Source organism: Populus trichocarpa, chromosome 14 (assembly GCF_000002775.5).
Source record: "Populus trichocarpa isolate Nisqually-1 chromosome 14, P.trichocarpa_v4.1, whole genome shotgun sequence".
NCBI classification, from domain to species: Eukaryota; Viridiplantae; Streptophyta; class Magnoliopsida; order Malpighiales; family Salicaceae; genus Populus; species Populus trichocarpa.
In genome coordinates this window covers 7,575,312-7,695,197 of record NC_037298.2, presented here as the reverse complement: position 1 = coordinate 7,695,197, position 119,886 = coordinate 7,575,312, and the positions used below count along the sequence as shown (strand labels likewise).

Genomic DNA, 119,886 nt, shown 5'->3' with positions numbered 1-119,886 from the left:
GTCATATTATTTAACTTTATAAAATACATTAACATGTTCACAAATTTAGTCGGTTGACCTAGTTCATAGGTCTGACGAGTCTAACCTTTTTTTTTGTTTTTTTTTAACATCTTAGTATTGGTCTGGTGTTTGATTTAGCAATTGTCTATTTTTTTTTTTATCATATAGTTAAGTAAAAGATAGTTTGAAAAACAAAACAAATTATAATCCCGCTAGAGTCCATAACCTAGTTCACAAGTTCGGTGTGTTAACCCAAGTAACCTGATTCACGAGTTTGATGAATTTACTCACTAAACGAATATGATTTTTTTTTTAATTTTTGGTCCTTTGATTTTTTTTTAAAAAAAATTCCTCAATGTTTTTCTTTAATATTAGATTGGTTGGGAATAAACTGCATGATTTATTTTTTATTGTTTTTCATAGGGTTATCACTATCTCAAATAAGTGTCTATTTTTATATTGGTGTTCAATTTTATGAGCATATATTTTTATCATATAATTAAAAAAAAAATAGTTTGTAAAAAAATTATTAAACTTGATATAGTGCATAACACATGTCATCGAGGGACTAAGATCAATCCAATTTGTTATTATTTCAATATTTTTTAAAAAAAAAATTATCATCTTAGAGTTTTTTTAAAAGTTAGGCCATGTATTTACTAATCATTAAGATTGCATTTGGACCCATGAAAACGATTGATTTAATTTGAGCTAACTTCCGCACGGTTTAATTGGAAACTCGAGTTAGACAATGAACTAAGTCGTGAGGTTTCAAGATTAACTAGTTCGTTCAGGTTTAATAACATCGTAAAAAATTCTTCAAGCTCTTAATATTGTTTTTATATTTAAAAAGATTTGTGGATTGCACGTTTTTATTTCGTTTAAAACAATCTAGGATCACTGGGTTAGGGAAATCCAAGGTGAATGAACCAATAGATTAAAACTAGATCACTTGCACGTGCTACGTTGTGGGTCAAATAAAAAAAAAACTAACATAAAAAATAATGTCTGGACATTGCTAATGTTTTTTTCTAGTAGAAATTTTTTTTAAACTGTTTGGGGATTGTTTTGATATAACTCGGTCAAATCCATAACTCGAGTCATGAGATAAGGATAACCTCATAAAAAGCAAACCAAAACAAATCACGAAGTTTAATTTCCAATCAACTCAATGTTTATGAACAAAATCAAGAGAAAAAGTCACTTAGAAAAAGAGAAAAAAAACTTAAGTCAATCAAATTAACTCATCAAACTTATAGTCTAGATTACGAGGTTAGGATAACCTCATAAAAAAATAAAAAAATTATGAAATTCAATCCTTAATAAATATAATATTAAAAGATATAATTGAATTTAAAAAAATAAAAGCCAAAGAAAGAAAGAAAAATATTAGTCTAGTGAATAGTAATACAGGAGGAGGGATAAAGTAAAACTCCCTATATTAATTTTTGTTAATATTAATATTAATGTTAATGATTCAGTAAATATTTTATTAGAAAAAAAATTCAGGTGCTCATGTATATGTATTTGTGATATTTTAAGGGTATTGACAACGAGCTAGTCGGACAGATACTTTGTTTAAAAGAGAGACAAATACTACTTGTATTTAATAAATAAAAAAATCCTTATTTTTATAATTCTAGCAAAGATTTGAGTTCTAAACAATTAATTAAACTACAGGAGCTCTTGGCACCTGGCAGTTACACATGGTTTTGACTTTGGAGAGAACAGAGCAACTGGATTTTTAATTAGCAAGATAATATCTGCGTGCTTATTTTAAGGTATGTTCAGGTAATAAACCATATTATTTCTTCATGGGGCGATATATTTATACATTATTAGCCTCATTTCTTGGAGTATTCTATACTTTAATTGCATCGTGAGTGTATACAGATTTTTTCCAGATGTGTATAGATATGAAAGATGCAATATTATATACTAATATATAATTAGTGTTCATTTTAGCTTACATATACAAGAAAAAAGGTTTAATGACATTCGCCCCCCTTACTATTAGGGTTGTGGCTCATTGAGGCTTGCGATATCAATTTTATCTTTGAATTATTAATTTTTGGGCAAATATTGTTTCATAGTTTGATTCTATTGTTATTTTGACAAAAATCTATTTTAAAAAAATAAATTTTGGTATTTTGATATCTAAATTTCACATATGCTGATAAAAATTCAATATAATTTCAAAAATAAATTTTTTTCAAATCATTATTTATTTTATATATTTTTTTATTACTTTGAGCTTTTCAAGATTTGCTCGCGATTACATTTTGCCTCTGTAATTTTATAAATTACAGTTTGCTTATTATAGTTTTTAATTTATATAACACTTTATATCTTGATTAAAATGTGGAAAAAAAAGATAATAAGATTGTTTAAAATAATTATGTGGCTGTTATTATAAATGAATTAATGACTACAAAGCTCTTAAAGGTCAAATATTACAATTTTTTCACAAAAACTAAAAAAAATAAACATAGCCACCACCACCATTCTTTTTTCCTCGCTGTAATCTGCATTCCCAAACCCACCAGACCACACTATGAATATTTAAAAAAAAAAAGAAAAGAAAATGGAAAAAGAAAATTTATCAAAGAAAACAAAAATTAGAATCCAATCGAGTTCAAGTCAATGTCTGATGCTCCCGAGTTTCTCTACTTCTTCTCTTTTGACCGCTTTGTCGCCATTAAATAACTAAAGTCAAATGTATAGCTTTATACAGCTCACCATGGCAACCCCTTCCAACAAGTTCTATTGGAGTGCATGAAAGTTCATGAATGTTAAAGAGCCATAAAAAAGATGTAAATCTCCAACCAACCTTTCAGGAGATTAAACTTTCAGTTGCCCAGGAATCTCTTATGGTAGAAAGTGCTGTTTTTTCAAGAACGGTAAATCTTTTTACTTTTTTCCCTTGAGCTATCTCATAATCTCATTTGTGTTCGTACTTCATACCTGTTAAAATTAGTGATCAATATATTATCAATTTGCAAATCAATCAAGCAATTCTTAAAGCTTTTGAAGGGGGAAATTGGGTTTTGAAATAAAATTGTTTTTTTCTAAATAAAAATAATTAATTTATAACTCACAACCTAAGTGAAATACATCACAAGTAAAGAGATAAAACATCGAATAAAGAAAAAAGATTATGTTTTTTATTTTTATGAGATTTTGTGCTCACTAGAAGGAGAGAAGAAATCAATTAGACTTTAAAATCAATTTGGGGTATTTTTGTGAAGATTTATTGTTTAAGTTGTATATTATATTATTGATAAATGTTTCAAAATCCAATATTCTCAGGAATAGAGTTTTTTGGGTGGTTGGATTATGGATTTAATCGAACGTTATTGCTATTTGATTAATTATTCATAGCTAAGAAAGGTGGTTGATTGATGTAAGAAGCTAAATATCTACAAAATAGTCTAGTTTGGGTGGATTTACGAACCCTCGTATGCTTTAGTATATTTGTAGAGAGATATTGCAATAAATATACAAAAGAGCATTAAATCTCAAGAACTAGGTTGTTTGTTCTTGTTCTGGAATGTATTAAATACTCTTTAAAGAAAAATGGTGTTTTGTGTAAATAATAGGTATAATATGTTGAGAATATAGAAAAATATAAACCTTTTACAATGGTTTATGAGGTATTTATACCTATGAACCTTATCCTTTTGCTTGAATGAAATGATTATTGAGTCATTACACCTTTGTAACAATAATGAAAAATAAGTATCTCTTACACATGCATTAATAAAGTAGAAATGTGGTAGGCCATGCGAGACTCTTGTACATTTAGATGTGTAAGTGGAGTATATGCTTGCTGAGTAAGTCCCTTCTATTGCATGCAATAAGTCAATATACACACACACACACACACACACACACACACACACACACACACACACACACCAAACTCCCCAAGGATAGAATGCATAAAGTCCTTTGACACTTTGGATCTAGGCTAAAAAGTCTAAGTTTAGTTAAAAATCTAAGGGGACAAGTGTTAGGCTCATGCCACATGCCTAAGCCCAAATAATGTCTGAGACTAGGCTCAGGTCATGGGCCAGGGTCTAAGGGTATCAGGATATGAATCTAGTGTTGGGCTCAAGCCGCAAACTTGAGTCTAAGGGGTAACAAGCTAGGTGGTCTGGTGCTGGATTCAAATGCAAGGCCTGAGCCCAAAAACATTCTAGGTCATTAACGTAGCTCAAACTTGTTCTCGAATCCTTATTGAGCTTAGATCGTCAATAGGCTCAGGCTAACAAAAAAAAAAAAAATATTGATAAATTTTGGTCTATCAGTAGCCCTCAATTCTTTACAGTAAAAAAAATCTTGGAGACTTAAAGACTTGCCTAATTTTTTTGACAAGATCGTTGATTTTTCCTTGTATAAAAAGTGGGGTGTACATCCCGGGGCATGTCACCTGAAATTTCATGTATAAAGGTGTGCACCATGATTAAAAAATGTTTTTTTTCAAATAAAAAAATACCCAAAGAAAAACTTTATAGCAGTGTTAGTTCAAATTCAATGATCTGATAAAGGTGGCTACATATGTTGTTGATCCAGTGAAAAAGAAAGGAGGCCTCCTACTGCATAAGGTTTTCCTCTTCTTCCATTTCACACTAAAACTTTCTATCTTTAGAGACCGTTTGACATTGCGTTTGTAACTGTGTTTCATCAAATTTTGAAATTTTTTTTTCCCTAAAATTGAGTGCGGTTTGTACTTTTTGGATCGTTTTGATGTGCTGATGTCAAAAATAATTTTTTAAAAATGAAAAAACATCATTGGCATGTATTTCGGCACGAAAAGCTATTTGAAAAGCAACCGCTACCACACTGCCAAACACACTCTTAAACTTCTCTCTGGCCATATTAGTTAAGAATTTATAACATGTTAGTTAAGAATTTCTAACAATAAGTTTTGGGTGAAGTGTGTTTTTGGTAGAGAGTAATTATGTGGAGCATGTGGCCTTTTGCGTAAAGTTAAATATGGGTAGGATGACTTAAGGTAATCCTTTACCCTTTATCATTTACTTAGTTGCAAACTATGGACCTGATGGGTGGTAAACAAACTACTTTCATGAGTGATTTTATATTTAGAGTAGGGTCATTCAAACCTGAGGGTTTTAATATAGGGTTTAGGTTTGTCAAATTTGGACCTAAGATAGAGGGATCGATACTCATCTACTCACACCTGGGATGGGTTTTTTTCCCAAGTACGTTGGGAGCACCCCCATGGATCATTAGAGAACCTAGAGCTCCCAATGATACGATGAACAACATTTGTCTATAAAGTAAATGTCTAGGGTTAATAGCTAACAATGGAAGATATATGTAGTCATTCTCCCTCGTGAGTTTGAAAGGATAAGTAAACAATTCAAAAAAGCTTATAGAGGGAAGACTTACATCATAGCACCACTTTGTATGTTTGAGTTAGGGCACATTTTCCATTTGTACGAATTTGTGAGTGATGTTTTCTTTCACTATCACATATACCATTGCCAACTACATCCGAATGAGTGGATCTTACTTACAACCTTTGATGAATACTTTAGGCTTATAGGGTTGGTGCCTACCATAACAATGTTTAGGCACTACTATACTTTAAATGATTGTTCTAATGGTGGTTATGATATTTGTTGATTCTTTACCTTTTCCATCCAACCAAAAGGGCACATAAAAGATGTAATGTAAGGTAAGACTATCCATATGAAGAAGTGGTGACGGAAATGGTTAGTCATCAAGTATAATAGAGAAGTTTCTTGAGTGTGAGCACATAAGTTGTGGGGATGTTCCCCTTTCTAATGGATTCCTAATCAAATATAAATGTGAGGCAAAGTCTGGATGACCTTGAGAAGAGTGTGTGTCATCGCTTGTCACAAACCATTACTCACTTTTGTCATAACCCAATTCTCAACCCCTCATTTTTTTATGTGTTTTGAAAAAATTAGAAAAATTAAAAAATATGTTTTTTCAGTAAATCTAGTTAATTTTAATCAATTCTTTATTTTTATTTAATTCTTTATATGTCAAAAAATCATAAGAAAAAAAATTAAAATAAAAAATTAAAATTGGGGTTGAAATTGGACCAATAATTGAGCGCAAAAGTGAAGAATGGAAATTTTTAGGTCACAATTAATGTATAAATTTTTAGGTCACAATTGAAGAGGAAATTGAGAAAATGGCTTAATTTGGTTAAAATTGAAAGAATATAAAAGTTTAAAGATGGTTTTGAAATAAATAGCTAAGTTAAAAGTCAATTAAAAGCCTAATTGAAAAAGTAATTTGAAATTGGGAGTCAATTTGGTTTAAAAACTAAGATTCGAAGAACCAAGAATGAATTTGCAATAAGTTTTTAAATTTAAAGGTATAAATTGATTCAATAAGGGTATAACCTGGTCTCATAACCCTGGAGTTACCCTGGTCTCATTACTTGAGTCACGAGTTTTGCAGGTTAACCCAAGTAGATTTAGATTGTTTTATTGTGTTCTTTTTTATATTGATTTCTTTTTCTAATTTTATCCTTCTATATTAGATTGATTGTAAATTTGACTTCATGATTTGTTTTGATTTGTTTTTTATGAGGTTATTTCAGTTTCATGACCTAGTCGCGAGTTTGGCATATTAACCTGAGTTGACTCATGTTATTTTTTGCTTTGCTTTCTATGAGTTATCTCAGTATCATGACTTAGATTAAGAGTTTGACGAGTTAACCCAGGTTGACTATGGTCATTTTATTTGTGTCTTTTTTTAATAGATTTTTTTTTAATTTCATCATTTAACATTGGGTTGATTGAAAATTAAGCTTCATAATTTTTTTCGATTTACTTTCTATAGGGTTATTCTAATACCATGACTTGGATTGTGGATTTGGTAGTTTTACTTGGGTTATTTTTTGTTATTTTTATTTAATTTCATTATTTAACATCATATTGATTGGAATTCAACTTCATAATTTGTTTCTATATACTTTATATTGGGTTAACATGGTCTTATGATCTAAGAGATGAATTTGACCGATTAACCCAGATTGATTCAATTCGATCCAATATGTTATCATATCTATATATAAAAAAATATGAATGTCGCCTTGAATTTTTTTATCAAATTATATTTTTACCCATCATACAAGTTATTTTTGAATTTATCAAGTTCTAAATCATATCGAGTTAATCCCCACATAATTTATTTTTTAATTCTTATAAGGAAAACATTAATAATGTCTAAATTATTTTTTATATATTTTAAAAAATTAATCCAACCTAACTATTCTGAAACTCGTTAGAAGAACATAGAATCCACAGCAATGTTAGCGGTATTGATTAATCTGGAGTTTAACATATAAGTCCAAACTCCCAATACCTGTCATGTCATACAATTTCACGAACATGTTGATAGTTGTAAACTCATTCAAGTGCTTAGAATTGATTCCTGTCTGTTGTTTGTTTCGTGTTGGATTCTTGCTTCGATAACCGATCTCTGTTTTCGTTTCACGTGAGCTCTTCACCGAGTGATTATTATTGCAATAGGAACCTGAACAAGTGAACTGTTTGATCATATTCAATATAATTATTAATAATAATTCGGCACTACTTATGATTGGGTTATGGGTTGGAGTGGGCACATGAGCCCACGAATCCGACCAATCGGTGCACCCTGTATATTGTTTGCTTTTCATTAATATTATATTATAGCTTAAAAAGAGTGGGTTTTTTTTATTATTATTATTATAGAGGCAAGTACTGTTTACGAACATATAAATCATTATGGATACACTGTATTTGTTAAAAATTTATTTTTATCGTCAAAGTTTTTTTCAGTGATTTTATCCTAACTAAAGATTAATTAATTGTGATTTCTTAAGAAAATAGGGGGTTGAAAGAAGATAAACTAAAATAAAAAAGATATCAAATATGAATGATGTACCATAAGTTTTAGCAACAAATATACTTTAATTATCGAACTTCAAAAATAACACAAATTATATAATTTTGGTACCTCAATATTTTTCAAGTTCAATTTTGGTAAAAAAATTTATTTTTGTTATTTTTCAGTTCCTAACTAGAGAAAGAAGAAAGAGAGAAATCACTGGATTCTGGTGATAGAGAGAGAAAAATGATATTGACATCGATTTAAATCACCAAAACGGTAGATATTTATGTCAAATAGTTTCATCTGATAAAGAGAATTCATATTAAGTGTTTGTTTGCCTTGAAAGTCCTTGAAAAAACAAATCTAAACTCGGTTTGATTTTTTTTATTTCGAGTTGATTATGGTGTTTGGGTTTTTTTGTTTTGTTTTTTGAGGTCATAGATAAGTTTATTACGGTTTTTAAGGTATTTTCGTTAGAAAATGAGCAAAAAAAAAGTTTTTGGGTAAAAAAATAAATTAGATGACGTGTTGTTTAATTGTTTTTTTTTTTTAAATTGGGACAGATGACAAGTTACCCACCCCAAATGCAATAAAAAAAAACATAAGGGCTCAGTCGCCTTGAAGAAATAAGCCAGGCGGGTTGGTCTTTTTTATTTTTTTTTCAATTAATTTTTTTAATATATATATTTTAATTTTTTTACTTTATTTGTATTTAGATTAATATCTATTTTCTCTTTTTTATTTGGTTTAGGGAGCCTCTTTTAAATGATAATTATTTTTTTGTTATGCATTTAATTTTTGAAAAGGTTTTTTTTATTCATCTATATTTTTTTTATCTTTTGTATAGATAAACTTTGTTTTGGAGAGGAGAAAAAAATCATTTGAAGATAATATTTTTTCTCTTTTATTTTATTCAATCAATTAATGTGTGTTTATTTATATTTTTATTTGATCGAATACAAAAAATTATTTTAATAAACAAATGTGAGTCACCAAGAGTCAACTCCCATGTGGGATGATTTTAAACCAAAGCAATGTAAAGAGTCAAGTAAAAAGTTTTCAAAGTTGATTTATTAGTTTGAGTTTAATAACAATGCTAAATAATTTTATTTTTTCTTTAAAAAATACTATCTTTCATTTTTGTTTCTTTCAATTAAGTTATTTTTGTCATTTTTTATTTATTTTATCTTTCAATATTTGGTTGATTTTAAATTAGTATTCATAATTTATTTTGATTTACTTTCTATGATATTATAGCAATTTAAAACAAACATCCCGAAATCAAAAATAAAATCAACAAACAAAAAATATCTAAAAAAATAAATCCAAACTATGTAAAACAACCATGACTCGGATCATGTTAACGAAGATAACCCAAAAAAGCCAAAACATGAAAAACAATGAGGATTAATTTCAAAGAGGACAAAATTTTGAAGGACAAGACCATAAAAATATTAAATGAAAAAAACAACCTCATAAAAAGGCCCGAGCTAACTCGTGTTAACCCTCTGAACCCACAGCTTAGATTACGAGATCGAGATAATCTAATAGAAAAGAAAGCAAAGAAAATCACAAATCCCATTAAAAAAAAATAATGTCGAATAATGAAATCGAAAAAGAAAATAAGTCCAAAAAAACATAAAAAAATTACAAAATGACATTTTTTTCAACATTAACGTGGTGATGTATTAGATTGATCTGAATCAACTTGTTAAACTCGTGAACCGTGTTGCGGACTCCATTAAGTTCAATACTTTTTTTTTAAAACCTAATTATACAATAAAAAAAATATAAAGACTAATTAAAAATTTGAACATATCTTTAATTATAATTTGGTTGCTCATATAGATTCTGTATTTTTTTATAACTGTTTTTTTTAGAAAATAAAAAATAAATCTTGATTAGCAACTCAAACATTAATTTTAAAAATGTGAAAATTATATTAAAAGAAGTTCATGGCGTTACTTACACTATTAAATTAGAAAATAAATCTTGATTAGCAATTTAAATATTAATTTTAAAAATGTGCAAATTATATTAAAAAATTCGGGCGTTACTCTCACTATCAAATTAGATTCAGATGATTTTTTTTTTAAATTAGCATATTTTTTTTAAATGAAAAAATAACATAGCTTAAAAAAATCATGGAAATAGTGTAATTTGATAAGAAAATAAAAACGAAAAAAATATATTAAAAACCATGTCAATAAGAAAAAAGACCGTAATGCAAAACTCTTTGTACTCAAAACACGTAATAAAAAGCAGCATAAAAAAAAGAAGTTAATTTCAATGCGAAACACCAAAGTCAAGTCTGGCTAGCTAGCTGACCAACATAAACAAGTAAACCAAGATTACTATAATAATAATAATAAAAATCTATTAATTAATTTGCAATTTTCCTGTATCAACTTGAACTCAATCTAACAAAGTAAAAAAGGAAAAATTCTCTCTTTCCTCACTCAATCTCGCCTTATCCTGCGCACCAGCCGGCTTCCACCTCTCAGATCCTCCTGCTCTCCTACACACTCTCTCTGTACTCACCGATCAATCATAGTAATCGTCAGTTATTTGTAAGGATCCATCTGCTCAGCCTTTTTTAATTTTCATTTCTTTTTCATCATGCTTAATTACTAGAGTTTGCATGCGATTAATCTGCCGGTCATTTTCTGTTTGTAAATCGAAACCTTGAATTCAAGAATGTCTTGAATATTCTTCTAATCTTATATATATATATTTTTTGTTTTAGGTACTATGTAGTAAATATTAGTATTTGATGTAAGGATTTTTATGCACTTTCGGAGTACAGTCAGTTACCTCTGTTTCATATGCCAGTTTCAATTACGAAAATTATTCTGAGGTTTTTTTTTGTTGAAAAGTTGGAGAAACTGGGAATTGTGGAATTCCAGTAATTTCATGGTATACCCACTTGCTTTTAATTTATTTTTTTATTTTTAAATCCAAATTGATCTCCTTTGTAGAGAATACTTGATCAGTTTTTGTGGAGTGTGGATGACAATCTTATGCGCTTGTGTTAATTCGTTCCCATGGTATCTAAAATGTGTTTTAATTTGAATTAACTCATTTCTCATGACATGGTTTAAATACAAGTGGAATCTTATTGTTTTGAGCATATTATTTGTGTGATGATAACCATGTACACGTTAGCTCTTCTGATCTATTTACTGTTCCATTTTTATTTGTTTCTGTGTATTTTTTGATGATCGTTGGTGCCGCAGAGTGGGATTTATAAAGGTTTTGAATCATGAGCTGCTTCGGTTGTTGTGAAGAAGATGACGTCCAGAAAGCTGCTGACAATGGAGGTCCATATGCAGTTAAAAGCTCAGCAGGTAATATCTGCCTGCCAATAAGTTAGAAGTGTTGTAGCAAGAGTAATTTATTTCAATTTAATGGATACCTTTATCAATTTGAATTTGCTGAATGAACTTTGAAAGATTTTTATGGTGTAAAACACTCTGTATGGTTTCAATTAATAAATGTGCATTTTGTTCCTTTTTTATAAATTGTTTTAGTGAGAAGTTTGCTCTTTCATTTTTGAATTCAGGTATCATTATTGATTCTATTTACTGATTTGAATTTGACCAAGCAGGCCATGTCGGAAATTATCATGCATCAGAAACAGCTCCCAGGGGACCTCAGGCTGTTAAAATCCAGCCTATTGAAGTCCCTGCAATATCAGTGGATGAACTAAAGGAAGTTACAGTTAACTTTGGGACAGATTCTTTGATAGGAGAAGGATCATATGGAAGAGTATATTATGGTGTTCTTAAAAGTGAGCAGGCTGCAGCAATAAAAAAATTAGATGCCAGCAAACAACCTGATGATGAATTCTTAGCCCAGGTTTCTTTGAAATCCCACATTGTTGCATCTTCCATTTCAATTATAACTTTGGAGTTACATATCAAATGTTTGTATGACTTCAACAGGTCTCCATGGTTTCAAGGTTGAAGCATGAAAATTTCGTACAATTGCTTGGGTATTGTGTAGATGGAGGTTCCCGCGTACTCGCATATGAATTTGCTTCTAACGGATCTCTTCATGATATTCTTCATGGTATTTTTTATCAAGCCTTTCAGTGTCAATTCTTCTGATATGAAAGTTTAATAGTGCATTTCATTTGTGCAAATACTTCAACTTTTTTCTGATACTGACCTGTTTTATATGCTTAGAGCTGGAGGATTTTTTAATCCCTTTAGAATCCATAATTGATCATGGTTCTCATTCTTTTTGAGTGCTGTTCTATGTAATCAGAGAAAAGAGCTACCATTTATCATTGCAAAATCATATGACATGGCATCTTTTTTTGATATGGATGGACTCTTTAGCCATGTGAACTTGTTTTCATTTGATTTTGCATGCCTAAAAAATCTTTGGGTGGTAGACGCATATTGCATTGCAAATGTTCCTGGTTTCAAAACCTAGCAATAAAAACCTTGGCTATTAAAAAAAGGGTCCAGTGGAAATCCATCAGCATTTGCTTGCTTGAAATTTTAATAGATGTCAAAACACCAACATTAAATGATTTTTAACGAAAGTATTTCTACCTTGGAGTTGAGTGTTTACAATGCTTTTATAAGATTTCAAATACTCACATAGTCACATGTATTCTTTGGCTCTTACATCGAAATTGGTTATTATTTGCTATGCTTTTATAAAAGTGCAAACACTCACATTTATTCTTTGGCTCTAAAAACAAAATACTGGCTCATATTACTTGCATGATTAATGTTTTAGTTGTCAACGTTAATCAGGGAGGAAAGGTGTTAAAGGAGCACAACCTGGTCCTGTCCTTACATGGCCACAGCGTGTAAAAATTGCTGTTGGTGCTGCAAAAGGGCTTGAATACTTGCATGAGAAGGCTGATCCTCGCATCATTCATCGTGACATTAAGTCCAGCAATGTTCTTATTTTCGATGATGATGTTGCAAAAATTGCCGACTTTGATTTGTCAAATCAAGCTCCTGATATGGCAGCACGTCTTCATTCCACTCGAGTTCTGGGAACATTTGGTTATCATGCTCCCGAGTAAGCTAGTGGTTGATTATTTATGGTTATGTTATTTTCGCATCTTTGTTTTACCATGTCAAAAGCTGTTTTGGTATTCTAATATGTGGTTATGAGGAACCTAAAGGACCAAGCTGCTTATTAGATCCCTATCAGAGATTTTTACTTGATGATTTAGTATCCCTTTTGGAACTTAAAATTGAGTAATGCTCCATTGCTTGCTAGAAAAAGAAAAAAAAAACTTGTATGTTTCTGATAACTGTGCTTAGTTGAAAGCTTGTAAATTGTAGTTACAATTTGATTTCCTCGTGTCCTTCCCTGCTATCAACTTAAACATTAGTTTATTTGCTAAGATAACCCGCTTTCAAAATCTTGATGTGAGAGCGCAAGGCTTGATTGCTGTGCATTGACCATCTTTGTGGTTGGCAGATATGCAATGACTGGACAATTGAATGCAAAGAGTGATGTGTACAGTTTTGGTGTTGTCCTGCTTGAGCTTCTGACTGGGAGGAAACCTGTTGATCACACTTTACCACGTGGACAGCAGAGTCTAGTGACATGGGTACCAATCACTATTTGTTGTCTCTTGGCTAGCACTTATTCTCTACTTCCAAGCTTTTGAAACCTGTATGTTTCTTCTTCTCTTCATCCTGGCTGACTACTGAGTTTTTTCATGTGTCAGGCTACACCAAAACTCAGTGAGGACAAGGTTAAGCAGTGTGTTGATGCAAGATTACAAGGAGAGTGCCCACTCAAGGCAGTTGCAAAGGTATTTACTTCACCCTTCTAAAATTACTTTGTGAATCAAATAAAAAGACACTTCTATAATTTAAAAATCAGCTCGTCAATTTGTTCAATTGTCTCCAAAACTGCCATGAGAAACTATTCGCATCCTATTCAAATGGGGCTTTGCATTGCTACGTGATTCATGTGGCCTTCATGAGGTGGAATTCTTCACGGCATATATAAGGTGCTGGACTCAGGTGTCTATAAGTGCTACCTTTAAACTCTCTGTGTCTTCATTACAGATGGCTGCTGTTGCTGCCTTGTGTGTGCAATACGAAGCTGATTTCCGGCCAAACATGAGCATTGTGGTTAAAGCCCTCCAGCCCCTGCTAAATGCCCGGCCAGGACCTGCTGGAGAATCAGTAGGCATGTAATTCTTTCTCCACAGCCTCAGTGTATGATAGTGCATGTAAAAGCGCGCATCCATATGCAAGCGTAATATATCAAGGTTTTGTTACTTGCGTATGTAGCAAAACATTTGGACACCTTTCCCTGTGCTCCCATTATTTGACATGCATTTGATTTTTTTTTATGTGTGAAGCTGCCCATCTTGTCATATGATTTTACCTCCTTTCTTTTTTATTTTTGCTTTCCCAGTTAGTCATATTATATCCTCTCTTACTCTTAAAGTTGTTACATGTTTACTAGTTCCTTTTTTTTATACCATCTCTCAGAGGTGAAGTAAGAGGATATTCTTATCCAGCTTGTAAATGAGATTGTTTACGTGAAAAATATGCCTCGGCAGAAGTCAAAACAATTGAAGTTATTTGGGCTAGGTTTAATTTGTATTTTGACTCCATACGGGCTGAGTTGTCTGAGCCTTGATGTTTCTGGGTTTTCATTATATGGGCATCTCCTTTTCTTACTCACCTTTTCCCCTTCTATTTTATGACGGGTCTATATGTCGGAAGAAATGGTTGAGGACAGGCTCGGAAATAAACAGAAAGTGGGTGTAGAAACTGGGTACCCATAATTTAGTCTCAGCAGAGACCACGGGCATCGCTGCTTCAGGAAATACAGCTACTGTTGTACCTCCTCAAGTAAAAATGGGATTTACCATGAAAAACAAGAGAATTATTTGCCACAGAAACTTTGGAGTTCAAAAAGGTGGTTTTACCGAAAATATCCCAATGAAAGTGGAGAGTAGAGAATAGTGACACACAAGCTTTGGTGCTTGCGTTTAGCAGTGGGGTTGGAATTTTTTTTTTTAATGTATAAAATGATGTTCAGGTACTGAAAATTGGGTAAGAAAAGGATAAAAAACTGGTTATGACAAATTTGGAATCATATTAATTAGAATTGAGTCAACTTGAGATATCCTATTAAAAATAAAGATAATTATAAAGTTTTTTTTATAAAAAAACCGTGTTAATTTTTCAAACTCGTGATCCGAGTCGTGACCTAGAGCACTTAATATGAATAAACTATGAAGTCCAATTCTTAATCAATCATGGAAAGATAAAATTGAAAAAAAAAATTTTAATTATACAAAAAGATTTTTAAAAAATAACAATTAAAAAAATGAGGATTAAAATTAAAGTACAAATTAAATTTTATATTTAATTGAAATGTAAAATTGAAAAAAAAAATCAATTTAGTAAAATGACAAAAACAAATAAAAATAAGGATCAAAATTGACATAAAAATAAAAAAAATATTGTAATTAAATGGTGAAATTAAAAAGAATAATAACTTTTACAAAATAGCCAAGAAAAAAAACAAGATTAAAAAAAATAAGGATCAAATTAGAAAACATAATACTATCAATTTGAATTGAAAGATGAAATAAAAACAATAAAACTTTTACAAAAAGGCTAGGGTAACAAATTAGAAATCCAAAAAATAAGGACTAAATCAGAAAATATAATATTTGATAAATTATGATTTAAGGATGAAATTAAAAACAAATAAAACTTTTACAAGACCAAAAATGATAAATCAAAAGAACAAGAATTGAAGTTGAAATACCAACAATCAAGAGGCTAGGCTTTAATTTTTAAGGGAGGAAAGAGAAAAAGGAGAAAAAAAAGCCTACTGGCTAAACGCGCTACACCAACAAGAACAAAATATGATGGAAGGACATTTTTGGACGATTGGAGGTGCCACACCCGCCGCTGGATGTGCCACACGCGAGCGGTTTTTTGTTTTTGTTTTTATTTAGCTAAATACTAAAGTATTTTTAAGCTGACTTTCTAATTAAAAAAAACTATTATGAAAAATAAAAAACTCCCCTTAACCTCATGCTTAATTTGTGTTTGATTTTAATGCTATTTTCATCGTTTTACCATGTATTTTAATTGTTTATTATTTTTTATATTTAATTAAATACCAAATTGTCCCTCGAGTTAAATTATAATAATAATAAAAACCATTGTGAAAATAAAAAATACCCCTTGATGCCATGTTTAATGTTTTTTTTTTCTTCAAAGAATATTTTAATAATTTTATTATGCAATTAAGATGAGAAAATATTTATATGTTATTTGTTTTTTTTTTTTGTATTTTAAGGCTAAAGAAATAACTATTGATAAGTTTTTTTTAGAGAGAGAAGGTGTGTGTGATGGTTAATGAGAGAGGAGGGTTGCTTTTGTCGAGGGAAATAAGAAAAGGCTAGATTAACAGTAATTTAGGTTATCTTTTTGACTAGTTTTTCAAGAAAATTAGAGTTTTACTCTATTTTTGAATAGCTCCTTGGCCCTTAACTTTGCCAACATTCTCCCAAATGTCTTTAATTTTGTTTTTCTTACAATTTCGTTTTATTATAAAATTGAGTAATAAATAGATTTACCATAGCTTAGCAGAAAACAATGTCTTGTACATCAACATGTATTTGAAGGAACTTCGTCACATTTATATCTAAATTAAAGCTTGAGTATCTTTGTAATTGAGACTATTCGAATATAAAGTCTGAATAAGGCTTGCTGATCTTGGTGAGCACTGAGTCGGTTCATATTGAACAGTACTTCGTAAATATACACTTCAGCGAAACACATGTCGCTGAAAACATTGTCTTTTTACCTGGAATTATTTGTAATCATAAATCATAATCCTATGGAGCATTGGGAATCCGTGTTCAAGGATACTTTTCATTGTTCCTTTATCCGAGTTGAGCTTCGTTTCGGTTTCTCCTCCTTTATTTTGTATTACTGGTCAAATGATCAATGATACACTACTTCCTGGAATTCTAGTCTTGGCCATGCATGGGACCTCGCTCTGCTTTTCGTGAGCCCTGAGAAGCAAAACAATCAAAGATTTTGATGTGACCACATACTCCAGACATAAAGCTTCTGGCTAGAAAATTGGCAATCCTTTGGGTTGACACTGGTAATCACGAGGTGGCATTTAACCTCCCCAGTCCAGCTGTTCCCGGAGTAAAAAAAAAGGGATCTGAATCAGAGCACGATTACTTCTTCCACCATGTGCTCTTGGCACTCCAGTCTTCACAACTCGAGCATAGGTAGCTAAACAAGACAGATCATGTTTGATAGAGGAATAATTAAAAAGAGAAGGAAAGAAAACGAACTTGCAAGTAAGTTTAAAAGCAAAGTTACCTGAAGCTGAACCTTCTCCTTCTGCACCTGCGGTAGCCATAAAATGAAACTCTTAATAACAACCCAGTCTCATTGGTTGTCAGCTGTTTAGCTAATCAACCGCTTCATAATCTTCGGAACAAGGCTATTAAAGCATGAATTGTGGTTTGCAAACTCATCCGAAGGGCATGGTCCAATAAGACACTCTAACTGAATGATCCCCAACAAAAAAACTCGAGGGCATTCATTTGATTTTTAAAGCAAATGGAATTTCATTTCCAATGTTTGGGTAAATGTTTTTTCAGGAACTAGACCCCCAACCATCAATATGAATCTGTAGTTTTAATACGAGAGGCATTCACTCATATTACTAAAATAAACAAAAGAATAAGAGTTAAAAAAATACGTGCATGTCAAATGAGAATAGGCAGAAGTGCATCATTGACAAGTGGACCTATACTGTCAACAACATCAAAATACCAAATTCAGAACATACTTACCAAGCAAATAAGAGTTAAAAAAACAAATCAAACAAACCAATTTGATTGAACGATGGAGACAATAAAAACAGGTTACATAGGCGGATCAGCTATTGTGAGGAAGAAATAAAAGATAGAAATCAGCATAGGGGAAGACAACCTGGAAATGAGACCGCATCAATTAGGACTCTATGAAGACCTTAACAATCACACAACGCCTAACAAAATACAATATGACAAAACATTGGTCTATGATGATACCGATTCACTTTGTTATCAAACTATTAAATGTGTATCTCACTGCTTACTCCAGGTTTGATGAGCCACATACATATTAACTAATCTGTCAAATCATCATCAAGAAAATCAAGACCGTCATCTTCTGTGGTAACTCCTCCGGCAGCAGGAATAACATCCAAAGGCTCAAGTACCCCCCCTGCCAATGTCACCATATCTGCAGGTCTCTTTTCTTGATGGTCATTCTCATCCATTACGTCTCCATCAAATTGTTCCATCTCATTATAAAGGATCTCCTAAAACAGGATGAGAGGTTTCAGCAAGTTCTCAAGCACTCCGTGAATAATCAAGGCAGTGTGCAAAATAAAAGAAAAAGAAGATTTTTTGGAGAAAAAGTAGATATAATTCGAGGTACCTCGTCTTCTTGCATGGGTTGTTTGTCTGACTCCACAAGCCAGTCATCCAGTATGTTTTCTGTAATTAAGTTGTCAAATGAGATCACATCACCAGGCTTTCTTCCTTGTTGTCGTTCTCTTAGTCGCAAATTGTAATGGACATAGGTAAGCTCATTCCATCTCTTCCTAGACACACTACTATGCCTTTTACTATGAACTTGATCATATATACTCCACGTGTGTTCACATACAAGAGATGAGCATGTCTGGCTTAGCATGCGAATGGCAATTCGTTGAAGCTCCAAGCAATTTATCCCATGTTGCTGCCACCATGCAGCTAATAAGAAATTGACAAGTGTATGCGTTTAGATCACTCCTTGATTTTGCATAATAAAACAAGAGAAATCACACTAGAGAATTCAATTTATGCTTAATTAAGATGCACGGCATCTCAGCCAACATTACCTGGATTGAGCTCCATTCTAGTACTTATAGCCAAATCAGTTCCAAAATCCGCTTTGGCAGACACAAAATCAGGTATCTGCTTGGGTCACACAACAGAAGATCAACAAAATTAAGAATACATAATAAAACTAAAATTGATGAAAATGAAAAAAACAGTTTTGGCTGCATTTTCTGGCATCATTTAATGCAGCACAAATTAACGGAAGCCCAACCTTCAGACACCAAGTAACTAAACAAATATAGCTCTAACATTAGTCCAGTCCTAAAAAATGATACAACAACAGCCAAAAAAAAAAAAAAAGGCACATTACCTGCATGGATGCAGAAACTCTTTTCCCGGTGTCAGCTTCTAATCGAACAATGCATTCATTTAGGCCACGAATAACCTCAGGATTCTATGACAAATAAATGAAATAAGGACAAGATGGAATGGCAATAAGCTTAAAACTAAAAGGGATGTAGTTAACATAGCTCATACCAATAGGAAATCAGGACGATAGCGGTAAGATGGATTAAGAAAGTAAGTAGCCACATAAAGAGGGTGGTGAAACAAGGAGCTCCATTGGTTTTCTATCACGCTCCAGAAAGGTCCATATTTTCGTGCATCATCCCCATGAATAGCTTTAATTGCATGTTTAGCTCTACACATGTCATTATATATATGTGCTATTGATTGGGTTTCATCACTATCTATCTTCTGAAGAACAAGTGCAACTGGTTCTAAAGATTTTATCACATACTGTATCTTCTTCCAGAATGTGGAATTTAAGACAATTTTTTCGACTTCTCTACCATCATCTGATTTGGTAAATCGAGAGGATATCCATTTATTTGATTGGAACATTCTCTTAAGACCCACCCTTTGGTCCAAAAAACTTTGTAAAGTGAAGAATGTAGTGCCATATTTAGTAACAGTTGGCCTGAGAAGTTCCTGTCCCTTTGTGAACTCTTTCTTCATATAATTCAACAACCAAGTATTGTTGTAAATGAACCTTGTAACTCTTTTAGCTTTATCTACGCACTCTCCTACCCATTTTATATTCAAAAAATCCTCTACCATTTGATCAATGCAATGGATAGCACATGGTGTCCAAAATAAATTTCTCCTTTTCTCTTCTAGCATCTTCCCAGCGGCCTTAAAACTGGCAGTGTTCTTAGTGATTACCTGTGATGGAAGCAAGAAGAAAACAGCTAATTAGGCATCCATTTATGAGTACATTTGAAACAGTGCAACAAGGGAAATATTAGAAAGAGATGTTTAACTACCTGAACAACATTTTCCTCACCAATCTCTTCCACCACCTTGTCCAACAACTTGAAAAGGCTGGCGGCATCTTCTATTATATCAGTGGCATCAACAGAAGAAACAAAATATACACCTCGGGGACAACAGACCAAAAGGTTTATTGATGTCCTACCCTGGAGATCATTCCAACTATCAGCCACAATAGAACAACCAGTAATCATCCAAGATGCCTTAAATTCTTCTTGATACTCTTTAATGGTAGTGATCTCATCCTGAAGAAATCGACCAGATATCAGTCGGCTGGAAGGACCTTGCAGACCTGGCCCATACTGGCCAACCAACTCCAGCATTTTGTGGAAATATGGGGAATTTGCTGCATTTGAAGGCAATCCTGCATGATAAAAGAATTTGCAGATGGCAGAGATCACTTCCTTTCGAGCTTTCTTCTCAAAACCCATCTTTGCTTTTGTTTGCCTGTAGTGTGATGATGTTTGGCTTTTAAGAGACTTCAAAAACACTGAATCCAATCTTGATCTTTTCATTGGTGGTTCAGCACCATTGCTGCTGCTACCAGGGGACCTCCCCTTGATGTTATTTCTGATGTCATTGTCAGAAAATTTATCATCAATGACCAGCAAATCTTTACTTGAATATTGCAACAACCCTCCCTCATGTTCCTCCTCTTCATCCTCATTGTCTGAGTTGGTATAGAAAGTGGATATATCTTTAGATTCAAGTTTCCGATTCCTTCTTCCAGTACGGTGCCATTTCATGTTCTCCTTGATTCTAAGGTACACTTCCTCAGGTGCCTTGTCACAGTAGGCAACTTCCCCAGGGATCCTAGCCAGATGTTGTTTAAATCGGTTTATGCCTCCACTAATAATTTTTTCACAGTAGTTGCACTTCACCCTTTTCTTCTTTTCATCTTGAGCAACACAGTGTTCCCAGCCCGGGTCCACATATCCTAAGGATCGAAGAGAAGCAAACCTTATAACCAAGTTCTTGTCACCCACCACCCTTTTGCCTTTTTGTTTGTAACTACAAGAAGCTTCTTCCATGTCATCATATTCATTAGAGTGGAAAGCTAAAGGTGCCTGTTCATATTCAGTTTGCCTTCGTTTTCGACCTGAACGGCATCCTTCCAGGTTTTTTCTCATATTGAAGCATACTTCCTCAGGAACCTTAACACAGTGAGTAACTTCACCAGACATTCTAGCTAAATGTTGCTTCAACCTGAATATTCCACCACTGACTATTTTCCCACAGTAGTTGCATTTGACCTTCTTCTTTCTTTCATCTTGAGCAATGCCATGCTCCCATCCAGGATCAATATATCCTGAGGACCGAAGTGGAGCCATTTCTTCAAACATTTGGCAATCAGCACTGCAGCAGCAGCTTATATCCTTGACTGTTATATTCAAAGAAGCATTAAAATAAACAAACAGCTATAAGAAATGAAACATTTATTACCAGCAATTTAAATTGTTGAGCAACTGAAGATTTACTTGGAGGGGGGGGAAGCACCAGAGAAAGGAGCATTCCCAACTCAGAAACAATAATATTGCAACAAAAGAGATATACACTATAATAAAATCATCTCCTGATATGCTCATGGGATTGGTACTTCTAGTTTACTGGCAAATGTTGAAAAAGGATGTGCAAATCTGTAAAACCCTCCATATTATCACTGGTCTTTTTGTAACATTAAAAAGGATGAGGAAAAAAAGATCCGGCTAAGATAAAATGAGCATGGCTGAACAAATTATTATCCCAGAGACAAGCTAGGCTAACCAAATGGGTGATGAATCTGGTGGTGGAACACAAATTAGGGACTTCAACTTGACATGAATTTCAGTCTTAAAACAAACTAAAACAAAATCCTTAACACCAACAACGAAAATTTCACATATTCTGCCAGATTTGTATAGAATTCCATGTGAAAGATAAAGTCTTTCCAATGACAGTACTTCAACAGAGAAAATATGACACTTGCTAAAATACCAACACCAGCTACATCTACAGAAAAAAAAAAAAAAAAGCAAAAGAAGATAGAATAGGCAATTCTGACTTCTGAGCTTCATGAATAGCATGCAGCAAGAAAATAGGAAAGAAATTCAGTAATAGAATAAATTACCTTGTTATTACCCTGTAAATCCTTTCTCCAGAGTCTCCTGCTGCATGTACGTCAAAACCTAGTTGACTTGTGTTTCTTCCTCAAAAGTCAAAACCATAAAATGGGTCTTTCAGATAACCCTGTGCTAGTTACCAAAAATACAGTAACCAGTGAGTTGAGAACCCAAAGAGCAAGCAATGAACATTAAAACAAAAAAAGTCAAACAGCGAATTTACTACAACAAGGTGGTCTCAGCAGGCAGACAGAAAAACACAGCATGAAATGACACATAGTATTTCTCGAAGTTTCTTTTCAAAGTCAATCACTATCTCAAATATCAAATACAGGTACATCCACTTCCACTAAATTTTCTAGTCCATTTTTCAGAGCTTGCAAACCATGATTTATGTTCTTCGATATATCTCATAATACAAAAGGATACAAGAATTACCAGTCTGCAAGTAAGTGTACTTCTGAAATCTGCAGGAAATGCAAAAAAAAAAAAAAAAAAAAGAAGCAGTCAGAACCAAGAAGAGAATTAAGAACAAAGATTACCTGGCACGATATGCACATGCACAGAAACTAAAGACTTGATGACATTATTTTACAAAAAGAAAAATAAAAAAAGGAAGGTCTATGAATTCTTAATTACCAACTTGAACTTGGACTCGGCACCGGGCTTTTCATAAAGAGGAAAGAGGTCAGGATGAGATTCCCATACTTTCTTTCTGTATGCAGCTTTAACCTAACACATAAGAAGAGAGCACACACAAAAATAAAATGTTAATTTGACAACAAGAAGCGATGAAAGAAGAAAACAAAGCGAAATCGCCCAAAGAGCTTAGCTTAAAAACCAGCAATCGAACATCAAAGAAAGTTCAATTGTTGATTATGTATTCAAACCCTAGAATTAGCAATTTTCTTAATTAATTAGTAGAGCTCATAAGAAAATATAGCAGCTTATGGATTCGGAAGAGAAACAATTAAGGGATTAGGTGCGGTGTTAAAATAAGAAATTGAAGAGGAGAGAGAGATTTGACCTGAGAGAGAGTGGGGCGGGAATTGGGGGGGAAGCCTATCAAGACCCTCTCCTCATCGCCCTGCATTTCTTTCTGTAATAATCTCCTTTTTTGGGGGCTGTTGTTGGTCTTTGCTGCTTCTTTTCTTTCTTATTTAAAAGGGTTTATCTCTCTCCTTTTCTCAAATAAATTAATAAATAAAAACAAATTAATTTCTTTTTATTTTATATCTAGGAATTTAGTTTTCTTTACATAATTTGTAGCCGTATTTCTTTTTTGCTGTCATGTAAGTGGCAAAATTATATACAGGCTACCTCTGCAGGACAGGTGTTTGGTTCTTAATTGAGGATGAAAATATAGAGGGCATGGGAGTTGTCTATGAGGATGCGCGGTGACATGACCACGAAGCATGTGTGTGTTTGACCTTTTTTGTTGGACTTTTCTCTCTTCTGACGTCATGTTTTGAATGTAAATTTAATACCATAGCCGAGGCCCAGGCCCAGGACCAGGACCAGGCCCAGGATCAGTTCATTGTTTCTAATCCGAACGAACGGGTTGGTCATGGGCTCTCACAAGCCTGTCTTGCTTACCAAAGGAATGGAGGTTACGTTTAGCGAAGGAGACGGTGTGTTGTGAGACAAAAAAAAATAAAAAAAATCAAGTGCAGTTTGGTGTTTGTTTATGCAAGCACGGCAGCGGGCGCCGAGGGTGCTGTGGAACATTAGCTTAGGAAGGCGTAGGAAGCCGAGACAGAGCGCGTCACTCACCTCATTTCACCTCCTGCTTCCAGAGAAAGACTCGCTAATCACTACTAGTACAAAATGAGAAGAATTCATGGAGGAGGAGGGGTAGGGTTTAAGTGGAGCTTCAATTTGTTAAAGCAGAAGCTTATCCAATCGGGGCGGAACACAAATCATTGGAATCGAACATCCTTTCTCCAATCCCCAATTCCCAAACATTTTTCTCGCTATTACTCCACTGGTCCGTCCTTTTCTTTCTTTCTCTTTCCTTTTTCTTTTTAAAATCTGAAAGAAAGATTATGATTTTTTTTCTTTTTATTTTTCCTTTGGGCATCAAAGCAGAATCGCAACTGCAGTTGTCCCCGAACCTAATTAGAATAATGGAACAAAGACTATCCGCTATTGAACACAGGAGTGCTTGTCTTGAGAATTTCATGAACCAGGTCATTTAATTTATGTTTCTTTTCTTTTCTTTTCTTTTTCAAAAAAGAACACTGCATTTATTGTTGTCAAATGATGTCTTTGTATTTTGATTGAAGACAGCCAGAAGCCTCACCTACAGAATTTTCGAGGGCAAATAAAGAGCTTCGGAAACTCAGGGGTTCAATGGAACTTATAACCTACCTCAGGACCAAACAGAAGGTACTGTTTACACAATCTCTCGGCTATCATGGAGAATGCTCTTATAGGAACAGGAAATATAATTTTATGTATTCTTGTCTTATCGTTTTTGCTTTTCAGCAATAACTAGAGGAACCAAACATATCATCCTCTAATCTTGTGTTTAAAGTAATATCGTTTTAGTTGCTTAGGGTGCTTCAAGTTTCAACCATTAGAGTCCAAAGTCCCGAAAAAAGGCATGCTTTTGCAATTTTTCTCAAATAAGTTAAGTACGCAACCAAAACTAGTCACCAAAAGATGCCGGTCATTTCAAGTAAGTTTATGTCTCACTAAACATCAGGAGAAGAGAAAACAATGGGTATGCTAATCAGTAAGATTAACAAAGTAGCAATCAATACAAGAACACCCAATTGGAAATCTGCCTTGTTTTTTTAATTGGATATGGGCCTCGCTTGCTTCAAACATGTTGTACTGGTTACTTTGGGGGACAAGACATTGTATGTATGAGGTTTGCTTTTTTCACTTTCTAGGAGATTGATGGTTTGAGATCACTGATGACTGAATGCCCAGAAGATAGAGACATGCTTGATATGGCAAACGAGGAATTGAGCCAGGCCATGGAAGAAGAGAAAAGACTGCAGAATTTGCTGCTGAAGTCATTGCTTCCCAGGGATGATGCTGATGAGAGGGACTGCATTTTGGAGGTGAGAGCAGGTAACAATACATCTATAGATAGCATTAGAAGCGATATTTCACTTACACCTATCGTTTTGGTGTCAGAACCATTAAGCAGTTTTTCTGCATTTCTCCATCTATTCTATTTATACTCTCTTGAATCTGACAAGTTTTAATCAGGATCTGGAGGGGAAGAGGCTTCTTTATTTGCGATGGATATATTCAAAATGTAAGATGTTGGAACATGTTAGTATTGTAACTATTTATGATTCCCAAGTCCTCTTTTGAGAACGGAGACCTTGTTTAAATTATAACAGGTATGAGAGATTCTCTCAGAATAACGGTTGGAAATTTGAAGTGGTATATATAACAGAATCTGATTTGAAAGGATATAAGGTATGCTTCCTTCCTTTGTTGAATGATCTGTGTGTGTCTTGTATCCATTCCAGCTCATTTTTTTTCTGCAGAGGATTTCAGTTTTGAATATCACATTTTAAGGGGAGTTCATCTTGTGGCTGTCTGACAGATATCACTTCTGCTTCTGCTTGGCAGGAAGCTAGTGCAGCAATCTCAGGAGCTGATGTCTTTGGGAAACTCAAATTTGAGAGTGGAATTCACAGAGTTCAGGTCTCATTACTACTGTCCAATAAACTATGCATGACTTGTAACATAAGTGACAGATGGTTTGCTTTTGGCAGCGTGTTCCAGTGACAGAGAAGTTGGGTCGTGTTCACACTAGTGCTGTGTCTGTTGCTATCCTTCCTCAAGCTGATGAGGTGCTAAATCTGTAAATGATATCCTGCAATATGTTATTTGGAAGATTTTGAAAATTTATCACTTGAGGCTGGTTTGTTAGCATCTAAGCATTTATAAGGAAGAGCAATGTGGTCATCATAATGGCCACAATTACTGCCTATTCATGGTCTTTGGTCATTATTGTAATTGGAAGTATACATCTCGTTTTTGCCCTCTCATTGATCTTTTTTTATTTTTCAGTTCCAATATGATTGGATTTTGGACTTCTTTTGATTTATTGTTTTTGGGGCTTCTGCAGGTGGACCTTCAGTTGAGGAATGAAGATCTGAGAATTGACACGTATAGATCTGGTGGTTCTGGCGGTCAGCATGCAAATACCACCAATAGTGCTGTTAGAATAACTCATCTTCCAACCGGGATAACGGTTTCCATACAAGATGAACGATCCCAGCATATGGTAAAGGATTTTCATTGATTACTACTGTTTTGGTTTCTGAGTGTTTCGGATCTTTGGGTTGCAACTGGCCTCCTCATTACATTTATTTGAGACAATCTTTACTTAAGCTTGCAGATGTATTGCATACTCGTTTCCTAATTTAACAGTAGATTCTTCAGGCCACCAATGGTAATTTGATTAAATGGAGGAGTGGAGGATCTGGTTATTGAACCACAAATAGCATGCAAATGGATGCTTTGAGCATCCAATCATTAAAAGTTACCTTGGATCTGGCACTCGACCAGCATTCTCAAACACACTCCATTGTCAATTTCTGCCTTTTAATTTTTGCTTTTCAGGATCTATTGGAAGGATGAATTATGGGTTGTATCTATTTCAAACCACTCACTAAGTTGCTAATGTATCAGTGCTTTTAATAATGGCTCGTTCTGTTTCTGCTATTTTTCCAAGCAATGAAGCAACAAGCATATGATTTTAACTGTCAACGGTTCACTTATTATGTTGCTGCTTTCTGGCTCTTCATAGAATAAATCGAAAGCCCTCAAGGTGCTATGTGCAAAGCTGTATGAAATGGAAAGGTCAAGACTTCATATGAGTAGATCAAGACTTCGATCAGAGCAGGTTTAGAACAACTATGAGATAACTTGTTTGCTAGGTTTCTGTCTTTTTTCTTAAGTGATTTGGAAATCTTATGCATTGTTGAACAGATTGGTAGTGGAGACAGATCTGAACGCATCAGAACATACAACTTTCCTCAAGGACGTGTCACTGATCATCGTGTTGGCATCACTCATCATTCAATAAATGATGTGATGCAGGGCGAGAGTCTGGATGTCTTCATTGATGCTCTTCTTCTACAGCAGGAAATGGATGCAATTGCATCATTTGGTTCTATTGAGTGAAGTTGGCCAAACCCTGGACGCTGGACCTCCTTTTGTTGGTGTTATTTCGTGGGGAGTCTTCGCCGAATTGGTGCTGAGCCCCTAATTGGCTGCGGTAGACTCGTTATTTATGCCATATTTCAGTGCTGAGCCCCAAATTGGTGTATTTTATTTTTTTTATAATAAATTTATGATTTTTTAGAGAAGTGAGAGATGAAGTCATTATTTTATGTTGCTCGAAACTGATTGTATCTTTCAGCGCTTACATCGTGCATTGCACTATCACGTCATGTATCTCGATTTTGTTTCACTTCTGAATCTGAACTATGAACAGTAAATCCTTGCTGGCATTCTTGTGGACCTTGTCCTACCTTGTGTTGCTCTTAATTCCCCCCTTCGTAGTTTGGCAAACCATCTGGGAATTCTTGATCTCTTGTAAATGAAAAATAAGTTACTGATCGTATCTACACCCATCAAATATCGTCCAGGAAAAGCTTGCTTCGACGATGTCTTTCTACAGATGAAAAAACCATGACATTCCTAGACGGAGCTCTTTTTTTTTCTTCTTTTTTTTCTTGTGCGTGTCGTACCCTTGCAATGCTCAAAGGAAAATGAAGGGGAGGTGTATATTCTTTCATGGGCCGTTACTCCAATCCTAGCCCATGACTAGGTTCTGTATCATGTTTTCCTTCTTGTAGGTTGTTCAATTTCTGTAAGAGTTCATGTGGGGTTCATTGTGTCAGCAATGGATGACTGTAACATGATGGGAGCAGTTGTTGACAGAAAATATTCCTTCTTCCTTGCCGGTCGTTCAAAACGACAAGCTCAATCAGGGCTGCTAATTAGGCGGGCAGAATTTATGATCTCCAGGCGATAATCCTTACCCCACCAACCTACTTGCTTCAAGGATAGACAACGCTAAAAGGTCATCCTCTCTTCCAGTCAGGAGAAGGAATGTAATTATAGTGCACCCGACAGGCAAGTGGATGATAAAATTGATGGTTCTTAATCTTATCTCGAACCCCAAAGAACATTAGAAGATAACAAATCATGATTTGTTGTATCTCAAAAGAAAAAACCAAAGGTTAGGACCTTTGAGAAGCCAAACCCATAGGATGAAAATTGCCATACAAGTGGGGTATGGTGTGCATATTCTCTCTGCCTTTTTGGCTGATATCAACTCTTTTCTTGTAAAGTTCGCCAATCTTGACCTAGAAAAGTAAGAAAAACAATATAGGCTCTCTTATTCATGGTTGTGATATCTCAATTCGCTTGTAAGTCCCTTGATTAAGAAATGTATATGTTGCCTCTTGCAGAAAAGACGATGGAATATATAAAGCCATAAGCAAAGCCCAGAGATATGGTGCAAATCCCTTGGGGTCCAAGCTGTCAAGACTGAAGGAGACAAGCGAACATACCTATCATAAAAAAGCTATGAGCTACCTCATTCTAGGAACCGTAGTTAATTAAAGAGAGAAATAAGAAAAGAAGTGGGGGGTCTGGTTTAGGTGGTCTACTTACCCCATTTCCATTGAAAGAATAATCGTAAAAATACCATTTCCTCTTCTTTCTTTCTATTTTTTTACCATATTTAAGACTCATTCTCTTACAGTCAACTAGCAGTTCTCTCTTCCCACGTTAAAAGTCCATGAAAATGACCCAGTTGTTAGTTGTGATTGCTTGGAAATGTAGAAAAGAAATCAGCTGATATGCAATCCTAACCACAAAAGTCTCTTTCTTTACTTGCAAGGTTGAAATCTTGAACTTGTGAACGTGCTGGTTGGCTTGAGATGAAATCTGTCCGTTCATTGCCACTACTGGTTATTGGATTTGATATCTAATTAATAAAAAAGATTTATATGTGATACAATATCTAACAACAATAAGAATCCAATGCTAAAAAAATAATTAATCAGATTCTATTTCTGGGTGTTGCAAGAAATGGTTAATGAAGTATCAAGCTTTGTCGTTTTTTGATTATTGGTATCCTGATTTGTACCGTAAGGATTAGTATTGTTTTCTTCCATTGTTGAGTTTATTACCCAATTGCTTACGCGTAGAGCTGGACTTAATTAGCAGGGCCATTTGTCTCTGATACAAAAAAATTGACCCTCTCCTATAAAAACAAAAAGAGAAGATTTTGCAGTTCATAACAAGCATATCTGACACAACCCCAAAAACTGAAGGGGAGTTAGAATCTGAAAACAGAATCAAACAAGCTACCAGAGAAAATTCTGTCAAACTTCTTCGATGAATACTATAATGTGAATGACCAACTGGGTCTTCCTTATTTTCCTGAAAAGTTCAAGCAGGTGTCGGGAGTGACCAGAACTAAAAGGGGGATTGGATTGGATTGTTTTGGTTTGGTTTGGTTTGCTTACCTGTGTGATCTGGTGATATGGATGATTTTCCAAAAGTTATGTATGGGTGGAGCTGGGAAGAAAACAAGCTGTTTGAGATGGCTTTGGCTGTGGTTGATGAAGAAGACCCAGATAGATGGAAGGTGGTTGCAGCCATGGTTGGTGGGAAGAAGAGTGAAGAGGATGTGCAGAAACATTATGTGATCCTTTTAGAGGACTTGCAGGGTATAGAGTCCGGTAAATTGGATCATAAACTTGTCGGAGAAGCTCAGCCTTGTGTTCAAGTTGACTGCACTGAATCTGTATGTTGGACTGATGAAGATCACAAGTATGTAGTAATCTTTACTTGTTGAATTGAATCTCTTTAGCTTACTTCGCTTGCTTTGTTTTATATTTTTTTCCTCTCTTCCCTTCTCTTTTGGTCTGTGTTGCCATGTTTTCAAAATTAAAATATTCTGGTTCCCATTGGATGCTCCGTGCCTGTTATAGATAATCAGAACGGCTTCATTTAATTCTTCTAAAAAGATTTTTCTTCATATCCAATTATAGGGTCTGAAGTCAGTAAAATGCATTCTACTCACCGGATAAGAGTAATCTTACTACCGGACATTCGATAAAATTTCTTGCTGTTAGGAGGCGCCTGATTATTATCTTGGGATTTCTAATTCATTTTCTATTCAGAATTTCATTTTTAATCGGTTGGTCAACCATGTGAATCCAATATTGCTAGTCTGATCAATAAGGGGCGGATTACAGAGAAAATGTTGTGGTCATTCCACTGCTTTCTACCAAGGGTTCTTTGGTCAGCAAACTCCTCCAGAAAAATGCATCAGGTTCTTGCTTTTTGTTGTCTGAAGGAAGTGATTTCAGGTTGATGCATTTTTATTCCCGGTCTCATGGAAAAGATAATACAGTTCATTTTTGTGGAGGGTTCTCAAATGTAATCCACCGTTCCTCACTCATCGTCTGGCAAGCCTTGAGGAAACTAGGTCTAAAACCCCTTGTAATAAAGAAATTAAGCATAGAAAGCACAAGGGAAATCAACATCTATGTCTCGATAGATTGATCATTTTAGCTTCAATTAGTTGTATGTTATGTAGCGGTGACTGGAGCCTGCTATCATGGTTTATTTTATGTCTTTATTCCTGGACATGTCAAAAATTCTCCTTACCAGTAGCTTTTTGAGCTCCAGAGAAGATTTTTGTTCCTTTGGAATTTGGGTTAAATGTCATATTTCTTCTGTTAAATCCCTGAACTTTACTGTATCTTTGATTCCAGGTTGCTGGTACAACTGGACATAAATTGATCGCTAGGCCTCAGGAAGATTGCAAGCCAAGAACATAATTGATGATGGTAGGAGTATTAATTCTTAAACTTTATACGTAGTTTGGAGTAAGCTACCACTTATATTCTACTTTGTAAGGCAGAAATTTCCACCTAAAAGTGGATCAGAAGTACTGTTGATCTTCCAATCTGTAGGTGAAAGATGGATCGGAGATCTTCCTTTTATCTCTTTTTTTCCTCCCACCTTTTTTGAATTCTAAGTCCTAGATAGCGTTAAGAAACTCGTTAAATTCATATTTCTAAAAATTTAAATTTTATTTTTGTTTAAAATTATTATTTCTTATATTTTTTTTTATCGTTTTGATATTCAAATGTTAAAAAAAATTATTAAAAAAAATTATTTTAATATATTTTTAAATAAAAAACAACCTAACACCACATTTCTAGACATCCTCTTAACCAATATCAATCAAGGATTCCACTGGGTTCGTCGTTTGCAGCGTCTTACCAGTAGTTCTGGTGTTTAGTATTTCACAATTATCCAGAACCATCTTGGAAATATCTCATTTTGACCAAACTCAGGCATGAGATCAAGATGTCTGACATCAGAAATGGTTTTTTGGATTCTACAATACCACACCAAGTTTTGTCCATCGCCATGTCTAGTTTACGAAGAAAGCGAGACACTTGTGAAATAATATACTACCTGGGTCCCAAAAACCGAATGGTCAGCATCCCTGCATTTTCCACAGCACAATGTTACGTTGAAGAAGCACACCATGAGAGCATGGAAATTGTAGGCTGGCCATCGATTTTGGGATGCGAGAAGGGTCTATAACCCTTTTCTGTTTTGGAGTTTTTGGGTTATATTCCATGGAAAAAACTAGAAGAATTTGTAGAAAGAAAGGAATTGAACTGACTTTTGTTCAGAAAATTTCACAGACAGTGCCATGAAAATCTTCATGTAATATCTCCATGAAAAACTCGCCATGACATTTTACTTTCTCCATGTGATCTCCATCCATGGTTAAAAGAACTTCCTTGTCCAGTTACAATGTGATCTCTTTATAAAAACAAGAGACAACGTTGCTTAATATAAAAGATAATCTCCATCTAGGGCTAAGACAACATCTAGTCCGAGTACAACAATGTGTCTATACGAGCATACAAAAATATTTGTTCAAATAGAATGGTGAACACAAGCTTAGAAATTTCTTAGAAAAAATTCGGTAATAAATAAACATGAAATCTCGAAGTTCATTGACCCGCTTTTTTTTTAAAATGTAGAATTAAAATAGCAAGATTCTCAACAACTCACAATATAATTTGAATTTAAAAAAATTTAAAATGATAAAACATTTTGTAAAAATCAAATAAAAACTAATTAATTAATTATACAAATTAAAACCAAAACGAAACGTATCATAAAAACCAATTCAAAATAAATAAAATACTTAAAAAAAAATTTAGTATGATATATTTTAAAAAAAAATTAAGATGACAACATATTTTAAAAAAATTAAGATGACAATATAAAAATTTAGTTGAAGATAACTAAATGAATTGATTGCCTATTAACTAAAAAAAGAATCCAAACTGAATTTTTAGTATGGAATTCAAAGTTGCCTCCTATATTTTTTATTTATTTATGTTTGATCATTTATCTTTTAATTCAACTCTTTCTGTACTAAAAGAAGGAAGCAATTGAATATGAATTTGGGTCCAAATGGTGCAATTAAGTTAAGAAAATGTTTAAGGATCAAAATTGAAATTTAGAGGTGATATGTTAGAGAGTGTATAGTAAAAAATGCACATTAAAATTGTCTCACCTCTTAGCTATCTTTATAATTATAATTTAATTTTTTTAAAATAAAAAAAATCAAACGAAAGCTCATATTTTTTAAATATTCATACATCCTTTAAATATGACCCATGAGGTCCTAGGCTGTTTTTCTTGATGGACCTTGCCTTGTATTTTGTGCTGAGACCTGACGATGAATGGGACAAGTCCTGGGCTTAATGTTGGGCTCGATATTAGGCCCATTATTGTGTGTTCAATCTAGGCCCTAAAATGAGGGTGTTAAGTCTGAACTCTCATCAATAGCCCCAAGTCTGTGTCTTTGATGAAGAAAAACTGTCTTCTATTGACAAAATCAAGTACAGGAAATCTCAAAGGCCAGCGCATCCGAGCTCGACAAGAAGGCAAAAGGTTTATGTAACAATGCCATTTAAGGCCCCAGATAGTCGTAGCAAAATAGGAAATTACAATCCTCTGGAGGCAATAAAAAGTAAAATACTGATGCCTTTTCAATTTGATTTTCTTCAAGGAGGGGACTCGATATATCAGACAATATCAAAATCAAGATGGAGGTTAAAAGGAAGCTGTTCCTGTACAGCGAAGTTGATTCTAAGCTTGTGTAGTGTCTAAACAAAGATCTCAATTGCTATCGATCAATGCCTCATCTGGTAGCATTATGATCTATAATGTTACAAAGATCTCTCTTGAGCTTCATGCTCAATGGAGCTGCCTGCAATGGAAGTTCGTCCCTGAATTTTTTTTTTCCAACTGCAGCAACTATGTTCATATCCTCACGGGGCATAAGTTTTCCTTGGCCAAAGATAACCGCAATCTTACATTCTCTTAATGATTCGAGTACATGATATTCAACTTCATCTGTCTAAAAGTGAGATTTTGATCTCATCATTGGTTTATGGTTCGGAGGTGAACAAAGAATAGTTGTGCAAATCTGTCCACATACAGCTAGTGATGATTTGTTGGTATGTGATCTGGGAAACGAAAATAGCAACTCCACTGAATACCGAGTTTCTCATCCCAGCTGAGTCCATTCTAGATTAATGCAAGCTACTAGCGGTTCCCAAAAGGATCGCTGACTATTGAGTTTCATAGTGATAGCATATGGTTCTTAACAGACGGCTCAAACTGATGATGAGATATCTCAGGTTTAATCCTTTGGCGAGCACAAGTGAAAGCACAAAGGTACTTGCAGAAGAAGCAACAGCTAGAACGTGGGGAAATACCAAAAGGATCAGGGATGATATGTGATCAATCAGTAAATGAGCCTTGAAGCTACGCGAACATCTACCTGGATAGAATTTGAATTGCTGATATCCTCTAATGGGGGGGCACAGGAGAACACACCAGATTCGTGCACATACCATGCCTGTTACAACAACCCAGTAATAGTAAAATGTATATTCTGATTGGCTACCACGGAAACCAGAAGGCAGGAAAAACATGGGTTTGTCATCAAAATCAAGGGATGCAAAACAAGTGCCACACTAAAATTAAAGCCTGCACAATCCGACCACAGTACATACCCTTAAAAGTCACTCACATCAGAGTGCAACCTAATTTTCCATCTAACCTATCCCTATGCTAAACAGGCAGCCTTATAACGATCTATCTGACATAAAAATTGAGTTACAACTCTATAAACATGATTCATCTACGAGACAACATTGCACGATACTTTATTGTGGCCTTCACCTTTGCACCTGCTGCAATGCAGTGGCCTTTTAACCACTCCTCTTGACCGGATTCTTCTCTTCTTGGGAGAGCCAGAGACACGACGAAGAGGGGAAGGGTTTACCTGAACCTCTGATGATTCTCCAAGCACAGGCTTATCTACCGTTGGAACAGGCTTTATTGATTCAGAGTATGTTAAACGAAAAGCTTCAGTTGTATAGTACTTGGAGCAGTAGTCATACACATCCCTACCAATGTGCTGAAGCACCGCCACAGCATGCAAACATGGGAAACCGTTAAGTTGCCATTCCCTGCAACTACAGTCCCATGCATCTATGTTAACGACATTAACTGCGCCCAGGAAATCTTGTACCTCAAAAGTGTTACTAGGTGAAAACATAACTTGAAGTGACTGTGCCTTGAGAATCTCTTTCTGTAATTTATCCTCCACAGATGGAGTTAATCTTGTTAGCCACTGATCTGACTCCACCTTTCGAGTGTAAATTAGTTCCATCAGCTTATGGCGAATGGTCTCTATAATCTTTATTATTGGTAATGCTGCGAGCTCAGTTAACCAACTGTAAAATGACTCGGCAATGCCTGATGTTATATGGTTGTACCGCGCACCATGGAAAAGTGAGTTTGCCCAGTTTTCAGGGTCACTTTGCAAAATCCAATCATAGGCTTCAGGTGAAATACTCTTGATGCTTTCAATGCACTTTCGAAATGCATCAAGTGTGGGAGCATATGCAGCATCAAAAAGATGTCCAACGATGACTCCAATAATTTCATGAATGCATGGACCCTTAAGATCCCTCTTCAGCTCTTCTGACAGATAGCGAAGGCAATAAGCATGGTTAGAATTCTCAAAAACCACAGAAATTGACTGTCTTAACCCCATCTGTCTATCAGCCACAAATGTTATTGGCTGAAATGTTGGAAGAGCAGTTTTCAATTGTACCAAAAACCAATGCCAGTTATCATCATTCACAACATCCACTATAGCAAAAGCAACAGGGAAAATACCATAATTTCCATCCACCGCTGCTGCAGTCAGCAATTCTGACTGATATTTTGATTGCAGGCTCATAGTGTCAAGGAAAAGCAAGGGGCGACAACCACTCTGAAAACCATGTAGTGAAGCATGAAAAGCAATAAATAACCGATGAAAACTTAGGTCCTCCCTGGTGTTAAGAGAGACAGCTGTACCCGGATTTGTCTCTACAATCTTCTCACACAACCATGGTAATTGATTGTATGCCTCTTTGTATGAACCCTGAATCTCCTCTGTGGCAGCCTCCATCCAACGTCGAACCTGTGAATATCTCAATTCAATTCCAAATTCCTGCTGAATTTGATTGGCAATTTCCTTGGGTTTGACATTAGGACTATCACGCAACTTTTCCTTGACAATACCTTCCACTACTTTCTTTGAGGCTCGAGGATGACTATCTGTACTGGTACCAGCACCACATGTGTGAATTTCATTCAGCCTTTTAATTCGGAATAAGTGTGTGGTAGACAGCCTTGATGCAAAAATCCTCCAGGGACAGCCATCAACACTACACTTGGCACTTACACGCATGCTATCATTTTTCTTAAACTTGATCGTGAATCCCTGAGCAATGGAATACTTGCGGAAAGCATCACGGACTTCACGTACATTGTTAAACTGCTGGTGAAGGCCGGTTATGCAATTCTCCCATAACTTAACACGTTTCATCTGTCCACCACTCTGAATTTCAGTAGGTACTGTAGCCAAGGAGTTGAATCGCCCAGCATTCTCAGAAGCAGAAGCAGAAGCAAGAAAAGCAGGGGCAGGAGCTTGAGCAACAGGTGTAACATTGAGAGGATACTCTTGTTGGATCACTCTCTTCCTTGTGGACCTGCAAGACCAATCATGCATTAATATGATATAAAATACAAGCATGCCAGTTAAATCACTTTGGAAACCATTGTATCCACATGGTCAGCTGCATCTCATTACAGTTAAAATTAAATGCCAGACCCTGTTGCCTCTAAATACAACCACAAGCCAGGTGAACCATTTAACAGAGTAAAACAACATAAACCTTCAACATCCGCATTACAAGAACGTATGCAAGTTACCTTTTACGAGGAGGCACAGGTGTGGCTTCAGTTGTACTAGGCGTAACTGCAGCTAATGCTGTTGAGCTTTCATTCTTAATGACAAAAACGTCCACAGTCCCTGAGTTTCCATGAAAATCAAGAAAACGCTGGACGTCTTTGTCACTTGAAATAGTAATCAGAGTCCGCTTGTTATTGGGAAGAAAGTACTTGATGGTCATTGAATCAGTTCCATACTTCCACATATCTGCAATCTCCAACCTCAATTCATCAAATTTAGTCTCACGACTTACACTAATAGCATGAGCATCTCCACCAACATACGACAAGGAACCATCACTAGCAGTGGAAAACTTCCCACCAGACTGACATATCACAATAAGGTTATTCATGGCTTTTTCCTTCCAGTTATTTGCAGCGAGAGTCAATTGTTCGAATTCAATAAAACCAGAGAAAATAATCTGTCCAAAAAAAACAAAAATCCATCAACCACTAGAAAAGGGAAAATGCACATGCAATTAATATATATAAACAAGACATTGGTAGCAGTAACAAAATTATAAAATTCGAAAGACACAAATCTAAACAACTCATGACCTTTGTAAACAGAAGTATCCAGCAGATTCAAACTGTAAGCATTTTAAGCAATTGTTAATTAAAAAAAAAATCTTTCTTGCAAACAATGAAACAAAAATTGCAGGCAGATATAAGAACGGGTTTCACAGTACCTAAATTCAATACATGAAAGCAATGTAGTACCAAAAGATAATAACTTTGAAAGAAAAACAATTAAGAGAAAGCAGAGAGAGAGAGAAACAAACTGATCCAGAAGCGAAGATTGCAAGAGGCAGCCAAAAACCGTAGCTTTTACTCCATCGAAGAAGAAAAAGGAACCCTAGATTTAACGATTTGGGGGGGTTTAAGGGTTTGAATTAAGGTGGGTTTTGGGTTTTGATGGTGAAGGAGGTGAATTGAAATAAAATTGTGGTTTGGGATTGTTTGGAAATTTTGGGGTTAGGAATTGGACTTTTGGGGATCTCTCTCTTTTTCTCTCCGAAAAGTAAATGGAGAGTAGGATGAAAACGCAAATTCCCTAAAACAAGAGTGGCTGACCTATAAAAGGACAATTTTACTCCTCGTTTTCACTGTCTGTGGGCTTTACATTTGGGCCTATGTCGGTATAAAGGGTGCAGAGCTGGACCCTCTAATCTAATTATGGGCCTAATTGAATGCAGCAGACCATGTTGCTTTTTTTTCTTTTGATTGTGTTGGATGATAAGAATAACTTGAAACACACATTTAAAAATAATGTCAATTATAGAATTAATTATATTTACATTTAAGTATATCCCATAAAACGACTACATGTACAAATTATTTTATTTTCCTGAACCAATGTCCTCAATATAATCCTTGCCCCCATTCATATGACCGGCGAAACCTTTTGTATAATAGTAGCCCCTGTACTCGCGACCGCCTCATCTATAACCCAAAATATGAGCTCTCGCTACTAAATAATTTATATAACAATGGCCGCCGGTCCTACTACCGACTCATCAAATATATTTTAAGAAATATCAACCCCTGCTGCTACGCCCGACTGAACAATTGAGTAACAACAGCCCCCGTTCCTCCAATGGACCAAACCATTAAGTTTTAGAAAATAACTCCTCCCGCTCTTACGACCAACTAATCATTTAATCTACTAATTGGGAGGAGGATTGTTTAGATCATGGTGATGGGTTGTCAAACATGGGGCATGATTAAGAATATTCTATATAATCACTAAGTTCATGGAAACATGTAAGAAACTGTCCATGGGAACATGTAAGAAACTGTCCAATAATTGCTCAACTAAATTCATGGAGAACATTGAGGAAAACTTGTCCTATTATGTCATTGTAACTTTCATAATATTATATTTAAATAGGTTTGAAAGCAATGAAAGCTCTTGCTGTGTAGTATACAAGTTTTGTGCATAACACAAACACACACACACAGATATATATATTTTCTTTGTTGAGGTAATAATATGTTATGTACTATTTTGTTTTATTGCTTGTGATAATTCCGCTTGCATATGACAAGTTAAAATGTGAGAACCTTCTTTGGTAAGCGAAATATATAGTTATAAGTAAATACAAGCAAAAAAATAATAAAAAAAGACTTAGTATAGTGGGACTAGACTGCCGTGTGAGGTTGAAATTTTGAGTGAAAAACTTGTCCCTGTAACAAATTCTCTCTATTTCTTTTCAATTTTGAGATCACTACAATTTCAAGAATCAAAGTACTAAGATATCTACACTCTCCATGACTGTACAGTTGCTTGTTCAACAGCTTCAGGCAACCTAATGCATCTTTTGCTAGGACTATTGAAGATAAAATGTACACGTGTACCAGTTAACTTTGATGCCAAGAATTCTGCCTACCTGCACTTCCCAGAATAAAAGGGCATTTCCAAAGTCTTCTGTCGAAAACAAAAAATAAAGACTGATCTATGTGATTAATTGTCACAATCGATTCTCCAAGAGATCAGGCAAAGTTATCTTTCCCAGGTTGTTTGGGTCAAGCTTGCTGAATTGATTGCAGATCTGCAATATATCTTTTTCGCCAATCTTTCCCATTTCTTTGAGCTTGTAGATTACGTACTCTGATTTACTGTAAAAAAAAAGGTTGAAAAATAAATGAATCATGGCTCTATCTAGATTGAAAGACTGCATATCTAATTTTCTGTGAAAAACAAAGAAACAAAATGAATCAATAGAGGCTCTATCCAGCGTGCCAGATTACATATTATGATTCCCATAAAGAGAATCCATTGTAAAACCCCAAAAATAGATCAATTACATCGTCTGCAATGATATAGGTCATGAGAAACAAAAGAAGGAAGATATTAGGAAGTTTAGAGGAGTTGATTGATATCAGCATCTCGATCTACACATGTTCCACATAACATGATGGCTTGGAGCAGCTATGAAGAGCCCTTGCCTTTTCAACTCAAAAGTATTTGGATAAAAAATATATATCCAGGAAATTAAAGATTAACTACTCCGAATACTATATAACTTATCATTTGAGAAGAACTAGTCAAAGAGTGACCTTACGCGTTTAAATCCATAATCTTTAAATACTAATGGAGTCATAAATATCAGACAACCTGCTCTCCTATGTTGTTTTCCATTTCAGTAGGAAACCTATTGGCAACATAGACCGTCAAGTCTCCTGAGATCATGCAATCTATGAGACTATGATAGATTATTGTCTTGCAGCACATCATATTTAGCTGAAGTTTCAAAAGACCTTCATGCAAATAAGCAAGAAAGGTTTTAGAATGTGACATGCTATATGCTAAACCATCCTAACTATGCTAAAGGTCTCCAAATCCAATAGAGCAATTACTTCACAAGACAACAGCCCATCACATACTGTCCTCAATTCATGAGCCTGTCACTAACAATTAGAAGGCAAGAACCAGGTTAACTTGGCTCATAAACAAGAGGAATTTAAGATTTTAATTACTTTTGATCTGTGTTTCAATGTTTGGGAACATAATACATCAGCAGTTTCACTAGAATTTGCTTATCTAAAATTCGCATCAACACAATGCTCAACCCACCCAACAATCTGAGAGTAATTATCGAGGATAGTTAGCACAGAAATAGAAGGAAGAGTTTAATTAACTTTCGATATCCATCTCCTAGAGCAGCATTTCATCAAGATTCCATCTTATCACACAATGCCCCCAATTCAAAGCATAGGCTACTAAACTTCTGGTAAGAAGCGGATTATTTATTCTCTTAGGTAAGAAGCTATCTCCATCTACGTGTTCATACACATGGTACTAATCAGCTATTTCTATATTCTCCACAATACATATTTCAACAATTTTTTCCTCAACTAGAAGAGACCCGAATTCAATACATAGCCTAGTTAATGTTTTGAGGATTTGTTTTTACCTAAATTATCATATCATTAATTAAAAAAAATTCCCAACAAGAAGAGCTATACATATCCAGAAATAAAAGCAATTAGACAGATAAGAACAAGCGAGAGATCAATATAGAGCCGCACCTAATGAAACCGTTATTGTTCATATCCGCAGCAAGCAAATCCTCCACAGTGATATCTCTATGCAACACCCAATTGGTAATCCTCCTGTGCCTCTTATCAATCCTAGCCTCTGCCAAATAAAGAAATGCCCTTGCTACCGCTAATGTCGAAACCAAAAGCCAAATTGCTGCAAACAACCTCCCTGGCAAGGTCTTAAACGCCCTATCACCATACCCAACAGTCGTAACTGACATAACCGCCAAATAAACTGAATCAATCCAATCAAGATCCTCCAAAAAGTACAAAACCAAGGTCCCAATTCCAATACACAGAACCACCACACCAAGTGCCAATCCAACCTTCAATCTTATCCTCATCCTTCCCTTTTTAACATCAAAGATATAATCAGTAGCTGAAAATCCTTCGTGATTTCGATTTTTACCCATTTCAATGCCAGTCAAGATCATGCTTTCTTGCAAATCAAGAACGTAATTAACTAGCCCACTGAGCAAGATGTCTATAAATCCAAACCCAACTAGCACAAACACACAAGCAAAGACCTTTGTCACTGGTGTTAAAGGAGTTATATCACCATAACCAATGGTACACATAGTGACTATACAGAAATACAAAGCGTCAACAACCGGGTGAGTCTCAATACCCGAAAAATGATCAGTGTTGAAAGAGTAGATAATAACTCCAAGAAGCAGATACATGGATAGCAAGAAAGTGGCTTGCCTGATTATAGAGGTAGAATCAGGTTGTGGTTTAGGGATTTGGGGCTTTGTTGGTTGAAACTCTCGCATGACAACCATAGCAGGAGCTGTTTTGCACCTGTGAAGAGTGCCGGGTTTCTTGAAACGGGTATTCGGAGGTCCGAGTGGAGGAGAAGGAGAAGTGGATGGTGTTTGTGGGGCATCTTGGATTTCAGGGAATAGTATTGGGGTTGAAAGAGACTGAGTGAGAGTGATAACGGGTTGGGGTTTGTAACTTTTTCGGTTACCGAGAAAAGGCTCATTCTCCATCTCCAGAAAAGAGGAAGAAGAAGAAGAAGAAGAAAAAGGGGTTCGTAACCTTGTTTTGGACAAGGAGAGAGGGAGTTTGTGGTGGACGAGGAGTTGGAGACTTCTAATGGGTTTTCATTTTTCTTTCTGAGAGGCTAACCTATGGTTATCAAGTCTATAATGACTGGAGAGCAGTCTATTTTACGGTGACAATGACCCCACTTACAGGCAGATGGACAAAAAGAAAACGTCATGTTTCTTGTCGATGCTGGGTTCTCAATTTGTCATGGCTGGCTATGCGTGGGTTCGGCGTCAGGTTTTACTTTGACTGGTGAATAAGCCGGCGCATGCTACTACATCTCCAATCTCATGGGAAAAGGATGAAGATCTGCATCTGCCGATGAGCATTTGAATCATGTCTCCCTCGTTTTACACTTATTGTGAATTTGATGTGGCGATTGTATTACCAGCAAGAAGAAGGGGAGTCTTTTTTTTTTTTTTTGGGTGAAATATTGTATTTTTTGTTTTTGAAAAGAAGGGGAGTCATTGACTGACGAGAGAGGAGAGGGTGTCTATCGATCGTTTTATACGGCGTTGTTTGATTTTTCTGCAAAAATACTTTTTATAAATTTTTTTTTAGATAATTTACATGTTATTAAAAATATAACTGTATCAACCAAGTTTTATTACATGAATATATAATGCAATTCAATTAAAAATTAAATAAGATAAAATTAAATCCTGAGAAATATACCTCATTAATCATGTTTTAGATTTCTAGATTTATTTTCTAAAGGTCACCATTTCGAGTTTTATAAACTTTAGAGTTATTAGAGGCTTTCATGATCGTTAATTTCAGGATCCGTGGGATTAGTTGAAATGCGCACAAACTGATCCGGACATCTACATTAATAATAATAAAAAGTAAGCTGGAATTAAAAATGATGGAATCAAGGATGGTAATTTCACTAAAATTTGATGAATATTAATTTAAATTAATTTAAATATGATTTTTTTTTGTTGGTTGGAGTTCATATGATATTCAAAGTCAAAAACTTGAATTAAGGTAAGGTAGGTATGGATACTCCATTGTCCTGACCCAAAACCCTACGGAACTACGTAAACAATCTTTGAATCATATTCCCATGGCTGAAGTGGAACAGAAGTAGGAGAAGAAGAAGGAGGAGGAGGGCATTTGGAAGCTCTTTGGATAAATTCATCCAACAAATTATGAACAGTTTCAAGATCATATTCCCATGGCTGAAGTGGTTGCAGATGAGTTTGGGTTTCGATGTTATGCAACCGGGCTAGTGAAGCCATGAGAAGGAGAGAGGATCCATGAAGAACGTGGATCAGATGATCTAGAGCTTACGCTTGGGAACTCAAGAACTAGGTGAGGTGGCATGATATCTGATTCAGTGTGTTTAGTATTGCGGTAGTTGTTGTGGTTGTAGTTTGAAAAAAGTTGTTTTATAAAAAGTATTTTTAATTAAGGTTGGTTTGAAAAAATAGGTGTTTGGTTAAAACTGTGGTTGAAATTGAGGTTGAATAAAAAGTAGTTTAATGTGTTTGGTTAAGAATGCTTTTAAAATTAAAGTTATAAAATAATTTTAAAATATATATATTAAAATTGATGGTTTTTAATTTAAATGTTGTAGATTTAACTATTGTTATTACTTCATGAAATAAATAATACTTTATATAAAATATTTTTTATTATGCCATTAAACCATCTACAATTTCATTACGTACAAAATTCATTCGACAAAAATTACAGTTTCTATTATTTTTTGAGCGTGTAATAAAATTAGATAAAATATTATCATGAATAAAATTGATTTGATATTACAGTGCGAGTGAATTTAATTCACTCTACACTAGTTTTTCAGGAAAAAAAATATTATTTACATGACAATGCGAGTAAATTTAATTCATTCTAAACTAGTTTTTTTTTTTAAAAAATACAAAAACTAAACACACTGAAAAAAAAAAAAGGTTCACGTGAACAGTGCAATTCACTTGCACCGCACGTAAACACAGAATTTTGCAAAGCAGCTATAAACTGCTTTGCAAAATTCCCGTCCAAAACATTAAATTTTATAGGATCCACTAGAATTAAATTGTATTTTTAATGGAACCAAACATTATGTTTGCTGTGGTTACTTCAAACACAAAAGCAACCACGCAAAGAAACGGCCTAGATCAAATCTACTGTTGTTTACGTGAATCCCTAGCTGTAAGTGCGAAAAAGGGACACCGCTCGCTCACAGGTTGTCGTAGGATTGGATGGATGGATGACTTTTTATAAAGCGTTGCTACTGGCCAATAATTATTGCCCATTTCTCACTCTCCAATTTTTATTATTTTTTTACTGGTATACATTTTAAAATATTTTAAAAAAATATATAATTTTTAAAATTTATTTTTGATATGGAACGTGAAAATTAAAATGATTTAAAAATATTAAATTTTAATTAAAAAATTAGTTAGAACTCACTTTCAAACAACTGATTCATGTGATATTGCAGCCACGGAAGAAAGTGGGGGTGGACTGTGTCATCTCGTGTGTCACTTCAATATTTCTTCTACTCTTTTTTCTATACATTGGCAACCGTAGAAAATTCAACGAGAATTTGATAAGAGCAAAAACATGAAGCCAATTATTGGAACCAAGCTAGATTTATTTCCCAGCACCAAAACACGCAGTCTTTTGTTTTTTGTCAACCTTCATGAGAGTTGAGATTGGATTACTCTTGATTGAGCACTTTAATCTTCATTTTATTACAATAAGGAGGCCACTTGGCCACTTGGGGTTAAGAGTAAAATAAGTGCTTCTCCTTATCAACACTGTAATTATAAAGATCATCGAGACATTACCTCATCGAGTCTGCATAGGTCCCAGCCAGCGACACTCGACAAACATATTTTATCATTCTTAAAGTTTCGAGACGTGATGGAGATCTCGTTGTATTTTATATACTAATTTGTTCGTTTGACAAGGAGGTTTTGTAGTGACTTTCAGGGAATAGACTCCTGATAGGCTGATACCGTCCCTTCCTTTCCTTAAAAGGCAACCACACTCGTCCATGGAGCCTCTCTGCCCTACCTTTAACTTTAAAAATATTTAAAAAAATCATTCACTTGGCAGACGTGAGGGGGGCACTGATTTCGAGCATCTGGACTGCTTTCAACGGGAAGAAATGCTGGTGATGCCCTTTTCTTCTGTTTTCTTTCCCCCTGCAGAGATACAAGTTGGAATTAATTAAACAGAAAAATCCTGAACATTCAATACAACGGTCGAGCTAATAATAGAGGGGAGAGGTTCCTTTAGACATACCTCGTCCTCTCCTATATTTCTACCACAAGTGACTAAGGATGGGCTACTTTCTTTATTCCCTGAGCGTTCAGTGAGACATCCTCCAAGTTCCAAGCATGCTACCTATCTTCTCTTGCTGTCAAAGCGAAACTAGACTTTAAAGCCAAGCAGATTATATTTTTATCTATTCAGTACTCCTTGTATAAAAGGTAATGGTTATGTTATGACATTGTACATCAGTACTTGTTAGCGCTTCCTTATCAGCAATCATATGCCCATGGTTTTCTCCGTAATCAGATCAAGCCGAGGCCTGATTAGGCCGCTTGAGCGGACACCATCCGGCATTCTTGATCTCTCAGTCATTGACAGATTGCCTGTGCTAAGATGCAATGCTCGAACACTACACGTGTTTAGGCACGGTCCTGAAGCAGCACAGGTGATCAAAGAAGCCCTGTCCAAGGCATTGGTTCCGTATTATCCTCTTGCAGGATGGCTTAAAGAGTCCAGCCAGGGTCAGCTTCAAATCGAATGTTCTGCACAAGGTGTATGGTTCGTTGAGGCATCAGCTAATTGTACTCTCGACACTGTTAGTTACTTTGATAATGTCATGTCTATCCCCTATGATGATCTGCTTCCGGATTATGTTCCTGAAACTGAAGGGACAGAACCTCTTGTGCAAATGCAGGTATGGTTTCTAAGATTCATGTACATTTGATGTTGATACGCCAGAGTCCCCAAGGAACAGCAGAAGGTTGAATTTGAAACTTTCAATACAAGTGCACGTGTAGGAGGAACTCAGAGGATGAGAGAGGACTCCTTTCCACACAGGACCTTCAACAGGAAAAAAAAAACCTTGGATACATTAAGTTATATTGATTTTTAAGGTTGATAGAAAAGTAACAAGTCCTTCACAGCCAAGAACATTTATTACAGACACTTGCGTTTTGTTGGAATATAGAACACATGAGTGCTAATTGAAGTATCCATTGTTTATCTAATTTTTCCTTTTCAGGTTACTCAATTTGAATGTGGGGGTTTTGTGATTGGACTCATATTCTGCCACGCTATCTGTGATGGCCTTGGTGCTGCGCAATTCCTCAACGCTGTTGGGGAGAATGCTAGAGGCCTTGAGCATCCAAGCACTACGCCAGTGTGGTGTAGAGACTTTTGTCCGCTCCCACCCCAGCAAGAAAAGATGAATACCTTGCCAAAACTACCACCAGCAATGCCCAATTACAGGCTACAGCATGCCAACATAGACATTTCTCTTGATCAAATTAAACAAGTCAAGACAGAATTTCATGATTCAACTAGTCAAATGTGCTCCACATTTGAAGCCGTCGCGGCCACATTTTGGAAATTCCGAACTCTAGCTGTAAACTTCGAGCAAAATACTGAGGTCAAGCTTGTTTTCTTTGCAAATTGTCGTCAGCTCTTGGAACCTCCGTTGCCTAAAGGATTCTATGGCAACTGTTTCTTCCCAGTGACAATCACAACTTCAAGTGAGACGCTAGCACAGGCATCAAATGTTGAGGTGATAAAGCTAATACAAGAAGCAAAAGGTAATCTACCAGTAGAATTCTCCAAGTATTTGAAGGGTGACTATATGAAAAATGGAGAGGACCCGTTTGCACCACCGCTAATCTACACCACTCTGTTTATATCAGAATGGGGCAGATTAGGATTCAATCAGGTGGATTATGGATGGGGTCCTCCAGTTCACATTGTTCCCATTCAAGGGTCCAGCATTATTCCTGTTGGCATTGTTGGATCACTGCCATTGCCGAAGAAAGGCATCCGTTTGATGACATGGTGTGTCGAAGAGGTCCATCGCCAACCATTCATCGATCAAATGGTGAAAGTTATTTGAATTCCTGCAAATGCAAATTTGACAAAATAAAACAATAAATCGTTTTACTCTGAATTTGTGTGTTTTTTTTAACTATGAAATAGAGGAGGATCGATGAAATTTAAGCATCTTTTTTTTTAAAAAAATGATAGAAGTAATGGTCCAAGCCTTGAACAGGTATGGTTTCTATGTGGGCTTGGGGCACAACCTTGAATAAAATACGGATCAGCCCAAACTTTTATCAATGGATTGAAACTTAACATTTTTTGCAATAGAGGAACAATGATGAGCCTCTGAAAATCACCGTTTGGCGTGTTTGTTGATCAAGAAAAAAAGTGTGTATCCTTTTTCAATTTTGAGTTTGAACTTTGAGTATAACACCCGGATAAATTTATTTATAATATAGAATTATGCTCTTAAGATATTAAAAAAAAATAGTCTTAATTGAAGTATAATTTTATCCCATAATATTTCTGATTGTTCAAAAAAATAAAACAAGTTGAAAATGCAAAAAAAAAAAAAAAATCATTATATAATGCTTCAGTTAATTGACTACTTACTATATCATGCTTTTAACACAATCATGTTAACTTTGAAGAAAAAAATATACTCTCTCTTTTTTCTTTTTTTGCTTATGCTTTTCGTTTCTTTTCTTTTTTTTTTTAACATAAAAAAATTCAAATTCTAGAATTTAAAAAAAATAAGAGATGCTAATATTGAATGATATGCGCGCGTGTAAAGTCCTCCCATATAGTCTTTTTTTAAAAAAAAAAACAGAACAAAAAAAGACTATAACAAATTACAGTCATAATTGGTGACTGAAAAATTAAGCAACAACTCTTTAGAGTAAAAAAATTCATTTTGATCTATTTTTTCAGCCCAAAACATCTAGAAAATACTATAAAAACATCAAAAAATTTATTTTTTTGACATTAAATCACCATTTAATCGATTAAAAAAATAGATATCAACTTGAATCAAAATAAATTTTTAAGCTTGATCTAATTTTTTTTATGAAAAGAAAAATGAAAAATAAAATCTAAATGGATCTCTCCTAAACAAATAGAACTCTTTGACATCGATAATAATAAATTTCATCACTAAAAAGTGAGTGTTTTCAATTTTTTCTTTCATTTGTTGTAATCTAGCAACTCTTTCTTTTCTTTCAAGTTTTAAGACTCGAATAAAAAAAAAATTAAAGCTTTGGATCTAACCATGTAATTTCAAAACTAAAATGACCAAAAATAATTTTTGTCAAAACAAAAAAGGAGTCTGCCAACCATTTGTTTTAAATATATATAAATAGGTTGACAAATAATATTATTTTTTTAATATTTCATTGTCATTGAATATGAGAAAGTTCCCTCTCGCCAGCGAACTGCCGACCTCATCTAATTGTAAACTTCGCGCTAAACATCAAAAGTTTGCAGGGGAGGCAACTTTGCTTGCGCAAGAACCTTGTGATTCTGCAACAGAGCTACGTATCCTCTCGATTAAAGTCAACTAAAAAATTAGAAAGTGGAAATATAATCTCCACACAGACTCTCTTAATTTCGATGTTAAATATACTAAAAATATATGTGATTTATATTAAATTATTCATAACCTTTTAACCCAGCATATTATATGTGCACATGTATATATATATCTTTTATTCGAGTAATTAATTTATAAGCTAAAAAACTATATATAAAAAATAGAGATTTAAACGAGATGATAATTTATAACCCATTTTAGTGGAGGCAAATTCTCATCAACAGGCTTAGACTTGTATACACAAAAAAACGTATCACACACCAGATAAACAAATAAATTATACCCAGATAATTAAATATATACATATAAATAACAAATTAATATGTGCATATTTTTATAGAATAATATAAATCATATCCTGGGATCTTATCTAATAACTTAAGCTATTGGGTTGAGATGATTATTTGACATGGTATCAGAGCTTTGATGATCAAGTGGTCTCAAGTTCGAATATCATCATCCCTATTTATTTGATAAAAATTAAGTATAAAGTAATATGAATTTATACAAGTTTCAAGCCCAAATGTTTTCACTTGAGGAAATGTTTCAGAGAATAATATAAATAATATCCTGGAATCTCACCTAATAATTTAAGTTATTGGGTTGAGATGATTATTTTAACACACATAATTTAAATTTTTTTTTTCAATGTAGTTATCTTAAAACAATTTATTGTTTGTTTTTTTGTTCTAGTAATTAATATGTGATTAATTAATGTGATGGCAACATTATTTCTCAAGTTTATTCAATATTTTATTCTATTGATAGCACAACCAAAAATAAAAAATATTAAAAGAAAGAGTTTTAAAATACTATAAATTTTTTAAATTATTAAATTCATGTCAGAATTTGTCTCTAACATTGTCTTTTTATAACAACAATACGTGTACTTTTGAAAATGACACAACACTATTTTAAATAAGGCTTCCAATCCACATGCATCTTACGTTGGAGATGCTCTAAAAGAAAGAAACTGGGGGCTGCTAGCTCTGTGTTCCCCATTTGAACAGGGAGGCCAATATATATATATATATATATATATATATATATATATATATATATATATATATATATATTTTGATTTACGTGGGTGTCCGGGCCAGCTTGCGCGCACCACGACTAATCCCACGGCCACTGAATACCCTGCAAACCCAGTGAACATATAAGGCACCGCGAGGGTGACAGGCGTGCACATGAGAACTCGAACCCAGGAACAGCAGGAGGAGACAAGCCCCTCCTACCGCCAGGCCAAGACCCTCGGTGCAATATATATTTGTGTACGTAGATGACCTAGCTAGGCTGATTGTTATCAAAACAACTAAACTATTTGAGATATATGAACCAGATTAAAATATTTGTTTAATCATTTTAATAAGTACAGTTGCGTCTTGTAGCTCAGTGCAGGTTAATACGTAAGAGTGTAGGGATCACGTTAATGGAAGCAAAATATTTTATTTTTAGAGACTGTTTGAAAATTTCAAATATGATTGATTTTTATTTAAAAATATATTAAAATAATATTTTTTTATTTATTAAAAATTATTTTTGATATCAGTATATCAAAATGATCTGAAAAAACCTAAAAAATATTAATTTGAAGTAAAGAAAAAAAAATTAATTTTTTTCAAAAACGCTTTTAAAAAGTAAAAACAAACAATGTTTTAAACGATATTTTTTTCATCAAACTTAAATTTTTTTTTATTAAAACCAGTCAGGGCTCTATAAATAGCTTCCTTTAGATTTCTAATTTTTTTGAAATGTATTTGTGTAACTTAGACTATCGTTGTTTTTTTTTCTTATTTTAAAATAATCTTAAAATATCAACAAAAATAAACGTTGACCAAGAGTAGTTGAATATTTGCATTCATTGTATGTACTAGTTGCCAAAAGAAAACCTTTTCTTCATGACCACGGCAGAAAAAATCCGAACTCTTTGAAAATAGGTGAAAAGCTCGCCTCTTTCTTTGGCACGTGTTGAATTAAAGATTCTGCTATAAGAAAATCCCACATGTGAGAAAATTCAAAATTGAAATACGTCTGTTTGAAAAAAAATAATTTAAAAGTGTTTTTTTTTAAAAATTAATTTTTTTATTTTAAATTAATATTTTTTTAGTGTTTTTAGATTATTTTTTATACTCTGATATTAAAAATAATTAAAAAAAATATTATTTTGATACATTTTCAAATAAAAATTATTTTAAAAAACAACTGCAACTACACTCTCAAACATCTTTTAAATAAATAGTTGAACTGAATTATTTTTTTTTTGTCAATGTCATAGATACAACTTGCTTGCAGTTAATTGGGTTTTAGGGAGTCTGATAACATTTGTTTTTTAATATGTTTTTTATTTAAAAATATATCAAAATAATATTTTTTTTATTTTTTAAAAATTATTTTTAATATCAGCATTTTAAAATATAAAAAAAATAATTTCAAGTAGAAAATTCAAAATTTTTCTAATTCTCGCTTGGAATACAATACCAAACATTAGTTAAATTGAATTGATGCCCACCAAAAACATTGGTCTAATACAAGAAGCTAAGAAGGTTTATTTTATTTTTTAATTTTTTACATTTAATCTTTGAAACTCCCATTTAAATAAGTTTAATAATTTAACAAAACAGCCCACCTTTTCATGTAAAATATTAAAAAAAAATAAAATAAAAAGAATCGGGTAATTCGTATCGAAAATAAAATAACAAAATAATATCAGAATTTGTTTTTAATAAAATGACAAACTTTTAAAAGTCACAATTTACCACTGCAATTAATTAATATCCCGGTTTATAACCGCAATATCAAAAATCTTTGTGTCGTTCAGCATTGAAGATGTTTTTTTTAAATTTAATTTTTTTTCTAAAATTAAATTTTATTTAGTGGTATGTGTTGATGTAAAAATTAAATTTTAAAAATTAAAATAAATATTATTTTAATATATTTTTAAGTAAAACACTTTAATTTTTTTAAAAAAATAACATGAAACACGCTGCAAACACTTGGTATTATAGATTCGTTGCTTGCCGATGCCGTATAGCATTTGGTGTCGATGAATAAACAACATTAAAGCCGTGGACTAGTTGACGAGGTAACAGGAATTAATATAATTCAAAGGATGCGTGCGCTTGAAGCTCAAGGAAGCAGTACTGCTCCCTATTATATAAGCCCTTGAATTAATAAATGGTAACCCAAATCCAACAGCTCATAGAGCAGCCACAGAACTAACATTACATCATACTACTTCATATCTCTGTCTTTGGACTCGTTTCTTATTTCAAGTTCAACTACCCCCATATTCCGTTTCTTCTTCTGTAAGTAAATTACCTCCCTCCCTCCCTCGCTCTGTGTGCGTGTTTTTTCCTTAATTAAAAATGGACTGGAATCTTGTTTTCTGTTTAATATATATATATATCCCGTCTCTCCTTCATCGTACTTGAAGAGTACTTCGATTTATCACTTCAAGATCAAACTAACAGGTGTGGTCAATCTAGGTGCCATTTTTTTTTCTTGAACAGCTCAATAACTAAAAACGAATGTCTCCCATTTTCTGATCCTTTATTAATTTTTTTTTTTAATCTTTGGTTGCAATATTAAATGACCTCCATTAAAAGTTGCTGATTTTTGGTGCTCTAGTGCAGCTGCAATACAAGTCTTTGCATATTCTGAGAGCAAATTGAGGATTGGATTAATATCTTGAGGTTCGAGCGATGGCTGTCGAGAACGGCAGAAATGGTGATAAGAGTATGGATGAGGCGAGCACATCAAAAAGCCTGGAGGTGGAGGAGAAGAGTTCTGGTGGAAGGGGGGACCAACAAGAGCCAGTGAAGAGTAAAGGAGATGAGGAAACTAAAACCGTTCCCTTTCTCAAGCTCTTTTCATTTGCGGACTCTACAGATATTTTGTTGATGATCCTTGGGACGATTGGTGCTGTTGGAAATGGAGCATCCTTTCCGATTATGTCAATACTGTTTGGTGATCTGGTTAATTCTTTTGGACAAAACCAGAATAACAAGGATGTTGTGGATTCAGTTACTAAGGTAAACATAATCAACATATATTCCTGTTTCAATCGAAAAAAATGCTTTCAAGGATAAGGAACATTATGCAACTTTCTTTCTGCTCTGGAAGACGTACAATTGAATTTTTGGAACTCAGTTTCTGATATAGATATGCTACGAACTCTTCTTAGGTGGCTCTCAATTTTGTCTACTTGGGAATTGGTTCTGCTGTAGCAGCATTTCTTCGTAAGTACTTTATTCACTCAACAATGCTACCTTACAGTTACAAAGGACTTGTTTAATGCATCAAGCATTGTGGATTTATAAACCTGTTCTTGTTGTTTGTCAGAGGTGGCTTGCTGGATGGTCACAGGAGAGAGACAAGCTGCTCGGATAAGGGGTACATATTTGAAAACCATACTGAAGCAAGACGTTGCCTTTTTTGACAAGGAAACAAACACTGGAGAGGTTGTTGGTAGAATGTCTGGTGACACTGTTCTTATACAAGATGCTATGGGTGAAAAGGTACAACACTGTTCTTATCAGATGGAAAAACACAGTGAATTTTATCCATATTGCCAATATTTTTTTCTGGCTAAATAACCCGTAATGTTCGTGCAGGTTGGGAAATTTATACAGCTGGTATCAACATTCATTGGAGGCTTCATCATTGCATTTGTTAAAGGGTGGCTGCTTACTCTTGTCATGTTATCCTCCATTCCCCTGCTTGTGATTGCTGGTGCAGGACTGGCCATCATAATAGCTAGGATGGCTTCTCGTGGCCAAACTGCTTACGCTAAAGCAGCTACTGTAGTAGAACAGGCTATTGGTTCAATTAGAACAGTACGTGTACATATATAGAACAAGATATGCCTGGATAAAAATTCATTATAGAATGTTAATTGTTTAACTTGTATCCAGGTTGCATCATTTACCGGGGAGAAGCAAGCCATAAGTAATTACAAGAAGTTTCTTGCTACTGCGTATAGCTCTGGTGTTCAAGAAGGCTTTACTGCTGGATTAGGTCTTGGCATCGTTATGCTACTTATTTTCTGCAGCTATGCTTTGGCAATATGGTTTGGTGGAAAGATGATTTTGGAAAAAGGATACAATGGGGGTGATGTGATTAATGTGATTGTTGCTGTTTTAACCGGCTCTATGTGAGTTCCATTATGAAGCGATATCCACTTTAAAAAATTCTTTGTTTGTTTAATTTTATGGTTTAATCATATGAATGGTTCAGGTCCCTAGGGCAAGCATCTCCCTGCATGAGTGCGTTTGCAGCTGGTCAAGCTGCAGCTTACAAGATGTTTGAGACTATAAATAGAAAGCCAGAGATAGATTCTTCCGATACAAGTGGAAAGATATTGGATGACATCAGTGGAGATGTAGAGTTGAGGGATGTGTATTTCACTTATCCAGCCAGACCAGATGAGCAGATATTTGCTGGATTCTCTCTTTTTATCCCTAGCGGAACAACTACCGCATTGGTTGGACAAAGTGGAAGCGGAAAGTCAACGGTGATCAGTCTGATAGAGAGATTTTATGATCCACAAGCTGGTGAAGTTCTCATAGATGGCACTAACCTCAAAGAGTTTCAGCTCAAGTGGATTCGGGAGAAAATTGGTCTTGTCAGCCAAGAACCTGTGTTGTTTGCATCCAGCATTAAGGATAACATTGCATATGGAAAAGATGGTGCAACTACTGAAGAGATAAGAGCTGCAACTGAACTTGCCAATGCTGCTAAATTCATCGATAAACTACCTCAGGTTTTAAACTGGTTCCCTCTTCACAAATTTCTAGTGGTGTCATTTTTTTATTTTTTGGAGAGGAGGAGGTTCAGATCGCCGGCGCCTCAGTTTTTTATCTAATTTGGTTTCAACTTTTGTATCCAGGGAATAGACACCATGGTTGGTGAACATGGAACTCAGCTGTCTGGGGGACAGAAACAGAGAATTGCCATAGCAAGAGCCATTCTGAAAGATCCACGGATTTTACTTTTGGATGAAGCTACAAGCGCACTTGATGCAGAATCAGAAAGGATAGTACAGGAGGCATTAGACCGGATTATGGTCAATCGAACAACTGTAATTGTTGCCCACCGTTTGAGCACTGTGAGAAATGCTGATATGATTGCAGTTATTTACCGTGGGAAGATGGTTGAGAAAGGTATATAATTAAGCATGCATGATTGTCATATAAAGAAACATAAAAATATCTCGCGATCCTGCTGAGAAATTCCTTTGCTGTAAACTTTCTGCTCTCTGCACTGCCACATATTCTCTATAGATCCAGGATCCAAAATATTTGATATTTTCATTCATGTTAAGGATTTTTATACACATCATACATTTTATTTAATATTTTATGAAACCTCCTACTTATTTTCCTAGTTTCACATAGGCATATAGCAGATATATTTTCTATGCTGCACCATCATGATTCAGGCACTCATTTTCTGCAGCCAAATCATTTCTGCAATCTACAATCTTAGTTAGGGTAATTTTCTGATTAATTCCAGAACTTGTTTAAGTCTTCTGGATAAGAGGGGTTAGCGGAACTTTCTGGATTTTCATACATTATGTGAAATATCCATTTCATTGATTGATCAGGTTCACATTCGGAACTCCTCAAGGATCCTGAAGGAGCTTATTCTCAGCTTATACGCTTACAAGAAGTTAACAAAGAGTCCAAACAAGAAACAGAAGACCCCAAGAAGTCAGCTCTTTCTGCAGAGTCCTTAAGACAGTCAAGTCAAAGAATCTCATTGAAACGGTCCATAAGCCGGGGATCATCTGGTGTAGGACATAGCAGTCGCAACTCGTTGTCAGTGTCATTTGGTTTGCCCACTGGATTCAATGTCCCTGATAATCCCACATCGGAATTAGAAGTTTCTCCACAGAAACAACAAACTCCAGATGTCCCGATCAGCCGGCTTGCGTATCTCAACAAGCCAGAGGTTCCAGTGCTGATTGCTGGATCTATAGCTGCAATTCTCAATGGGGTCATATTTCCGATTTACGGTCTACTACTTTCCAGCGTAATTAAAACATTTTTTGAACCACCTGATGAATTGAGAAAGGATTCCAAGTTCTGGGCACTAATGTTTATGACGCTTGGCCTGGCATCATTTGTGGTGTATCCAACACAAACATACTTATTTTCGGTTGCCGGTTGCAAATTAATCCAAAGGATCCGATCTATGTGTTTTGAGAAGGTGGTTCACATGGAGGTCGGTTGGTTCGACGAGCCTGAGCACTCAAGCGGAGCAATTGGTGCTAGGCTGTCAGCAGATGCAGCAACAGTGCGTGCTCTGGTCGGAGATTCTCTTTCCCAGTTGGTTCAGAACATCGCATCAGCTGTTGCGGGTTTGGTCATTGCCTTTACTGCATCCTGGCAATTGGCATTGGTAATCCTTGTACTCCTTCCTCTAATAGGACTCAATGGATTTGTACAAATAAAGTTCATGAAAGGATTCAGCGCAGATGCAAAGGTACACTCTTTGATTCATGACCTAGTATTTTATTACAGCAGCGAGCGAGTTTTGACATGTAAAAAAAGTTTAACTCATGTTCCACGGAGCCTTTCTCAGAAATCACCATTTGCTGCCTTTTCTATTTTAAATTAATCATCAAATGTGCCCAAAAAAATAAATAATCACATTCGCTGCTCTAAATGGTTGTAGAAAATGTACGAGGAAGCAAGTCAAGTTGCAAATGACGCTGTTGGCAGCATAAGAACTGTTGCCTCTTTCTGTGCTGAAGAGAAGGTGATGCAATTATACAGAAGGAAATGTGAAGGCCCTATGAGGACTGGAATAAGGCAAGGGATGATCAGTGGAACAGGATTTGGAGTTTCTTTCTTTTTACTGTTTTCTGTCTACGCAACCACTTTCTATGTGGGAGCTCAACTTGTCCGGCATGGGAAAACAAATTTCGCGGATGTTTTTCGAGTGGGTATATCTTCCTTGTGTATAAATTTTTCGATGAGATCTTTATAGACATTAGAGTTTTCTTAATAATACTAAATTATGTGTCTACTCGTAGGTTTTCTTTGCTTTAACCATGGCAGCAATTGGAATTTCTCAATCAAGCTCCTTTGCTCCTGATTCCTCAAAAGCCAAGGGAGCAGCTGCTTCCATATTTGCTATTATAGACCGAAAGTCGAAGATTGATCCAAGTGATGAGTCGGGAACGACATTAGACAATGTGAAAGGAGAAATTGAACTTCGTCATATAAGCTTCAAGTATCCAAGCAGGCCGGACATTGAAATTTTCCGAGACCTGAGCTTGGCTATTCATTCTGGCAAGGTCAATTATTCATGCTCTAAATCAAATCCTTTCAAGCATATTGTTTTAAGAATAATGGAATTCTGAAAGTAGGAAACTCATATAATTTAAAATGCCTTCTTTTAGACTGTTGCCGTGGTTGGAGAAAGTGGAAGTGGGAAATCAACGGTGATCTCATTATTGCAAAGATTTTATGATCCCGATTCAGGTCATATAACTCTTGATGGAATTGACATTCAGAGTCTCCAACTTAAGTGGTTGAGGCAGCAGATGGGGCTTGTGAGCCAAGAACCTGTTCTCTTTAATGAAACAATCCGTGCCAACATTGCATATGGAAAGGAAGGGAATGCAACGGAAGCAGAAATTCTAGCTGCATCGGAGCTGGCCAATGCACACAAGTTCATTAGTGGTTTACAACAGGTTAGAATTAACATTATATCAGTAATTGTTTCCATTTATATCATCTTCTGCAAGTACAAGTAGTAACTTAAATTGCTCAAGCAAGCAGCTGTGGTAGAACTTCCAATAGGCCTTTTGACTGATAAGAATCAAAGATAATGCATGCACTATCTTTAGGTTGTTGGTATCAGATTGAATATTTTGCTAAGATGCTTGTGTAATTTTGTTGACTTACGACCATGCAAAATGCAGGGTTACGATACTGTTGTTGGGGAGCGAGGAACCCAGTTGTCAGGGGGGCAGAAACAAAGGGTGGCTATTGCTCGCGCTATGGTCAAAAGTCCCAAAATACTTCTATTGGATGAGGCTACCAGTGCGCTAGATGCTGAATCTGAAAGAGTGGTTCAAGATGCACTGGACAGAGTAATGGTGAGTAGGACTACAGTAGTTGTCGCCCATCGGTTATCTACAATCAAGAATGCAGACGTTATTGCCGTGGTGAAAAATGGAGTTATTGTAGAGAAAGGAAAGCATGAGACTTTGATCCATATCAAAGATGGCTTTTATGCCTCCTTAGTAGCTCTTCACATGAGTGCCTCAACTTCTTGATTCACCCCTGCAATTTTTCTAGCACCCATGATTTATGAAGGGCTGTCATCTTCTTGTTTCAAACACTGACGAAATTTTGTAAACATCAAGTTTTCTTGTTTCTTTTACGGAATAACACTGCAATTTCTGGTATACAAACGTGAACAACAGAAAAGGTTCCACTGTTGTAGTAATTGATTATCAATTAACACAGCTAATTAGCTTATTTTGGGAATTAGAAATTAAGGAGAAGGCTACATTAGAGGCAATGACTAAAGTTTTCATGAAATCCTCAGATTCATGCGAAGCTGGATATGAATCTGTTGTTGAGATCAAAGTAATGGATGACAGGTTGTGACCCATGTCCTAAGGTTTAGTCTCGTCACCGTTTGATGATACCTTGACACAGTAGTCATGCTAGATTCAAGGTTGGCCCTCCAATAATCACATCGCAGGCCTAATTAAATTAATAATACTCATTCCCTCTGCACAAAAGCAAAGAAATTAATTACTATATAAAACAATCGTAGATACACTCAGGTAGATCAGTTGCCCATTAACTTGCAAGTAATCGAAGTTGAATCTAAGATGACTTGATTTTCTGTAGAAAGTGACTGCCATATTAATTTTAACAAAACTTGCACTAGAAGCAAAAGGAAGACTCACTGCATAGGAGTGGTGGGATTATTAAAAGCTGAAACAGGGAGAGCTACCACAAAAACTAAATCTGAAATAATGACTTTCGACCCAGTTGTTCGGTAACTTTTTGCTGATTCTTCTTTTAACAAGGTTTTTGGCCATCTTGATTTTTCTCTTTCATTTGTTTTTTTCGCACTTTTTTTTTAATGTTAATTAGTACTGTGCATGCTTTTTGGACTGCTGGAATTTATTTCTTCTAGAGGTGTATTATATTTGTTTCAGTAAAAATTTAGTAAGGCCTGCGATTTAAAGTTGCAGATCTGCTTGTGCTCTGCAGCTGCAAACTTCGTTATATATATTTCGAGAGTAAATTGAGAACCAGTAATACCTTTAGGTTGGTGTTATGGCCCTAGAGAACGGCAGAAATGGTGAAAGTATGGACGAGGCCACCACATCGAAAAGACAGGAAGGGAAGGAGAAAATGATACATCCACTACAACATCCACTATCCACTACAACATCCACTACACATTATGGACAGGGGATCATGCTGCATGCTGCATGAACGTGAACGTGAAGATGAATGAGAACGTGGGACGTGCTGCAGGAAGTGGGTGCTGCAGGAAGTGGGCAGTTAGCAATGCTTTAATTCTTTCTTATTGTTTTGTTAATTCTATTTGTTATTTCAGTTATGCAATGTAAGGCTATAAATGCCAACGTTAATTTTAATAGAGGGTACGAATTATATCCTAATCCCCTGAATCTTCTCTGTTATTCTTCCTCCATAAATTCTTTGTATCAGAAAAGTTCAGGCCCGAATAAGGAACTAGAAAAGCAAGAGAGGAGCAAAGAAGATGAGAAAACTAAAACTGTGCCATTCCCCAAGCTCTTTTCTTTTGCAGATTCCACAGATACTGTTTTGATGATCATTGGCTCGATTGGTGCTGTTGGAAATGGAATATCTTTGCCCCTTATGTCAATTCTATTGGGAGACGTGATTAATTCTTTCGGACAAAATCAGCATAATGAAAATGTGGTGCATTTAGTGTCCAAGGTAAGTACAGTTAGCATTAATGTTTCTATCAGCTGAGATGCCTTAAGCACAAGTTAGTTCTGTATGTTTCTGATCAGGAGCATTAGATTTTTGGTTCTGTAACTATTTTTCTTCGCATAAAGATGTTGCTAATTTGTTAACTGCGAACATTTCAGGTATCTCTCAAATTTGTCTACTTGGCAGTGGGGTCTGGTGTAGGATCATTTCTGCGTGAGTACATACCCAATAATGCTAACGTACGGAAAGTGTCTTATTTTTCAGGAATTTGGGATTTATTAAAGCTTTTCTGTTGTTTGTCAGAGGTGGCTTGCTGGATGGTCACGGGAGAGAGGCAGGCTGCTGGGATAAGGGGTACATATTTGAAAACTATACTAAGACAAGATGTTGCTTTTTTTGACAAGGAAACAAACACCGGAGAGGTTGTTGGTAGAATGTCTGGTGACACTGTTCTTATACAAGATGCCATGGGTGAAAAGGTACTAAACTGTTCCTGTACTCTAACCAGAAGGAAAAACTACAGTGGATTTTATACATATTGCCATGTTTTTGTGGTTAGATAAGCCTTATTATTTCATTCAGGTTGGGAAATTTATACAGCTGCTATCAACATTCTTTGGAGGCTTTGCAATAGCATTTGTCCAAGGATGGCTTCTTACTCTAGTCATGTTATCTTCCATTCCCCTGATTGTGATAGCTGGTGCGGCCATGTCAATAATGATATCTAGGAAAGCATCTCTTGGACAAACTGCTTATGCAAAAGCAGCAATTGTCGTTGAACAGACACTTGGCTCGATCAGAACTGTATGTTTACACACGTAGAACTGGACTTTTCTTAGCAAAAAGGTAAAGAAAAACCAGTAAAGAGTGCTGATTGTTTAACTTTAATCCAGGTCGCGTCATTTACTTGTGAAGAGCAAGCCATAAGCAATTACCAGAAGTTTCTCATTACTGCTTACAAATCCGGGGTTCAAGAAGGCTTAGCAGCTGGATTGGGTATTGGCATTGTTATGTTAGTAATCTTCAGAACTGTATGTGATATTCAGATAGCCGTTAATCATGTATTCTATCAGCGTACAAAACATATCGAAGTTAATTGTCATTCCATACGTGAATCCTTTGACCAACATGTGATTATTTTTTCTCACATTTCCCCCGAACATCAAACTTCAGACATCTTCACTAAAACTCTTTCTCGGCATCGACATCAGTTCTTGGTTGACAAATTAATGCTTCTTGATCTACTAGTATTAATTTGAGGGGGGATGTTTCAGAGATAATTTAAGGATTTGATTTGTACTATTTTAAGAATATTTACTTATTTTGTATTGCATTTAGGTACTGGAAATCTGTTATTAATACTTACCTTGTATAGCATTTAAGTTCTCTATATAATGAAGGAAAACCTTATGGAAGGGACATTCAGATCAATTTTGATAAATTAAAGTATAATTTTATTGGATAATATTTCTAATTGTTCAAATAAATAAAACAAGTTGAAAATGCAAAACATTTAAATCATTATATAATGCTACAGTTAATCGACTATATACTTTATCATGCTTTTAACACAATCATGTTAAGTTTGAAAAAAAAAATATATTCTCTTTTTTTTTTTTTACTTACGCTTTTCTTTTTTACAAAAAAAAAATTCAAATTCTAGAATTTTAGATAAAGAAGGGATGCTAATATCGATTGAACCATATATAAAGTAATCCCTACCTAGATTTTTTTTATAAAAAAAATAGGTGATTCATTACCTATTATCACAAATTCTAGTCAACAGAGGTGACTGAAAAAAATCAAGCAACCACCTCTTAGGAGTAAAAAACTCACTTTTATTTATTTTTCAGCCCAAAACACCTAGAAAATATTACATGGACATCAAAAAACCTATTTTTTGGTATTAAATCACCATTTAATTGATTAAAAAACTAAATATTAACTTGGATCAAAATAAATTTTTTAAGCTCGATTTATTTTTTATTTTTTTGTGGAAAGAAAAATGAAAAATAAGATCTAAATGGAACTCTTCTAAGCAAATAAAACTTTTTGACATCAATTAAAATGAATTTCACCACTAAAAAGTGAGTGTTTTTAATTTTTTCTCTTATTCTTTGTGATCTACCAACTCTCTCTTTTCTCTCAAGCTTTAAGACTCAAAAAAAAAAAGAAAAAAAAGAGTAGCTTTGGACCTAACCATGTAATTTCAAAACTAAAATGACCAAAAATAATTTTTGACAAAACCAAAAGGCATAGAGGCGCCAACCATTCTTTTTAGTATATATAAATAGGTTGACAAATAATATTATTTATTTTAATATTTCATTGTCATTGAATGGTGGAAAGTTTCCTCTCACCAGCGAACGGCCATCCTCATCTAATTGTAAACTTGGTGCTAAACATCAAAAGTTTGCAGGGGAGGCACCTTTGCTTGCACAAGAACCTTGTGATTCTGCAACAGAGCTACGTATCCTCTCAATTAAATTAATATCAAATTAATAAGTTCTTATCATATGGTATTATTTTGTTGTATTGTACTGTACTATGGAATAAAAAAAATAGGTGTTTTAACTGATTGCTGTAGTGTCTATAAATATTAATTTAAAGCAGTTAAATATACTAAAAATATATAACATTTATATTAAATTATTCATAACCTTTTAAACAAATAAATTATACCCAGAAAAATATATACATATAAATAACAAATATGTGCACATAATTTAGACTCTTAATTTTCTCTCTCAGGTTTGTGCAAACGTAAACTTGAACAAACATATATATATATATATATATATATATATATATATATATATATATATATATATATATATATATATATATATATATATATATATAACAAGTATATATCCAGAACTGCAATTTTCCCTTACAGCTATTTTTTTCTCCCAATCTTCTATTTTATTTTTGATTTTTTTCCCATAATATCAATACAACTACTACAAAGAAAATATTATGCAACTCAAAATTTCTTTACCCAAAGAATCAATGCAACGAGTATGCAAAGAATAGACAGCGAGGAATTTAACATAAATAGCCATGGAATTTAACAGAATATACAGCTATTGTTTATTTTTTTGTGCTAGTAATTAATGTGATGGCAACCTTATTTCTCAAGTTTACTCAATATTTTATTTTATTGACAGCACAACCAAAGATAAAAAAAAAAATATAAGAAAAAGGAGTTTTAAAAATACTATAAATTTTTTGAATTATTAAAATAATGTAAGAATTGTCTCTAACATTGTCTTTTATAACAACAATACGTGTACTTTTGAAAATGACACAACTCTATTTTAAGAGGCTTCCAATGCCACATCTTACGTTGGAGATGCTCTAAATGAAACTGGGGGCTGCTCTGTGTTTCCCATTTGAACAGGGAGGCCAATATTTGTGTAGATGGCCTTGGCTGATTATTATCAAAACAACTAAACCATTTGAGATTTATGAACCACGTTAAAGATATATTCTGGATATTCTCCAACGCACCAATATGGCTCATGCAAAATCCACACCAACTCCTGGCTGTACGTACTTTGACCTTGGACATTGGTGTTTCTATGACAGATCCTACCACTTACCGTGCCATACTTGGAAGCCTTCAGTACCTATCTCTCACTCAGCCAAACATCTGTTTTACTGTAAACAAACTTTCACAATTCATGCATAAACCAACAGATATTCATTGGCAAATAGTGAAACGTTGCCTTTGCTATTTATAGGGAACTATCCAAGACTATCTGCTTCTACATCATCATTCCCCTTCTTCAGTCCATGCCTTTTTTGATGCAAACTGGGACGGAAACAAGCAGTGGCGGAGCCAGAGTTTTTTAAATGAGGGGGCAAATTATTAACAAATACTACATTATATAGACATGTATTAGAAATCAATTCAAAACATATATATTAATTCATATCAACTAAAATTAATTTAAAAATACTTTTAAAATGAAAAAACTTACATTATAATTGTTCTCTTCAAGTTTTCATATTTTGAAACCGCTTCATAATAATTTCATTATCAATCTTATCGAAAATATCTTTCTCAATACATACAACCAAACTATCTTTTAATAAACTATTCTGTCAATGCAAGAGATGCCAAGAATAGTGGTTTTGCATGGATATTAATTTATTTTTTTATAATAAGAAAAGAAATACTTAATTGATTAAATTAGCAGATTTAAACATTTATTTTGAATATATTTGAACATATTCATATCAAAACCCCTAAATTATCATAAACCCTAATATTTTTAATAACTAATTATAAAAGAATAAAACTAAAATAAAACAATGAAACAAATAGAAAAAATAAAGAAAATTTACCTGAAGCATAAAGCAAAAGGCAAAAAAGATTAATTGATGAGTAAAGCAAGAGGCAGGGAACGACAGCTGAACAATGTTAGACAGGGGAAGATAAAGAAAGAAAAGGGAAAAGAGGGGAAATTAGGGCAATAAGCTGTATATATATAAACATATGAGTCAAAACTTTCCTTCCGTGTAATAATAATTCACTAAACTAATATATTAATATTTTAATATAAAAAATATATTAAAAAAAATTAAGGGGGCAATTGCCCCTTTTGATCCATTGTGGCTCCGCCACTGGAAACAAGGAAGATTTATCCTCCACCAGTGTTTATATAATCTATCTTTGTCGGAATCCCATCTCCTAGTCGTCCAAGAAGCAACACACCACCGTCCGCTCGTCTACTGAAGCTGAATACCGATCAGTAGCTGACACAGTAGCAGAAATCAGCTGGATCTGCTCTCTCATGTCCGAACTATATTTCCCAGTGAATCATACTCCAGTAATCTATTGTGATAATATTGGTACCACCCAGCTTAGTTCAAATTATGTGTTTCACTCAAGAATGAAACACGTTGCTATTGATTTTCACTTCATTCGACAAAAGGGTTCAATCGAGTACTCTACGAGTATCTCACGTGTCTTCAAAAGATTAATTATATGATGCGTTGACAAAATTCTTATCTCGCTCACAATTCTGACTTCTCAAAGACAAGATTGGACTTATTAATCACCGTCTATCTTGAGGGGACGTATAAGCAAGTATCCATGTATATACAATTGATTTTGAACTCTAAAGAGATAAGGCTTACTATGTTGATAAGGTTGTAAGGTTGTAGGTTGATAAGGTTGCATTAGAGTTGAACTCTAAATTGATGTAACAAATCCTTTGGCTGCAGGGTTTTTGCAATATATATATATATATATATTGCTACTAGTTCAGTGAACTACGTGAGCTTCTCACAAACTCTATATATATACGTTTACATATCAATCAACACATAAAAAATATTATCTTACAGTTATTAATTTGTTGACCAAAATAAACTTAAAGAAATAGATAAGGAAAGGATCAGTACCATAGTTTTGAAACCCGGACCGGCCCGGCGGGTCGACCCGGGACCCGGCCGACCCGGGCCTGGAACCGGTCCGGGTCCAAGTAAAAACCTGCCGGGGAGTTGACCCGGCGAAACCCGGTCGACCCGGAACCCGGGCGACCCGGGTAAACCCGGCTGAGACCCGGTCTTTTTTTTTTATATATACACAAATGTGAAACTATGTCGTTTTGACATATTATTTTTTTATTCATGAGCTTCTTGATGCTACAATGAAGGTGATGAAGCTCGCTGTTGCTTCTTGTTCAGTGGAAAGCCAGAACATTATAATTGATAAAGCTTATACTGTACTCTCATCCAGCACTTTCTTATCAACGAAGGATTCCTTGTCCTCTCTTCAAGCTCAACTAGAAGCTCAACTAGAAGAGTTAGAAGACACAAGAAACGGACAAATTTTCCAGTAGAGATGAGTGGATTCATTCTTTATTTACATCAGTAATTATAGCACTTCATCTTCAAACACGCATTCCGAATATAAGAACAACACTGCATTTTCTCATGATTGTGTTCCTTAAGGGCTATGTTACGGCCGCTCAGGCGTTAGGTTCTCTAGTTAACAAATTGGATCTAAAAACTAGTGGAACAGAGTATTCAGGTGGTTATACCTTCGAAGAAGCAATGGATATAATCTTTGGTAAAAATTTAAGTTCTTCTGACCATGTTCCTACTGGGAGATCTGGTACAGGCTATTGGAGTGAGAACAGGTAACTTATGCCTTGGTGCTGCAAACAGTGGTTTGCTTAAAATTCGTTCCATTGTTGGGTTGACATGGATCGGGAAAGGTTTGCTTATGCGGAGAGCCAGAGACATAAACCGCCAAGCAAAGGGTGGTGGGCTGAAGATATGGCAGAATTAGGCATAGACCTGTATTGGAGAACCATGATAGCAGTCAAGTCCGGTGGAAAGATGCCATCTAGTCTCATAGGGGAGGCTTTGAAAATTTTCGTAGCTCGATGGCGTTAATCAGTCTCATAGATGGAAAGATGCCTTTTCTCTTTAGTCTTTTCTTTATTCTTTGCCTTCTTTTTTTTGGGTTGACCCGGGTCAACCCATCTGACCCGTGACCCGATCATTAGACCGGGTCAACCACCGGGTCGGGTTTCAAAACTATCATCAGTACAGTTATCTTAAAACAATTTATTGTTTATTTTTTTGTGCTAATAATTTGTGATTGCAACATTATTTCTCAAGTTTACTCAATATTTTATTCTATTGACAACACAATCAAAAATAAAAAAATATTAAAAGAAAGAGTTTTAAAAATACTATAAATTTTTTAAATTATTAAAATCATGTAGAATTGTCAATAACATTGTCTTTTATAACAACAATACGTGTACTTTTGAAAATGACACAACTCTATTTTAAATGAGGCTTCCAATGCCACATGCATCTTACGTTGGAGATGCTCTAAAAGAAACTGGGGGCTGCTAGCTCTGTGTTTCCCATTTGAACAGGGGGAGGCCAATATATACTTGTGTACGTAGATGACCTAGCTAGGCTGATATATTATCATCAAAACAACTAATTAAACCATTTGAGATATATGAACCACGTTAAATATTATTTGTTTAATCATTTTAATTACAGTTGTGTAGATTAGGGATCACGTTAATTAATGGAAGCAAAATATTTCACTTAATTTCAAACGACAACAGATTGAAAATTAATATTGTTGCTTATTTTTTTCATCTAATTTTAAAAAAAAATTATTAAAACCAATCAGGGATCTATAAATCGCTTCCTTTATATTTCTTATTTTTATTTAAATGCATTTGTGGCAACTATACTATCGTTGTCTTTTTTTATTATTTTTTTTTCTTATTCTAATTTTAGTTTTTATTTTAATTTATACCTTCTTTTGATATGTATTTTTTAAAAAATAATAATTTTATTTATATTTCAATTAATTTCCCTTCTTTATGATTTTTTATTTTTCTTATTTAACATTTTTTTAATAGATTTTTTAGATAATATTTCTTAATATATGCAGTTTTACATAATATTTTTTCCTTTTATTTAATGCAATCAATTTCAATTTTAATAAACAAATTCAATAAACATAATTATGTAAATATCTCATGATATAAAATCAAATATTTTGATCTATATATATATGTCTTTTAATTTTTTTAATTTTATTTTTAGTTATCATTAATGATTTTTTGTTCATTTATTTGTAAAGATGGTTCTCAATTTATTTAATTAAATGTTTTCATTAGCTTTTTTATTTACACTTAATATTTTTCTATATAAAAAAAAAGCATTGAAAAAGCTTGAATAATTATTTTTTTTTGTTGAAAAAAAAATATGACCCGCAACAGAGAAAAGGTAAATTAGCTAATTAATGGGTTTTTCTTCTATGATTTTTAGATATTATAATTTCTATCAAGTTTATTTTATTTTTTCCAAATTAACAAAAAATAAAATAAATGGTGTTTCTGAACAGTGAAAATACTATAGAAATGTGGCAAGTTTTTAAAAATTTTCAAGTTTTTCATTAAAATTTAAATTTTTTAAAAAATTAATTTGTATTTTGTAGTTTTGAATCATTTTGATATTAAAAATAAATTAAAAATAATAAAAAAAATATTATTTTAATATATTTCCAAATAAAAAATACTTTACAATATCACACTACAATCCCACAGTATTATAAATTCGTTGCTCGCCGATGACGTATAGCATTTGGTGATTTTTGGACTCGTTTCTTATTTCAAAATATCACACTACAACTTCATATCTACAATCCCACAGTATTAAACTTCATATCTCTCCCTCGCTCTGTGTGCGTGTTTTTTCCTTAATTAAAAATGGACTGGAATCTTGTTTTCTGTTTAATATATATATATATATATATATCCCGTCTCTCCTTCATCTTACTTGAAGACTACTTCGATTTATCACTTCAAGATCAAACTAATAGGTGCTCAATCTAGGTGCCATTTTTTTTTCTTGAACAGCTCAATAACTAAAAACGAATGTCTCCCATTTTCTGATCCTTTATTTATTTTTATTTTTTTAATCTTTGGTTGCAATATTAAATGACCTCCATTAAAAGTTGCTGATTTTTTGTGCTCTAGTGCAGCTGCAATACAAGTCTTTGCATATTCTGAGAGCAAATTGAGGATTCGATTAATATCTTGAGGTTCGAGCGATGGCTATCGAGAACGGCAGAAATGGTGATAAGAGTATGGATGAGGCGAGCACATCAAAAAGCCTGGAGGTGGAGGAGAAGAGTTCTGGTGGAAGGGGGGACCAACAAGAGCCAGTGAAGAGTAAAGGAGATGAGGAAACTAAAACCGTTCCCTTTCTCAAGCTCTTTTCATTTGCGGACTCTACAGATATTTTGTTGATGATCCTTGGGACGATTGGTGCTGTTGGAAATGGAGCATCCTTTCCGATTATGTCAATACTGTTTGGTGATCTGGTTAATTCTTTTGGACAGAACCAGAATAACAAAGATGTTGTGGATTTAGTTACTAAGGTAAACATAATCAACATATATGCCTGTTTCAATCGAAAAAAATGCTTTCAAGGATAAGTAACATTATGCACCTTTCTTTCTGCTCTGGAAGATGTACAATTGAATTTTTGGAACTCAGTTTCTGATATAGATATGCTACGAACTCTTCTTAGGTGTCTCTCAATTTTGTCTACTTGGGAATTGGTTCTGCTGTAGCAGCATTTCTTCGTAAGTACATTATTAACTCAACAATGCTACCTTACAGTTACAAATGACATGTTTAATGCATCAGGCATTGTGGATTTATAAACCTGTTCTTGTTGTTTGTCAGAGGTGGCTTGCTGGATGGTCACAGGAGAGAGACAAGCTGCTCGGATAAGGGGTACATATTTGAAAACCATACTGAAGCAAGACGTTGCCTTTTTTGATAAGGAAACAAACACTGGAGAGGTTGTTGGTAGAATGTCTGGTGACACTGTTCTTATACAAGATGCTATGGGTGAAAAGGTACAACACTGTTCTTATCAGATGGAAAAAACAGAGTGAATTTTATCCATATTGCCAATATTTTTTTCTGGCTAAATAACCCGTAATGTTCGTGCAGGTTGGGAAATTTATACAGCTGGTATCAACATTCATTGGAGGCTTCATCGTTGCATTTGTTAAAGGGTGGCTACTTGCTCTTGTCATGTTATCCTCCATTCCCCTGCTTGTGATTTCTGGTGCAGGACTGGCCATCATAATAGCTAGGATGGCATCTCGTGGCCAAACTGCTTACGCTAAAGCAGCGACTGTAGTAGAACAGACAATTGGTTCAATTAGAACAGTACGTGTACATATAAAGAACAAGATGTGCCTGGATAAAAATTCAATATAGAATGTTAATTGTTTAACTTGTGTCCAGGTTGCATCATTTACCGGGGAGAAGCAAGCCATAAGTAATTACAAGAAGTTTCTTGCTACTGCGTATAACTCTGGTGTTCAGGAAGGCTTTACTGCTGGATTAGGCCTTGGCATCGTCATGCTACTTGTGTTCTGCACCTATGCTTTGGCAATATGGTTTGGTGGAAAGATGATTTTGGAAAAAGGATACACTGGGGGTGATGTGGTTAATGTGATTATTGCTGTTTTAACCGGCTCTATGTGAGTTCCATTATGAAGCGATATCCACTTTAAAAAATTCTTTGTTTGTTTAATTTTATGGTTTAATCATATGAATGGTTCAGGTCCCTAGGGCAAGCATCTCCCTGCATGAGTGCGTTTGCAGCTGGTCAAGCTGCAGCTTACAAGATGTTTGAGACCATAAATAGAAAGCCAGAGATAGATTCTTCCGATACAAGGGGAAAGATATTGGATGACATCAGTGGAGATGTAGAGTTGAGGGATGTGTATTTCACTTATCCAGCCAGACCAGATGAGCAGATATTTTCTGGATTCTCTCTTTTCATCCCTAGCGGAACAACTACCGCATTGGTTGGACAAAGTGGAAGCGGAAAGTCAACGGTGATCAGTCTGATAGAGAGATTTTATGATCCACAAGCTGGTGAAGTTCTCATAGATGGCACTAACCTCAAAGAGTTTCAGCTCAAGTGGATTCGGGAGAAAATTGGTCTTGTCAGCCAAGAACCTGTGTTGTTTGCATCCAGCATCAAGGATAACATTGCTTATGGAAAAGATGGTGCAACTACTGAAGAGATAAGAGCTGCAGCTGAACTTGCCAATGCTGCTAAATTCATCGATAAACTACCTCAGGTTTTAAACTGGTTCCCGCTTCACAAATTTCTAGTGTTGTCATTTTTTTATTTTTTGGAGAGGAGGAGGTTCAGATCGCCGGCGCCTCAGTTTTTTATCTAATTTGGTTTCAACTTTTGTATCCAGGGAATAGACACCATGGTTGGTGAACATGGAACTCAGCTGTCTGGGGGACAGAAACAGAGAATTGCCATAGCAAGAGCCATTCTAAAAGATCCACGGGTTTTACTTTTGGATGAAGCTACAAGCGCACTTGATGCAGAATCGGAAAGGATAGTACAGGAAGCATTAGACCGGATTATGGTCAATCGAACTACTGTAATTGTTGCCCACCGTTTGAGCACTGTGATCAATGCTGATATGATTGCAGTTATTTACCGTGGGAAGATGGTTGAGAAAGGTATATAATTAAGCATGCATGATTGTCATATAAAGAAACATAAAAATATCTCGCGATCCTGCTGAGAAATTCCTTTGCTGTAAACTTTCTGATCTCTGCACTGCCAAATATTCTCTATAGATCCAGGATCCAAAATATTTGATGTTTTCAGTCATGTGAAGGATTTTTATACACATCATACATTTTATTTAATATTTTATGAAACCTCCTACTCATTTACTTAGTTTCACATAGGCATATAGCAGATATATATTCTATGCTGCACCATCATGATTAACGCACTCATTTTCTGCAGCCAAATCATTTCTGCAATCTACAATCTTAGTTAGGGTAATTTTCTGATTAATTACTGAACTTGTTTAAGTCTTCTGGATAAGAGGGGATGAAGGAACTTTCTGGATTTCATACATTACGTGAAATATTCATTTCATTGATTGATCAGGTTCACATTCAGAACTCCTCAAGGATCCTGAAGGAGCTTATTCTCAGCTTATACGCTTACAAGAAGTTAACAAAGAGTCCAAACAAGAAACAGAAGACCCCAAGAAGTCAGCTCTTTCTGCAGAGTCCTTAAGACAGTCAAGTCAAAGAATCTCACTGAAACGGTCCATAAGTCGGGGATCATCTGGTGTAGGACATAGCAGTCGCCACTCGTTGTCAGTGTCATTTGGTTTGCCTACTGGATTCAATGTCCCTGATAACCCCACATCGGAATTAGAAGTTTCTCCACAGAAACAACAAACTCCAGATGTCCCGATCAGCCGCCTTGCGTATCTTAACAAGCCAGAGGTTCCGGTGCTGATTGCTGGATCTATAGCTGCAATTCTCAATGGGGTCATACTTCCGATTTACGGTATACTACTTTCCAGCGTAATTAAAATATTTTTTGAACCACCTGATGAATTGAGAAAGGATTCCAAGTTCTGGGCACTAATGTTTATGACGCTTGGCCTGGCATCATTTGTGGTGTATCCATCACAAACATACTTATTTTCGGTGGCCGGTTGCAAATTAATCCAAAGGATCCGATCTATGTGTTTTGAGAAGGTGGTTCACATGGAGGTCAGTTGGTTCGACGAGCCTGAGCACTCAAGCGGAGAAATTGGTGCTAGGCTGTCAGCAGATGCAGCAATAGTGCGTGCTTTGGTCGGAGATTCTCTTTCCCAGTTGGTTCAGAACATCGCAACAGCTGTTGCGGGTTTGGTCATTGCCTTTTCTGCATCGTGGCAATTGGCATTGGTAATCCTTGTACTCCTTCCTCTAATAGGACTCAATGGATTTGTTCAAGTAAAGTTCATGAAAGGATTCAGTGCAGATGCAAAGGTATACTCTTTGATTCATGACCTAGTATTTTATTACAGCAGCGAGCAAAAGAAAACGAGTTTTGACATGTAAAAGAAGTTTAAGTCATGTTCCACGGGGCCTTTCTCGGAAATCACCATTTTCTGCCTTTTCTATTTTAAATTAATCATCAAATGTGCCCAAAAAAATAAATAATCACATTCGCTGCTCTAAATGGTTGTAGAAAATGTATGAGGAAGCAAGTCAAGTTGCAAATGACGCTGTTAGCAGCATAAGAACTGTTGCCTCTTTCTGTGCTGAAGAGAAGGTGATGCAATTATACAGAAGGAAATGTGAAGGCCCTATGAGGACAGGAATAAGGCAAGGGATGATCAGTGGAACAGGATTTGGAGTTTCTTTCTTTTTACTGTTTTCTGTCTACGCAACCACTTTCTATGTGGGAGCTCAACTTGTCCAGCATGGGAAAACAACTTTCGCGGAAGTTTTTCGAGTGGGTATATCTTCCTTGTGTATAAATTTTTCGATGAGATCTTTATAGACATTTTAATAATACTAAATTATGTTTCTACTCGTAGGTTTTCTTTGCTTTAACCATGGCAGCAGTTGGAATTTCTCAATCAAGCTCCTTTTCTCCTGATTCCTCAAAAGCCAAGGGAGCAGCTGCTTCCATATTTGCTATTATAGACCGAAAGTCGAAGATTGATCCAAGTGATGAGTCGGGAACGACATTAGACAATGTGAAAGGAGAAATTGAACTTCGTCATATAAGCTTCAAGTATCCAAGCAGGCCGGACATTGAAATTTTCCGAGACCTGAGCTTGGCTATTCATTCTGGCAAGGTCAATTATTAATGCTTTAAATCAAATCCTTTCAAGCATATTGTTTTAAGAATAATGGAATTCTGAAAGTAGGAAACTCATATCATTTAAAATGCCTTCTTTTAGACTGTTGCCCTGGTTGGAGAAAGTGGAAGTGGGAAATCAACGGTGATCTCATTATTGCAAAGATTTTATGATCCCGATTCAGGTCATATAACTCTTGATGCAATTGACATTCAGAGTCTCCAACTTAAGTGGTTGAGGCAGCAGATGGGGCTTGTGAGCCAAGAACCTGTTCTCTTTAATGAAACAATCCGTGCCAACATTGCATATGGAAAGGAAGGGAATGCAACGGAAGCAGAAATTCTAGCTGCATCGGAGCTGGCCAATGCACACAAGTTCATTAGTGGTTTACAACAGGTTAGAATTAACATTTTATCAGTAATTGTTTCCATTGATATCATCTTTTGCAAGTACAAGTAGTAACTTAACTTGCTCAAGCAAGCAGCTGTGATATAACTTCCAATAGGCCTTTTGAGTGATAAGAATCAAAGATAATTCATGCACTATCTTTAGGTTGTTGTTATCAGATTGAATGTTTTGCTAAGATGCTTGTGTAATTTTGTTGACTTACGACCATGCAAAATGCAGGGGTACGATACTGTTGTTGGGGAGCGAGGAACCCAGTTGTCAGGGGGGCAGAAACAAAGGGTGGCTATTGCTCGCGCTATGGTCAAAAGTCCCAAAATACTTCTATTGGATGAGGCTACCAGTGCGCTAGATGCTGAATCTGAAAGAGTGGTTCAAGATGCACTGGACAGAGTAATGGTGAGTAGGACTACAGTGGTTGTCGCCCATCGGTTATCTACAATCAAGAGTGCAGACGTTATTGCCGTGGTGAAAAATGGAGTTATTGTAGAGAAAGGAAAGCATGAGACTTTGATCCATATCAAAGATGGCTTTTATGCCTCCTTAGTAGCTCTTCACATGAGTGCCTCAACTTCTTGATTCACACCTGCAATTTTTCTAGCACCCATTATTTATGAAGGGCTGTCATCTTCTTGTTTCAAACACTGACGAAATTTTGTAAACATCAAGTTTTCTTGTTTCTTTTACGGAATAACACTGCAATTTCTGGTATACAAACGTGAACAACAGAAAAGGTTCCACTGTTGTAGTAATTGATTATCAATTAACACAGCTAATTAGCTTATTTTGGGAATTAGAAATTAAGGAGAAGGCAACATTAGAGGCAATGACTAAAGTTTTCATGAAATCCTCAGACTCATGCGAAGCTGCATATGAATCTGTTGTTGAGATCAAAGTAATGGATGACAGGTTGTGACCCATGTCCTAAGGTTTAGTCTCGTCACCGTTTGATGATACCTTGACACAGTAGTCATGCTAGATTCAAGGTTGGCCCTCCAATCATCACATCGCAGGCCTAATTAAATTAATAATACTCATTCCCTCTGCACAAAAGCAAAGAAATTAATTACTAAATAAAACAATCGTAGATACACTCAGGTAGATCAGTTGCCCATTAACTTGCAAGTAATCGATGTTGAATCTAACTCAGGTAGATCAGTTGCCCATTAACTTGCAAGTAATCGAAGTTGAATCTAAGATGACTTGATTTTCTGTAGAAAGTGACTGCCATATTAATTTTAACAAAACTTGCACTAGAAGCAAAAGGAAGACTCACTGCATAGGAGTGGTGGGATTATTAAAAGCTGAAACAGGGAGAGCAACCACAAAAACCAAATCTGAAATAATGACTTTCGACCCAGTTGTTCGGTAACTTTTTGCTGATTCTTCTTTTAATAAACTTTTTGCACTTTTTTTTTTTTATGTTAATTAGTACTGTGCATGCTATTTTGTCTTTGAAGAATTTGGACTGCTGGAATTTATTTCTTCTAGAGGTGTATTATATTTGTTTCAGTAAAAATTTAGTAAGGCCTGCGATTTAAAGTTGCAGATCTGCTTGTGCTCTGCAGCTGCAAACTTCGTTATATATATTCCGAGAGTAAATTGAGAACCAGTAATACCTTTAGGTTGGTGTTATGGCCCCAGAGAACGGCAGAAATGGTGAAAGTATGGACGAGGCCACCACATCGAAAAGACAGGAAGGGAAGGAGAAAAGTTCAGGCCCGAATAAGGAACTAGAAAAGCAAGAGAGGAGCAAAGAAGATGAGAAAACTAAAACTGTGCCATTCCCCAAGCTCTTTTCGTTTGCAGATTCCACAGATACTGTTTTGATGATCATTGGCTCGATTGGTGCTGTTGGAAATGGAATATCTTTGCCCCTTATGTCAATTCTATTGGGAGACGTGATTAATTCTTTTGGACAAAATCAGCATAATGAAAATGTGGTGCATTTAGTGTCCAAGGTAAGTACAGTTAGCATTAATGTTTCTATCAGCTGAGATGCCTTAAGCACAAGTTAGTTCTGTATGTTTCTGATCAGGAGCATTAGATTTTTGGTTCTGTAATTATTTTTCTTCGCATAAAGATGTTGCTAATTTGTTAACTGCGAACATTTCAGGTATCTCTCAAATTTGTCTACTTGGCAGTGGGGTCTGGTGTAGGATCATTTCTGCGTGAGTACATTCCCAATAATGCTAACGTACGGAAAGTGTCTTATTTTTCAGGAATTTGGGATTTATTAAAGCTTTTCTGTTGTTTGTCAGAGGTGGCTTGCTGGATGGTCACGGGAGAGAGGCAGGCTGCTCGGATAAGGGGTACATATTTGAAAACTATACTAAGACAAGATGTTGCTTTTTTTGACAAGGAAACAAACACTGGAGAGGTTGTTGGTAGAATGTCTGGTGACACTGTTCTTATACAAGATGCCATGGGTGAAAAGGTACTAAACTGTTCCTGTACTCTAACCAGAAGGAAAAACTACAGTGGATTTTATACATATTGCCATGTTTTTGTGGTTAGATAAGCCTTATTATTTCATTCAGGTTGGGAAATTTATACAGCTGCTATCAACATTCTTTGGAGGCTTTGCAATAGCATTTGTCCAAGGATGGCTTCTTACTCTAGTCATGTTATCTTCCATTCCCCTGATTGTGATAGCTGGTGCGGCCATGTCAATAATGATATCTAGGAAAGCATCTCTTGGACAAACTGCTTATGCAAAAGCAGCAATTGTCGTTGAACAGACACTTGGCTCGATCAGAACTGTATGTTTACACACGTAGAACTGGACTTTTCTTAGCAAAAAGGTAAAGAAAAACCAGTAAAGAGTGCTGATTGTTTAACTTTAATCCAGGTCGCGTCATTTACTTGTGAAGAGCAAGCCATAAGCAATTACCAGAAGTTTCTCATTACTGCTTACAAATCCGGGGTTCAAGAAGGCTTTGCTGCTGGATTAGGTATTGGCATTGTTATGTTAGTAATCTTCAGCAGCTATGCTTTGGCAATATGGTTTGGTGGGAAGCTGATAGTGGAAAAAGGATACACTGGGGGCACAGTGATTAATGTGATTGTTGCTCTGTTGATCGGATCCACGTGAGTTCCTTTATGAAGCAAACATACACACACTCACATGCACAACGACGGCTGCAGAAACCAAAACATAAATTGATGTTCAAGCATTCAATATTTTTCTTAACAATTCATCGTATTTTCTTTATGAATGACCATACGAATGTGTCAGGTCACTAGGTCAGGCATCTCCCTGCATGAGTGCATTTGTGGCTGGTCAAGCTGCAGCTTCTAAAATGTTTCAGACTATCAGTAGGGAGCCTAAGATAGACGCTTACGAAATGAGGGGAAAGATATTGAAGGACATCAACGGGGATATAGAATTGAGGGATGTGTATTTCAGTTATCCAGCCAGACCCGATGATCAAATATTTTCTGGTCTTTCTCTTCTCGTCCCAAGTGGCATAACTGCAGCTTTGGTTGGACAAAGTGGAAGTGGAAAGTCAACAGTCATCAGTCTGCTAGAGAGATTTTATGATCCACAAGCTGGTGAAGTGCTCATAGATGGTATTAACCTCAAAGAATTTCAACTTAAGTGGATCCGAGAGAAAATTGGTCTTGTCAGCCAAGAACCTGTGTTGTTTACGTCCAGCATAAGGGATAACATTGCATATGGAAAAGATGGTGCAACTACTGAAGAGATAAGAGCAGTAGCTGAACTTGCCAATGCTGCTAAATTCATAGATAAACTACCTCAGGTTATAAGTGGTTCCCTCTATTAGTTATTATACCCTCTATGCCAATTTATATTGTTTTCATTTTTATTTTTTTGGTTGGGGGACTGGATCTCCAGGTTTTCCTTCTTTAATTTAATTTGGACCGTTGAATTTTGCTATCCAGGGACTAGACACCATGGTTGGTGAGCATGGAACTCAGATGTCAGGTGGGCAGAAACAGAGAATTGCAATAGCAAGAGCAATTCTGAAAGATCCACGAATTTTGCTTTTAGATGAAGCTACAAGTGCACTTGATGCAGAATCAGAAAGGATAGTGCAGGAGGCACTAGATAGGATTATGGTCAATCGAACAACTCTCATTGTTGCCCATCGTTTGAGCACTGTGAGAAATGTTGATTTGATTTCAGTTATTCACCATGGCAAGATAGTGGAAAAAGGTATCTCATAACTATCTACATATAGAGCAATGTCAGAAATGCTTGTCTAACTTCTTCTCACTGATATATATTCTTTATCCATTCTGAAACGTTTTGTGTATTTCCTTTCATGTTATGGATATTTATACATGCTGACAGAGAATAATCCTACTCATTTACCTAGTTTCAATACACATGTAGTAGCAGATATATGTGCTTAATTTGTTGTACCAGCATGCTCTAACTTTCGGCAGACAAGTCAGTTCTATATCGTACAAACTTACAACAGCCTCCAGATTAAATTCCAAACTAGTTATTGCTCCTGGCTACTGAGGGATTATTTGTTCGGACATCTTGATTCTTGATGCAAAAGAAAGAAGGAGATAATACAATTTAAAACACTTCTGTTAATTGATCAGGCTCGCATTCAGAACTACTCAAGGATCCTGAAGGAGCTTACTCGCAGCTTATACGTTTACAAGAAGTAAATAAAGAGTCAGAGCATGAAACGGAAGACCACAAGTCAGATATTACTATGGAATCCTTTAGACAGTCGAGTCCAAGAATTTCACTGGAACGGTCTTTAAGCAGGGGATCTTCTGGAGCAGGAAATATAAGCCCATTCTCAGTCTCATTAGGTTTACATACTGCTGGATTCAGTGTCCCTGACACTGATAATGCCCCGGGAGAAGTAGAAGCTTCTTCACATAAACCAAAAACTCCAGATGGCCTAATCCGCCGCCTTGCTTATCTGAACAAGCCAGAGATCCCGGTACTTATAGCTGGAGCTATCGCTGCAATTCTTAATGGTGTCATATTTCCAATTTTTGGCGTCCTACTTTCCAATGTGATTAAAACATTTTTTGAACCACCGCATGAATTGAGAAAGGATTCCAAGTTCTGGGCACTAATGTTTATGACGCTTGGCCTGGCATCATTTTTGGTGTTTCCAACACAAACATACTTATTTTCTGTGGCTGGTGGCAAATTAATCCAAAGGATCCGATCTATTTGTTTTGAGAAGGTAGTTCACATGGAGGTCGGCTGGTTCGATGAGCCTGAGCATTCAAGTGGGGTAATTGGTGCTAGACTCTCAGCAGATGCAGCAACAGTGCGTGCTCTGGTTGGAGACTCTCTAGCTCAGATGGTTCAAAACATCGCTTCAGCAACAGCAGGTTTGGTCATTGCCTTTACTGCATGTTGGCAATTGGCCTTGATTATCCTTGTACTAATTCCTCTAGTAGGACTCAATGGAATTATTCAAATAAAGTTCATGAAAGGATTTAGTGCAGATGCAAAGGTATTGTTTTTAACTCATGACCTTGTATTTGATTGCAGTAATAAGCTAAAGAAGTTTTATTCATGTTCCCAGCCTTCTCTCAGAAATTACTATTTGTCAAGTTTGCCATTTGAAATTAATCGTCGAATCACTAATCGAAATGGTTGCAGATGATGTATGAGGAAGCAAGTCAAGTTGCAAATGATGCTGTAGGCAGCATAAGAACTGTTGCCTCTTTCTGTGCTGAAGAGAAGGTGATGCAATTATACAAAAAGAAATGTGAAGGCCCTATGGAGACAGGAATAAAGCAAGGGCTGATCTGCGGAACAGGATTTGGAGTTTCTTTCTTCTTACTGTTTTCTGTCTATGCAACCAGTTTCTATGCGGGAGCTCAACTTGTCCAGCATGGGAAAACAACATTTACAGAAGTTTTTCGGGTGGGCATATCTTCCTAATTATTTTCATGGAGACTACTAATGTTTTAATGATACTTATCCATGTGTCTTCTGGCAGGTTTTCTTCGCTTTGACCATGGCAGCCATTGGAATTTCTCAAACAAGTTCCTTCGGTCCTGATTCCTCCAGTGCCAAGACTGCAGCTGCATCCATATTCTCTATTATAGATCGAAAGTCAAAGATGGATGCAAGTGACGAGTCAGGTACGAAATTAGACAGTGTGAGAGGAGAGATTGAACTTCATCACATAAGCTTCAAGTATCCAACTAGGCCAGATATTCAAATTTTCCGAGACCTCAGCTTGGTGATTCATTCTGGCAAGGTAATTTCTCATGCTTTAAAACCCATCTGCTTAATTGTTCCTAGCATATTGTCTTAAGAAAAATGGAATCCTGGAACCAGTGCTGTCATTTCGTTTGAAATGTCAATTTCTTAATTGTTTTAGTTTGAATCTGTTGTCTTAGACTGTAGCCCTGGTTGGAGAGAGTGGAAGTGGGAAATCAACGGTGATATCATTGTTGCAAAGATTTTATGATCCTCATTCAGGTCATATAACTCTAGATGGAGTTGACATTCAAAGTCTCCAACTCAAGTGGCTGAGGCAGCAGATGGGACTCGTGAGCCAAGAACCAGTCCTATTTAATGATACAATCCGTGCCAACATTGCATATGGAAAACAAGGGAAAGCGACGGAGACAGAGATTTTAGCTGCATCAGAGCTAGCCAATGCACACAATTTCATCAGTAGTCTACAACAGGTAATTAGAGAATTATGGAGCAGTGATCATCTCCTGATATTAAGTACACAGCTACATTTGTTAAAGCAAGCAGCTATGGTAGAGGTTCTAACTAGTAGGCTTTTGCAGAAATAGCTAGGAATAAAAACTCAGGCATGCACTCTCTTAATGTTGTTACTGGAAGCCAAGATGCTAATATCATAACGCAAAATGCAGGGTTATGATACCATAGTAGGAGAGCGAGGTGTCCAATTGTCAGGGGGGCAGAAACAAAGGGTAGCCATTGCACGTGCTATAGTCAAAAGTCCCAGAGTGCTTCTACTGGACGAGGCTACCAGTGCACTGGATGCTGAATCTGAGAGAACTGTTCAAGATGCACTGGACCGAGTCGTGGTGAACAGGACTACGGTTGTTGTAGCCCATCGGTTATCTACAATCAAGAATGCAGATGTTATTGCAGTGGTTAAAAATGGAGTTATTGTAGAGAAAGGCAAGCATGATACTTTGATCCATATCAAAGATGGTTTTTATGCCTCCTTGGTTGCCCTCCACATGACTGCCTCCACAGCTTAAGTCAACGAACTCAGCACTTCCAATTATTCAGCCACTTCATTATTTAATGGCGGGCTGCTATCTCCTCTTTTTCCAAACCTGTTTGTCTTCTTTTAAAATGTAGTGCAAGTTCTGACCACTGAATACTGGCAGCGAAAGAAGCTATACGCTACAGATTTGTTGCTTACAGAGTGTGGTTGGAATTTCAAAAAAGTAACCCTAATGCAGCACCAATAAACAGTATTTAAGATTACGATAGAAGTGTTTTTTTTTAAAATATATTAATATTAATAGATAATATTTAAGATTACGATAAAAAATATTTTTTAAAGTGTTTTTTTATTTGAAAATATATTAAAATAAGTTTTTTTATTTTTAAAAAATTTATTTTTGATATTAACATATCAAAACAATATAAAAATACTAAAAAATTTAATTTTTGAAAAAAAAAAAAAACTTTTTAAAACCAGGGGCAGACAGAAAAAACAAACACAGTACTTGCTTGTAGCTCATTATGTGTGGAGTAAGAATATAAACAGTTGACCTTTTTGGTGGGAATCGGTGTGGAAAAAACTAAAGAGAGCTAGCCAATGACTGTAGTTTTTAACGAATTCCGAAATTCCTACGGCGTTGGAAATGAATTTTAATTCAGGAGATCAAAAGTCATAGATGGGCTGCGAGTCATGTTCCTATCATTCAAATATTCTGTCCCGTCTTTAATATATATATATATATATATATATATATATATATATATAAAAAAGAGAGAAGATTTTGGCCACTCCTAGTTTATCAAGCAAGTATGAAACCGGCAGGGAGGACCCTCTGAAATTGACTTGGACGATGATGATTTATTGGTGGCTTCATTTTAGTCATGAAACTGCAAGATGCCTGGAAAACACACCATCTTCAAAGGGCTATAGGTTTGATCCACTTGGCTATAATTTCTTGGCGTGCTCTGAAGAAAAGAGCAGTATAATCTTTCTCCAGTCAACCTCTTATTTTGTCAAAATCTATCTCATATATTTCCACGGCAGCTCCCTGGAAAGTCATCCTGCTGGGGGCGTGAGATCATCGGTTTCAAACTTGCTAGCCTTTTGCCAAATTAATTCCTTATACGGTCAAGCCTTCAAGCTTTCTATTTATATATATATATTCTATCAGGTCAAGAGTTTCATTTGTTAATTAACTTGTCACTGAAGGCAGAAGGACTGCACGATCTTCTTCTTATATAAATCAAGAAATTCAAGTGATATGGTAGCAATCTTTACAAGATCTTAAAACGTCGTGTCATCTTCAGCGATGGCTACATTGCATTTCCTTATGGCTTTTCTTACTCTGCGAAGAACCATTACTTTAATAATTCAAGAAATCAAATTAAATAGCCATAATTATCCCAGTTCTTCCGTGTGATCTTGAACTGTTGGTCATCAGAAACTGCACTGCAGTACTGGCTGCCACCATCTTGACCATTGCTTCATCTCCCCTCCTGCCTCTCCTTTGACCTTTTCAAGATGCAAGACAGGATTTTCTTAAAAAAGAAAATCATTACATAAGAGAATTCTGATTTCATGTCATTAACGGAAGTCATGGTCATTTATTTATTAATTGTTCTTGTTTTATTTTATTTTTATTCGAGATTGTTACTTTCTTTTTCTTGTTTAGTTTAACGTGGATATCCGGGCCAGCTTGCACGTACCTCGACTAATTTCACGGGCCCTGAAGTTACTTTTTTTTCTTTTACGGGTAGTGTTGGTACTGCTGTTGTTTTCATATTATATATATATATATATATATATATATATATATTAAAATAATTTATTTTATTTTAAAAAAAATATTTTTTATATCACCACGTTAATAATTAATTTAAGAATATTAAAGAAAAATACAAAAACACCCGCCAAAATACACAGTAATTAAAACTCATGCCGGCAAAACATAACACGTTGCGCAATCTTGTAATGATTGAGGATCGGGCTTCAAGGAACATCTCATTCCTGGGAAGATCCTGATATAGTAATTTTCTAAGCATAAGGAGTACTTTATTAGACTAGTCCATGCGGTGTTTCAGGATCCATCCAGATCTCAATAATATTTGGCCCTTTCTTAATTTGGCTTTTTCTTATCATATCAGAAGAGTATCAAAATTATCAATTTAAAAAGAAAAAAAGTTTGCTCAACAAATTAATTAATTATATATATATATATATAACATGTAAATCCACGTAGTATGGTGGAATATTATGCCAAAAAAAGTATAATATGTAAATCCATTTAAATAGATGACTAAGTACATATTATACTCTCTCTTTTGGGTGAAATTAGAAGAAAAAAATTAAATAAAAAAAACATTGTTACAATTAATAGTGTTTCGTGAGTGTTAAAAAAAGTTGCTGAGAGGTTAAATTAAAAAAAAATATTAAAAATAATAATATTATGGGAGTAGTGCGGCTTTGTTAATGTTAATTAATTAACTATAAAAGGCGTATAAACGTTGTTATTGGTTCGCTCTGTGATGATTCCGGATGCTAAGGAGCACGCCATGCTTGACAAGGTTATATCGCACAGGATCATTTTCACGTGATCAGCGCTGGAAGAACTTCTGTCGGTGCACCTATTTTCAGTTATTCATCATGGCCCACGCAACAATGTATGCGATTCTTATTGGTGCTGGAATCATGAACAGTTGGGAGTTTTTCTTACAAAGATTTTACGCTAAAAAAGTTAAAATACCTAAAAGATATCTTTAAATAAGTTTATATGTGAATTGGGATTAAATTACTTTTATATATATATATAATGTGCATTCTTATATTAATCTAATATATTCACTTAATGTATTTAAAAATAAATTCTCAAGAAAGCATGGACAAATACTATTTTTAATCCAAAAATTCACAAGTAACCTCTCTTTTTTTCCTTTTCGTACAAGAAATATTTGACTGTGCCTTTTATTTTAATCTCGTGTAAGAATTTAACTTGGATTACTTGTATTAATATTTTTTTAGATTATTTTAATTTGTTAATATTAAAAATTAATTTTAAAAAATAAAAAATATATTATTTTGATATATCTTCAATCAAATAATATTTTAAAAAATAATTATCACTACAATACCATTTTTATTGTGTGAAACATTGTTATATTCATATCTTCGTTAATATCAATAAAACTCCATTTTACATTATAAAAAAAAACTAATAATATTCTAAAATTTCCATGTGAGCTACAGAAGTAAAAACAATAGAATATAATAAATACACGTGATTTCTGCGGTGACTGAGTCTAATTCAGTAATTTGTGATATATATTTTTTTTGCGGAATAAAACAAAATATACGGCTTCTAGAAGACAGGGAATTAACAATAAAGGTGTACAGTTGTGCACACTATAGAGGAGGAGTAATTTAGTCACATATCCTTGAATAAAAATGAAAAGACAAAACGGTTGGCAATCACGAGAGCGAAACATTTGACTCTTTTTATTTTAAATTAATATTTTTATTATTTTCATATTAAAATAAATTTTAAAAAATAAAAAATATTATTCTAATATATTTCAAAATAAAAAAAAATACGCCTCAGTTAACAATAGTTTTTTTTAAAATTTATTTTTAATATTAATACAAAATAAAAACATAAAAAATATTATTTAAAAAAAATATTCCAAAGAAGTCGGCCTGTTTGCCTTGTTTGTCATCCAGTTATATTTTTGTGATTGTTATTTATATTCGAAGAAAATCATGCTATAACGTGACTGGAAAACTGTCATTAGCTAAAACACGATATGCCTGCCTGAAGGCACCAAGATTTCATTACTCAAGTCCACAGTGCCAAAATCCAAAGGTATTTTGCTCATTTCAGCCCCCCTCCCTCCTTTTGGCTCTCTTTGCTAATTAATTTGCTTCTCAAAGAAACTCTCTTTTGTATCATTCTTTGGATATTTGCTTGGTTTATTATGGTTTGCTATGCTTTAATGGGTTGTGGGGGTGGTGGAAATGATTTCATTGGAATAGAAAGTCGTCTTGCATGCAAGTTCCTTGCTGCTTTTCTTTTCCTTTCAAGTACTAGTTGAATGGACGCCATAGAGTGCAAGTGTTTCTTTCTTTTGTTGAATGAACGAAGACATGAGACACCTCTCTCTCTCTCTCTCTTCCGAATACAAGAGAAAGAGCTTGTCAGCCAGCCTTTTATCTTTCAAGTACTGAATTAAAACAGGGCGAGGATCAGTTGTTTTCACAAACATGGGTTCTTCTCTTTAATTATCACAACCGAGCTATATACTCTTGGAGTGTCTAAACATTTCATGTTATAGATTCCTAGCTGCTTAGAGTATTTGTCATAAGGCCATCAACAAACTAGTTAATCCCTCAAAGCGGGTAAATCAATAACATGACAGTTGCCAACGAACTGCCAGTTTGAGGATTCAAAGAAGATTGAAAAGATGAGTTCTGTGATCGAATTAAGATGACGAGAAATTTAATGAAAATCTGCTACAAGAGGTGATGTTTGTTTGATGGTGGAGTAAGGGCGAATTGAATATTCAGGGGGTGCGGCGGGGTGGGGGAGGGGGCACTTTTTATCTTCTAAAATATGGTAACAGGGATGGAGCGTCAAAACTTTGAATCAGCACCTCCATTATGGTCCATTTGACTTTCTAGAAGGTGGCAAATTCTTCTTTTCCAGACCAATTTTCGCTTGTTTGTCCCGCTTGCCATGCCATTTAATATGCATTTGAAGTAAAATCAAATGAAGACTATTCAAACGCACTTGTAAAGAAAGTCCTTGACTAGGATTAGTGATTAAGGTGCTATTGGGATTTTCTATTACGAATATTGATCCATCCACTGAAGTGTTTCAATTTTCTAAAAACATTGAATACAACTATAATTTTTCCACTTAGTTGATTAAACTTGGCGAGTATATGTGCTCTGCAGACTGCAACATAAATTCTGTGAATTTTGAGACCGGTGGAGAGTCTGATTTAATATCTGGTTCAGGATGATGGAAAATGGCTTGGAAGGTGATGCAAGGATCCATCAAGCCACCACCTCTTCACCATACAACGATGATGAGAGGCACCTCGGCAATAGCGGGATTCAAGAAGAACCTGAGAATAGCAAAGAAGATGAGAAGAGTAAATCAGTTCCATTTTTTAAGCTCTTCTCGTTTTCAGATTCTACTGATTTCCTGTTGATGTTCTTGGGCACACTTGGTGCAATTGGGAACGGCTTGGCCATGCCTCTCATGACTTTACTGTTGGGAGACGTGATCAATGCATTTGGAAATAACCAGCTTAGCAAAGACATGACTGATTTGGTCTCCAAGGTATAAAAATGCTGTCATATGCTTAAGCGTACAGTACCAGACTAGTTTTCATATTTTTGTTGTTGGAACCATGCCTATAGAATTGGACTTACCTGACATCTGATAATAATTTTCCCTCAATAGTTAGGCTGTAAATTGGGATTTGACATTAGGGATTTTACCAATCCCCCTGTTGTTTCGTTTTTGAATTGTTTGAATTGGAAGTATAAATATTTTACTAATGGTACCTGCAAATATTTTAGGTCTCTCTGAAGTATGTCTACTTGGCAGTCGGTTCTGGAATAGCAGCCTGCCTTCGTAAGCACATCTCACTCTTAAAACCAAAATAAATTTTTGCGATGAATTGTGAATTAACAGGAAAAAGCCACGTGTTTGGTTCTTGTCAGAGGTGACTTGCTGGATAGTCACAGGGGAAAGACAGTCATCACGCATAAGGAGTCTGTATTTGAAAACTATATTGAGACAAGACATTGCTTTCTTTGACAAGGAAACGAACACAGGAGAGGTTATTGGTAGAATGTCCGGTGACACGGTTCTTATACAAGATGCAATGGGTGAAAAGGTACTATTCTGCTGAAATGGGGATAAATTCACCTAAAGAAAAAGGCGCAATGACTTTTCATAGGACTTTCCACGCTATCCCCATGTCAAATGATTCTGCTTATTTTGTGCAGGTTGGAAAATTTGTGCAGCTGATGGCAACATTTATAGGAGGCTTTTCGGTGGCATTTTACAAAGGATGGTTGCTAGCCGTTGTCATGCTATCGGCTATTCCCCTCCTAGTGCTAGCTGGAGCGTCTATGGCCCTTTTTATATCCAAAATGGCAGCTCGTGGACAAAATGCTTATGCAGAAGCAGCAAATGTAGTGGAACAGACGATTGGAGGAATCAGAACTGTATGTTACATTAAGAAAAATAATTGCTTAGAACAGAAAATATCAAAATAATATTTTTCTTTCAGTAAAACGTCTAATTTCACCATCTATTGCTTGGTCAAACCATGATGATATTTCTTTGATATTCCAGGTTGCATCATTTACTGGAGAGAAGAGAGCTATAAATATTTACAACCAGCTTCTTGTAATTGCTTATCGATCAGGTGTGCAAGAAGGCATTTTTTCGGGATTTGGTGTTGGTGTGGTTATGCTAATTGTTTTCTGTAGTTATGCTGTGGCTGTATGGTTTGGTGCAAAGATGGTGTTGGAAAAGGGATATACTGGGGGTGAAGTGATTAATGTGATTGTTGCTGTTTTGACTGGTTCCATGTAAGCTCCATTCTCTAATTTGTTGTATATGTAATATGATTGCTTGGAAGTTGGAACTATATCTTCTTTGATGAGTCATTTTGCTTATTTCTGGAATTACTGTGTCAATTTCATAGGTCTTTGGGACAAGCATCTCCCTGCATGAGTGCTTTTTCTGCTGGTCGGGCTGCAGCATATAAGATGTTTGAGACTATTAACAGGCAGCCAGAGATAGATGCTTATGATAAGAGAGGAAAAGTATTGGATGACTTTCACGGAGACATAGAATTGCGGGATGTGTATTTCAGTTATCCAGCAAGACCAGATGAGCCAATATTTAGTGGATTCTCTCTTTCAATCCCACGTGGCACAACAGCAGCTTTGGTCGGGCATAGTGGAAGTGGGAAGTCAACAGTGATCAGTCTGTTAGAGAGATTTTATGATCCCCTATCTGGAGAAGTTCTTATAGATGGCATTAACATCAAAGAACTTCAACTTAAATGGATTAGAGAAAAAACTGGTCTTGTCAGCCAGGAACCGGTGTTGTTTGCATCTAGCATCAAGGAGAATATTGCATATGGGAAGGATGGTGCAACAAATGAAGAGATAAGAGCTGCAGCTGAACTTGCGAATGCTGCCAAATTCATTGATAAACTACCTCAGGTTCTTAACAACTGCCTGTTTGTTAACTAATTCAAGTGCTTATTTCAATTTTATGATTACATGAATCAATCATTAACTTTAACAATTTTCATATTTGCATCCAGGGTTTTGACACCATGGTTGGAGAGCATGGAACTCAGCTTTCTGGTGGACAGAAGCAGAGGATTGCAATAGCCAGGGCAATCTTGAAGAACCCCCGGATTTTACTTTTAGATGAAGCTACAAGTGCACTTGATGCAGAATCTGAGAGGGTAGTGCAAGAGGCATTGGACAATATTATGGTGGACCGAACTACTGTTATTGTTGCTCATCGATTGACCACTGTGAGAAATGCCGATATGATTGCTGTCATCCATCGAGGAAAGATGGTTGAAAAAGGTACATCTCACAAAAATCTCGTTAGCATTTGACATGCAGGCAGGTTAGCATGAAATGCACTTTTCAGCATGCTATTCACTTGTTAAATTCTACTGGAGTTAGAACTTTCCTATTTCTTCACATCCTAGCATGTTCTTTAGAAATTTGAATTTTTACCATGTAATATAGTTTTGTTCATCTTGAATATATCTATTAGTACCTCTACCTAGAGAAAGGAAACAACTCTTTGTGGGATCGTCATTATTACATGATGCGACAGTAATAGTCGGAGACAAACATGTTAATATATGTGTCAATTGAACAGGTACACATTCAGAACTACTTGAGGATCCTGATGGAGCATACTCTCAGCTTGTACGCTTACAAGAAATGAACAAAGGGTCAGAACAAGCAGCACTTGAATCAGAAATTACCATGGAATCATTTAGACAATCAAGTCAAAGAAGATCAATTCGACGATCCATAAGTCGAGGATCGTCAATCGGTAGCAGCCGCCACTCTTTCACCCTCCCATTTGGTTTACCTACAGGATTCAGTGTCCGTGACAATGTGTATGACGAGCCAGATGATATTCTGCCACCAGAAGATGCTCCAGATGTCCCAATCAGCCGCCTTGCCTCTCTCAACAAGCCAGAAATCCCAGTTCTTATAATTGGCACTATTGCAGCATGTATCCATGGTACAATACTACCAATTTATGGCACGCTAATGTCCAAAGCAATCAAAACATTTTTCCTACCACCACATGAACTAAGAAAGGATTCGAAATTCTGGGCAGTAATGTTTATGGTGCTTGGTGTGGCTGCATTTGTGGTAATTCCAGTGAGATCATACTTCTTTTCAGTGGCTGGATGTAAGTTAATCCAGAGGATTAGATCAATGTGTTTTGAGAAGGTGGTTAACATGGAGGTTAGCTGGTTCGATGAGCCTCAGCACTCAAGTGGGGCAATTGGTGCTAGGCTTGCAGCAGATGCTTCAATAGTCCGTTCTCTGGTGGGAGATCAATTAGCTTCTACTGTTCAAAATATTGCGACTGTAACATCAGCTATGATCATTGCTTTTACTGCAAGCTGGCAACTAGCACTTGTGATCCTTGCATTGATCCCTCTGATAGGCATCAATGGAGTTATCCAAATGAAGTTCATGAAAGGATTCAGCGCAGATGCAAAGGTATGCCCTTAAAGCTAATCAGCCTGTATTTTAGTTGAAAAGGATAAGGGAATATATATAGTTGAATTCATCTATCTAACAATCCACTGGAACAGTCAAACCGCCACATCCAAAGCTTCTATTTTATTTTGCTAGGAAGTTTACAGTGTTGCGAGATTCTTGACAACATAATTTTTCATTATATAAATGTAACCTATAACTTATACATTTAAAGCTAGTCATTGTGACAAATTAAACTGGTTTTTGTAGATGATGTATGAAGAAGCAAGCCAAGTGGCTAATGATGCAGTTTGCAGTATAAGAACAGTTGCTTCTTTCTGTGCTGAAGAAAAGGTGATGCAACTTTACCTAGGCAAATGTCGAGGTCCCATGAAGGCGGGAGTAAGGCTAGGATGGGTCAGTGGTATCGGATTTGGAGTATCTTCTTTCTTACTGTATTGTTTCTATGCGACTAGTTTCTATGCTGGAGCTCGTCTAGTTGACACCGGCCACATAACATTCCAAGATGTTTTTCAAGTGGGTATTTCTTATATTTCTTTAAGTTTTCTCCCTAGAATTTTAGAGCTTCAAAAGGATAAAATATAGTTTCAAACGATATTGAGGTACTTATTCTCCTTGCAGGTTTTCTTTGCTTTGACATTGGCATCTGTAGGAATTTCTCATTCAAGCACATTCACTACCGATACCACCAAAGCAAAAGGTGCTGCTGCTTCTGTATTTTCAATCATAGACCGGAAGTCAAAGATAGACCCCAGTGACGAGTCGGGAATAATATTAGAGAATGTGAAGGGAGAAATTGAGCTTCGTCATGTGAGCTTTAAGTATCCAACCAGGCCAGATATCCAAATCTTCCGGGACATCAACTTGTTTATGCGTGCTGGGAAGGTAAGTCTTCTATGGTGTCATAACTTAGTTGTTTCAAGCATTTAGTATATGAACTAAAAAAAGAGAGCATCGATTAATAATGTGTCAGAAGTTAAATTTATTTGATTGAATTTCTTTCAGACTGTAGCTCTGGTTGGAGAAAGTGGGAGTGGGAAATCAACTGTGGTCGCATTGTTGCAAAGATTTTATGATCCGGACTCAGGTCACATCACTCTTGATGGAACTGAAATTCAAAAGCTACAATTAAAGTGGTTAAGGCAGCAAATGGGGCTTGTAGGCCAGGAGCCTGTTTTGTTCAATGACACAATCCGTGCCAACATTGCATATGGGAAGGGAGGAGATGCAACTGAGGCAGAAATTATATCTGCAGCAGAGTTGGCCAATGCCCACAAGTTCATTAGTGGTTTACAACAGGTAGGGTTTGGTCAAGTCTGTTTTTCCATTGATCAATCATAGATCAAAGATATAATGCAGAAACACTGACCAAGTTCTTGTTTCCTGTGGCAATGCAAAATGCAGGGATATAACACTGGAGTAGGAGACCGCGGAATCCAGTTATCTGGGGGGCAGAAGCAAAGGGTAGCCATTGCCCGCGCCATAGTGAAAAATCCAAAGATTTTACTGTTAGATGAGGCTACAAGTGCATTAGATGCTGAGTCTGAAAGAGTGGTTCAATCTGCATTAGAACGAGTCATGGTAAACAGGACTACAGTTGTTGTAGCCCATCGATTATCCACAATCAGGAATGCAGATCTAATCGCAGTGGTTAAAAATGGAGTTATTGTAGAGAAAGGAAGGCATGAGAGTTTGATCAACATCAAAGATGGTTACTATGCCTCCTTAGTGGCACTCCACACAAATGCAAAAACTGCATGAGCTCCTCGCACAAGGAAAGTGGGAGCAACAAAATCTTTTTTTTTTTTTTAGAGGTTCTAAATATTCACTGGTAGATGAATAAGAAAAGAGCCAAGTTGCAAGTAGTCAGAAATCTTTCTAAAATGGCACGGTTCTTTTCTTATTATAAAAGAAAGTAAGCTAAGAAATTTGTAATATTACATTACATTATATTATAATTAAGTCATGGATCTTTTCCATGGTGATCCACGGTGCTTTTTTTATTTTCATTTTAGTCATTGATTATCCTTTTGTGGCTGAATTAATCGCTAATTTCTTATAATTTATTCTGTAAAGCAAATCATTAAAAATGGGAATCAAAGTGTAGAACGTGGAAAACATGCATGGTTGCTTTGAAATTCACACAAAAAATTTCATTTCAATCCCCTTATTTTTCTTTTAGTCTCTTTAGTTTCTATAATTTTATTTTTGGTTCATAATTGTATCATGTTTATTTTTTGATCCGTGGTTCGGAAGAGCGGGAGAAAGTTACTAGAAAACATGTTAAATTTGGTATTGATTGTTTTGTTCAATAAAAAAAGTTTCATTGAGAAGTTATTTAGCTCTCATCTTGATGAAAAAAGTTGATTGGGGTTAAGAAAGATATTTTATTGGGTTGATTTTGTGTTTTTTAAATCAATTTAAAGGTCTTTTTCACTTGATAAAATTAGTTTATTGAGATGTTAAGAATTTTTATTAGGAGTTTTTAGTTCAAAATAGCTTGAAATGGATTTTTGAGCCAAAGAAAAAATCAAAGCTTGATTTTCCAATTATATTTGAGTGATTGAAATCTAGACAAGCGTACAACGTGTCATTAAATATTTATTTTTTTATTTAAAAAAAAACAAATAACTTGTTTTTTTTAAAAAAAACAACAAAAGTCGGCCACGCGGATGTTTAGCACTTTTTTCTATTAGCGCGAGCTCCATCTTTTTATGTTTTTTTTATTGGATTTATATTTAAATGCAGTAATAAAAAAAATTCTTTAGCATTGTAAAAAGAATTAAATCCGTCCCGACGCAAAAGGAAAAATAATAGTTCAAAATACACGGGTTTTTAATTAATGAGCCTGGTGCGGTTTCTTCCACTCATAGTTTGAAAAATTGATGCGGCGCGAGGGAGTAAAAGCAGGCGGCGGATATCCTTTCAAGTTAGCTCCCCAACTTTGTTCTTGACTGCAGCTTTTCCGTGATCATTTCTCTAAACACTTGTCAAAAGCATCCAGTTTTTAAATTTCTTTGAACACTGGCTTAGCATTTGCGTTTGACCGTTGCTGTGTTTGATTGTCAACGTTCACGATGGGATCAAGGTTCCTTCCATGGCCAGAAAAAATCATTTCTTTCCAGCAGCCCTTCACTCCCTAGTCCCTACCAGATACAAAGTGAGAAGAAAAACCACGACGAACGTTGAAGATTTCGTAGAATCATCCATTCTTACAAGTGCCATCCATAAATCTATTTTCTCCCCTGTAAGTTCTTTCTCAATAAAAATATTAGTTTTTATTGTTCATATGTTATAATATGAATATAGTGTAACAATTTGTTATGTATGGAAGATGAGATTGTATTGTTACAAAGCCAATTCCAATAGATTTATCGGAGGTTCCATTAGCATGCATCTCATCCTATGAATTCTCTAATTATGAGTTGTAAAGCTGTGAATTCTCCATTTATGAGTTGGATGTTTTAACTATTTCAGCCATGAATACTTAATGGGATTCTCATAAATGATGAGTAACTAAATAGAAATTGAAATAAAATTTTTAGGATAAATTAATACAATTTAAATTGAGGAATCAATGAAATAACATCAATTCAAATCCTGAATTTTCAAATGGAAAGAGATATTGAGAGGGAGATAAAGTTAAAATGGGTTATTTCCCTGATTATTTTCACAATATTTTCTAGGACTATAGCGCATATTCACGAAGTCCAAGCTCGACTGAAAACATTTACTATTCAAGCCCACTGCAGTTCCTTTTCGGCTGACTGTAGCATAGCATGTCCAGCATGTTTACAGCCCAACCAAAAGGTTATTCCGCAAGAATTATAGATCATTTTCTTCACTGAAGAGTTTCCGTGTTTTTAAGAAAGAAACAACGCCCCAAGGACACACACACCCCCCTTGCCATCTGCTTCCCCTATGCATGTATGCAAGAAAATGGAACGCAGTAAACGAAATTCAATCAAGTGATAATAAATATCCAAGGTATCTTTAGCAAAAACTACTAATCATCATCTTCACTTTCATCACTGTATGAAACAAGGCCAGTTTTAGCAACATCATTGCTAGGTACTTTCACCGTGTCTGAAGATTTTTCCATATTAAAATCGGGAGTTTTCCCTATCTCTAAATGTTCTTCGACATTTCCCAGGTCCATCTTCGCTTTCTTCGCCTGAGGTTTGACTTTGATAATCATACTTAATGGGCGAGCAGGTGGATTCTTCCTCCCAATTGATTTTTGCTCCTGCGCACAGAATAAGTTGCATTTATAAGCAACAATAACAGCTGTAAGGCGATTCTGGCTTGAACCAGAATTTTCAACCAGACTGACTATAAACATGCTCCATAATTATTAGAACTTATCTTTTTATCATATTGGAACGAGTAGAGTGCTCAAGTTATTGTGCATCGTGACAATACCATCTTCATAATTTAAATTCAATTTTTTATATGAGCTATTACAATTCATTTTTAAGGCTCACGATGTCTATTATTCCTTGGTAGAACTGGTGATGTCTAAATATTAGAAATCAGAATCATTTTGCATTAAAAAATTCAAGCATCAAAAACTCTTGAAAGCAATAAATGTTGACGCTACAATTCTACAATGTCAATCATCAATGCAGCAGTTCTGGCAATTTGTAGGTCAGACACTTGTGCATGCACATATATATTGTCAAGTGAAACATTCCAAATAGTTTGATAGAAATAGAAAACTAACCGGGACTGGAGGAACAAGTGGTGTTTCCTTCAAATCATCCACACTGAATGACTGAGCTGCAACTGCTGCCTGAAAGCGAAACAATAACAACTGGGATGACAGATATACTGAATAAGAAAGATCAAAAGTTCTGAGCATGCCATTCAGAAAGGGAAAAGGAGTTCTGAATAAGTTCATGCAAAATTACAAGGCTACATTGGTCTGCTGGTACAAGAATTTGTAAGCCCCTCACAAACGTTTCTTTCTTGTTTTGGAAATTGGAAGAGAAGCAACGTGGGACTACTCCAATGCATGCATATGGTAACAAAAACATAGCATATAATCACTTTTTCCCGATTCCCAATAGCTCAGACACTTAAAGATCACAAAAGAGGAGATGAATCTCCAAGAATGCATTCTAATTTCCCATGAAGAAAACATTGTTCAATAGGCTTATTTTTTGTAATGAAATGAAAAGGAAGTTCAATCACCACGAGTTTTTAATATATAATATTACAACACCATGACAATGCCGATCATCAAATTCAGAATCCTCAGCATGAACTCAAGGCAAAGCACATGTAGCACCTCAAGAAGCGCATAAAGTTAGTCAACAAATTACTTGGAAACTCCGAAGCTGTCGGGCTTCCTCATCTGCTATCTGCTGCTCATATTCCTTCTTTGACTGCTTGCACAATAAACATATTAAAAAGAGAAAAAGGAAAAGGGAAAAGGCATCAATAAGAACTCTTGAAAAATTAGTTAACAAATAAAAACTATGATCACAATGTCTCGACAGTCAAACCAAAAATTAACTTGTGATCCAAACTCTTTCTATGTAACAGACATTTTCAAAAGAGCTCAATGGGTCTTAAAGCATAGTCTCACCATTTCTAAATTATCAAGAAACTCAGTCTCATCTTCATCCAAAGCTTTCGGTGGTCCTGAAACAAAACCAAGTCATTAAAGCTCCTCCATTCTTCCTTATTACAAATGGGTTCGAGAAGAAAAACCCCAAGACACGAAATAACAATTAATCTAGAAGAAAACCCGGAGGAACTCACTATGCTTGAGTCGTTCATTAAATTCAGCATCCTTCTTGTCCTTATTCTCCTTTAAAATCTACATTTAAAAAATATATAAAAATGACATGATACTGCAGTATGGTTCTAAATCATTACAGTAATTAGCATAAAGTAAAAGGGAAAGGAAAGATGAAAGAGACCTCGAAGAGGGGCCTGTCTCTCTGGGCAGTACCATCCTCAACTCGCTCACCCCTTGATTTCTTTGCTTCATCCAACTGTCATTTACAGTCATCCAATTTGTCAAGAATTTCAAGAACGAAAGAAATAAAATTAGGGTTTTAAGAGGTAGGTAATTATTAATCAGGCAAAACAATTACCTGTTCCTCGGATACGAAATTCATCAACCTTACTGGAAGCCGTAATTCCTCTTCCATCTTGTTTGATTTTTCAACTAACTGTCAAATCCTAACAGATTCCAATTCTATGTTTGTTTTTCCCTCTCCAGAACTTGATGAAAAAACATAAAGTGTCTCATCAGCGCTAGAGAGCAGGACCTAGGCTAGGAGAGAGAAGGTTCTATGTCGTGCGACTGAGCACCATAGTTATGGATGCGCCTTCATTACTATTCTATGGACACGTCTACTGTTTTCTTTGACTTATTGGGCCCACGAGGCCCAATATGTCTTGCCGGGTGGCAATAGAGTCGAACCACACGTTCATGATCTTCAAGTTCTGAATTATTCAGTGAACCACAACTTGAATGGATTATGAATTTTAAAGAAATTGTTAGATTTTGATTTCTCACCGTTTGAAGTTGCCTCCCTGTGATCTGGGCACTGGGAATCCTAGGGTTTCATCTAGAGTAAAAAGTCACAATGGTATTTTGAGCAGTGGATTTTCTAGCTATGGGCATATAAAATACTACATGTATCTTCAGCCAGGTGTGGCGGAAAGAAAGAGAAGAACAAAGAGATAAAAACAGAGAAAAAGAAGCTCGAGTAGATGAAAAGATTGTGCAGGGACTTGCCCATTTTTTCCCATACCGTCTTGGTAAAGAGGGTAGCTCTAGTGTGATTGGTGAAGTTGAGGAGATGATGATATCGGTGAGTACGCGGGAGAAGTCTTCTTTTCTTTGTGTTCTTATCAGTGTAATGATTTTAGCAAGCCATTCATGTTCTTATCATTCACCTTCATCTGAGTCAAGTGACGGTGATTGTGAAGAGGTCTTGTCCATGAAACAATTGAGAAGCAATGATTTGAACCAGTTTATAGAGATTGAATCAGCGTACGTAATTGAAGAAGCAGCTACTCAAGAAGACCAGCGCACGGAGATAGTATTAGGGGCTAATGATTCAAGTCCCTCGAAATCTCAGGGAAGCTTCCTGTAATTTGGACCTTACAATGAGAGTAGCAATTGAGTTTTTCGTAGTGGTAATAAGAGCGATGGCACTAGCGTCGGAGCATCTGGCAGGAAGGTTGAGATATGCATGGGCGGCAAGCGGAGGGAATCGGGAGCATCTGCTCTGCTGGAAGAATTTGAAAGGAAGGTCGGAATGGGGGGTACTGCTGTAGGGTGCAAGTGCATGGGGAAGTGCTAGAATGGTCCTAATGTCAAGGTATCCGATTGTCCTAGTGAAGCTGAAGACATGAGAATGGAGATTTCTGTGCATCCTCCACTTTATCCTCTATGCATTGGAGTTGGTTTGGGAGATGTGGGAGTCATTGTTACTCAACTTCTGGGCAATGGGAAAGACAGGAATCATGCATATCTGATGGCGCCTTCGTGAGGAGATATATTTTACCTTTTTCCTTGTAATTAATTTGAGCAGTTCATTTTCGCGTCACGTCAATTGCAATCGTGATGCTGACTATTGGCACAGTTTCTAGTTAGAAGGACAGAAGAAGAAGAAGAAGAAGAAGAAGAAAACCAAGGAGGCCTTCATAGGTTACACAATCTGATAAATGACGATGATTTGCACTTTAACGTTTAAAAGGAGAATCAGACTGCTTCATGAGTTCACGATTTTTTTTATTTCCCTTTTGCTTGTCTGCAAGTTAATCTTCTGCTAAATACAACAGCAATGAGTTTCAGGATTGGGATTGTGGTTATGCTGTGCCAGTTACTTGGTTTCTGGCCATTTATCAGTGGGATGGCCATCTGCGGGTGCATCCGGCAGGCAAAATCTTGAAATTTGCGTCCACAAACCAATACTGGAAGGTCATATCTGGATTCTAGGTTGCAATCAAGCACCTCTTTCAAAAGATTTAGTAGTGGAAGTTGAGATGGTCCGTGCAATCTATGTTATTCATACTGGAAGTGCATATCCTCAGTCCAACACAAATGGGTGCAAAAAAAAAAGAAGAATGCTGCTTTAACGAGGCTTGCGTGATTTTAGTAACATTAACCACGCACCTGCAATTATACATGAAGCAACACGGGATGTCACGACTGAGCTTGCAGGAAAACGGGAAAGTAGAGCTAAATTCAGCTGAAGGCAGAAAACTTGCTGAGTGAATTGCTGACATTCATGAAATTATTGCCATATCTACAGTTGTAGATACAAGGAGCCATAAAGTAGCAGCTCAGTCGAGAAATTCTAGATAACTCCTGTGGCTTCAATGAGCAGACACACTAATCTTCTACGTGGTGTCTTCCAAATTTTACTGGTTTGATATTGGGCCATCTACGATAAACCAGGGGAGACACAAATTTATTTGATCAAGGCGGCTCCAATGTTCACCACCAACTGCCAAAAAACAACACAGTCGAATTAAAGAAAGACACTTCTGAGTTTCGCATCAAGATAAATATGTTAGTGTATAAGAAAGGTCTTTAACTCAAGACATTCCTCCCAATATCTGAAAATGAACCGCATGGAAAGAGTCTAGAAATCAAATATCCAAATCTAAATTAATCTACACATAAATTCAGAACTAGGATCAATAAGTATTCCTAGTCCAAGAAGGACGCAGGGAGGCTAAAAACAAATAGAAGGTACTCCATCTACACAGGAAGTATACTGGGGAAGCACCAAAAAGGAGTGTTAAGAAGAAATAAATAAGAGTAGTTGAGAAAGAACAAGAAATTCAAAAAATAAAATACACTTAGCCCTAAAATTTAGAGCAAGAGTGGAAACCTCCTGGTCTGAATGCGCGCACAGCATGAGACAACCTTTTCCTAGAACATCCCAGTTTTAAATAATACTTGAGATGTCACTCTCCAGATACACCTTATACCCCAAGGCTTAATCTCTCTCTCTGCAGATGCATCCCATCGTCTGATAGACCATTCACAGCAAAATTCACAGCAAGATCTGTGTGATCACCATTCACTTATTATATCTACTAGACCTTTTCCCAAGCTATTCTTCAGCCACAGACATAAATGGAAACATGTCACGTAATTACTGAGTCATTCCTTTCTAAATTAGCTTCTATTTTTTCATGGACTTGGTTCTCGCTGCCCAACCACTCTAACGTTTATATATATATATATATATATATATATATATATATAATAGAACTCTGATGGTTTTTATATTGATTTTCCTTAAAAACATGTCAAGTGCTGTTTCAAATTCATCCATCAGCAAGGGCAAGAAACTAAACTCAACATAATGCCAAGCTCATGCATTCTGAAACTTGAACTGAGAAAAAAAAATTATTCAAGGAATTTTGTGGTTTCGGGTTCATCTTCTGCTCCAGCAGAGATATCGAGTAAATAAATCAAACAACTGTTAGAAGTCATTTCATGAGATTCTAAAGTCCATAGCAAATCACAGCATTCAAATGGACAAGTGCTAGAAGCAAAACAAGTATCAAGGTGTTCTTAGGTCACGAGAACTAATAAAAGACCACATACAAGGCTTATTATGCATAAGAAAGCAAATCAGTAGAATAGACAAAACAGAACTGGTCCAGGATAATACATTGAACTGCAACAAGATTTTTTTTCTTTTTTCTGAAACAAAATTATCAATACTATATTCAATTTTTATTTCTCATAGACATTGTTTTAAAGAAACTATGAGGAGGCAATACAGCTATTATTAATTTAACTGGTCCAAGTGTCCCTTGTGCTAAAATGTAACATAAAGAATGGTCACGAACAGCAAATATACAGAAATTACACGTTATGAGTACAAACAGCATACTTCATTATTGTGAAGAAGACATACCTTCTCACTCTGGAGAAATAGTTCTGCGAATCTGTCGATTCTCAGCAAGATGATTTACAGCATCCCTAAACCTGCAATAATCCTCAAACTTGTTATAAATCTGATGAGAAATCCTTGCATATGCTGTTATAACACCATCCTTATCTTTCACCCCCTCCTCACCATCTCTTAAACCCTGATAGTGTATTGGAACCTCAACCCCATGACAGTCACGCAAGTGCGACCTTAACCTCGAAGCATCATCTTCACTTGAAACACTCAATCTTGAAGGCAAACCAACCATGATCATTCCTGCACACATCTCCGGCGGAGAACCAAGATTTGTCCTCCATGATTCCGCCAACATTTTCCCCATCTTAACAACCTCCTCATGGTTCCTCTTCATTATCCCATGAATTCCATCCTCAAACCGATTAACAAACTCCAAAGCCGCCGGCACCACTAATTGCGAGCTATAATCCCTAGTCCCAACCCAGGCACTCTCAATCGGCAATCCATTTCCGTACTCATGTGAAACAACCGGATGATGCACATCAAATTCCAAACTCGCTTTCTTGCAATACAGAAATGAAACTGATGGCGGACAAAAAAACCACTTGTGCAGATTACTAACGTAAAAATCAGCCCCGATTTCTTTAACATTTATATCAACACTGCCAATAGCATGAGCTGCATCAACAAAAACCTGCTCCACGCCTTCTTCTCTACAAATTTTAACCAACTCCTTAACCGGAATAACAACACACGGCATCGCCGTTATATGATCAATTATCGCTAACCTAATCTTTCTACCGTTAGCTTTGCCTTTTCCTAATCCTCTCTTAAACTCCGCAATTATCTCCTCATTCGAATTAACCGGAAACGGTAACTGAACCTCAATAACAGAACCCCCGGCACGCGTGACGTAAGCTTGAATGGATTTCTTAACCGCTTCGTAAGCACAGTGGAGCATTAAAACGGTATCGTTTTTAGCAAACTTACCTTCAGCGAAGGCACGGCCAATTTGTTGAAGGACGATGGCGGCCGCAGTGGTGGCGTTATCGACGAGGGAGATTTCATCGACATCATCAGCGTTGATGAGGTTTTTTATGACAGTACGTGAGTGGAGAATTCCTTTTCGGAGAGTATTGAAGTAGAAGTCGTCGGGTTGTTGAAGGAACTGAAGCTGCCAGTTTTTTTGAGCAGCGAGTACAGATCCGGGGCAGCTACCGAAGCTACCGTTGTTAATTCTGGCTACGTTAAGATTATGGTGAGAGAATTCTTCGTGGATTTCCTGTTCTGTTATGTGGCCACTGGTGCGAGGTTTTTTGGAGACCTGCTTTGGCGACGAATCGCCGCCGTTTCGAGGGTCTTTGGCTCCTTCCATTTATTTTTATTTTTTTTATTAGGGGTTTTGAGAGAAGGAAGGCATAGTAACCGAAAGAAATAGAAGAAAATCTAGGGATTTTATTTTATCGAAAGAGAGAGCTCGGTGCAGTGAGGTACTGTTTCTCGAGGGTTATGTTTGGTTAGATTACATTTCAGGGATAAGGGGGAGGACGACGGCGTTTCTTTCTCTCTTTTTTTACGATACTGTTTTACTCTCTGTTCTGGAGATAATTATTTAGAATGTTTGTTTCGGCATCTTGTGGACCGGTGAAAGCTTAATGCTGTTTATCGAAGAGATACGATCACGTGATTAAGGGACCCACATGATGGCGATGATAGCACGTGCGACTCATTAATTAATTAAGACACAAACTAGTTTATGTGGTAACTTCACTGTCCATTGTCAGTGAAATCGCTATGGATTTCAATAAGCTTCGTCTTCTTTTTCCTTTTTTTTCTTTTTCCTTATACGTGGTATTTGTTAAAGTTTTAATTTGATAATATATTTTGATTTATTTTTAATAGAGTTATTGTAATTTTAAAAACATTTCTTGATATTTGATTAGTAGTTGATTTTTACAAATAAATATCATTTTTATTTCTTGCAAAGAAAAAATAAAATTATGAAGATTGAAAAACAAAAATGCGAGTTTTTTTTTAATACGGTTTAAGACGTGTTTTTTTATGAATTATAGCCTTTAAAATTATTATTTTTTATTTTTTAAGAAAATCAATCTTAACATTGATAAGTTTTGTTTGGTAAGAGAAGTTTAATTTAAGTGTTTTTTATTCATTATCTTATAAAAAACAATTGAAGCTTGCAAAAAAAATTATTCAATTTAGTTTTTATTTAATCATAGAGTAAAAGTTTATTTAAGACTATAAATTGGTTTTGTTGAGGCATGTAGGGATTTTTTAGGAGTTTTAAGGTTAAATTTTCATTGAAAGTGAGTTTTTTAGGTCAATTTAGTTAAGGTTAAACCTTCAAGGCATAAAAAATAGTGAATCTACACAAGCATGCGAACAAAATAGTGAATCTTATATCACTATAGGTGACGTGTTCTCTATTTTGTTTGTTTTTTAGGGGGGATACAAAAATAAGAAGAATAAAAAAAGAAGAAGCTAGATGAGTGATCATGATTTACTAACTCGCGTATGTATATCTTGTCATCTTTTTGTTGATCGGGTTATGTTGACCTATCAAGGCAATGTAGATAAACTTTTTTAAAACAACCCTTTTTAAAAATGTTTTGATTAAAATTAATTATAATAAAATTATATAAATTATTTAGAATTTTATTGTATTAAATACAATTTAATAATGCATCACCACTAGTGCCAACATAGAATTCAATCGCCATGGTCGGAGAATAGGGAAAGGGGTTGTTTGGTCTAAAAATATATTTTTTTTCAAGTTATTTTCACATAAAAACCTTTAAAACATCATAAAAACATCCATAAACAACCTATTAACCTCTAAACACTACAAAACCACAAAAAAAAATCAACTAAGCACAAAAATTAAAATGAATCTTGATCTATTTTTTAGGCATATTTATAGGTAAAAATCATCACCATCGAACCTTTCTCGTCAAATGAAACCTGTTGATACCAAAAACAGTGGTCTCACCAGTAATTTTTTTTTTTCCTTGTTATTTTAAGGCAACTCTCTTCCTTCTCAAACCAACAAATTGAGATATTAAAAAAATAAAATTTTGAGTAAAAATGAAAATTACAAAGACTATAGGGATTATAAAGGAAGAGAAAGCAAGGTGAGAAGATGAAAAAAAGAATTTCCTTGTAATTTCATAGTGTAGATGAGTTTTTATTTTATTTTATACTTTAGTTTTTTTTTGTTAAATTTTGTCTCTTCTAAGAAAATTTTGACAAATTGATCATGAAATTAGATATTAAAAATTGCAATAAAAAAAAAGATTTGAGGATAAAAATGAAAAAACAAAGGGTCTTGTGGATTATTACAATGATTTACCTGAGTTTTTTATAATATTTTTGAATTTTTATAAATTGATTTCAATTAAGAAGTTCTCATGAAATCTCATGTTTGGAATAATTTTGAGTGATAAAAAATGAATTTTAAATAGAATTTAATTTTTAAAAATAATATAAAAATAGATTAGAGTTCAACTCCTGATATACTACACTAAAGAGAATAAATTAATGTTAAGACTAACATTTCTAAAATATTCACCTTAGCGTCTTTTTTCTTAAATCTTTTAAAAAATAAAATAAAGATAATGATGATAATAATATAAAAACAAAATAAATTAAACTTTTTATTTTTATAAACATGTAAATTTATCTTATTGATAAAGTTTTATTAGAATATTTTGTAAACGTAATTTGTAATTTAGTGTTTTCTTTTTATTTGATTCACAGAAAGTGGGGCTTTGTAGGCGCAAAGTAACGTGGGCCGTAATTCGGAGGAAATTGAATTAATTTAACGAGGGGTTGGAACGACATCGGAGATGTTCATACACGATTCATCCTGTTACAGAATGACAATTAAAAAATGGCCTGTTGACTTTATGTGGACCAATCTGTAACGTAGCTGTCTTCTCTCTCTCGTGTAAAAGGAAAATCGAACACAACAGGTGACGACGGAGAGAGCTCCCTAGCTTGCGAGGAAAAAGACCCATAATCCTAAAAATCACTTCGAAAATATTTCCATTTTTTAACTGAGATTAAAAAAAAAGGGACTGAAGATTTACTCTGCAAATCCTTCAATTTTCCTTCTATCCCTCTCAGGTACGTCGATTCTATTGTCCTCGTCTCGTCTCAATTTCATTCAATATTGGTTTTGTTTTGCTGAAGAAAACTAGATCCTTTTCCTTGACACAAAGTTGAATTCTAACTGGTCTCTTTTTCTTTCAGATGTCTGTGCGAGAGGAAGATTTTGGTGCCCAATTGTGCAGAGAGATCAGGTTTTCTTGCATTCAATTTGATCTTTGAAGCTGATAATTTTGGTTCTTTAGTTGGGTTCTTGACTGTACTGGGGATTTCTTGAACTGGGTTTGCATCAAAACCCTTTCTTGCTCTGGGGTTTTAGATTTTACCGGGGGGTTTTGGTTTGTCAAGGTCCTCCCATTCGGTATCTTCTTCCGCATCAACATTGAGATTGGATCGCAATTCTTGAGCTGCTGGTGTATCAGACCTTTGTAGGCTGTTTTGTTTATGATTCTTAATTGAATTTCAATCAATAATCAATTGACAGTCTCAAAGTTGTCACTTTGAATTCTCTTGTCATAATTGGCCCTGGGATACAACTGTCTGTAGCTTTATATAGAGTTTGATTTTGGCTTCTAGGTTATTCTTGATTATTCGATAAAGAAACTTTGAATTGCAATGACTAATCCACCACCACCTTCCCTTGGATATTCTGTTACTGTTACTCCCTCAAACCCTGACTCATCAACCCCTCAACCAGTGAAGAATTCTGCTCCTCCTCCTACGATGTTACCTGGAGCTCCGCGATTTCCTCCTCCTAAATTGCAACAAGATCAGATCCCTTCTCCTTTTTTTCGGAACCCAAATTTGTTGTCACCTGCCAATGGGGTTAGGAGCCCAGTTCCTCATCTAAGCACCCCCCCTGGTCCTCCTGTTTTTAAATCGCCAGTCCGGCCTGCTGCTGTGCCTTTTCGGACTTCTCCTGCAACTCCTCAACCAATTGCTTTCTCATCAGGCTCAACATTGCCAACATCCTCGCCTCCTCATTTTTCAAATGGTTCAGTTGAGTTGCAGCACCAAGTTCCCCTCGCTACAGAGGACTCAACACTTGTCAATGAATCATTATGTGCTTTGTTCTCTGCTCACAAGGTATCTCTATCATTCTCTCTCCTGTTCAAACTGAAGGCACCAATTGTTGTGGGGATTTTTTTTCTTTTTTGTCTTTTATGAGATTGTTGTTATGATTTTGAGAGCACCTTTTTGTTTGGTTAATAAATTGTTGTCTGATTATCCTTTCTTTCCAAATGCCTCGCCTATATATATGCTTGAATCTTGTGATTTTTTTGTTTACATTAAAGTTGCAATTTTCAATTGAACTTGAGCTCGGCTCATTTTGTTATTAGGTCTTGAAGCAAAAGAAACTAACAAATGTTCCAAGTTTGGGCTTTGGGGCATTATTTTCTCCTGGGAGAGAGATTTTTCCAGGTCCTCAAATATTACAGCGTGATCCTCATCGTTGCCACAATTGTGGAGCTTATGCAAATCTTTATTGCAAGATATTACTTGGTTCAGGCCAGTGGCAATGTGTGATTTGCCGGAAACTGAATGGAAGTGAAGGTGAATATGTAGCTCCAAGCAAAGAAGATCTTCGCAACTTTCCAGAACTTTCATCACCCATTGTTGATTATGTTCGAACTGGGAACAAGAGACCTGGTTTTATTCCTGTTTCTGATTCCAGAATGTCTGCACCCGTTGTACTTGTTATAGATGACTGTTTAGATGAACCCCACCTGCAGCATTTACAAAGCTCTTTGCATGCATTTGTGGATTCACTCCCCCCTACAGCAAGAATTGGAATAATACTATATGGCCGTACAGTGTCAGTTTATGATTTTTCAGAGGAATCAATGGCATCTGCTGATGTACTTCCTGGTGACAAATCACCTATTCAAGAGTCCTTGAAAGCATTGATCTATGGAACTGGTGTGTACTTGTCACCAATGCATGCTTCAAAGGAAGTAGCGCACAAAATATTCTCATCTTTGAGACCGTATAAATCGAACATTGCAGAAGCTTTAAGAGATCGGTGCCTGGGTACTGCAGTTGAGGTTGCTCTGGCTATAATTCAAGGACCATCAGCAGAAATGTCCCGAGGTGTAGTTAAAAGGAATGGAGGCAATAGCAGGATCATCGTGTGTGCTGGCGGGCCTAATACATATGGCCCTGGATCAGTTCCTCATTCTTTTAGCCACCCAAATTATCCTCATCTGGAAAAAACAGCCTTGAAATGGATGGAGAACCTGGGTCGTGAAGCGCATAGAAATAATGCAGTAGTTGACATTCTGTGTGCTGGAACTTGCCCTGTTAGAATTCCAGTTTTGCAGCCGCTTGCAAAGGCATCTGGAGGTGTTTTGGTTCTTCACGATGACTTTGGGGAGGCCTTTGGTGTGAATTTGCAAAGGGCATCTTCTAGGGCATCAGGTTCCCATGGTTTGTTGGAGATTCGATGTTCTGATGATATTTTAATTACTCAAGTTGTGGGTCCTGGTGAAGAAGCGCATGTTGACACACACGAAACTTTCAAGAATGACAATGCACTGTGCATTCAAATGCTAAGTGTTGAAGAAACACAAAGCTTTGCACTCTCTATGGAAACTAAAGGAGACATCAAGAGCGATTGTGTATTTTTCCAGTTTACTGTTCTATACGCAAACATTTATCAAGCTGATATTTCAAGAGTGGTTACTGTCAAGTTGCCTACTGTGGATAGTGTTTCAGCATATCTTGAAAGTTTTCAAGATGAAGTGGCTGCAATCCTTATCGCCAAGAGAACCCTCTTGCGAGCCAAAAACCATTCAGATGCCATGGATATGCGTGGAACAATAGATGAAAGAATTAAAGACATTGCTTTAAAATTTGGGTCCCTAGTACCCAAGTCAAAACTTCATAGATTTCCTAAAGAACTCTCTGCATTACCAGAGCTCCTTTTCCATCTTAGAAGGGGCCCTCTTTTGGGAAGCATTGTTGGTCATGAAGATGAGAGGTCTGTGTTGCGGAATTTGTTTTTGAATGCATCTTTTGATCTTTCACTCCGTATGGTAGCACCTCGTTGTCTAATGCACCGAGAAGGGGGAACTTTTGAGGAACTTCCAGCTTATGACCTTGCGATGCAGTCTGATACAGCTGTTGTTCTTGACCATGGTACAGATGTCTTCATTTGGTTGGTAAGTGACTTGACTTTTCTTCTTGCTGTTTTATGTTGGCATCCTTTTGCAATTCCCTGATATTGCTAATTATTGAATATTTTTATTTTGTATGTTTATTTCCCCTGCGTTTCTCATGAACTGAGCATCTTCAACTGTGGGTGTGTCTGCTGTCTGTTTTTGCATGGTTTGTGAGCACTTTTGTGTCATGGATAAAAAATTCGGTATTTTCTGTTCAAGTTTGTGACCGGGAAGGAAATTCAAGAATTTATTGCAGATATAGGGAGGAGACAAACACTTGACGGTGCTATGGTTTATGTAATGATCTAATTTCAGGTGATGGAAAAACATTCAAGCACAACATTTCCTGGCAGAAATATTGATAGGTGAAACAAATGGAAAACATTTATTGCTTCCCTGCTTATAATTGTTTCAGAAAAAAGAATCCTTTTGTGATTCAATAAAAAAGGAAATTTAGAGGCATTTTTTCTAATTCTGAAGTAATAGATTGAAAGTAAGAAGCGTGCTAGTACCTCTAATGATGCCAGTCTTCCACTTAAATATCAATTTCTATATTTTCAGCTGGCAGCTTTTATGTTAATTTTCCTCACTACGACTGCCTGTTTCTGAGAGGATATCTGATTGCTATGTACATGCATATATCAAACTAGTGTTGGTTTGAGTCCACTAGTCTATTTCTCGAGTTTCTTTCTGTGTCGGCTGGCATTTAAGTCCTGATATACAAAGACACTTTCTCAATAACTTTTTACTACAGGGTGCTGAGCTAGCCGCTGATGAAGGAAGAAGTGCAGCTGCTTTAGCAGCTTGCAGAACATTAGTTGAAGAGATAACTGAATTGCGGTTTCCAGCACCTAGAATCCTTGCATTCAAGGTTTTTTTTCCTTGATTCTTTGCAATCCATTTCTATGCACCTTTGTCCTTAATTTTTTCTTTTTGTGGCCTAACTGATCAACTTGTTGGTTTGGGTTTAATGACAGGAGGGAAGCTCTCAAGCTAGATATTTTGTTTCTCGGCTGATACCTGCGCACAAGGACCCACCTTATGAACAGGTTAGGGTGGAAAAGAGAAAAATAAGCTCTTGGTCAATAATATTAGTAGGCTTATAGTGTTGGATTTTTACCAATTTGATGGAACTTGATTGCAGGAGGCAAGATTCCCGCAGCTTCGATCTCTGACAACAGAACAACGAACAAAGCTAAAAAGCAGCTTTATTCACTTTGATGATCCAAGTTTCTGTGAGTGGATGCGAAGTCTGAAAGTGGTGCCCCCAGAACCAAGTTAATTTGTAGTTTTACATAATTTAATTGCTAATGTACTTCCAGAAAAGGGGAGTCTTGGGAACTGCATCCTGCCTCGCCTGTGGAAATCCATCTTCTCCTGTCTCTATTTTTTTTTTCTTTCCGTGGTCGAGGGGGTGTTACCTGGATGGTGTCTTCGGTGGCTATCATCTCATCCTTAATTTTTTTTTTTTTCACAAAGAAAACATCTGTACTCACCGTCACTTGAAAAGGTTTGAAATGGTCCCCGTCCTATTCTGTTTCCCGGTTGAAATGCTTTGGATGAGCAATAAAGCCTTCGTGGTTTTGTTCCATCTTCACCGTTATTTTGATAGCGTATCGGATCTCCTTTGCTCCGCCTCTTTCAGGCATGATTCTTCATGAAGTTTTCAATTTGCTAGAGCAGGTGTCATGCCCCACGTGTTGGATGTTGACCTTTTAATCTCTTTTATCTCAGATGAACATCCTCCATCATTTTGCTTTGCCTAGGGCAGGTTGTGATTTGAAGTGTGAAGCCGGTGTTGCTTCGCAGAGGAAATGGTTTTCTTCATTTCTGAATCAAACACGAGAGCCACCAGCTTACATTAGTGTTTTTGGAGAAAAAATATTTACCCTGAAGGAGGGGATACTGTTTACCATGGAACTGCTCACTCACAATTCACTAATCTTGTCATCTAACCGCTTCATCCTACACTATCTGATAAATTTTATAGTGTTTCAGGAGTAACTATCAATATTTATTTTGCAGGAGAGACATAACGAGAGAGAAACAAGAAAGAAAAAATGATAAAAAAAATATTTTTGAATTTATATGGAAATATTTTTATCATTTAGGGTCTAAATCAGTTTTTTTCTTTTATTATATTTCTCTCTTTTCAAAGTGAGTTTATAAAATAAATATTATTAGTTATTCTTGGAATATTCTAGAAGTTTTCTATTATTTTCATTATCACTACTATTATTATAATTATTCTATCATTTCACAACTAATGTAGAAAACAAGTATTATTTTGAGAGAAATATTTTCTTTAACATGGATAAACAGTGAAATGAAAGATGACTTGTTCTGCAAGAAAAGTTTTTTGACAAGATAGATATTCTTGAATAACTAGAGTGATTCACTTTAAAAAAAAAAAAAGAAACTACCATGATCAAATAATTATGGCATATATCTCATATATTATTTTTTTATATAAGTCTTGCCACAACTTACAATGAGGAAAGATATAAGAGGAAGAGGGAGAAGAAGAAGAAAAGAACTCTAGTGACATATTAAAGTTTTGATTTTAATATCAACAATATCATTAGAAAGATCTTCCAACAATATCATCAATGATAATTGGAGTGGGTCATATTTGTTGTTAAAGATAAGTGAGTTATCCTAATTCACTCTAATTAATATTGATAATTGTTTAAGTGTTGTTAGATTTGTCTCGTCAATATTCTTTTATGATACTAGCGATCATTAATCAATATATATATATATAAAAACAAACAATCTTTTTTTAATGTTTTGCCTTTCTTTTTTTTATTTTTATTATTGTTAACATGTTTTAAATCATGTTAATTGAAAAGAGATGAGAAACACAAGTGTAGAAATTTGCCAGATATTTTTTTGTTTGTTGATTCTAGAAGTGTGGATTGTTTACTTGACATGTCTAATACTAGTGTAGCAGTTTGCCAGATACAATTGTCAGGTAGAAAGGTTGCTAAACAAGTATAACTAGCTCTTTGTCATGAAGAAAAAGGCACAATTGTCAGGTATCTATCTCTGGTTGGTCTTAATTGTTACAGTCTCGGTCTTTGCTTGAACCATGGCGGCCATGGTTTCTGGGTTCTTGAAGAGATGTCTTCAGCGAACTTCCTGATGAATTTGGTGCTGAGGTGAACCAGCTACGATTTTTTTCTTTTTTGTTACTGAATAGGGTCGTAGCCAAAGTTGTTAAAATCACGATTTTAACACGGCACGAAAAAAACAATACAAACTCGGATCGTAAAAACGGATCGTAAAATCGTAAGGAATTTTAAAATACGTTAACAAAAAATTCATGCTTCAAATAAAAATTCATACATAATTCAAGCATCTGAAAATTCATGCTTCAAATAAAAATTCATACATAATTTAAATAACTTTTCATTAGCAATGGTAACAAAACAACTCCATAATCAAATACATCAACTTTAGGCATCAATGAGTCTGTGGCAGGTCTAGCCATTGAGAAATTTGCTATTTTCGCCCGAAATGTGGAATCGAGAAGAATATTCGTTGTTCGAATATCCTTGTGAACGATGTTTGGTTGAGTGTGTTCATGCATGTATTGCAGGCCATTGGCCACTTCTAGTGCTACATGTAACCTTTGACTCCAAGTGAGGAAACCCACAGAGCTTGAGGAAGATTCAGAGGTGGGATGCAACCACTTTTCCAGTAACCCATTTTCTGCAAATTCATAGACCAAGAAGCGATTTCCTTCTCTGTCAAATCCAGATGACATCCCCATTAGTTTAACCAGATTTGCATGACTGGCTTTCTGCAAAATCTTTAGTTCTTCTGTGACATCATCCTTGGTTTTCTTCACTGCAAAGACCCCGCCATTGATTTTGGCCCTATATACTGATCCCCATATCTTATAATGTTCATTTAGATCCATCGTTCCCTCCATGATCTCTTTAACCTCATAAATGATCGGCTTGCCCAGATAGCCTGAAACCCCTGGAAGCAGCTTATCTGGTGTGATCGGTGCCCGGTTGGTTAATTAGAAAAGGGAATTAGGGATTTGTTCGGTGAAAGAGAAGGAGTGAAGACTGAAGATTCTTTTGTGATTGAAGGCTAAAGAGTGAAGACCGCGTGGCATGACTGTGCATTTCCACAGCCAATAAGCGCCTGACAGCTGGACCATGGGGGAGGACACTTTATTTCAGTGCATGCATTTTGTTCAATCGTAAAATTGGTCTTGAAATCGCGATTTCGCGCGATTTCATCCGATTTCACCTATTTTTGATTTTTTCAAACAATTCAGCACGTAAAACATGTTTTGACTCCTAAAATCGTACGATTTTACGAGTCAAAACGCGATTTTAACAACCTTGGTCGTAGCCTCTCTATCTTTTCCATAAATCATATTTGTAGTTTATATCCCTTTTAAGTTAGTGCCCTCTGTATTACAATCTCGAAATAAAATCCATGAATTCAATCTACAATGTAGGGAAAGACCTACGTCGATCTATACCATTATTCAAGATATCTAAATTATCTGTTATTGGAAAAAACTCAGCTTGAAAAGCAACAAATTTTATTTAGCAAAATAAAAACATGAGAAACTAGAGATAAATGATTTTGGACCGGTGTTGTTGAAAATGTATTTTTAGACACTGAATGATACATGATACAATGTTTATGGATATAATTGGATTGAGTTTGAGTTCATAATTGTATTTATTTCAACTTTTGATATTTTATAAATTATAAATCCAAATATTTAATTTTTTTTAGATTCAAATGGATTCGATATACAAGATACCTTTTCTCCCATATAAATGTTATTCCTACGTATCTTTTAAAAAAATCAAAACCTACAAAGTGTGCCTAAAAAAAAAAAAACCAATTAAATGTAGTTATGTAGAAAGAAAAAAGACATCAAACTCATTAAGAAAAATTAAAACACTCATTTCTCTCACTCTAATACAATTAGCTTTTCAAAAGATTTTTTTTGTTGGAGTATACATAGTAAAAAAAACTATATGTATGCTATTCAAAATGATTTTTTTTATCAATTTTCTCTCATTAGAGAAGCTCTAAGACTAAAACATGCCTTGATAGTTGGCATTCCATGTTATTGAAAAATATATTATTGAAAAATCATAACATGTGTTAATTAACCAAATATTTTTAATTTTATAGCTATGGTAAAACATAAATTACACCATATCACAAAAATAAATGAAGCCCAAGGTTAAGGATTAAAGAGTAAAGTGTAATGAATAACGTCGATATTTGTTGATGGTTAAAAAAAAAAAAAATTCATTCAACATAATACTAAGATAATATTTAATAATAATAGCAGTTATTTTTTAAAATATTTTTTTTCTTGAAAATGTATTAAAATAATATTTTTAAATTTATAACTATGGTAAAACATAAATTACACCATATCACAAAAATAAATGAAGCCTAAGGTTAAGGATTAAAGAGTAAAGTATAATGAATAACGTTGATATTTGTTAATGATTAAAAATAAAAAAAAAAACCATTCAATAATGATAAGATAATGTTTAATAATAATAGCAGTTACTTTTTAAAATATTTTTTTATTTGAAAATATATTAAAATAATATATATTTTTTAATTTTTTTAAAATTATTTTTAATATCAACGTATTAAAATTATATAAAATTATTAAAAAATTAATTATTATTTTTAAAAAAACACGGTTGGCCCTGATACATATTAAAGTAGAAACTTAACATTTTTTTAATTAGAAGAAATTAATTTGTAATTGTGCTAAAAGTGTAGGGTAATCTAATTTTGAAAAAGAAGCTTCCGATCCAAAATACGAATTCTTCTGTTAATCCGACCCGCAAATAGTGTAAACCCGGTTCAGTGACCAATCAGAACAAGAATATATATATATATATATTAAAGTCGATTTTTTTCAACGCTATCTAGGGTTTTACTTTAAGACAGAGAGAGAGCTCTTTTGTGTTATCCCCCACTGCACTTGCTTTTGTTCTCTCCTGCTGTGGATACACAACAACGCCACCACCAGCGTCAACCCGATTCGTACTCTCTCTCTCTCCCTCTCTCCCTCTCTCTCCCTCTCCCTTTTATCTTTTTATCAACTGTAATAATTTTATTTGATGAAACCACAAATTGGGTTTCATAACCCAAAACTCATTTTTCCAGATCTGAAACACTGCTGTTTCTGTTGACTTACTGATTTTCTGATTAGCAACTGATCGGAGATTAGTAATTCTCTTTTTTTATTTCTATTTTTTGGGATTCGAATTTTAACACTCAATCTTGTTTTCAATCTCGGTAAAGGTTTATTAGTATTGGGTGAAATGCGAGTTACTGTTTATGATTTCTGTTTAAGTTGTCTGATTGAAGCTTTTTTTCTGGTAAATAATTTCTGAGCAGGTGTAATTTTTAAGCTGTGAAAAATGGCTGGTGGTAAAAAGAAGGAGGTTAAGAAAGAGACTGGGTTAGGTCTCTCTTTCAAAAAGGAAGAGAATTTTGGGGAATGGTACTCAGAGGTGAGTGAATCTTTAGTTTATTCTGTGCAATAGATTCTATGTAGACAATCATGAATTGCTGATCATTCTATGAGGAATTATTCAGTAATGCGAGCATGATGCATAATGATTTAGTGAACACTTAAATTCCCGGCTTTCACTGTGAATTTGTTTTCCTTTTGGTTTGTACAGGTGGTTGTGAATGGGGAGATGATTGAATATTATGACATTTCTGGTTGCTATATTCTGAGGCCATGGGCAATGTCAATATGGGAGATTATGCAAGTAAGTTTGTACTTCACATATCATCTGTTGTTTATTTCTTGATTTTAGTATCTTCTATACTATATGGGTGATTGATTTTCTCTTGTTTCTTCTCCCTTTACCGAAAGTACTTTTGACTATTATCAATTGTACTGGTGATGACATTTGAATCCTTCTACTGGTTTTTAATTTTTAATGTAGCAGTTGTTTTTCTATGTTATATGAATTTAATCAATCCTTGTTCTTTCTAATTTATAGGTCATTGTGGTAATATATTTTTCAATCTCAATGATGTCAATCCGCAGGTATTCTTTGATGCAGAAATCAAGAAAATGAAAATTAAGAATTGCTACTTCCCTCTTTTTGTTTCATCTAGTGTTCTGGAAAAGGAAAAGGATCACATTGAGGGCTTTGCTCCAGAGGTCAGTGTTTCTCTCTCTTTTCTCTGCATCATCCGGGATTTGAACTTTGTTTGTTGACTTGGCAGGTGGGTTACTATGCTTTCGAATTTAGAAGCCATTCATTTTGTCACTTTAAAAATCGCCTTGTTTTGTATGTAAAATTGCACTCTGCCATAAACCATTATAAATTAAAATAAAATTTTATTGTAAATTTGTAGTGTTACTAGTCATGAAATATAAGGTTTAATAGGTACAAACACATCTGCTCAGTTCATTGTTCCTTTTGAAATGATTCTGAGTTTAAATCCAGTCCAGAGTACAAGTAAAGTTTATGGTCTTATAATTGAGGTTAAGTTGTACTGTTTTTGTTTCGGAATCAGGAACATATCTCATGTTCTTAGATTGGTGTTGTTTGGTTTGGGACCATACCTCACCATAAGAGTGCAGGTTCATTGCTAGAGAACATGCTTAATTGAAATTTTTTGTAGGATAGCTTTGTTTCCAAATTCTCGTCATGGACCCATATTGTTGCGATCATAACTGGGTAATGGGATCTTAAAATTTTGGTGTTACTCAACCAACAACAATTTTTTATCTGCTGTAGCATTTCATTTTCCTGTGCAAGAAAGCAACTTTTTATATACAGAAAAGAAAAGAGGTCCTTACTTTATCAACTTGGTCTTTTCCAGGTTGCTTGGGTGACAAAGTCAGGAAAATCTGACTTGGAGATTCCTATTGCCATCCGTCCAACTAGTGAGACTGTTATGTATCCCTATTTTTCTAAGTGGATCAGGGGACACCGTGACCTGCCTCTGAAACTCAACCAATGGTGCAATGTTGTTCGTTGGGAGTTCAGCAATCCTACACCATTTATCAGGTAGTTTGTTTTGGATTTCTTCATGGTTAACTGTTTTTTTCCGTGATGAATTGGATGTAAGATATTTGATTTATATTGTAAAAACTCACTTCTGTGTTGTGTCATGCAAAGATCTTAAGATGTTTTTATTCATTTTCTTAAAGAAACCGCTTTATTTAATCCGTGGAAGCTAGCTGCCAAAAAATCCTGGTCTGCAGAAAGAATTTAACTCATATTAGTCCATACTGATGGATTATCCATTTGTTTTAGGAGCCGGGAGTTCCTCTGGCAGGAAGGGCACACTGCTTTTGCAACAAAGCAAGAAGCAGATGAAGAGGTATGAATTTGAGAACTTAAGTTCCTGTCCTTGCAGAAGTAAAACATTTTAAAAACTTGAATTTTGTGTCTAGAGAGAAAAACATCTTGAAATTATTAATGACATCCATCTTTCTTCTTTCTTACGGCTAGCTTTTTTTTTCTTTCATTTTTTGTTGTTGATTTGGTATATGATCATGATAAGTGCATTTATCTTTAGAGGAGCCAATCAATCCATAAACAAGTCAATCATATTCTGGTTTGGAGCACGTATACTTACGTGATGACATTTTCTTTCCATGAAATTATCATTTTACTTTGCCATCTTATTGTAGTTCACATGAAACACATATTTCTAACCTTTCATTGAATCTTGAAGCGGTTATATTACCGAATGGGCTGGGGGGCAGCCATTTCCTTTGTTGTCAGCTGCTCATATTATAATTCTCTTAACTATAAAAAAAGCTAGATAGGTTTGGGATGTTGTGAATACTCTAACCCACTTATCAAGAAGTACTTCTTTTGTATAAAAATATTTCTCTGGTCTTTTTTATAAGCATGTTTGTCTGGTTTCTGATAATCAAATCTCATAACCCATACATTAAATATGAGCGATGTTGTTATACTTCTCTAAAAAAAAGTTTCATTTGTAATTTCAGTGTCTTTTTTTATGCATCAGGTCCTTCAAATATTGGAACTGTACAGACGCATATATGAAGAATTCTTGGCTATTCCTATTATAAAGGGCAAGAAAAGTGAGATGGAGAAGTTTGCTGGTGGACTTTACACAACTAGCGTTGAGGTATGTAAAACATAACGCAGACAAGAAAATCCCATGTCATATTTATTGAATTTTAAGGTATTTGCATTTCCTAGTTACTAGCATGTTTTAGTCTGAATCTTATTGTTTCAAATTTGTGTGTTTCCACTAGGCATTTATTCCCAACACTGGACGTGGTATCCAAGGTGCAACTTCTCATTGTCTGGGCCAAAATTTTGCAAAAATGTTTGAAATAAACTTCGAAAATGAGAAGGGGGAGAAGGGAATGGCCTGGCAGAACTCTTGGGCCTATAGTACTCGAACGGTAAACTTTCTGATTTTATCATCTGGAGTTGTACTATTGCCACTCATTACCTAGAAAACATATTCTTTCTTTTCTTTTCTAGGTGGTATGATTCGTAGGTAGTCCCTTTTATGCTTCAGAGTTGCCTAGCTATCACATTGATGCATTTGTTAATGTTCGTTTATCTTGATGCCATTTCATCTCATCCTTTTCCTTTTACAGATTGGAGTCATGGTGATGGTTCATGGTGATGACAAAGGCTTGGTTCTGCCACCTAAAGTGTCATCTGTCCAAGTTATCGTCGTTCCTGTGCCTTTCAAAGATGCTAATACTCAAGGAATCTTTGATGCATGTGCTGCAACTGTGGATACTTTGTGTGAAGCAGGTATTCGTGCTGAGGCTGATTACAGAGAGAATTACTCACCTGGTTGGAAATACTCTCACTGGGAAATGAAAGGTGTTCCTCTGAGGATTGAAATTGGGCCCAAAGATTTGGCAAATAATCAGGCGAGTATCCCTTCCCTCCATTTTACTGTACTGGTTTCATTGTCTTCCAACTGCACTGCTCTTTCCTATATTGTTTCACCTAATTTGTTCTGTTTATTGCTAGAGTCAAATGCTAATAGTAATTTGCTTTCGGCTCACAGGTACGTGCTGTTCGCCGTGACAATGCAGCAAAAGTGGATATCAGTTGTGACAATTTGGCGGAGAAAGTAAAGGATATGCTGGATGATATTCAAAAGAGCATGTTCGATGCTGCTAAACAAAAGCGAGATGCTTGCATTCAAGTTGCGAAAACTTGGGATGAATTCAAGGAAGCTCTCAGTCAAAGGAAAATGATCTTAGCTCCTTGGTGTGATGAGGAGGTATGATATCATCATTGCTAACCTTTTCATTGCGTATGATTTAAATTTTTTGCTCTTTGTAAAATTCTTTGTTGATTACGAGGTTTCATTCATATGCTTTTGTTTAGTCCATGCCAGTGTTGTGTGCATTTGTTTTTCATACTTCTGTCCCAGTTTGAATTGCTATGACACAAGTATTGTGACAAAAAGTTATTTGGGTTCATATTTTGCTACTTGATTGCCCCATGTTTTCATTACTAATTTATTCTTGTATTATTTGAATGCTAGGTCTGTATAGTGATGCATTCTATCAATACTTTGGATTTATTTGTCTAGTAAAGTTTGGTTTTTTGCTCTGTACTTGCCAAATAAATTTAGTAAACTCCCTTTTAGATATAGATAGATCTCATTACCACATAATGTTTTTCGTAATTATATATCATTTCTAACTAACAGGTTTTTGTTTTTACAGGAGGTGGAAAAGGATGTGAAAGATCGAACAAGAGGTGAAATGGGAGCAGCCAAGAGTCTTTGTTCCCCATTTGACCAGCCCGAGCTCCCTGAAGGTACTAGTACTCCCTCTTATTTCATGTCATGGTCACTCCTTTCACTATTGCTTTTACCTGTAATCTAATTTCAGTCAAGAATGCTGTGTCAATTTTTTTCAATTCTGCTCTTTGTTACTTCAGAAACTTATGATAGTGGAAAAGACTTATCTAGGCTTGAAAGCTGCTTCTTTCTACTTGTGTTTCAATATGAAGAAATTAATTTCATACTGGAGGTTTGGTAGATTCTTGACATTGGGACAATGTTGTAAATGCACAGGCGCTAGAAATCTATTGGCTTGTATTTTAGATAGAAGTGTATAAGCCTGTGGTTGTGTGGTTTGTCCTACAGATTTCCATCATTGTGTGAGTATGTCTTAAGGGCGATGAATCTAGCAGAATTAAGCAAATTAATGTCAATGGGAAGCCTCTGTGCTCTCAATGAATCAAATATTCATAGCAAGAAATATGCAGCTTGCAGTTTCATCCTATGTTGATCCCTGAATACTGCTTAATGTATTTTTTTTTGTTAAATTTTATAGGTACTACATGCTTTGCTTCTGGAAAGCCTGCAAAAAAGTGGACCTACTGGGGCAGGAGTTACTAGATTATCAGGTCTTGGTGCAATCTTCCTTCTCAATTTTCAAATTGTTTGAATTTCAGGTGCTTATGTACTTCAGTTGGAGCACATACTAAACTAATTTGTCAGCAGAACATAGGAAATGAGGGGAATATACTAAGTTTTGTTTCTTGAAATTGTAATCGATTTCTGACTTTGATTCCACTTGAAATGTTGGGTTGCGAAGTTCAAATCAGACACAACAAATAGGTTGCCACATAATATATACAATCTTTTTAATGATTCATCGGGTTCTTTTGTGGACCAAGTTTGCCAGTGTTTTAACTTCTTTCACTGGTGTTTTTATTTCACTTTTCAGCAACAGAAAAGATGCATCTTTTTAAAGGTTATATTAGTGATTGGAGAGGTTGTGGTGGCTAAACAAAATGTGTTTGGTCAAAATACCTCAGGCGAGGGGAATAGACATTTGAAGAGGGTAGCTTTTGGTTTAAAAAAAGGGTTCGGAGCTAAAAGGCTAGACAACTTCACTGTCAAAGCCAGACATGCTCGCATTGTTTAAATCTTGTTTTAGATTCCAACTTCCCTCTCGCAAAGAGTGTTCAAGAAGGAAAAGGAAGAGAGGGCACGTCTCTTTATGATCAAAACGTCAGTTTATCAATAGTCTTTCCGGAAATGTGGGCTTGATTTTTCTGTGCGCCTCAAACAACAAATTTCAAACTATTTATAAATATTCGTCATCTTGCAATATAATTTAGAGAAAACTTAGATGTTTGTGTTTAATCTTAGGTATTGTTTGGCTATTGTTGTGATAAAGACAGGGCAATAAGGACAGAGGAGACAAGATAGAACAAGAGATGGAGATAAAATTGTTGAAGAGAGAATTGTGTTTGATAATGGTGTAGAAGATGGACCAAGTGTTTTTGTATCATGTTTGTATAATGTTGGATAAGATAACAAAATTTGAAAAAGTATATTATATCATTAATGTGTTACTTATAAGCTTATATATTTAAAAAATAATTAGATATATATATTTTTTTACTTTAGTTTATATTAAGTGTTGAAATTAATAATAGTATAATAACTCTGGTTTGTTGGGATGATCTTGGGCCCAACTAACCCTAGGCCTAGACTAGTCCAAGTTTAAAAAATCAAAAGATTGACTTGACTTGATTCGATCAAAACTAGGGTTGATCGTAACATGATTGACCCGGGGTTAAACTTATATTAAAAACTCGTTAGATTTTTGTTTTTTTTTATCAAAATGATATTTTTTTATTCATTTTAAAAAAATCTGGGGTTGACCCTCTTGTACAATCACTAGAGCATTATCATAGAGCATTATCATGAACTAGTCCAAGTTAAAAAAAAGAAAAAGAAAAAGGATTGGTTTGGCCTGATCCAATCAAAACTAGGGGTGACAGTAACATAATCGACCCAAGGTAAATCTCATATGAAAAACTTGTTAGACTTTTGTTTTTATTTTTTTTTGGATTAAAATGATGCTATTTTTATACTTCTTTTAAAAATATAGGGATGACCCTAATGTACCGTAACTTGGGCATTGTCTCAGGTCGAGTTTTGAACTATTGTAATAACCATTTTTATCCTTACATATCTTGGATAATTTTTTGAATTATAAGTTTTTTACAAGGATATTTTAGGGGTAAACATAATAAATGTTATTTCTAGAGATATGTTTGCTATGTGTTTAATGTTTTGGAAGTTTAGAAATTCACATCAAAATTGTCTTAAAAACATTTATATCTTTATCTCTTTAACCAAAAAATATTTTTGTTCGCGCTGTGTCTTTTCAAATGTCAACATTGCATCACCTTAGCATCTAAATAGGCTCTCAAAAACTTCTTGTTTCTATGAAAACATTTCACCGCTTATATGATTTTATGATAAAAAGAACTAAAAAAATGATATTATTCATATAATGCAAGGTTTCATGGTATTCTTAAACTTCTTTTAAGTTAATATATAATTTGTTGTTAGTGACTTCTTAGTGATTTGATCGTGTAAAAATAACAATCGTTACCTAGTTTTATAATAACTAGAAATCCTAACTGATTTTTTAGATATGTTTAGGCAATGAGCTAATTATGCTAAAAACAAAGATGAAAATTACTTTAAAACAAAATACTTAAAGTAAGTTGCATTGTTGTTTTATTTAAATGATAGAAATACTCATTCTGCATATATGTTAATGTTTTGTCTAAACTAAATACTTTGTATTTATTAAATGTAAAAATTCATAGGATATTGATTTAGGATTTAGACTCAACAATGAAGCCTAATCCTCATCTTTTAAATTATGGGATGAGATTTTTACTTGTTTCCTTTAATTACCTAATTTATATTAACCCAACATAAATGAATTATTTTACCAAGCATAATCACCATAAATAACTATCAATATTCCAATAATTCAATTAATATGATGTGAATTTATCCAAAACATCAACATACATTTGAGGTTTGAAATTTAAAAATAT

The 119,886-nt window shown here is 35.2% G+C and overlaps 14 protein-coding genes across 40 annotated transcripts; 9 read left to right on the top strand and 5 right to left on the bottom strand.

Annotated features, from left to right (window-relative positions):
- Window positions 1-10,264: 10,264 nt before the first annotated feature.
- Window positions 10,265-14,221, top strand: LOC7455395 (pto-interacting protein 1). Its single transcript, XM_002320910.4, has 8 exons — window positions 10,265-10,451; window positions 11,118-11,228; window positions 11,489-11,739; window positions 11,826-11,952; window positions 12,651-12,924; window positions 13,333-13,465; window positions 13,586-13,672; window positions 13,932-14,221. The coding sequence occupies exons 2-8, from the start codon at window positions 11,144-11,146 to the stop codon at window positions 14,061-14,063; spliced, it is 1,089 nt and encodes a 362-aa protein (XP_002320946.1). The 5' UTR covers window positions 10,265-10,451; window positions 11,118-11,143; the 3' UTR covers window positions 14,064-14,221.
- A 2,295-nt stretch (window positions 14,222-16,516) lies between these two features.
- Window positions 16,517-21,448, bottom strand: LOC7495185 (uncharacterized). Of its 6 annotated transcripts, none has more exons than XR_002977585.2 (9): window positions 20,062-21,448; window positions 19,274-19,960; window positions 19,107-19,190; window positions 18,796-18,871; window positions 18,351-18,667; window positions 18,007-18,231; window positions 17,626-17,678; window positions 17,241-17,267; window positions 16,517-17,150 (listed from the first exon to the last, which is right to left on the bottom strand). XR_002977585.2 is itself a non-coding variant. In XM_024584473.2 (8 exons), the coding sequence occupies exons 1-6, from the start codon at window positions 21,409-21,411 to the stop codon at window positions 18,037-18,039; spliced, it is 2,709 nt and encodes a 902-aa protein (XP_024440241.1). In that variant the 5' UTR covers window positions 21,412-21,448; the 3' UTR covers window positions 16,517-17,150; window positions 17,241-17,267; window positions 18,030-18,036. The 6 variants fall into 6 exon arrangements, 2 of the variants coding, with proteins under 2 accessions (XP_024440241.1, XP_024440242.1); XR_002977586.2 differs by having other exon boundaries at window positions 18,030-18,231; XR_002977584.2 differs by lacking the exon at window positions 17,626-17,678.
- Window positions 21,449-23,810: 2,362 nt separating this feature from the next.
- On the top strand, window positions 23,811-27,653 carry LOC7495184 (peptide chain release factor 1, mitochondrial). 2 transcript variants are annotated; one of them, XM_024585622.2, is made up of 11 exons: window positions 23,811-24,154; window positions 24,253-24,356; window positions 24,457-24,555; window positions 25,065-25,248; window positions 25,390-25,438; window positions 25,527-25,605; window positions 25,762-25,836; window positions 25,908-25,985; window positions 26,264-26,422; window positions 26,948-27,043; window positions 27,130-27,653. In XM_024585622.2, the coding sequence occupies exons 1-11, from the start codon at window positions 23,995-23,997 to the stop codon at window positions 27,322-27,324; spliced, it is 1,278 nt and encodes a 425-aa protein (XP_024441390.1). In that variant the 5' UTR covers window positions 23,811-23,994; the 3' UTR covers window positions 27,325-27,653. The 2 variants fall into 2 exon arrangements, with proteins under 2 accessions (XP_024441390.1, XP_002320945.3); XM_002320909.4 differs by having other exon boundaries at window positions 23,814-24,154; window positions 24,256-24,356.
- A 1,494-nt stretch (window positions 27,654-29,147) lies between these two features.
- Window positions 29,148-31,278, top strand: LOC7455394 (protein RADIALIS-like 4). 2 transcript variants are annotated; one of them, XM_024585625.2, is made up of 2 exons: window positions 29,148-29,991; window positions 30,942-31,278. In XM_024585625.2, exons 1-2 carry the CDS (start codon window positions 29,702-29,704, stop codon window positions 30,967-30,969), a joined length of 318 nt encoding a protein of 105 aa, XP_024441393.1. In that variant the 5' UTR covers window positions 29,148-29,701; the 3' UTR covers window positions 30,970-31,278. The 2 variants fall into 2 exon arrangements, with proteins under 2 accessions (XP_024441393.1, XP_024441394.1); XM_024585626.2 differs by lacking the exon at window positions 30,942-31,278 and adding an exon at window positions 30,213-30,910 and having other exon boundaries at window positions 29,184-29,991.
- Window positions 31,279-34,229: 2,951 nt separating this feature from the next.
- LOC7455393 (uncharacterized) lies at window positions 34,230-37,624 on the bottom strand. Of its 2 annotated transcripts, none has more exons than XM_052446952.1 (3): window positions 37,251-37,624; window positions 36,544-36,983; window positions 34,230-36,320 (listed from the first exon to the last, which is right to left on the bottom strand). In XM_052446952.1, exons 2-3 carry the CDS (start codon window positions 36,912-36,914, stop codon window positions 34,415-34,417), a joined length of 2,277 nt encoding a protein of 758 aa, XP_052302912.1. In that variant the 5' UTR covers window positions 36,915-36,983; window positions 37,251-37,624; the 3' UTR covers window positions 34,230-34,414. The 2 variants fall into 2 exon arrangements, with proteins under 2 accessions (XP_052302912.1, XP_052302911.1); XM_052446951.1 differs by having other exon boundaries at window positions 37,344-37,624.
- A 1,118-nt stretch (window positions 37,625-38,742) lies between these two features.
- LOC7495183 (two-pore potassium channel 5) lies at window positions 38,743-42,066 on the bottom strand. The gene is made up of 2 exons (XM_024584567.2): window positions 40,594-42,066; window positions 38,743-39,180 (listed from the first exon to the last, which is right to left on the bottom strand). The coding sequence occupies exons 1-2, from the start codon at window positions 41,595-41,597 to the stop codon at window positions 39,033-39,035; spliced, it is 1,152 nt and encodes a 383-aa protein (XP_024440335.1). The 5' UTR covers window positions 41,598-42,066; the 3' UTR covers window positions 38,743-39,032.
- A 2,903-nt stretch (window positions 42,067-44,969) lies between these two features.
- Window positions 44,970-46,869, top strand: LOC7495182 (acyl transferase 4). The gene is made up of 2 exons (XM_002320907.3): window positions 44,970-45,577; window positions 45,905-46,869. The coding sequence occupies exons 1-2, from the start codon at window positions 45,164-45,166 to the stop codon at window positions 46,760-46,762; spliced, it is 1,272 nt and encodes a 423-aa protein (XP_002320943.3). The 5' UTR covers window positions 44,970-45,163; the 3' UTR covers window positions 46,763-46,869.
- Window positions 46,870-51,465: 4,596 nt separating this feature from the next.
- Window positions 51,466-80,302, top strand: LOC18110028 (ABC transporter B family member 11). 11 transcript variants are annotated; one of them, XM_052446946.1, is made up of 13 exons: window positions 51,466-51,588; window positions 51,916-52,314; window positions 52,467-52,521; window positions 52,625-52,800; window positions 59,824-60,045; window positions 75,711-75,949; window positions 76,098-76,623; window positions 76,766-77,039; window positions 77,438-78,318; window positions 78,468-78,734; window positions 78,811-79,074; window positions 79,217-79,510; window positions 79,706-80,302. In XM_052446946.1, the coding sequence occupies exons 2-13, from the start codon at window positions 51,985-51,987 to the stop codon at window positions 80,060-80,062; spliced, it is 3,885 nt and encodes a 1,294-aa protein (XP_052302906.1). In that variant the 5' UTR covers window positions 51,466-51,588; window positions 51,916-51,984; the 3' UTR covers window positions 80,063-80,302. The 11 variants fall into 11 exon arrangements, with proteins under 11 accessions (XP_052302906.1, XP_024441356.2, XP_052302907.1 ...); XM_024585588.2 differs by lacking the exons at window positions 59,824-60,045; window positions 75,711-75,949; window positions 76,098-76,623; ... (4 more) ...; window positions 79,217-79,510; window positions 79,706-80,302 and adding exons at window positions 52,897-53,118; window positions 53,197-53,435; window positions 53,519-54,044; ... (4 more) ...; window positions 56,691-56,984; window positions 57,216-57,710 and having other exon boundaries at window positions 51,469-51,588; XM_052446947.1 differs by lacking the exons at window positions 51,466-51,588; window positions 51,916-52,314; window positions 52,467-52,521; window positions 52,625-52,800; window positions 59,824-60,045 and adding exons at window positions 57,586-58,340; window positions 74,428-74,820; window positions 74,976-75,030; window positions 75,121-75,296; window positions 75,400-75,621.
- LOC7495181 (ABC transporter B family member 11) lies at window positions 67,789-73,576 on the top strand. Its single transcript, XM_024585587.2, has 12 exons — window positions 67,789-68,179; window positions 68,332-68,386; window positions 68,490-68,665; window positions 68,763-68,984; window positions 69,063-69,301; window positions 69,385-69,910; window positions 70,037-70,310; window positions 70,753-71,633; window positions 71,836-72,102; window positions 72,188-72,451; window positions 72,557-72,850; window positions 73,082-73,576. The coding sequence occupies exons 1-12, from the start codon at window positions 67,850-67,852 to the stop codon at window positions 73,436-73,438; spliced, it is 3,885 nt and encodes a 1,294-aa protein (XP_024441355.2). The 5' UTR covers window positions 67,789-67,849; the 3' UTR covers window positions 73,439-73,576.
- A 3,452-nt stretch (window positions 80,303-83,754) lies between the features above and the next one.
- LOC7455392 (ABC transporter B family member 11) lies at window positions 83,755-90,816 on the top strand. Of its 3 annotated transcripts, none has more exons than XM_024585629.2 (13): window positions 83,755-83,890; window positions 85,045-85,372; window positions 85,615-85,669; window positions 85,759-85,934; window positions 86,047-86,268; window positions 86,399-86,637; window positions 86,754-87,279; window positions 87,384-87,657; window positions 87,962-88,827; window positions 89,077-89,343; window positions 89,449-89,712; window positions 89,833-90,126; window positions 90,232-90,816. In XM_024585629.2, exons 2-13 carry the CDS (start codon window positions 85,046-85,048, stop codon window positions 90,586-90,588), a joined length of 3,867 nt encoding a protein of 1,288 aa, XP_024441397.2. In that variant the 5' UTR covers window positions 83,755-83,890; window position 85,045; the 3' UTR covers window positions 90,589-90,816. The 3 variants fall into 3 exon arrangements, with proteins under 3 accessions (XP_024441397.2, XP_002320938.4, XP_024441398.2); XM_002320902.4 differs by having other exon boundaries at window positions 83,780-83,890; window positions 84,982-85,372; XM_024585630.2 differs by lacking the exon at window positions 83,755-83,890 and adding an exon at window positions 84,692-84,708.
- Window positions 90,817-92,777: 1,961 nt separating this feature from the next.
- On the bottom strand, window positions 92,778-95,682 carry LOC7455391 (uncharacterized). Its single transcript, XM_002320223.4, has 7 exons — window positions 94,932-95,682; window positions 94,755-94,829; window positions 94,594-94,651; window positions 94,418-94,473; window positions 94,152-94,214; window positions 93,551-93,619; window positions 92,778-93,073 (listed from the first exon to the last, which is right to left on the bottom strand). Exons 1-7 carry the CDS (start codon window positions 94,986-94,988, stop codon window positions 92,834-92,836), a joined length of 618 nt encoding a protein of 205 aa, XP_002320259.1. The 5' UTR covers window positions 94,989-95,682; the 3' UTR covers window positions 92,778-92,833.
- Window positions 95,683-96,838: 1,156 nt separating this feature from the next.
- On the bottom strand, window positions 96,839-100,335 carry LOC7495177 (L-cysteine desulfhydrase). Its single transcript, XM_002320222.4, has 2 exons — window positions 98,733-100,335; window positions 96,839-97,301 (listed from the first exon to the last, which is right to left on the bottom strand). The coding sequence occupies exon 1, from the start codon at window positions 100,096-100,098 to the stop codon at window positions 98,737-98,739; it is 1,362 nt and encodes a 453-aa protein (XP_002320258.1). The 5' UTR covers window positions 100,099-100,335; the 3' UTR covers window positions 96,839-97,301; window positions 98,733-98,736.
- Window positions 100,336-102,631: 2,296 nt separating this feature from the next.
- Window positions 102,632-107,600, top strand: LOC7455390 (protein transport protein SEC23). Of its 2 annotated transcripts, none has more exons than XR_002977784.2 (6): window positions 102,632-102,866; window positions 102,993-103,934; window positions 104,189-106,009; window positions 106,325-106,374; window positions 106,764-106,880; window positions 106,987-107,058. XR_002977784.2 is itself a non-coding variant. In XM_024585057.2 (6 exons), the coding sequence occupies exons 2-6, from the start codon at window positions 103,464-103,466 to the stop codon at window positions 107,289-107,291; spliced, it is 2,619 nt and encodes an 872-aa protein (XP_024440825.1). In that variant the 5' UTR covers window positions 102,639-102,866; window positions 102,993-103,463; the 3' UTR covers window positions 107,292-107,600. The 2 variants fall into 2 exon arrangements, 1 of the variants encoding a protein (XP_024440825.1); XM_024585057.2 differs by lacking the exon at window positions 106,325-106,374 and adding an exon at window positions 107,154-107,600 and having other exon boundaries at window positions 102,639-102,866.
- A 4,306-nt stretch (window positions 107,601-111,906) lies between these two features.
- LOC7486842 (proline--tRNA ligase, cytoplasmic) lies at window positions 111,907-118,366 on the top strand. 6 transcript variants are annotated; one of them, XM_052446938.1, is made up of 13 exons: window positions 111,907-112,063; window positions 112,421-112,536; window positions 112,708-112,800; window positions 113,085-113,201; window positions 113,870-114,057; window positions 114,307-114,373; window positions 115,031-115,153; window positions 115,284-115,436; window positions 115,638-115,922; window positions 116,063-116,281; window positions 116,733-116,826; window positions 117,348-117,420; window positions 118,204-118,366. In XM_052446938.1, exons 2-12 carry the CDS (start codon window positions 112,444-112,446, stop codon window positions 117,410-117,412), a joined length of 1,497 nt encoding a protein of 498 aa, XP_052302898.1. In that variant the 5' UTR covers window positions 111,907-112,063; window positions 112,421-112,443; the 3' UTR covers window positions 117,413-117,420; window positions 118,204-118,366. The 6 variants fall into 6 exon arrangements, with proteins under 6 accessions (XP_052302898.1, XP_024441166.2, XP_052302899.1 ...); XM_024585398.2 differs by having other exon boundaries at window positions 118,200-118,366; XM_052446939.1 differs by having other exon boundaries at window positions 118,172-118,366.
- Window positions 118,367-119,886: the final 1,520 nt, after the last annotated feature.

Bases quoted from the DNA above. Each gene is read 5' to 3' on its own strand.
- LOC7495183 (XM_024584567.2), bottom strand. From the start codon at position 41,597: ATGGAGAATGAGCCTTTTCTCGGTAACCGAAAAAGTTACAAACCCCAA. The intron at 39,181-40,593 runs GTGCGGCTCTAT...TTTTTTTTACAG, and splicing joins AACAATAACGGTTTCATTAG to TAAATCAGAGTACGTAATCT.
- LOC7455395 (XM_002320910.4), top strand. From the start codon at position 11,144: ATGAGCTGCTTCGGTTGTTGTGAAGAAGATGACGTCCAGAAAGCTGCT. The intron at 11,740-11,825 runs GTTTCTTTGAAA...TGACTTCAACAG, and splicing joins ATGATGAATTCTTAGCCCAG to GTCTCCATGGTTTCAAGGTT. The intron at 12,925-13,332 runs GTAAGCTAGTGG...TGTGGTTGGCAG, and splicing joins TTTGGTTATCATGCTCCCGA to ATATGCAATGACTGGACAAT.
- LOC7455391 (XM_002320223.4), bottom strand. From the start codon at position 94,988: ATGGAAGAGGAATTACGGCTTCCAGTAAGGTTGATGAATTTCGTATCC. The intron at 94,830-94,931 runs GTAATTGTTTTG...TGTAAATGACAG, and splicing joins ATTTCGTATCCGAGGAACAG to TTGGATGAAGCAAAGAAATC. The intron at 94,474-94,593 runs GTGAGTTCCTCC...GTTTTGTTTCAG, and splicing joins TAATGAACGACTCAAGCATA to GACCACCGAAAGCTTTGGAT.
- LOC7495182 (XM_002320907.3), top strand. From the start codon at position 45,164: ATGCCCATGGTTTTCTCCGTAATCAGATCAAGCCGAGGCCTGATTAGG. The intron at 45,578-45,904 runs GTATGGTTTCTA...TTTCCTTTTCAG, and splicing joins AACCTCTTGTGCAAATGCAG to GTTACTCAATTTGAATGTGG.
- LOC7495181 (XM_024585587.2), top strand. From the start codon at position 67,850: ATGGCTATCGAGAACGGCAGAAATGGTGATAAGAGTATGGATGAGGCG. The intron at 70,311-70,752 runs GTATATAATTAA...TTGATTGATCAG, and splicing joins TGGGAAGATGGTTGAGAAAG to GTTCACATTCAGAACTCCTC. The intron at 72,452-72,556 runs GTCAATTATTAA...GCCTTCTTTTAG, and splicing joins TGGCTATTCATTCTGGCAAG to ACTGTTGCCCTGGTTGGAGA.
- LOC7495177 (XM_002320222.4), bottom strand. From the start codon at position 100,098: ATGGAAGGAGCCAAAGACCCTCGAAACGGCGGCGATTCGTCGCCAAAG.
- LOC7455390 (XM_024585057.2), top strand. From the start codon at position 103,464: ATGACTAATCCACCACCACCTTCCCTTGGATATTCTGTTACTGTTACT. The intron at 103,935-104,188 runs GTATCTCTATCA...TTTTGTTATTAG, and splicing joins CTTTGTTCTCTGCTCACAAG to GTCTTGAAGCAAAAGAAACT. The intron at 107,059-107,153 runs GTTAGGGTGGAA...ACTTGATTGCAG, and splicing joins AGGACCCACCTTATGAACAG to GAGGCAAGATTCCCGCAGCT.
- LOC7486842 (XM_052446938.1), top strand. From the start codon at position 112,444: ATGGCTGGTGGTAAAAAGAAGGAGGTTAAGAAAGAGACTGGGTTAGGT. The intron at 112,801-113,084 runs GTAAGTTTGTAC...GTCAATCCGCAG, and splicing joins CAATATGGGAGATTATGCAA to GTATTCTTTGATGCAGAAAT. The intron at 113,202-113,869 runs GTCAGTGTTTCT...GGTCTTTTCCAG, and splicing joins TTGAGGGCTTTGCTCCAGAG to GTTGCTTGGGTGACAAAGTC.
- LOC7495184 (XM_024585622.2), top strand. From the start codon at position 23,995: ATGAGAAGAATTCATGGAGGAGGAGGGGTAGGGTTTAAGTGGAGCTTC. The intron at 26,423-26,947 runs GTAAAGGATTTT...GGCTCTTCATAG, and splicing joins ATGAACGATCCCAGCATATG to AATAAATCGAAAGCCCTCAA. The intron at 27,044-27,129 runs GTTTAGAACAAC...ATTGTTGAACAG, and splicing joins CAAGACTTCGATCAGAGCAG to ATTGGTAGTGGAGACAGATC.
- LOC7455394 (XM_024585625.2), top strand. From the start codon at position 29,702: ATGGATGATTTTCCAAAAGTTATGTATGGGTGGAGCTGGGAAGAAAAC. The intron at 29,992-30,941 runs GTATGTAGTAAT...CTTTGATTCCAG, and splicing joins TGGACTGATGAAGATCACAA to GTTGCTGGTACAACTGGACA.
- LOC18110028 (XM_052446941.1), top strand. From the start codon at position 58,882: ATGCAATGTAAGGCTATAAATGCCAACGTTAATTTTAATAGAGGGTAC. The intron at 75,950-76,097 runs GTGAGTTCCTTT...CGAATGTGTCAG, and splicing joins GCTCTGTTGATCGGATCCAC to GTCACTAGGTCAGGCATCTC. The intron at 76,624-76,765 runs GTTATAAGTGGT...TTTGCTATCCAG, and splicing joins TCATAGATAAACTACCTCAG to GGACTAGACACCATGGTTGG.
- LOC7495185 (XM_024584473.2), bottom strand. From the start codon at position 21,411: ATGTTTGAAGAAATGGCTCCACTTCGGTCCTCAGGATATATTGATCCT. The intron at 19,191-19,273 runs GTATGAGCTATG...TATTTGTCATAG, and splicing joins ATCGTCCTGATTTCCTATTG to AATCCTGAGGTTATTCGTGG. The intron at 18,232-18,350 runs GTACCTCGAATT...ATCCTGTTTTAG, and splicing joins AACCCATGCAAGAAGACGAG to GAGATCCTTTATAATGAGAT.
- LOC7455393 (XM_052446952.1), bottom strand. From the start codon at position 36,914: ATGAATAACCTTATTGTGATATGTCAGTCTGGTGGGAAGTTTTCCACT. The intron at 36,321-36,543 runs GTAACTTGCATA...TTGGTCTTGCAG, and splicing joins CCTGTGCCTCCTCGTAAAAG to GTCCACAAGGAAGAGAGTGA.
- LOC7455392 (XM_024585629.2), top strand. From the start codon at position 85,046: ATGATGGAAAATGGCTTGGAAGGTGATGCAAGGATCCATCAAGCCACC. The intron at 85,935-86,046 runs GTACTATTCTGC...TATTTTGTGCAG, and splicing joins AAGATGCAATGGGTGAAAAG to GTTGGAAAATTTGTGCAGCT. The intron at 88,828-89,076 runs GTATGCCCTTAA...TGGTTTTTGTAG, and splicing joins GATTCAGCGCAGATGCAAAG to ATGATGTATGAAGAAGCAAG.